Genomic DNA, 144,179 nt, shown 5'->3' with positions numbered 1-144,179 from the left:
ATTAGGTGGATTAACTAATACTTACAGCTCCCCGTGTAGGCACTTGCTGTAAAAGATCGGCAAAAGACGTCACCACCGGGGTTCGAACCACGGATGCAAAAGAGAGTCTCGATCATCAGCTCGTACAGTGCGCCAAGCCATCGCGCCACTGTATGGACTGAGATATTAGGTGGATTAACTAATACTTACAGCTCCCCGTGTAGGCACTTGCTGTAAAAGACGTCATCACCGGGGTTCGAACCACGGATGCAAAAGAGAGTCTCGATCATCAGCTCGTACAGTGCGCCAAGCCATCGCGCCACTGTATGGACTGAGATATTAGGTGGATTAACTAATACTTACAGCTCCCCGTGTAGGCACTTGCTGTAAAAGATCGGCAAAAGACGTCACCACCGGGGTTCGAACCACGGATGCAAAAGAGAGTCTCGATCATCAGCTCGTACAGTGCGCCAAGCCATCGCGCCACTGTATGGACTGAGATATTAGGTGGATTAACTAATACTTACAGCTCCCCGTGTAGGCACTTGCTGTAAAAGATCGGCAAAAGACGTCGTCACCGGGGTTCGAACCACGGATGCAAAAGAGAGTCTCGATCATCAGCTCGTACAGTGCGCCAAGCCATCGCGCCACTGTATGGACTGAGATATTATCTGGATTAACTAATACTTACAGCTCCCCGTGTAGGCACTTGCTGTAAAAGATCGGCAAAAGACGTCACCACCGGGGTTCGAACCACGGATGCAAAAGAGAGTCTCGATCATCAGCTCGTACAGTGCGCCAAGCCATCGCGCCACTGTATGGACTGAGATGTTAGGTGGATTAACTAATATTTACATCTCCCCGTGTAGGCACTTGCTGTAAAAGATCGGCAAAAGACGTCACCAACGGGGTTCGAACCACGGATGCAAAAGAGAGTCTCGATCATCAGCTCGTACAGTGCGCCAAGCCATCGCGCCACTGTATGGACTGAGATATTAGGTGGATTAACTAATACTTACAGCTCCCCGTGTAGGCACTTGTTGTAAAAGATCGGCAAAAGACGTCACCACCGGGGTTCGAACCACGGATGCAAAAGAGAGTCTCGATCATCAGCTCGTACAGTGCGCCAAGCCATCGCGCCACTGTATGGACTGAGATATTAGGTGGATTAACTAATACTTACAGCTCCCCGTGTAGGCACTTGCTGTAAAAGATCGGCAAAAGACGTCACCACCGGGGTTCGAACCACGGATGCAAAAGAGAGTCTCGATCATCAGCTCGTACAGTGCGCCAAGCCATCGCGCCACTGTATGGACTGAGATATTAGGTGGATTAACTAATACTTACAGCTCCCCGTGTAGGCACTTGCTGTAAAAGATCGGCAAAAGACGTCACCACCGGGGTTCGAACCACGGATGCAAAAGAGAGTCTCGATCATCAGCTCGTACAGTGCGCCAAGCCATCGCGCCACTGTATGGACTGAGATATTAGGTGGATTAACTAATACTTACAGCTCCCCGTGTAGGCACTTGCTGTAAAAGACGTCATCATCGGGGTTCGAATAACGGATGCAAAAGAGAGTCTCGATCATCAGCTCGTACAGTGCGCCAAGCCATCGCGCCACTGTATGGACTGAGATATTAGGTGGATTAACTAATACTTACAGCTCCCCGTGTAGGCACTTGCTGTAAAAGATCGGCAAAAGACGTCACCACCGGGGTTCGAACCACGGATGCAAAAGAGAGTCTCGATCATCAGCTCGTACAGTGCGCCAAGCCATCGCGCCACTGTATGGACTGAGATATTAGGTGGATTAACTAATACTTACAGCTCCCCGTGTAGGCACTTGCTGTAAAAGACGTCATCACCGGGGTTCGAACCACGGATGCAAAAGAGAGTCTCGATCATCAGCTCGTACAGTGCGCCAAGCCATCGCGCCACTGTATGGACTGAGATATTAGGTGGATTAACTAATACTTACAGCTCCCCGTGTAGGCACTTGCTGTAAAAGATCGGCAAAAGACGTCACCACCGGGGTTCGAACCACGGATGCAAAAGAGAGTCTCGATCATCAGCTCGTACAGTGCGCCAAGCCATCGCGCCACTGTATGGACTGAGATATTAGGTGGATTAACTAATACTTACAGCTCCCCGTGTAGGCACTTGCTGTAAAAGATCGGTAAAAGACGTCATCACCGGGGTTCGAACCACGGATGCAAAAGATAGTCTCGATCATCAGCTCGTACAGTGCGCCAAGCCATCGCGCCACTGTATGGACTGAGATATTAGGTGGATTAACTAATACTTACAGCTCCCCGTGTAGGCACTTGCTGTAAAAGATCGGCAAAAGACGTCACCACCGGGGTTTCGAACCACGGATGCAAAAGAGAGTCTCGATCATCAGCTCGTACAGTGCGCCAAGCCATCGCGCCACTGTATGGATTGAGATGTTTGGTGGATTAACTAATACTTACAGCTCCCCGTGTAGGCACTTGCTGTAAAAGATCGGCAAAAGACGTCACCACCGGGGTTCGAACCACGGATGCAAAAGAGAGTCTCGATCATCAGCTCGTACAGTGCGCCAAGCCATCGCGCCACTGTATGGACTGAGATATTAGGTGGATTAACTAATACTTACAGCTCCCCGTGTAGGCACTTGCTGTAAAAGACGTCATCACCGGGGTTCGAATAACGGATGCAAAAGAGAGTCTCGATCATCAGCTCGTACAGTGCGCCAAGCCATCGCGCCACTGTATGGACTGAGATATTAGGTGGATTAACTAATACTTACAGCTCCCCGTGTAGGCACTTGCTGTAAAAGATCGGCAAAAGACGTCACCACCGGGGTTCGAACCACGGATGCAAAAGAGAGTCTCGATCATCAGCTCGTACAGTGCGCCAAGCCATCGCGCCACTGTATGGACTGAGATATTAGGTGGATTAACTAATACTTACAGCTCCCCGTGTAGGCACTTGCTGTAAAAGATCGGCAAAAGACGTCACCACCGGGGTTCGAACCACGGATGCAAAAGAGAGTCTCGATCATCAGCTCGTACAGTGCGCCAAGCCATCGCGCCACTGTATGGACTGAGATATTAGGTGGATTAACTAATACTTACAGCTCCCCGTGTAGGCACTTGCTGTAAAAGACGTCATCACCGGGGTTCGAACCACGGATGCAAAAGAGAGTCTCGATCATCAGCTCGTACAGTGCGCCAAGCCATCGCGCCACTGTATGGACTGAGATATTAGGTGGATTAACTAATACTTACAGCTCCCCGTGTAGGCACTTGCTGTAAAAGATCGGCAAAAGACGTCACCACCGGGGTTCGAACCACGGATGCAAAAGAGAGTCTCGATCATCAGCTCGTACAGTGCGCCAAACCATCGCGCCACTGTATGGACTGAGATATTAGGTGGATTAACTAATACTTACAGCTCCCCGTGTAGGCACTTGCTGTAAAAGATCGGCAAAAGACGTCATCACCGGGGTTCGAACCACGGATGCAAAAGAGAGTCTCGATCATCAGCTCGTACAGTGCGCCAAGCCATCGCGCCACTGTATGGACTGAGATATTAGCTGGATTAACTAATACTTACAGCTCCCCGTGTAGGCACTTGCTGTAAAAGATCGGCAAAAGACGTCACCACCGGGGTTCGAACCACGGATGCAAAAGAGAGTCTCGATCATCAGCTCGTACAGTGCGCCAAGCCATCGCGCCACTGTATGGACTGAGATGTTAGGTGGATTAACTAATATTTACATCTCCCCGTGTAGGCACTTGCTGTAAAAGATCGGCAAAAGACGTCACCAACGGGGTTCGAACCACGGATGCAAAAGAGAGTCTCGATCATCAGCTCGTACAGTGCGCCAAGCCATCGCGCCACTGTATGGACTGAGATATTAGGTGGATTAACTAATACTTACAGCTCCCCGTGTAGGCACTTGTTGTAAAAGATCGGCAAAAGACGTCACCACCGGGGTTCGAACCACGGATGCAAAAGAGAGTCTCGATCATCAGCTCGTACAGTGCGCCAAGCCATCGCGCCACTGTATGGACTGAGATATTAGGTGGATTAACTAATACTTACAGCTCCCCGTGTAGGCACTTGCTGTAAAAGATCGGCAAAACACGTCACCACCGGGGTTCGAACCACGGATGCAAAAGAGAGTCTCGATCATCAGCTCGTACAGTGCGCCAAGCCATCGCGCCACTGTATGGACTGAGATATTAGGTGGATTAACTAATACTTACAGCTCCCCGTGTAGGCACTTGCTGTAAAAGATCGGCAAAAGACGTCACCAACGGGGTTCGAACCACGGATGCAAAAGAGAGTCTCGATCATCAGCTCGTACAGTGCGCCAAGCCATCGCGCCACTGTATGGACAGAGATATTAGCTGGATTAACTTTTACTTACAGCTTCCCGTGTAGGCACTTGCTGTAAAAGACGTCATCACCGGGGTTCGAACCACGGATGCAAAAGAGAGTCTCGATCATCAGCTCGTACAGTGCGCCAAGCCATCGCGCCACTGTATGGACTGAGATATTAGGTGGATTAACTAATACTTACAGCTCCCCGTGGAGGCACTTGCTGTAAAAGATCGGCAAAAGACGTCACCACCGGGGTTCGAACCACGGATGCAAAAGAGAGTCTCGATCATCAGCTCGTACAGTGCGCCAAGCCATCGCGCCACTGTATGGACTGAGATATTAGGTGGATTAACTAATACTTACAGCTCCCCGTGTTGGAACTTGCTGTAAAAGATCGGCAAAAGACGTCACCACCGGGGTTTCGAACCACGGATGCAAAAGAGAGTCTCGATCATCAGCTCGTACAGTGCGCCAAGCCATCGCGCCACTGTATGGACTGAGATATTAGGTGGATTAACTAATACTTACAGCTCCCCGTGGAGGCACTTGCTGTAAAAGATCGGCAAAAGACGTCACCACCGGGGTTCGAACCACGGATGCAAAAGAGAGTCTCGATCATCAGCTCGTACAGTGCGCCAAGCCATCGCGCCACTGTATGGACTGAGATATTAGGTGGATTAACTAATACTTACAGCTCCCCGTGTAGGCACTTGCTGTAAAAGATCGGCAAAAGACGTCACCACCGGGGTTCGAACCACGGATGCAAAAGAGAGTCTCGATCATCAGCTCGTACAGTGCGCCAAGCCATCGCACCACTGTATGGACTGAGATATTAGGTGGATTAACTAATACTTACAGCTCCCCGTGTAGGCACTTGCTGTAAAAGACGTCACCACCGGGGTTCGAACCACGGATGCAAAAGAGAGTCTCGATCATCAGCTCGTACAGTGCGCCAAGCCATCGCGCCACTGTATGGACTGAGATATTAGGTGGATTAACTAATACTTACAGCTCCCCGTGTAGGCACTTGCTGTAAAAGATAGGCAAAAGACGTCACCACCGGGGTTCGAACCACGGATGCAAAAGAGAGTCTCGATCATCAGCTCGTACAGTGCGCCAAGCCATCGCGCCACTGTATGGACTGAGATATTAGGTGGATTAACTAATACTTACAGCTCCCCGTGTATGCACTTGCTGTAAAAGATCGGCAAAAGACGTCACCACCGGGGTTCGAACCACGGATGCAAAAGAGAGTCTCGATCATCAGCTCGTACAGTGCGCCAAGCCATCGCGCCACTGTATGGACTGAGATATTAGGTGGATTAACTATTGCTTACAGCTCCCCGTGTAGGCACTTGCTGTAAAAGACGTCATCACCGGGGTTCGAACCACGGATGCAAAAGAGAGTCTCGATCATCAGCTCGTACAGTGCGCCAAGCCATCGCGCCACTGTATGGACTGAGATATTAGGTGGATTAACTAATACTTACAGCTCCCCGTGTAGGCACTTGCTGTAAAAGATCGGCAAAAGACGTCACCACCGGGGTTCGAACCACGGATGCAAAAGAGAGTCTCGATCATCAGCTCGTACAGTGCGCCAAGCCATCGCGCCACTGTATGGACTGAGATATTAGGTGGATTAACTAATACTTACAGCTCCCCGTGTAGGCTCTTGTTGTAAAAGATCGGCAAAAGACGTCACCACCGGGGTTCGAACCACGGATGCAAAAGAGAGTCTCGATCATCAGCTCGTACAGTGCGCCAAGCCATCGCGCCACTGTATGGACTGAGATATTAGGTGGATTAACTAATACTTACAGCTCCCCGTGTAGGCACTTGCTGTAAAAGATCGGCAAAAGACGTCACCACCGGGGTTCGAACCACGGATGCAAAAGAGAGTCTCGATCATCAGCTCGTACAGTGCGCCAAGCCATCGCGCCACTGTATGGACTGAGATATTAGCTGGATTAACTATTACTTACAGCTCCCCGTGTAGGCACTTGCTGTAAAAGACGTCATCACCGGGGTTCGAACCACGGATGCAAAAGAGAGTCTCGATCATCAGCTCGTACAGTGCGCCAAGCCATCGCGCCACTGTATGGACTGAGATATTAGGTGGATTAACTAATACTTACAGCTCCCCGTGTAGGCACTTGCTGTAAAAGATCGGCAAAAGACGTCACCACCGGGGTTCGAACCACGGATGCAAAAGAGAGTCTCGATCATCAGCTCGTAGAGTGCGCCAAGCCATCGCGCCACTGTATGGACTGAGATATTAGGTGGATTAACTAATACTTACAGCTCCCCGTGTAGGCACTTGCTGTAAAAGATCGGCAAAAGACGTCACCACCGGGGTTCGAACCACGGATGCAAAAGAGAGTCTCGATCATCAGCTCGTACAGTGCGCCAAGCCATCGCGCCACTGTATGGACTGAGATATTAGGTGGATTAACTAATACTTACAGCTCCCCGTGGAGGCACTTGCTGTAAAAGATCGGCAAAAGACGTCACCACCGGGGTTCGAACCACGGATGCAAAAGAGAGTCTCGATCATTAGCTCGTACAGTGCGCCAAGCCATCGCGCCACTGTATGGACTGAGATATTAGGTGGATTAAGTAATACTTACAGCTCCCCGTGTATGCACTTGCTGTAAAAAATCGGCAAAAGACGTCACCACCGGGGTTCGAACCACGGATGCAAAAGAGAGTCTCGATCATCAGCTCGTACAGTGCGCCAAGACATCGCGCCACTGTATGGACTGAGATATTAGGTGCATTAACTAATACTTACAGCTCCCCGTGTAGGCACTTGCTGTAAAAGATCGGCAAAACACGTCATCACCGGGGTTCGAACCACGGATGCAAAAGAGAGTCTCGATCATCAGCTCGTACAGTGCGCCAAGCCATCGCGCCACTGTATGGACTGAGATATTAGGTGGATTAACTAATACTTACAGCTCCCCGTGTAGGCACTTGCTGTAAAAGATCGGCAAAACACGTCATCACCGGGGTTCGAACCACGGATGCAAAAGAGAGTCTCGATCATCAGCTCGTACAGTGCGCCAAGCCATCGCGCCACTGTATGGACTGAGATATTAGGTGGATTAACTAATACTTACAGCTCCCCGTGTAGGCACTTGCTGTAAAAGATCGGCAAAAGACGTCACCACCGGGGTTCGAACCACGGATGCAAAAGAGAGTCTCGATCATCAGCTCGTACAGTGCGCCAAGCCATCGCGCCACTGTATGGACTGAGATATTAGGTGGATTAACTAATACTTACAGCTCCCCGTGTAGGCACTTGCTGTAAAAGATCGGCAAAAGACGTCACCACCGGGGTTCGAACCACGGATGCAAAAGAGAGTCTCGATCATCAGCTCGTAGAGTGCGCCAAGCCATCGCGCTACTGTATGGACTGATATATTAGGTAGATTAACTAATACTTACAGCTCCCCGTGTAGGCACTTGCTGTAAAAGATCGGCAAAAGACGTCACCACCGGAGTTCGAACCACGGATGCAAAAGAGAGTCTCGATCATCAGCTCGTACAGTGCGCCAAGCCATCGCGCCACTGTATGGACTGAAAAATTAGGTGGATTAACTAATACTTACAGCTCCCCGTGGAGGCACTTGCTGTAAAAGATCGGCAAAAGACGTCACCACCGGGGTTCGAACCACGGATGCAAAAGAGAGTCTCGATCATCAGCTCGTACAGTGCGCCAAGCCATCGCGCCACTGTATGGAATGAGAAATTAGGTGGATTAACTAATACTTACAGCTCCCCGTGGAGGCACTTGCGATAAAAGATCGGCAAAAGACGTCACCACCGGGGTTCGAACCACGGATGCAAAAGAGAGTCTCGATCATCAGCTCGTACAGTGCGCCAAGCCATCGCGCCACTGTATGGACTGAGATATTAGGTGGATTAACTAATACTTACAGCTCCCCGTGTAGGCACTTGCTGTAAAAGATCGGCAAAAGACGTCACCACTGGGGTTCGAACCACGGATGCAAAAGAGAGTCTCGATCATCAGCTCGTACAGTGCGCCAAGCCATCGCGCCACTGTATGGACTGAGATATTAGGTGGATTAACTAATACTTACAGCTCCCCGTGTAGGCACTTGCTGTAAAAAATCGGCAAAAGACGTCACCACCGGGGTTCGAACCACGGATGCAGAAGAGAGTCTCGATCATCAGCTCGTACAGTGCGCCAAGCCATCGCGCCACTGTATGGACTGAGATATTAGGTGGATTAACTAATACTTACAGCTCCCCGTGTAGGCACTTGCTGTAAAAAATCGGCAAAAGACGTCACCACCGGGGTTCGAACCACGGATGCAGAAGAGAGTCTCGATCATCAGCTCGTACAGTGCGCCAAGCCATCGCGCCACTGTATGGACTGAGATATTAGCTGGATTAACTAATACTTACAGCTCCCCGTGTAGGCACTTGCTGTAAAAGATCGGCAAAAGACGTCACCACCGGGGTTCGAACCACGGATGCAAAAGAGAGTCTCGATCATCTGCTCGTACAGTGCGCCAAGCCATCGCGCCACTGTATGGACTGAGAAATTAGGTGGATTAACTATAACTTACAGCTCCCCGTGTAGGCACTTGCTGTAAAAGATCGGCAAAAGACGTCACCACCGGGGTTCGAACCACGGATGCAAAAGAGAGTCTCGATCATCAGCTCGTACAGTGCGCCAAGCCATCGCGCCACTGTATGGACTGAGATATTAGGTGGATTAACTAATACTTACAGCTCCCCGTGGAGGCACTTGCTGTAAAAGATCGGCAAAAGACGTCACCACCGGGGTTCGAACCACGGATGCAAAAGAGAGTCTCGATCATCAGCTCGTACAGTGCGCCAAGCCATCGCGCCACTGTATGGACTGAGATGTTAGGTGGATTAACTAATACTTACAGCTCCCCGTGTAGGCACTTGCTGTAAAAGATCGGCAAAAGACGTCACCACCGGGGTTCGAACCACGGATGCAAAAGAGAGTCTCGATCATCAGCTCGTACAGTGCGCCAAGACATCGCGCCACTGTATGGACTGAGATGTTAGGTGGATTAACTAATACTTACAGCTCCCCGTGTAGGCACTTGCTGTAAAAGATCGGCAAAAGACGTCACCACCGGGGTTCGAACCACGGATGCAAAAGAGAGTCTCGATCATCAGCTCGTACAGTGCGCCAAGCCATCGCGCCACTGTATGGACTGAGATATTAGCTGGATTAACTAATACTTACAGCTCCCCGTGTAGGCACTTGCTGTAAAAGATCGGCAAAAGACGTCACCACCGGGGTTCGAACCACGGATGCAAAAGAGAGTCTCGATCATCAGCTCGTACAGTGCGCCAAGCCATCGCGCCACTGTATGGACTGAGAAATTAGGTGGATTAACTAATACTTACAGCTCCCCGTGTAGGCACTTGCTGTAAAAGATCGGCAAAAGACGTCACCACCGGGGTTCGAACCACGGATGCAAAAGAGAGTCTCGATCATCTGCTCGTACAGTGCGCCAAGCCATCGCGCCACTGTAGGGACTGAGATATTAGGTGGATTAACTAATACTTACAGCTCCCCGTGTAGGCACTTGCTGTAAAAGACGTCACCACCGGGGTTCGAACCACGGATGCAAAAGAGAGTCTCGATCATCAGCTCGTACAGTGCGCCAAGCCATCGCGCCACTATATGGACTGAGATATTAGGTGGATTAACTAATACTTACAGCTCCCCGTGTAGGCACTTGCTGTAAAAGATCGGCAAAAGACGTCACCACCGGGGTCCGAACCACGGATGCAAAAGAGAGTCTCGATCATCAGCTCGTACAGTGCCCCAAGCCATCGCGCCACTGTATGGACTGAGATATTAGGTGGATTAACTAATACTTACAGCTCCCCGTGTAGGCACTTGCTGTAAAAGATCGGCAAAAGACGTCACCACCGGGGTTCGAACCACGGATGCAAAAGAGAGTCTCGATCATCAGCTCGTACAGTGCGCCAAGCCATCGCGCCACTGTATGGACTGAGATATTAGCTGGATTAACTAATACTTACAGCTCCCCGTGTAGGCACTTGCTGTAAAAGATCGGCAAAAGACGTCACCACCGGGGTTCGAACCACGGATGCAAAAGAGAGTCTCGATCATCAGCTCGTACAGTGCGCCAAGCCATCGCGCCACTGTATGGACTGAGAAATTAGGTGGATTAACTAATACTTACAGCTCCCCGTGTAGGCACTTGCTGTAAAAGATCGGCAAAAGACGTCACCACCGGGGTTCGAACCACGGATGCAAAAGAGAGTCTCGATCATCTGCTCGTACAGTGCGCCAAGCCATCGCGCCACTGTATGGACTGAGATATTAGGTGGATTAACTAATACTTACAGCTCCCCGTGTAGGCACTTGCTGTAAAAGACGTCACCACCGGGGTTCGAACCACGGATGCAAAAGAGAGTCTCGATCATCAGCTCGTACAGTGCGCCAAGCCATCGCGCCACTATATGGACTGAGATATTAGGTGGATTAACTAATACTTACAGCTCCCCGTGTAGGCACTTGCTGTAAAAGATCGGCAAAAGACGTCACCACCGGGGTCCGAACCACGGATGCAAAAGAGAGTCTCGATCATCAGCTCGTACAGTGCCCCAAGCCATCGCGCCACTGTATGGACTGAGATATTAGGTGGATTAACTAATACTTACAGCTCCCCGTGTAGGCACTTGCTGTAAAAGATCGGCAAAAGACGTCACCACCGGGGTTCGAACCACGGATGCAAAAGAGAGTCTCGATCATCAGCTCGTACAGTGCGCCAAGCCATCGCGCCACTGTATGGACTGAGATATTAGGTGGATTAACTAATACTTACAGCTCCCCGTGGAGGCACTTGCTGTAAAAGATCGGCAAAACACGTCACCACCGGGGTTCGAACCACGGATGCAAAAGAGAGTCTCGATCATCAGCTCGTACAGTGCGCCAAGCCATCGCGCCACTGTATGGACTGAGAAATTAGGTGGATTAACTAATACTTACAGCTCCCCGTGTAGGCACTTGCTGTAAAAGATCGGCAAAAGACGTCACCACCGGGGTTCGAACCACGGATGCAAAAGAGAGTCTCGATCATCTGCTCGTACAGTGCGCCAAGCCATCGCGCCACTGTATGGACTGAGATATTAGGTGGATTAACTATAACTTACAGCTCCCCGTGTAGGCACTTGCTGTAAAAGATCGGCAAAAGACGTCACCACCGGGGTTCGAACCACGGATGCAGCAGAGAGTCTCGATCATCAGCTCGTACAGTGCGCCAAGCCATCGCGCCACTGTATGGACTGAGATATTAGCTGGATTAACTAATACTTACAGCTCCCCGTGTAGGCACTTGCTGTAAAAGACGTCACCACCGGGGTTCGAACCACGGATGCAAAAGAGAGTCTCGATCATCAGCTCGTACAGTGCGCCAAGCCATCGCGCCACTATATGGACTGAGATATTAGGTGGATTAACTAATACTTACAGCTCCCCGTGTAGGTACTTGCTGTAAAAGATCGGCAAAAGACGTCACCACCGGGGTCCGAACCACGGATGCAAAAGAGAGTCTCGATCATCAGCTCGTACAGTGCCCCAAGCCATCGCGCCACTGTATGGACTGCGATATTAGGTGGATTAACTAATACTTACAGCTCCCCGTGTAGGCACTTGCTGTAAAAGATCGGCAAAAGACGTCACCACCGGGGTTCGAACCACGGATGCAAAAGAGAGTCTCGATCATCAGCTCGTACAGTGCGCCAAGCCATCGCGCCACTGTATGGACTGAGATATTAGGTGGATTAACTAATACTTACAGCTCCCCGTGGAGGCACTTGCTGTAAAAGATCGGCAAAAGACGTCACCACCGGGGTTCGAACCACGGATGCAAAAGAGAGTCTCAATCATCAGCTCGTACAGTGCGCCAAGCCATCGCGCCACTGTATGGACTGAGATATTAGGTGGATTAACTAATACTTACAGCTCCCCGTGTAGGCACTTGCTGTAAAAGATCGGCAAAAGACGTCACCACCGGGGTTCGAACCACGGATGCAAAAGAGAGTCTCGATCATCAGCTCGTACAGTGCGCCAAGCCATCGCGTCACTGTATGGACTGAAAAATTAGGTGGATTAACTAATACTTACAGCTCCCCGTGGAGGCACGTGCTGTAAAAGATCGGCAAAAGACGTCACCACCGGGGTTCGAACCACGGATGCAAAAGAGAGTCTCGATCATCAGCTCGTACAGTGCGCCAAGCCATCGCGCCACTGTATGGACTGAGATATTAGGTGGATTAACTAATACTTACAGCTCCCCGTGTAGGCACTTGCTGTAAAAGATCGGCAAAAGACGTCACCACCGGGGTTCGAACCACGGATGCAAAAGAGAGTCTCGATCATCAGCTCGTACAGTGCGCCAAGCCATCGCGTCACTGTATGGACTGAAAAATTAGGTGGATTAACTAATACTTACAGCTCCCCGTGGAGGCACGTGCTGTAAAAGATCGGCAAAAGACGTCACCACCGGGGTTCGAACCACGGATGCAAAAGAGAGTCTCGATCATCAGCTCGTACAGTGCGCCAAGCCATCGCGCCACTGTATGGACTGAGATATTAGGTGGATTAACTAATACTTACAGCTCCCCGTGGAGGCACTTGCTGTAAAAGATCGACAAAAGACGTCACCACCGGGGTCCGAACCACAGATGCAAAAGAGAGTCTCGATCATCAGCTCGTACAGTGCGCCAAGCCATCGCGCCACTGTATGGACTGAGATATTAGGTGGATTAACTAATACTTACAGCTCCCCGTGTAGGCACTTGCTGTAAAAGATCGGCAAAAGACGTCATCACCGGGGTTCGAACCACGAATGCAAAAGAGAGTCTCGATCATCAGCTCGTACAGTGCGCCAAGCCATCGCGCCACTGTATGGACTGAGATATTAGGTGGATTAACTAATACTTACAGCTCCCCGTGTAGGCACTTGCTGTAAAAGACGTCACCACCGGGGTTCGAACCACGGATGCAAAAGAGAGTCTCGATCATCAGCTCGTACAGTGCGCCAAGCCATCGCGCCACTGTATGGACTGAGATATTAGGTGGATTAACTAATACTTACAGCTCCCCGTGTAGGCACTTGCTGTAAAAGATCGGCAAAAGACGTTATCACCGGGGTTCGAACCACGGATGCAAAAGAGAGTCTCGATCATCAGCTCGTACAGTGCGCCAAGCCATCGCGCCACTGTATGGACTGAGAAATTAGGTGGATTAACTAATACTTACAGCTCCCCGTGTAGGCACTTGCTGTAAAAGATCGGCAAAAGACGTCACCACCGGGGTTCGAACCACGGATGCAAAAGAGAGTCTCGATCATCAGCTCGTACAGTGCGCCAAGCCATCGCGCCACTGTATGGACTGAGATATTAGGTGGATTAACTAATACTTACAGCTCCCCGTGTAGGCACTTGCTGTAAAAGATCGGCAAAAGACGTCACCACCGGGGTTCGAACCACGGATGCAGCAGAGAGTCTCGATCATCAGCTCGTACAGTGCGCCAAGCCATCGCGCCACTGTATGGACTGAGATATTAGGTGGATTAACTAATACTTACAGCTCCCCGTGGAGGCACTTGCTGTAAAAGACGTCACCACCGGGGTTCGAACCACGGATGCAAAAGAGAGTCTCGATCATCAGCTCGTACAGTGCGCCAAGCCATCGCGCCACTATATGGACTGAGATATTAGGTGGATTAACTAATACTTACAGCTCCCCGTGTAGGTACTTGCTGTAAAAGATCGGCAAAAGACGTCACCACCGGGGTTCGAACCACGGATGCAAAAGAGAGTCTCGATCATCAGCTCGTACAGTGCCCCAAGCCATCGCGCCACTGTATGGACTGAGATATTAGGTGGATTAACTAATACTTACAGCTCCCCGTGGAGGCACTTGCTGTAAAAGATCGGCAAAAGACGTCACCACCGGGGTTCGAACCACGGATGCAAAAGAGAGTCTCAATCATCAGCTCGTACAGTGCGCCAAGCCATCGCGCCACTGTATGGACTGAGATATTAGGTGGATTAACTAATACTTACAGCTCCCCGTGTAGGCACTTGCTGTAAAAGATCGGCAAAAGACGTCACCACCGGGGTTCGAACCACGGATGCAAAAGAGAGTCTCGATCATCAGCTCGTTCAGTGCGCCAAGCCATCGCGTCACTGTATGGACTGAAAAATTAGGTGGATTAACTAATACTTACAGCTCCCCGTGGAGGCACGTGCTGTAAAAGATCGGCAAAAGACGTCACCACCGGGGTTCGAACCACGGATGCAAAAGAGAGTCTCGATCATCAGCTCGTACAGTGCGCCAAGCCATCGCGCCACTGTATGGACTGAAAAATTAGGTGGATTAACTAATACTTACAGCTCCCCGTGGAGGCACTTGCTGTAAAAGATCGACAAAAGACGTCACCACCGGGGTTCGAACCACGGATGCAAAAGAGAGTCTCGATCATCAGCTCGTACAGTGCGCCAAGCCATCGCGCCACTGTATGGACTGAGATATTAGGTGGATTAACTAATACTTACAGCTCCCCGTGGAGGCACTTGCTGTAAAAGATCGACAAAAGACGTCACCACCGGGGTCCGAACCACGGATGCAAAAGAGAGTCTCGATCATCAGCTCGTACAGTGCGCCAAGCCATCGCGCCACTGTATGGACTGAGATATTAGGTGGATTAACTAATACTTACAGCTCCCCGTGTAGGCACTTGCTGTAAAAGATCGGCAAAAGACGTCATCACCGGGGTTCGAACCACGGATGCAAAAGAGAGTCTCGATCATCAGCTCGTACAGTGCGCCAAGCCATCGCGCCACTGTATGGACTGAGATATTAGGTGGATTAACTAATACTTACAGCTCCCCGTGTAGGCACTTGCTGTAAAAGACGTCACCACCGGGGTTCGAACCACGGATGCAAAAGAAAATCTCGATCATCAGCTCGTACAGTGCGCCAAGCCATCGCGCCACTGTATGGACTGAGATATTAGGTGGATTAACTAATACTTACAGCTCCCCGTGTAGGCACTTGCTGTAAAAGATCGGCAAAAGACGTTATCACCGTGGTTCGAACCACGGATGCAAAAGAGAGTCTCGATCATCAGCTCGTACAGTGCGCCAAGCCATCGCGCCACTATATGGACTGAGATATTAGGTGGATTAACTAATACTTACAGCTCCCCGTGTAGGCACTTGCTGTAAAAGATCGGCAAAAGACGTCACCACCGGGGTTCGAACCACGGATGCAAAAGAGAGTCTCGATCATCAACTCGTACAGTGCGCCAAGCCATCGCGCCACTGTATGGACTGAGATATTAGGTGGATTAACTAATACTTACAGCTCCCCGTGGAGGCACTTGCTGTAAAAGATCGGCAAAAGACTTTACCACCGGGGTTCGAACCACGGATGCAAAAGAGAGTCTGGATCATCAGCTCGTACAGTGCGCCAAGCCATCGCGCCACTGTATGGACTGAAAAATTAGGTGGATTAACTAATACTTACAGCTCCCCGTGGAGGCACTTGCTGTAAAAGATCGACAAAAGACGTCACCACCGGGGTTCGAACCACGGATGCAAAAGAGAGTCTCGATCATCAGCTCGTACAGTGCGCCAAGCCATCGCGTCACTGTATGGACTGAGATATTAGGTGGATTAACTAATACTTACAGCTCCCCGTGGATGCACTTGCTGTAAAAGATCGACAAAAGACGTCACCACCGGGGTTCGAACCACGGATGCAAAAGAGAGTCTCGATCATCAGCTCGTACAGTGCGCCAAGCCATCGCGCCACTGTATGGACTGAGATATTAGGTGGATTAACTAATACTTACAGCTCCCCGTGTAGGCACTTGCTGTAAAAGATCGGCAAAAGACGTCACCACCGGGGTTCGAACCACGGATGCAAAAGAGAGTCTCGATCATCAGCTCGTACAGTGCGCCAAGCCATCGCGCCACTGTATGGACTGAAAAATTAGGTGGATTAACTAATACTTACAGCTCCCCGTGGAGGCACTTGCTGTAAAAGATCGGCAAAAGACGTCACCACCGGGGTTCGAACCACGGATGCAAAAGAGAGTCTCGATCATCAGCTCGTACAGTGCGCCAAGCCATCGCGCCACTGTATGGACTGAGATATTAGGTGGATTAACTAATACTTAGAGCTCCCCGTGGAGGCACTTGCTGTAAAAGATCGACAAAAGACGTCACCACCGGGGTTCGAACCACGGATGCAAAAGAGAGTCTCGATCATCAGCTCGTACAGTGCGCCAAGCCATCGCGCCACTGTATGGACTGAGATATTAGGTGGATTAACTAATACTTACAGCTCCCCGTGTAGGCACTTGCTGTAAAAGATCGGCAAAAGACGTCATCACCGGGGTTCGAACCACGGATGCAAAAGAGAGTCTCGATCATCAGCTCGTACAGTGCGCCAAGCCATCGCGCCACTGTATGGACTGAGATATTAGGTGGATTAACTAATACTTACAGCTCCCCGTGTAGGCACTTGCTGTAAAAGACGTCACCACCGGGGTTCGAACCACGGATGCAAAAGAGAATCTCGATCATCAGCTCGTACAGTGCGCCAAGCCATCGCGCCACTGTATGGACTGAGATATTAGGTGGATTAACTAATACTTACAGCTCCCCGTGTAGGCACTTGCTGTAAAAGATCGGCAAAAGACGACATCACCGTGGTTCGAACCACGGATGCAAAAGAGAGTCTCGATCATCAGCTCGTACAGTGCGCCAAGCCATCGCGCCACTGTATGGACTGAGATATTAGGTGGATTAACTAATACTTACAGCTCCCCGTGTAGGCACTTGCTGTAAAAGATCGGCAAAAGACGTCATCACCGGGGTTCGAACCACGGATGCAAAAGAGAGTCTCGATCATCAGCTCGTACAGTGCGCCAAGCCATCGCGCCACTGTATGGACTGAGATATTAGGTGGATTAACTAATACTTACAGCTCCCCGTGTAGGCACTTGCTGTAAAAGACGTCACCACCGGGGTTCGAATAACGGATGCAAAAGAGAATCTCGATCATCAGCTCGTACAGTGCGCCAAGCCATCGCGCCACTGTATGGACTGAGATATTAGCTGGATTAACTAATACTTACAGCTCCCCGTGTAGGCACTTGCTGTAAAAGATCGGCAAAAGACGTCATCACCGTGGTTCGAACCACGGATGCAAAAGAGAGTCTCGATCATCAGCTCGTACAGTGCGCCAAGCCATCGCGCCACTGTATGGACTGAGATATTAGGTGGATTAACTAATACTTACAGCTCCCCGTGTAGGCACGTGCTGTAAAAGACGTCACCACCGGGGTTCGAACCACGGATGCAAAAGAAAGTCTCGATCATCAGCTCGTACAGTGCGCCAAGCCATCGCGCCACTGTATGGACTGAGATATTAGCTGGATTAACTAATACTTACAGCTCCCCGTGTAGGCACTTGCTGTAAAAGATCGGCAAAAGACGTCACCACCGGGGTTCGAACCACGGATGCAAAAGAGAGTCTCGATCATCAGCTCGTACAGTGCGCCAAGCCATCGCGCCACTGTATGGACTGAGATATTAGCTGGATTAACTAATACTTACAGCTCCCCGTGTAGGCACTTGCTGTAAAAGATCGGCAAAAGACGTCACCACCGGGGTTCGAACCACGGATGCAAAAGAGAGTCTCGATCATCAGCTCGTACAGTGCGCCAAGCCATCGCGCCACTGTATGGACTGAGATATTAGGTGGATTAACTAATACTTACAGCTCCTCGTGTAGGCACTTGCTGTAAAAGATCGGCAAAAGACGTCACCACCGGGATTCGAACCACGGATGCAAAAGAGAGTCTCGATCATCAGCTCGTACAGTGCGCCAAGCCATCGCGCCACTGTATGGACTGAGATATTAGGTGGATTAACTAATACTTACAGCTCCCCGTGGAGGCACTTGCTGTAAAAGATCGGCAAAAGACTTTACCACCGGGGTTCGAACCACGGATGCAAAAGAGAGTCTCGATCATCAGCTCGTACAGTGCGCCAAGCCATCGCGCCACTGTATGGACTGAAAAATTAGGTGGATTAACTAATACTTACAGCTCCCCGTGGAGGCACTTGCTGTAAAAGATCGACAAAAGACGTCACCACCGGGGTTCGAACCACGGATGCAAAAGAGAGTCTCGATCATCAGCTCGTACAGTGCGCCAAGCCATCGCGTCACTGTATGGACTGAGATATTAGGTGGATTAACTAATACTTACAGCTCCCCGTGGATGCACTTGCTGTAAAAGATCGACAAAAGACGTCACCACCGGGGTTCGAACCACGGATGCAAAAGAGAGTCTCGATCATCAGCTCGTACAGTGCGCCAAGCCATCGCGCCACTGTATGGACTGAGATATTAGGTGGATTAACTAATACTTACAGCTCCCCGTGTAGGCACTTGCTGTAAAAGATCGGCAAAAGACGTCACCACCGGGGTTCGAACCACGGATGCAAAAGAGAGTCTCGATCATCAGCTCGTACAGTGCGCCAAGCCATCGCGCCACTGTATGGACTGAGATATTAGGTGGATTAACTAATACTTACAGCTCCCCGTGTAGGCACTTGCTGTAAAAGATCGGCAAAAGACGTCACCACCGGGATTCGAACCACGGATGCAAAAGAGAGTCTCGATCATCAGCTCGTACAGTGCGCCAAGCCATCGCGCCACTGTATGGACTGAGATATTAGGTGGATTAACTAATACTTACAGCTCCCCGTGGAGGCACTTGCTGTAAAAGATCGGCAAAAGACTTTACCACCGGGGTTCGAACCACGGATGCAAAAGAGAGTCTCGATCATCAGCTCGTACAGTGCGCCAAGCCATCGCGCCACTGTATGGACTGAAAAATTAGGTGGATTAACTAATACTTACAGCTCCCCGTGGAGGCACTTGCTGTAAAAGATCGACAAAAGACGTCACCACCGGGGTTCGAACCACGGATGCAAAAGAGAGTCTCGATCATCAGCTCGTACAGTGCGCCAAGCCATCGCGTCACTGTATGGACTGAGATATTAGGTGGATTAACTAATACTTACAGCTCCCCGTGGATGCACTTGCTGTAAAAGATCGACAAAAGACGTCACCACCGGGGTTCGAACCACGGATGCAAAAGAGAGTCTCGATCATCAGCTCGTACAGTGCGCCAAGCCATCGCGCCACTGTATGGACTGAGATATTAGGTGGATTAACTAATACTTACAGCTCCCCGTGTAGGCACTTGCTGTAAAAGATCGGCAAAAGACGTCACCACCGGGGTTCGAACCACGGATGCAAAAGAGAGTCTCGATCATCAGCTCGTACAGTGCGCCAAGCCATCGCGCCACTGTATGGACTGAAAAATTAGGTGGATTAACTAATACTTACAGCTCCCCGTGGAGGCACTTGCTGTAAAAGATCGGCAAAAGACGTCACCACCGGGGTTCGAACCACGGATGCAAAAGAGAGTCTCGATCATCAGCTCGTACAGTGCGCCAAGCCATCGCGCCACTGTATGGACTGAGATATTAGGTGGATTAACTAATACTTACAGCTCCCCGTGGAGGCACTTGCTGTAAAAGATCGGCAAAAGACTTTACCACCGGGGTTCGAACCACGGATGCAAAAGAGAGTCTCGATCATCAGCTCGTACAGTGCGCCAAGCCATCGCGCCACTGTATGGACTGAAAAATTAGGTGGATTAACTAATACTTACAGCTCCCCGTGGAGGCACTTGCTGTAAAAGATCGACAAAAGACGTCACCACCGGGGTTCGAACCACGGATGCAAAAGAGAGTCTCGATCATCAGCTCGTACAGTGCGCCAAGCCATCGCGTCACTGTATGGACTGAGATATTAGGTGGATTAACTAATACTTACAGCTCCCCGTGGATGCACTTGCTGTAAAAGATCGACAAAAGACGTCACCACCGGGGTTCGAACCACGGATGCAAAAGAGAGTCTCGATCATCAGCTCGTACAGTGCGCCAAGCCATCGCGCCACTGTATGGACTGAGATATTAGGTGGATTAACTAATACTTACAGCTCCCCGTGTAGGCACTTGCTGTAAAAGATCGGCAAAAGACGTCACCACCGGGGTTCGAACCACGGATGCAAAAGAGAGTCTCGATCATCAGCTCGTACAGTGCGCCAAGCCATCGCGCCACTGTATGGACTGAGATATTAGGTGGATTAACTAATACTTACAGCTCCCCGTGTAGGCACTTGCTGTAAAAGATCGGCAAAAGACGTCACCACCGGGATTCGAACCACGGATGCAAAAGAGAGTCTCGATCATCAGCTCGTACAGTGCGCCAAGCCATCGCGCCACTGTATGGACTGAGATATTAGGTGGATTAACTAATACTTACAGCTCCCCGTGGAGGCACTTGCTGTAAAAGATCGGCAAAAGACTTTACCACCGGGGTTCGAACCACGGATGCAAAAGAGAGTCTCGATCATCAGCTCGTACAGTGCGCCAAGCCATCGCGCCACTGTATGGACTGAAAAATTAGGTGGATTAACTAATACTTACAGCTCCCCGTGGAGGCACTTGCTGTAAAAGATCGACAAAAGACGTCACCACCGGGGTTCGAACCACGGATGCAAAAGAGAGTCTCGATCATCAGCTCGTACAGTGCGCCAAGCCATCGCGTCACTGTATGGACTGAGATATTAGGTGGATTAACTAATACTTACAGCTCCCCGTGGATGCACTTGCTGTAAAAGATCGACAAAAGACGTCACCACCGGGGTTCGAACCACGGATGCAAAAGAGAGTCTCGATCATCAGCTCGTACAGTGCGCCAAGCCATCGCGCCACTGTATGGACTGAGATATTAGGTGGATTAACTAATACTTACAGCTCCCCGTGTAGGCACTTGCTGTAAAAGATCGGCAAAAGACGTCACCACCGGGGTTCGAACCACGGATGCAAAAGAGAGTCTCGATCATCAGCTCGTACAGTGCGCCAAGCCATCGCGCCACTGTATGGACTGAAAAATTAGGTGGATTAACTAATACTTACAGCTCCCCGTGGAGGCACTTGCTGTAAAAGATCGGCAAAAGACGTCACCACCGGGGTTCGAACCACGGATGCAAAAGAGAGTCTCGATCATCAGCTCGTACAGTGCGCCAAGCCATCGCGCCACTGTATGGACTGAGATATTAGGTGGATTAACTAATACTTACAGCTCCCCGTGGAGGCACTTGCTGTAAAAGATCGACAAAAGACGTCACCACCGGGTTTCGATCCACGAATGCAAAAGAGAGTCTCGATCATCAGCTCGTACAGTGCGCCAAGCCATCGCGCCACTGTATGGACTGAGATATTAGGTGGATTAACTAATACTTACAGCTCCCCGTGTAGGCACTTGCTGTAAAAGATCGGCAAAAGACGTCATCACCGGGGTTCGAACCACGGATGCAAAAGAGAGTCTCGATCATCAGCTCGTACAGTGCGCCAAGCCATCGCGCCACTGTATGGACTGAGATATTAGCTGGATTAACTAATACTTACAGCTCCCCGTGTAGGCACTTGCTGTAAAAGACGTCACCACCGGGGTTCGAACCACGGATGCAAAAGAGAGTCTCGATCATCAGCTCGTACAGTGCGCCAAGCCATCGCGCCACTGTATGGACTGAGATATTAGGTGGATTAACTAATACTTACAGCTCCCCGTGTAGGCACTTGCTGTAAAAGACGTCACCACCGGGGTTCGAACCACGGATGCAAAAGAGAATCTCGATCATCAGCTCGTACAGTGCGCCAAGCCATCGCGCCACTGTATGGACTGAGATATTAGCTGGATTAACTAATACTTACAGCTCCCCGTGTAGGCACTTGCTGTAAAAGATCGGCAAAAGACGTCATCACCGTGGTTCGAACCACGGATGCAAAAGAGAGTCTCGATCATCAGCTCGTACAGTGCGCCAAGCCATCGCGCCACTGTATGGACTGAGATATTAGGTGGATTAACTAATACTTACAGCTCCCCGTGTAGGCACTTGCTGTAAAAGATCGGCAAAAGACGTCACCAACGGGGTTCGAACCACGGATGCAAAAGAGAGTCTCGATCATCAGCTCGTACAGTGCGCCAAGCCATCGCGCCACTGTATGGACTGAGATATTAGCTGGATTAACTAATACTTACAGCTCCCCGTGTAGGCACTTGCTGTAAAAGATCGGCAAAAGACGTCACCACCGGGGTTCGAACCACGGATGCAAAAGAGAGTCTCGATCATCAGCTCGTACAGTGCGCCAAGCCATCGCGCCACTGTATGGACTGAGATATTAGGTGGATTAACTAATACTTACAGCTCCCCGTGTAGGCACTTGCTGTAAAAGATCGGCAAAAGACGTCATCACCGGGGTTCGAACCACGGATGCAAAAGAGAGTCTCGATCATCAGCTCGTACAGTGCGCCAAGCCATCGCGCCACTGTATGGACTGAGATATTAGCTGGATTAACTAATACTTACAGCTCCCCGTGGAGGCACTTGCTGTAAAAGATCGGCAAAACAAGTCACCACCGGGGTTCGAACCACGGATGCAAAAGAGAGTCTCGATCATCAGCTCGTACAGTGCGCCAAGCCATCGCGCCACTGTATGGACTGAGATATTAGGTGGATTAACTAATACTTACAGCTCCCCGTGTAGGCACTTGCTGTGAAAGACGTCACCACCGGGGTTCGAACCACGGATGCAAAAGAGAGTCTCGATCATCAGCTCGTACAGTGCGCCAAGCCATCGCGCCACTGTATGGACTGAAAAATTAGGTGGATTAACTAATACTTACAGCTCCCCGTGGAGGCACTTGCTGTAAAAGATCGGCAAAAGACGTCACCACCGGGGTTCGAACCACGGATGCAAAAGAGAGTCTCGATCATCAGCTCGTACAGTGCGCCAAGCCATCGCGCCACTGTATGGACTGAGATATTAGCTGGATTAACTAATACTTACAGCTCCCCGTGTAGGCACTTGCTGTAAAAGATCGGCAAAAGACGTCATCACCGTGGTTCGAACCACGGATGCAAAAGAGAGTCTCGATCATCAGCTCGTACAGTGCGCCAAGCCATCGCGCCACTGTATGGACTGAGATATTAGGTGGATTAACTAATACTTACAGCTCCCCGTGTAGGCACTTGCTGTAAAAGATCGGCAAAAGACGTCACCAACGGGGTTCGAACCACGGATGCAAAAGAGAGTCTCGATCATCAGCTCGTACAGTGCGCCAAGCCATCGCGCCACTGTATGGACTGAGATATTAGCTGGATTAACTAATACTTACAGCTCCCCGTGTAGGCACTTGCTGTAAAAGATCGGCAAAAGACGTCACCACCGGGGTTCGAACCACGGATGCAAAAGAGAGTCTCGATCATCAGCTCGTACAGTGCGCCAAGCCATCGCGCCACTGTATGGACTGAGATATTAGGTGGATTAACTAATACTTACAGCTCCCCGTGTAGGCACTTGCTGTAAAAGATCGGCAAAAGACGTCACCACCGTGGTTCGAACCACGGATGCAAAAGAGAGTCTCGATCATCAGCTCGTACAGTGCGCCAAGCCATCGCGCCACTGTATGGACTGAGATATTAGCTGGATTAACTAATACTTACAGCTCCCCGTGGAGGCACTTGCTGTAAAAGATCGGCAAAACAAGTCACCACCGGGGTTCGAACCACGGATGCAAAAGAGAGTCTCGATCATCAGCTCGTACAGTGCGCCAAGCCATCGCGCCACTGTATGGACTGAGATATTAGCTGGATTAACTAATACTTACAGCGCCCCGTGTAGGCACTTGCTGTGAAAGACGTCACCACCGGGGTTCGAACCACGGATGCAAAAGAGAGTCTCGATCATCAGCTCGTACAGTGCGCCAAGCCATCGCGCCACTGTATGGACTGAGATATTAGGTGGATTAACTAATACTTACAGCTCCCCGTGTAGGCACTTGCTGTAAAAGATCGGCAAAAGACGTCATCACCGGGGTTCGAACCACGGATGCAAAAGAGAGTCTCGATCATCAGCTCGTACAGTGCGCCAAGCCATCGCGCCACTGTATGGACTGAGATATTAGCTGGATTAACTAATACTTACAGCTCCCCGTGTAGGCACTTGCTGTAAAAGACGTCACCACCGGGGTTCGAACCACGGATGCAAAAGAGAGTCTCGATCATCAGCTCGTACAGTGCGCCAAGCCATCGCGCCACTGTATGGACTGAGATATTAGCTGGATTAACTAATACTTACAGCTCCCCGTGTAGGCACTTGCTGTAAAAGACGTCACCACCGGGGTTCGAACCACGGATGCAAAAGAGAATCTCGATCATCAGCTCGTACAGTGCGCCAAGCCATCGCGCCACTGTATGGACTGAGATATTAGCTGGATTAACTAATACTTACAGCTCCCCGTGTAGGCACTTGCTGTAAAAGATCGGCAAAAGACGTCATCACCGTGGTTCGAACCACGGATGCAAAAGAGAGTCTCGATCATCAGCTCGTACAGTGCGCCAAGCCATCGCGCCACTGTATGGACTGAGATATTAGGTGGATTAACTAATACTTACAGCTCCCCGTGTAGGCACTTGCTGTAAAAGATCGGCAAAAGACGTCACCAACGGGGTTCGAACCACGGATGCAAAAGAGAGTCTCGATCATCAGCTCGTACAGTGCGCCAAGCCATCGCGCCACTGTATGGACTGAGATATTAGCTGGATTAACTAATACTTACAGCTCCCCGTGTAGGCACTTGCTGTGAAAGACGTCACCACCGGGGTTCGAACCACGGATGCAAAAGAGAGTCTCGATCATCAGCTCGTACAGTGCGCCAAGCCATCGCGCCACTGTATGGACTGAGATATTAGGTGGATTAACTAATACTTACAGCTCCCCGTGTAGGCACTTGCTGTAAAAGATCGGCAAAAGACGTCATCACCGGGGTTCGAACCACGGATGCAAAAGAGAGTCTCGATCATCAGCTCGTACAGTGCGCCAAGCCATCGCGCCACTGTATGGACTGAGATATTAGCTGGATTAACTAATACTTACAGCTCCCCGTGTAGGCACTTGCTGTAAAAGACGTCACCACCGGGGTTCGAACCACGGATGCAAAAGAGAGTCTCGATCATCAGCTCGTACAGTGCGCCAAGCCATCGCGCCACTGTATGGACTGAGATATTAGGTGGATTAACTAATACTTACAGCTCCCCGTGTAGGCACTTGCTGTAAAAGACGTCACCACCGGGGTTCGAACCACGGATGCAAAAGAGAATCTCGATCATCAGCTCGTACAGTGCGCCAAGCCATCGCGCCACTGTATGGACTGAGATATTAGCTGGATTAACTAATACTTACAGCTCCCCGTGTAGGCACTTGCTGTAAAAGATCGGCAAAAGACGTCATCACCGTGGTTCGAACCACGGATGCAAAAGAGAGTCTCGATCATCAGCTCGTACAGTGCGCCAAGCCATCGCGCCACTGTATGGACTGAGATATTAGGTGGATTAACTAATACTTACAGCTCCCCGTGTAGGCACTTGCTGTAAAAGATCGGCAAAAGACGTCACCAACGGGGTTCGAACCACGGATGCAAAAGAGAGTCTCGATCATCAGCTCGTACAGTGCGCCAAGCCATCGCGCCACTGTATGGACTGAGATATTAGCTGGATTAACTAATACTTACAGCTCCCCGTGTAGGCACTTGCTGTAAAAGATCGGCAAAAGACGTCACCACCGGGGTTCGAACCACGGATGCAAAAGAGAGTCTCGATCATCAGCTCGTACAGTGCGCCAAGCCATCGCGCCACTGTATGGACTGAGATATTAGCTGGATTAACTAATACTTACAGCTCCCCGTGTAGGCACTTGCTGTAAAAGATCGGCAAAAGACGTCACCACCGGGGTTCGAACCACGGATGCAAAAGAGAGTCTCGATCATCAGCTCGTACAGTGCGCCAAGCCATCGCGCCACTGTATGGACTGAGATATTAGCTGGATTAACTAATACTTACAGCTCCCCGTGGAGGCACTTGCTGTAAAAGATCGGCAAAACAAGTCACCACCGGGGTTCGAACCACGGATGCAAAAGAGAGTCTCGATCATCAGCTCGTACAGTGCGCCAAGCCATCGCGCCACTGTATGGACTGAGATATTAGGTGGATTAACTAATACTTACAGCTCCCCGTGTAGGCACTTGCTGTGAAAGACGTCACCACCGGGGTTCGAACCACGGATGCAAAAGAGAGTCTCGATCATCAGCTCGTACAGTGCGCCAAGCCATCGCGCCACTATATGGACTGAGATATTAGGTGGATTAACTAATACTTACAGCTCCCCGTGTAGGCACTTGCTGTAAAAGATCGGCAAAAGACGTCACCACCGGGGTCCGAACCACGGATGCAAAAGAGAGTCTCGATCATCAGCTCGTACAGTGCGCCAAGCCATCGCGCCACTGTATGGACTGAGATATTAGGTGGATTAACTAATACTTACAGCGCCCCGTGTAGGCACTTGCTGTGAAAGACGTCACCACCGGGGTTCGAACCACGGATGCAAAAGAGAGTCTCGATCATCAGCTCGTACAGTGCGCCAAGCCATCGCGCCACTGTATGGACTGAGATATTAGCTGGATTAACTAATACTTACAGATCCCCGTGTAGGCACTTGCTGTAAAAGATCGGCAAAAGACGTCACCACCGGGGTTCGAACCACGGATGCAAAAGAGAGTCTCGATCATCAGCTCGTACAGTGCGCCAAGCCATCGCGCCACTGTATGGACTGAGATATTAGGTGGATTAACTAATACTTACAGCTCCCCGTGTAGGCACTTGCTGTAAAAGATCGGCAAAAGACGTCACCACCGGGATTCGAACCACGGATGCAAAAGAGAGTCTCGATCATCAGCTCGTACAGTGCGCCAAGCCATCGCGCCACTGTATGGACTGAGATATTAGCTGGATTAACTAATACTTACAGCTCCCCGTGTAGGCACTTGCTGTAAAAGATCGGCAAAAGACGTCATCACCGTGGTTCGAATCACGGATGCAAAAGAGAGTCTCGATCATCAGCTCGTACAGTGCGCCAAGCCATCGCGCCACTGTATGGACTGAGATATTAGGTGGATTAACTAATACTTACAGCTCCCCGTGTAGGCACTTGCTGTGAAAGACGTCACCACCGGGGTTCGAACCACGGATGCAAAAGAGAGTCTCGATCATCAGCTCGTACAGTGCGCCAAGCCATCGCGCCACTATATGGACTGAGATATTAGGTGGATTAACTAATACTTACAGCTCCCCGTGGAGGCACTTGCTGGATAAGATCGGCAAAACACGTCACCACCGGGGTCCGAACCACGGATGCAAAAGAGAGTCTCGATCATCAGCTCGTACAGTGCGCCAAGCCATCGCGCCACTGTATGGACTGAGATATTAGGTGGATTAACTAATACTTACAGCGCCCCGTGTAGGCACTTGCTGTGAAAGACGTCACCACCGGGGTTCGAACCACGGATGCAAAAGAGAGTCTCGATCATCAGCTCGTACAGTGCGCCAAGCCATCGCGCCACTGTATGGACTGAGATATTAGCTGGATTAACTAATACTTACAGATCCCCGTGTAGGCACTTGCTGTAAAAGATCGGCAAAAGACGTCACCACCGGGGTTCGAACCACGGATGCAAAAGAGAGTCTCGATCATCAGCTCGTACAGTGCGCCAAGCCATCGCGCCACTGTATGGACTGAGATATTAGGTGGATTAACTAATACTTACAGCTCCCCGTGTAGGCACTTGCTGTAAAAGATCGGCAAAAGACGTCACCACCGGGGTTCGAACCACGGATGCAAAAGAGAGTCTCGATCATCAGCTCGCACAGTGCGCCAAGCCATCGCGCCACTGTATGGACTGTGATATTAGGTGGATTAACTATTACTTACAGCTCCCCGTGTAGGCACTTGCTGTAAAAGATCGGCAAAAGACGTCACCACCGGGGTTCGAACCACGGATGCAAAAGAGAGTCTCGATCATCAGCTCGTACAGTGCGCCAAGCCATCTCGCCACTGTATGGACTGAGATATTAGGTGGATTAACTAATACTTACAGCTCCCCGTGGAGGCACTTGCTGTAAAAGATCGGCAAAACACGTCACCACCGGGGTTCGAACCACGGATGCAAAAGAGAGTCTCGATCATCAGCTCGTACAGTGCGCCAAGCCATCGCGCCACTGTATGGACTGAGATATTAGGTGGATTAACTAATACTTACAGCTCCCCGTGTAGGCACTTGCTGTGAAAGACGTCACCACCGGGGTTCGAACCACGGATGCAAAAGAGAGTCTCGATCATCAGCTCGTACAGTGCGCCAAGCCATCGCGCCACTATATGGACTGAGATATTAGGTGGATTAACTAATACTTACAGCTCCCCGTGTAGGCACTTGCTGTAAAAGATCGGCAAAAGACGTCACCACCGGGGTCCGAACCACGGATGCAAAAGAGAGTCTCGATCATCAGCTCGTACAGTGCCCCAAGCCATCGCGCCACTGTATGGACTGAGATATTAGGTGGATTAACTAATACTTACAGCTCCCCGTGTAGGCACTTGCTGTAAAAGATCGGCAAAAGACGTCACCACCGGGGTTCGAACCACGGATGCAAAAGAGAGTCTCGATCATCAGCTCGTACAGTGCGCCAAGCCATCGCGCCACTGTATGGACTGATATATTAGGTAGATTAACTAATACTTACAGCTCCCCGTGTAGGCACTTGCTGTAAAAGATCGGCAAAAGACGTCACCACCGGGGTTCGAACCACGGATGCAAAAGAGAGTCTCGATCATCAGCTTGTACAGTGCGCCACGCCATTTTTTTCCCTCCTTTATTGGGAGATGAGCCCACTGGCTCACCCATTGACAATATTATTTACAAAGGTATTTTTTACAGAATTAAAACTTAAGTATGATTTGTTTTAACTAGAACATTAAATAATAATTACCTTAACATTTACTCATGTTTAGGTTAAGAGAAAACTAAAATACTAAACACCACACACATAAGAAATTATATACAAAAGACAACAATGTCTAAAGCAAAGTCAGAAGACCAGACCCTGATTACGTCAACACGTACTGTATACAAATTAACCTCTATCCAGATGGTAAGTATAGCTGTTCGATTCTTTCTTAGAGAGCACAATATCGTTCTGTGTAAATATATTAAAAAACCGTGAGGTATTGTTTTTGTGATAGTACACATCAAAAAGTAACCGAATTTTCTTCTTGAGTACATTGTGAAAAACTTTTTCAATATTACAAAGATAGTTATTATTGAGGCGAGATATTCTGCAATTCCAAATTGTACACTTATATATATTGAAGATGAAGTCACACAAAATTCCTACAATACAGTTGTTTTTACGGCCAAGACCCAGAAGGGACAACCCGTTCCATTCAATAAAATTAACTACCGAATGTAAAGTATTCAACTTATTAACCAAAAAGTGCCATAAATTTTCGACTTCAGAACACTCAATAAAAAGATGAATAGTACTTTCGTGCGTGGTTTTGCAAAAGGTGCAGTAAGGAGAATCGGTTAATCCAAACTTGTACAATTTGTCGTTAGTGTAAAAAATATTATGTAATACTTTGAAGTCGATATCGGCGTCAAAGAAACACTTTGGAGAACGATATATGTTACTCCATCTATTAGAAAAATCAAGACTGGGAAAATGCTGCTTCCAGTATTCTTCGCCCTTGGGCGATGTGTTAAGATTGTCACGCAAAAGGCGTGAAGCTATTCTGCACGAAACTGAGGAGGCATCTATAATGTTTTTGCCATTTTGAAATTTTGCAGTAGAAATATAGTCAATTTGCGTAGATACAATTGCATCAGAAGAAAATATATCACCTAACCAGTCAGAGGGGAAGGCGTGGAGAATGACATCGATATAATTCTGAACATCGGTTAATGTAAGGGGATTATCAGGATTAGCAAGCTCAATGCACTCATGCACGGCCTTGGCTGGCAGAGAAGTGGGTATAATCTCATACATCAGAACACTTACAGAAACGATACCACCTTTAATGAAGTGACGATTAAAAAGTGTTTGACTATCATTGTCAACAATCAGGGTATTACTAAAGATAGGTTGATTGAGGATGTCTTCTCTGGTAGCCAGAAACGGCCTTGAATTAGCCGATCCCATGCTAACATGAGTTCACAGTAATACGGGCTTAGCTTATGAACAGACTTGCGGTTAGGAGTAATTTGAAAGATACCACGCCCAAGGCTCATATCTTCATACGTATTCAAAAAATACAACATTAATTTTTGTAATTTAATATTAATGTTATTGCTTAATATCTTACTACAAAATTTAACTCTAAGAGCATCTCTTGTTAATTCAATGTCGCTCAAACTGAATCCCCCTCTGTCGATTGGTAAAAGCAAGTTAAGATACTTAATAGAAGGTTTTTTACCTCTCCAAATAAAATCGACTACACTCTGACGTAATGTGGTGATAACCCAATCAGGGACTGGTAAAACAGTGGTCAAATATACTAAGCGAGTTACGATGAGCGAATTTATAATGAGAGATTTACCCTTAAAAGATAATTTTCTACCTTTCCAGGTATTTAGTAATTTACGGCAGGAGGTAACTTTTTTCTCCCAATTTTCTTTTTCGATTGATTTTTTATCGTTACTAATAGCAACACCTAATACTGTAATGAAATCTTTCCTCACAGGGAAGTCGAAATTGCTGGGATTAACATGGCTGCACCCAATGCTAAGTAATTCAGTTTTATCAATATTACAACTAGAACCAGAAGCACGTTCATACAATTTAATGATGTTAAAAATAGAATAAATACTTGTGATACTAGACACGAAAAAGGTAGTGTCGTCCGCATGCTGAAAAATTTTGGCTTCGACTTCACAAAATTTAATACCATGAATATATGGACAATTAATTATAGCTTCAAGAAACGGTTCGGCACAGAGAACATAGAGCATGGCTGAGAGTGGGCAGCCCTGCCGAACTCCCCTTTTGACAGGGAAGGGATTGGATATATAACTATTGTGCTTGATTCGGCCCTCGATATTGGTATAAAACAGTTTGATCCATTTTAGGAGCTTAGGGCCAAAACCCAATTTTTCAGCGACTTCGAAGAGGTAGTTATTGTCAACTCTGTCAAAGGCTTTATATTGGTCTATTTTAAGAATAAAACCTGGTTTATTATATGAATTTACATACTCAATTACATTTTGCATAGTAAGTACGTTTTCAGAAATATCTCTTCCTGGAATACAACACGTTTGATCTTCTGAAATAATATTCTTACTGATACTTGTGATTCGTTTGGCGAGAGCTTTGGCAATCATTTTGTAATCGACATTTAAGAGGCTTATTGGCCTCCAATTATTTAAACTACGAAGATCTCCTTTCTTGGGTATAAGGGTAAGTATACTTATTTTCATGGATTCAAAGAGTTCGTTGTCATGGAATGAAGTCTCAACGAGTCTAGTAAAAATATCGATAAAATCCCGCCAAAACACTTTGTAAAATTCAGCAGTTAGTCCATCTAGTCCTGGACTTTTGTTCGGTTCCATTGCTAACAGAGCGGCTTTTAACTCATCTAATGAAATATTTGCTTCACATGCTTCAACGTCCATTGGCGAGAGAAATCTTCTTAGTTCACAAAGTATCTGATTCCGCGATTCGTTGTCGGTTTCTCCGGCTTGGTAGAGGTTTGTATAAAACTTTACTTGTTCTTTCATAATTTCGTGTTGATCGGTGATGATTAAGCTCTGGTCAGTAAGTAGTTGTTTCATTACCTTCTTTTTTTTCCTTGATTTTTCAAGATTAAAGAAAAACTTTGTTGATTTATCACCCTCCTCGTGCCACTGAATTTTAGACCTGAGGAAGGTTCCTTGTAATTCTCTTAATGAAGGTTGGTTCGACTCATCTTCTAGGTTTTTAAAATGGGTACAGTCGTAATCGGAGAATTTTTGAGCTTTGTATTTCTCGTAGTCAATTTGTTTTGTTGCATAATTGTATTGATTGTATAATTGAGGATTAGCTTCAGTTTTTAAAGTTACCATATGCGATTGAACACCACGAACTTCTGGGAGGGAAAATTATGTGATAATAATCCTGCATGAGAATGCATTACATGGGAGGGCAAGTAATGCCTTCGTTCGTGTAATGTCTCAGTAGAATCTCAATCAAACTTCAACCTATGGTCTCGTTTAATTTAACGATTCTACTTCCCCATTACACTTCACAACGGAACTACTTGAGATTTCAAAGCAGTGTTCAAGCGCATACGAACAGAAAGATTACAAACGAACACAAATTCAAAGTTTGTATCTTTTTTAATTTGCTTGCTGAGCAACAGAAACATTTCTTTTCTTTTTAAACAAGAACTGAGATAATTTCATTACCACTTGGTACAAAGGATAACATAACATTCTTACTTTCCATACTTTGAAAACAAAAAAAGCCTGGATATAAATATCATCAATGTAGCTCAGGCAAGAAATACCCAATTTCCTGAGCTCAGCCAGAATAGTTTTGAGTAGTTTTCTGAAGCTAATCCTCAATTATACAATCTCTCTTTTTAAAGTTACCAATAATTCAAAATTTGGAATTCACTGTCAATAACTTTAAAAACTAAGAAAACAAGCTCCACATTTAGTAAATGGCTTAATCATATTAATTAAAATATCATATCATTGATTTATTGTCGAAACGTTTAATTTGATTTTTAATTTTTTCTTCTCTTTTCTTTCTTCAGCGAGTCTTCTACATTATTAAGCTATTGTATGCTTTATAGAAGACTTCCTTTCACCTTGTATATTTGCACGTGAAAAAACAAAATAAACCAAATCAAATCAAACCAAATTCCTACCAAGAATAACAGACCAATGAACTTCATGTACAGGCGAAATTATAAACCAGATAGCATCAGGCGTTTTAACTATGAAATCGAAAACAAAAAACTGAAACGATGTTTTAAGCCAAACTGATGTTAATGCTGCTTACGACACTTTCTTTGAATCCTTTAATTATACCTATAATAATTGTTTTCCCATATGTTATGTAAGCAGAAGGAAACGACGTAAAAAGAAACATCCATGGATTACAACCGGAATGTTGACATCTATCAAAAGAAAGAACAAAGCTCTTTAAAAGTTATTTAACAGCACCTACTGATGTTAACAAGGCTACGTATAAGCATTATCGCAATAAGCTTAACCATATTATTAGATTTTCTAAAAGATTGTATTTCTATGATAAATTCAAAAATAATAGAAATAATATAAGTGTAACTTGGAATAAAATAAACAAAGTTCTAAACACCAACCGAAAAAAGGTGGATATCCTGCTGCTTTTAAAACTGGTGATCAAGAAATCAGCAACGAGAATGACATTGCCAGCTACTTTAACAAATATTTTGTAAACATTGGACCCTCACTTGCAATAAATATTACAAATAAAGGTAGAACAGAATATATTATTCATAATAATAACAGAAACAGTCAATCTATGTTCATTAATCCTGTCAGTGAGGAAGAACTTTCAATAGTTGCTATTTCCAGCCTGAAACCAAACAAAAGCAGCGGGATATGACGATTTTAAACCAGATATAATAAGAAATGTTATTCACTTTATCGCCAAACCATTGACTTATATTTGTAATTTATCTTTTACTTCTGGTACATTTCCAGATAAACTAAAGATTGCTAAGGTTATACCAATTTTTAAAAAAGGTGACCAAGATGTATATGAAAATTACCGTCCTATTTCTTTATTATCATGTTTTTCAAAAATTATTGAAAGGCTTATGTACAATCGTATCTTTAAGTTTCTAACCAAGTTTAATATCCTGTGCAATGATCAATATGGCTTCCGCCCAAAGCATTCTACAGAACTTGCTTTGGAAAATGCTATTGAAAAAATATGTACTAGTCTTGATAATACCAAAATATGTATTGGAGTGTTCCTTGATCTCTCCAAGGCATTTGATACTATTGACCATACCATTTTGCTAAGTAAATTATCTTTGTATGGTGTAAGGGGAACAACCCTTGACTGGTTGAGCAGCTATTTATCCAATAGACATCAGTATACTTCATATAAAACTCTAAATCCGAACACGCTGTAACCCGTTGTGGTGTTCCACAGGGCTCAATATTAGGACCACTCAAGGGCGGCGGAACCGGGGGGGCACAGGGGGCACGTGCCCCCCCACTTTTCCTCAGGTTAAAAATGTGCCCTTTTTCTACATAAAAATTGAGGTGCCTCAAGTTAGCAAGAGGCCAGGGAACCAGAATGAACACTCGGGAAGGGCCGTTTCCGGCCATCTGAGGGGTTTGTAGAACCAAAAATTTTCTAGTACGCTCCGCGCCAACCGATGGTGGCGCTCCGCTCAGATAGTCGTGCATACAACTTTGCCAATCTTGGCTACGCCCGTGACTTTTAATGAATTTCTGTGGATCAAACTCAAAGCTATTTCGAATGGAAAAAATTTGTTAAGATATTAACAAGAAATAAACTCTAATTCGGAAGATTCCTACATTAGCAACTAGCATGATTTCACCTCATTTTGTCTCAAAAGAAAACTTGTTCCTTGTTTCCCAATTTGCACATTGGATATTGCAGTGCTAGTATGCATATTTTCCTTTAGGGGGGAGGGGGGGGGGCGTTGATGGAGTGATGTGTATACACAAATAAGATAATACAATAAGAGTTACAAAGGGTACTAAATATAAGGCTGCATCAGTCCAATCGAATTTCTGCAAAGTGCCCTTTGATGTCGGTGCCCCCCCAGATTAAAAGTGCTTCCGCCGCCCTTGGGACCACTGTTGTTCATAATATATGTCAATGACATTTGCCAGGTGTAATTGCCAAGACTATTTTGTTTGCTGATGATACCAGTATTTTCTTCGAGTTCGAAAACGTACATAGAATACATGATACTGTCTCTACTGAATTAACTAAATTTACTAACTGGTTTGCTGCTAATAAGTTATCACTTAATGTAGACAAAACTAACTATATAGTATTTAATGGAAGAAGAACGCTTAACTGGAATAATGACATAATAATGGACGGTAAAGTAATGAAACAAGTATCAACTACTAAGTTTCTAGGGGTTAATATTGATAGTAAACTTCCATGGAGTGACCATATTACAAAAGTTTGCAACAGCGTTGCAAGAGGTGCAGGAATTTTAGCAAAGCTAAAACATTTCCTCCCCCAGAATATACTCAGAATGCTTTATCAAACTTTAATAGTACCACATCTGTATTACTGTTTGATTATCTGGTCTGGTACAAGTGTTTCTCATTTAAGTCACCTTAAAATACTTCAAAAGAGTGCAATACGTCATATATCTCACGCAGCGACCCGTGAACATACAAGCCCCCTCTTTAAGAAACTCAATTTATTGAAATTAGATGACATTATAAAAGTTAATATTGCAACATTTACATACAAGGCTTGGAATGGATCATTGCCAATCAGTTTTCGAAATTTTATAAATAGCAACACAGATTTCCATAATCATAATACCAGAACGGCTAGCAACGCACATTATAAATCATATAAAACACGCACTGGTATGTTAAGCCTCAGAAACCGTGCAACCAAAATTTGGAATTCACTGTCAATAACTTTAAAAACTAAGAAAACAAGCTCCACATTTAGTAAATGTCTTACTAAAGAAATTATCATGTCTTATTAATCATGATTTAGCTGCATAGTCGCATAGCAGCATATTCACATATTGAAGCGTATACGTATTGTTATTAACATTATTTTCACTATTTTCTATATTTTCTTCATGGGATTCTTCTGTTTTGTTAAGCCAGCATAGGCTTTTCAGAAGACTTCCATTCACATTGTAATATTTATGTGCAAAAAACAAATAAATGAATGAATATATATATATATATATATATATATATATATATATATATATATATATATATATATATATATATATAACTACAGGTATGGATCATACCTTAGGTCGACAGTTACATTGACTTACACACTAAATTTAATCTAACCCTAAGGTACATATCATGAGTATATATATATATATATATATATATATATATATATATATATAAACATTAGTGAGAGAGGGAAAATGTCCATATCTTATGGATGAAATAAATCTCTATCTATCTAATATCCTCATCAATAAAAATACTGTTAAAAAGAGTTTCACCGTTCTCTTCGCGTATGAGAGGGTTATGTTAAATTGGTTGGATAAGCATCTTCCATCTTGGCCTAAAGGGGACTTAAAGGGTGCGAAGACTCGCGCAAAAAGAAACGTATAATGCCGGTAATCTGACCTAGTTTCGAATGAGATGTAACAAAAGTGTTAGACACCACCATCGATCCCAGAAAATACACACAAACAGCTTGCTACCATCGGTAATTAGACACTAGTGTACAGTCAGTGCATACAGCTGCGGTCAATACCTACAACACAGTGTACAGACAATACAGCGATGGACATCTTAGGTCCAGCTAAAATATAACAAGGTATCACGTTTCATTACCGTACTGTACTGTCTGCACTTTGTAGCGACACGAACAAATCGTCACTTGCAAGCCACGGAAAGTTAACTTTTTCAGATCGCCGAACGTGGTTTTGGGCGACTCTTCAATGCCTTTAAATTGAACCAAGTTTGGCTCAACTACAAAACTCCCCAGCCCCTAGCTCCCATCCATGCACTTAAAAGCTTCTTGAATGATCTTATTATTTAATTTCTGTTTTCATACGTTTTTAAAATAAACAATTAAGATGACAAGGAAGAAACATAACATATGTAAAGACATTCTAGTCATTCATGCTCTTCAACATGCAAGCCACAAAATAAAAAACCAAAATCAATATTGATAACGGGTCAAAAAAAGATGTTCTCCTGATGCTTTTTGGAACATTTCCCGAGATAGAATAACAATCGGGCGGATGGATATCGACTCTAATAGGAGTATGCCACCCTAAATCAAAAAACTTTTTTGAAATGTGCAGACGACACTGCCATACAATTTTACAAACACATATTTTGTATAAAACGTGCGTATGCTAACAATGGTTTTGTATTGTTTTAAAGAAAACATCTTGCCTTGCTGTGCGGCCTGATGTAGCCACCGAAATGGAGTTCGTTTCTACAAAGACGAAAGATTTGGGAGACAAAATTTCAACTGCATGACGGTCTAGAGGCCTACCAAGCTGTTTGAGGTGGGGATATGCATAGGGCCATAGGCACTACTACTAATCGGTACTAGGCTAGGCTTCAACAACTAGTATTACGACAGTAAGAGTAGATCGGCATGTTTTGGTCATAAAGTCCAGGATTTCCTGTTTAGTTCCATTTTAGGCTTGGCTTACTACTTATTTGAGATCAAAGCAAACAAGCATAGGCCTATATGGCTTCCTATGTCTAGGCCTACGACTGAGTTATACGACTGAGTTATAACAAGCCTAGCCTAGGCCTAGACCTACAGTAGAACTTTATACCAGTGCAACCAATGTAACCAAGATTCTAAAGTCTGACTGTAGCTGGGCTGAGTTAGGCTTAATGGACCTATATGCAGACAATTAGCTGTGTATCTCAATCATAGGAATTGAAGTTGAATATGGCCATATGAAGTAGCCTACTACTAGTATAGTCAGTATTGCGAAGTTCGGCATACTGCGAAAGTTCGGACACCCTAAGAAATACACGATTTCACCATGAAAATCTACAGGAAGAGTCAAATTTCACCAAAAAGTACGAAGCTACAGTTATTTTCTCTCCAAAATGACCCGTGTGCAAGAAATTACTTACATATTTGCCAATAAAATGATGAAGATCTATGAAGTCTGTTATAATTACTGAAAGAGCAACTGCGCCACCAATTTTATCACCAGCGCCACACTGTGGGTTGCGTGTCCGAACTTCGCAATACTCTAGCAAAGAAATACCAGTTCCACAATCACGAAGAATCTTCTTGGAAAACAACGTGAAAACAGTTCAAGCAGGAAAGAAAGTTTGGCCGTGTATCGTACTATAACAAAATTCTCCCACCATATGAAGTATATTTTCTGGTGATTTATACCAGAAGATTTAGTTTTGGGGTGTTTTAAGTCTTAAGTGTCCGAACTTCGAAGTCACCATCCTACTGCTATGGGCATAGCAATACATATTCAAAGTGGCTATTCTTACGACTGTTTGTAAGAATAATTTCCGACTACGCATGCGCAGTTGTTATTTTTATGACAGGAGTACTATTTTTTACGACCAGGAGTAACAATAATTTCCGGTTAGGGCTAGTGTTAGGGTTAGGATTGGGGTTTAGGGTTAAAGGTAGGGTTAGGATTACCCCTACTACATGCGCAGTTGCTTTATTTACTTTACTGCGCTTGAATTTGCCTTATGTCGTAAGAATATTTTATAAATAATTGTTACGACTAGTCGTAAGAATAGCCACGGCCATACATATTACTAGGTCTAATGCTATGCATGAAGGCCAAGACTGTCTATAGATAAACAGTCCTTCTCAAATTCACTCGAGCATTAAGAACTTGTTACTTGATAAACTACCCCAAATACTGCCACAAGGGTTCATCCTTGAGCGCACCTAATTAATTCACCAGTCAACATGTATGATTGTAAACATAAGTGCTCTAAATCTAATGGCCAGCACTACTTTCCTGTGCTTGAAGACATGTTTGGCTTGACCACTGAAATAATACTCTGTGTGTTTAATCATGAATTTGTGCAGAGGAGCATTAAGTATGCCTAGCATTACCAAATGGGGTAGATATTCAATATCCCCTTTTTTGGCCAACAACAGGTCGAGTCAGTTGGTATTGCAATAAGTATATGGAAGATGGTAATGGCTGAGCCTAAGATACTCCTAGGGTAAGCACCTAGCATGCTATGCAACACCGCTTTGATTGAAGATTTGTTAACAGACTTATCAGCCATAAGGCTAGTTCTAAATTAGCTAGGCCTTACACAGTTACAGTTTCAGCCAAAAACTCCATTAGGCCTATACAATTTGGCCTACTGCCACTGGCTGAAGTTTAAAACGATAGGGTTAAGACTTAGACTAAACTCAGTACATCAGCAAAAATCGTTTAAGTGGAAGACTATATTGCTAGGGTTTTGCAGGCCTGCCAACTCTCGCGGTTTACTGTACAACTCTCACTGCAAGTCTTCAAAATTTTACGAAAGTTTGTTATACCTTTGAGTTTGACATCAGCGTCCTCGAAATTGGGTCTGTTCACGTTTCACGGTTGCCAAAGGTAGCAAATTTTCAAATTACAGTACAGAACTTCTATTCTAAATGAAAAAAATATAATTAATATCTGCAATTCATGAATTAGAATTGACCAGACCTGAAAACTATTCTGGAAATTATATTTAAGATGGTAGAAAAGTGTGACAATCTATAAATTTTCTAAAAGTTGTTCTTTTCTTAATGGTGGTGCCACTCCACCATCAATCAAACATTCATTTAAAGGCAATAATAATGAGTAGACAAACGTGTTATTAATTCATAACCTTACTAAAAAAGATATATAAACTCTTAATAGGTTCCAAGTTCTAAAACAAAGAAAAGTGATCAACAAGACATAAATTTGTTAAACACAGGCCATGCTTGTTATTATGCTAAGCAATACATTTCAATGTGTAACGCGCAGGCACACAAAATTCTTAGTAGTTGCATATTTGCACGCACTGTTCTGGCCTTCGGTTAAGCATTAGGAGTTGAGACCGTTAACTTACTTAGCCCGATCTGATATTACAAGATGACTTCTCCTGAGCTGGATACCGATGAAGAGTACAGTATCATTGGAAAATATCGTTCGTCAGGACTGTGCCCTGAAAATTCAACATTAAATCTAAGAAGATCGATACGGAAAAGATCAAAGAGTTTAGACTAACAGGAGCAATACACAGCCACCGAGCTTTGTGCTGAAAAGTGTGAGCAGTAATACTTTTAAATCAAGAAAAGCCAAAATCATGCAATTTAAATCATTGAAATTAAAAAAGCTTCACTGTCCAGTATCAAAAGTATTTGCAAACTTTGATACAGCATTCTGTTCTGTACAAGAATTGTTGATTGTACGCACCTTATTAGCAGTGTAAGAATACCTGCTTTTAGCACATTCAGTCATCGAGTAATCTTTTGTTAACTTTCAATAAGTATATATCAGCATGATTGGAAATCCTTAATAGCAGTATATTGTCTACAAAACTCAGACATAAATCACTTGAACATCAGTTGATATGATTGTGTATGGTTCTGAATGCTATTTTCCTTTCTTTTTTTTAGGTGGGTGTGGATATGATTGGACCCCTTGCAGAGACCATCAATGGAAATAAGTACATCATAACCCTATGTGACTATTTTTCAAAATGGCCAGAGGCTGTTGCTGTAAGAGACAAAACAGCATAAACCGTTGCAAACTTTCTGTTTGAAACCATGGCCAGGTATATATCCATCTACTTTGTTTTTACTTTACATAACATATATTTTAGTTAGTTATGCAGACTTTTTTTTATAACATAACATATTTTTTAGTTAGTTATGCAGATTTTTTAGTTAGTTATGCAGTTAGTTATGCATAAAGTTAGTTATGCAGACCTGCATTTGTTCTCAGTTTTACCTGTGACCCAGAAAGCGGCCAAATGGTTACAGGAATTTCTTGAAGTTGTTTTATAACTTAATGTTAATAAAATGTTAGTGGGATAACGGTCAGTGCATCTAAGACCAGGTGTTATGTCAGTGCTTAATGTACTTGTTTTGAAAAAGTGCTAAAAGAATCTCCTGATTAAACCACACGGCCACTCTGAAGATGCCAATAGTTTACTGCATTACTCATAACCAGTTCTTTAACAACTTGTTTAATTTTTCATTTATTTAGATTTGGGTGCATGAAAATTGTCATCTCAGACCAAAGAGGAGAATTTGTTAATGCTCTGAACAAGTCCCTGTTTGACATGACAGGGGTGGGCCACAGAGTATCCTTCAGCTACCACCCACAGACCAATGGGCTGGATGAAAGATTCAACCAAACACTGCAAAATGCAAATGTCACTCATCAAAGTTGTCAATCAAAACCAAGATGACTGGGATGAAACACTGTCTTACATTCTCATGGGGTACCTTACAGCAAAACATGGTTCTACAGGTCTTTCTCCTTTCCTTGTGACGTTTGGAAGGTTTGTAATAATTCAAACCTACCATTGCTGAATAGAGGTTTACATTTGTAAAGGTCATATACGGAGAAAAGCAATCAGGGACAAGAGAGTTTGGAAAAATCCTGCATAGCTACACTGATCCTCTATAGGATAAAATCTCATTTGACACATCCCGGGTCCTGGAAAAAACTGCTAAATAGAGGACCACCAATAACCCTATTTAAGTTGCAAAACCTAAGTAAGTACAGCAAGTACAAAAGATGAACATTCATTAAACTATAAAAGCATGCCAATTAATTTAGATACATGCAATTAATGCCACTGATATTGGTTTTGTTTTTCAGTTATATATCATATTTTGAGCTGGTATGCAATTTGGACCTATAACAGCACAGAATATACTTTTGTTTTATATTTCTGCTGGTTTGAGTATGTGATGTGACTCATATTTATGGTTCCAGGGTCTTAATAGTGAAAATAAAATATATAAAAATTTATTTATTCTTCAGTCAACAAAGTGTTGTGAATAATTGATTGTTAATTATCTTCATATATCCAGAGAGCCATTGTTACCAGTAGACATTGAAGACTCCATTGTCCAACCAGAATCTCCTGCTGCAGCGATGCACAGCGGGAGAGGGTTTTTCAACTCATGTCACAGTCGCAGGACATAAAGGTTTTGTAAAAGAAAATATTGGCAAAGCCCAAGAACGGCAAAAAAAGAGTTTTGATTAAAGGCAGCAATCAAAACAGGTAATTACATAATGCTATGTTGTGCATTGAAAACTGCACTGTAGTTAAATGAATGGCAACATATACATTGTATTATGATGTTTACGTATATATGCTGGATTTTGTCTTATTCAGAGCTTCAAAGTTGGTTCTATAAGTGTTCTCGTCCGGAATGCTAGAAAGGATGCCCGAAGAGGAGGGAAGCTCGAAAACTCTTGGCTTGGGCCGTATGGAGTCAAGGCTGTGAATGAGAAAGGGCTCTACACACATATTGACAGTTCCACAGGCCTTCCTTTGAAGAAGAAATTCAATCCATTTTACTTAAAGAATTTCACACAAGTAAGATTCCTTTACAGTCTTTTTATTTGGGGGGGGGGGGGTCGGGAGAGGGGGTTGATTTGCATGATTCCTCCATAATTTTCTTAACAATAATCAGTAACTTGATGAGTTCTGTGCTGGCTTATGTGAGGGTAAGGGCTGTAGCTGTCTTCACACAATAAATCAATTTTGACTCAATGGCTTTAAAAAATGAAACATAATTGCCAACAATAAAAGAGAGAAGAATAAGTTAATTAGAAAACTCCAGTTTCCAGACAAATGTTTTCAAATATTTGATTTTATTTGCTTAGTTTCGAGAGGAGAATTTTATGTGATGTCAGTTTGAAACTCAGCAATTAAATGTTCAACTTCTAATTAGCTTCTTGCCAGATCAACTTGGTAAAACCACATATAGTAACTATTTCCTTTGGTGTAGATATCATGCATGGTAATGAGTGGGCAGGGTTAACATGAAACTAGTATCAACATGATGCTTGACCATTACAACATTTTTAATCTCTGGTTTATTCTGCTGATTGAATGTTTGTAACGGGCGGGACCAAAATAGATTTTAGCTGACGTTCTCTTGTTAGCTCCAATCTGAAGAATGGTAGGTTGGTTTGAGGTGATCCTTGCAGCAATGATGAGCTAAGGAGGGTCATTATTGCTTTTGGTGCAGATATTGTGCAACAAAATGAGTGGGCAGGGCTTAATATTAATAACTGTTAGCTCCAATCTGAAGAATGGTAGCTTGGTTTGAGGTGATCCTTGCAGCAATGACGAGCTAAGGAGGGTCGTTATTGCTTTTGGTGCAGATATCGTGCAACAAAATGAGTGGGCAGGGCTTAACATTAAAACCTGATCTGCAATTGCTCACTAACCATATGTGGACCATATGTGGTATGACTAAATTTTATTGTGCTGAGCAGGTTGGTTACACAATGCAATGTTTTCAGTGCTATTATTTTGCTGCATATTGATGAGATGTGTAACAAAATAAGGTTCAGCTGAAATTTCCTTATAAACACAGAATGGGAAGAATTTTATTCCATTTGAGTTGATACTTAACATAATGATACCTCATAGCCTGCAGGAATGGTCCGTCTCGTTTTCTTGGCAGATATTTTCCACTTTCGCCCATGTTTGTTGCATCTCAATCATCATTTCCAGCTTTTTCTAATATTTGTAGAGCCTTAATTACTATTAAGTGTGTGCAAACCCCCTTCCCTCCCCCACACACAAACAAATGCATACACAAATTACTCATGTTACATCATGGAAACCATAATGCATTTTACCTTGGTTGATTTTTCATATATTGAACAAACTAATATTATGAAAATGTCCCTTAACATATTACTTAATTCAAAAGGGAATTGCGATATAGCATCATTACGGTAATGTTGCTTTACCATTCCAATGTTGTTGTTATAGGAGAAATGATATACTGCTAAAATCTTCATGGTGGTGGCAGCAACCCAATGAGATTCCTGGCTTGCAGCCGACAATATCAGGAACTTGGCCAAAGTTGGTTGAGTTGATAATCTAACACACTGTCTAGACTGAGTTTGCAGCAAGAACAGCCATCAAATTACCATTTCCCTAAAGAGTGGTGTAGCTGGGAACTACATTGCACTTTGCATGTGTGGTTGGAGTATTAATTTTATACAGGTTGTAAAACACTGCATGAAGTCACATTTATTCTTTCATCAACATTGATTCTATCATCACAGAAATCCTCATAGAGGCATAAATTTCCAGAATAGGGACTGATATTGACCGACTTAAATTTTATCTGATCTTAAATTTGGTATGACCTCTATGTATTAACATATTCCTTAATTAACAAAGAAAAAAATGCAAATTTGTATTCAATATCCAATAAATGTCTCGGAGCATTTAAATTTTTTATTGCAAGAAAGAATTTTTTAACAAAAGGAATCGATATACATATGAACATATCCACAGTGTACTAACACAAATAATTGCTGACCTGTGCTGTGATAGGTTGTTGAATATAGCTGTTGCATGTAATCTATAAATTTAATTATTCTATATTTCAGGAACTTGCAGCCAGTATCATCAGTACAAACACACCAGGTGAGGTTAGCAGCCCAAGTTTGAATATGATTCAAATATCCAATAGAAGAAATTTGAATTAAAGGTAGTCTGTATAGGCAACAAATTATAGCATACTTTTCTGAAGATTTCAAAAATTACATTCCTTGAGATTCTTATTTCCAGATTGGTCTCAGACATTCTAAATGAACACACAAGATGACTGAATGTCTCAGTGAGGTAAATTTCCTCCAGGGTGGTAATGACAACAGTTTAAAATGTTGACCAAATGTGACCGTATCGGAACTTTTGGCATATTTGGGGCCAAACAAACCTCTGCCCGGCCCCCCCTGCACAATTTCCCACCCCAACCTATGTTCTATATTTCTCTTTCACAATATATGTTACCTTCTTACAGGGAGAAACATGATCAAGGTCAATACAGCCCCACAGTTATTGCATATATATTCAACTCTTGCAAAGAATACTGGTTTTTCTATTTCAAGTTGAGTTTTCCGTTTCATTATTTTATGGATATAGATCCATGTTATTGTGAATTTCTTGATCATGGAAAATCACTGGCCATGCTCGAAAAGTCACATTAAATATTGTTAAATGTTTTTATTTCAGGAACAACGCAATCCTGTTACTGTAAAGGTAAGTAACCAAGACAACCCATGCAGCTTTAGAAATAAATTCATTAAGGCAGGGATTGCAAGCTACGGAGGTGCAAGACTTCATGTGACTTGATCCTCCCCACCTGGAAATGTTGAAAAATGGAAGTCTTTTACTGTGCCAGGACCATATCCTTGACAAACTCCTATGCCTGGAGAAGGGAAAATCCCAACCTATATGGGCACAATTGCAAGGGGCATTTTGTGATGTTCCAGCCCCATCCCAAGGATTGGCACTTATTGCAGAATATAATAATTTTCACTTCAACAATGAAGGTTTTAAGTTTTATTATCCCCCAAATATACTAGATTTCCAACATGGGCACTCTCTTTGTCAAGTTCATGATACCTCTACTCCTTTCTCCCAGTAGCATATTCCAACAAATGGTTATTAAGATATGATGTGTTTATCATTTTACTTGATGAGAGTAACTTTTCAGCTACAGAAGCTAGTGACGGACTTCCAAGAAAGTGCTTTGAAACATCAAGCAATCATTAAAAAATAGATACAAATGAAGGCTGCAACCCTAAACTTTTCCACTTATATTGATGAGCCACCCATGTCAGATGTAGATTTCCTACAAATCTAAATTGTCCTTCTTTTATAGCTTCTTTGCAGCATCATTTAACACTATGATGGACATAGCTCTGAATTAATGGAAATAATCAAAGCTCTCTTCCACGCAATTTCAACCTGAACTTCATGGGCCTCCTGTCTCGCAAGGTTGAAACAGATTCTTCCAGAGTTTGATTCAACTGCACAGGAGGATGCATTAGAATTCCTTGGTGCAGTTTACACATCATCATGCACTTCCTGTAACCAAAGCCAGTGCAAACTTTTAGATGAGTAAGAGATATAGATCGTTCTGTGAAAAGCATCAAAGCAACCCCCCAAAACATAAGTGAACTTTTAATGTATTATTTAAATTTATGCCATGTTGGCCCAAATATTCAAATTTGGTCACCTTTGGTCAAAATTCTATAAACTGTTTTTATTACAACTTTTGAGGAAATTTACCTCACGGGGACATTCAGTCATCTTGTGTGTTCATTAAGAATGTCTGAGAACAATTTGGACTAAGGGCCTACATGAAAGTAACTTGTTAAAAACTTCTAGCAATTATAGCATCCTATAATTTGGGGCATATACAGACTACCTTTAACATTGAAACTGATTGGGAATTTGCTTAGGTTTGCAGGGAATTAGTCATTTTTAAAAGAGGTATCTTGAGTATGCAGGGGCACCTTCAGGTGTGTCTAGATTGCAAAGATCTTGAAGGCTTTTGTGAGTCTTGGTGAGTTCCTGCAAACTCCCTGTTTTTGCCATATTTTTTTCATTCCATGCTGTTTTGTGTTATGTAAAATTGTTTCAATACGTAACACAATGCATTTTGTGAAGTAGCAGTATGTGTGTTTATGAGTGTAATGCTAAGAGCCTGTCATTACGATAACTCAATAAACTGACAAATGAACAGTAGTCAAATTCTGAAACTATTAGTGATGTAAGTTAATGGCCAGAATTCATACGTTGGAAATTTTCAGGTTTAGAATCCAGCTTGAGTTGAAATGATCCCATTGAGCAGTTCTAAAGACTGTATACAGGCATCTTTTCATATTGACTGTACATCTCTGGTGTTATGTCTTTCACAATTTATTAATTTATTAAGTGTTGTGGAAAGAGTTAATTTCACATAGGGTGACATGTATGTGAAATTAATTAACTAGTTAATTGTATTTAATCGTCCAGTGTGACGAAATTACACTAAATCACCATTGTCGCCCTAAGTGGTGAGTTTATGCTATGTCGTCCTAAGTGTTGTGAAAAGAGTTAAATTTACCTAGAGCAAAGATGTCGCCTTAGGAGCTTTATGTGCAATTCACTATTTTTTAATTAAATACTTTGGTATTTGTATTAGGCAGAGGGATTATTATAAATAGCACACCATCAGTCCGGTTCTCCTTCAATGCTTCTCTCCAGAAAGGACACAATTTTCTGGCCAATGGTTCAAGAACAGGATTGATAAAGTATACCGTTTGTATTAGAAACTATTACTTCATCTAGCCAAGGATGTGAAGAATTATTAGTCTCCAGTAGTTCTTGATTCAGTGGTTCATATTCAATTCGAGTTTTCAGGAACTATTACCAGTTATGCAACGAGTCAGGGCTAGAGTCACTAAATTTCAGAGAAATAAAGTTACTCAAACACAACTTCATGGACAGTCTTCCCATAGATCTAGATTATGTAGTGACCAAGACCAAGATTCAACTCAAACGTAGGTTTCATAAAAGTGATATCTTTATTAAGTATCTTGATAGTCACTGACTTTTTCATGTTTGCTGATAGTGGTTGTACCAGATGTCATTGTCTTAAACTCCACAAGTCACAAAGTAGCATTAATATTCGGCATAAATTTTTTTCTAATAGGGTCGTGAATGAGTGGAATGGTTTGCCTGAGAAAATTGTACTTGCAAGTACTGTAGTGTGAATGGGTTTAAGAATGCTTTGGACAAGCACTTTAAGCATTGTAATTGGGTCTGATCGTTTGTGTCATCAGTTTTCTTCCATCTCCTATAGGGTCTTTGATGGGGACTTGAGTGTCCCTCCTGATCCTTTTTCTTTACTAAACTAATCTAAACTAATAAGGTCAAGCATAAAGTATGTGTGCTGTAGGCCTACGCAATTGCAGAAGCCAACCTTCTTAACCTTTTTGAACTAGCACTTTTAAGGTTAACTTAACCTTTTAGAAGGTAAGCTTAACTTTTTCTTTGCAAATGTAACACGAACACTATTGAGCAAGAGTCATGCCAGCATTGCCACTGCATGAGGGAAATTTACAGTGACAGAGTAAATAATTGCTTTCCCACCCACGGATGAACACATGTTAGGTATATTACTATCACTAATCTGGGGAAATTGCATTTAAAATATAAATATGTTTATCAGCTGGTCAACAGTTATTTAAGGTATCGTTTAATTGTTTTCATTTACTCCATTAGTGGTCTTCCCTTTTCCAACAGCTTTACTGGAAAGACTCTTGCTCAGCCGCATTACACAAACACTTTACGAACAGAATACTGCGGATAGCTGATCGTTAACTATGTTAGGAATCCACATGCAGTTCTGGTTATAAAAATAGTAAGAGACAAGATCTGTATTTCAATCTATGTTTATGGTTAACTACGATTAAGAATAATGAATTGTAATTTTAATAAATGAGCCCTTCAGTACTGATAACCAGGATGTTAGTTATCTATTTTTTCTTTCTTTACAGTACAGAAATGCAGGGTTGCACTACACCATTTCCCACAGAGGAATTATGGCAGAAAACAGGTGGAATTTTACATATAAATGCCAAAAATGTGCTGGACAGAAAGGTTCAATAAACTTTTGGAACATTGACACCTCATTCACTTACATGAGGAAACCTTTTCTCATAGATGTTGAATAAACAGTTGTAAGAAGATTAACATGTAGAATTGGTTCTGAAACTAAATCAGTATTTATGAACTCCTCACATCTATGATCTCACCATAAAAGAACAGAAGCAAGTTGTTGAGTTTGAAGAGTTAGCAACTTAAAATTAGGAAAAAGTTTCATATTCAAGAAGAAATCAAATTTCAACTTTATGATAAAGAATGGGATGATTGCATGGGTAGGTGTGAAAAACCTCTCAGCTACCTCAAAGGGGAAAAGTGAAAGTAATACCCATCACCTCAGAGCTTATACCATCACAGACTTACACTCACTAAGTAGTACATGTAGCTTATTTGATAGGGAAGTTGTAGATCTGGTGAGTAGCCTACTTCTGTGCAGTGTAGCAGAGCAAAAGCGACAGAAGTTTAAAAGCATATATTACTACTCAATGTGGTGTAAGAATCAGCTGAACTGAGCCCCAAGCTGCATTCAGAATAAGCTTAGACCTATATACATTTAGACATATGGAACTGGAAAGCTCACACCTTTACAATGTCAGACCAAGATTGGATGGCATGGGCTGATGACATAAATGAAAAGTTGGCAAAACATACATCAGCCCCAGCAAATTACACAGAGGGATGCAGAATGTGGACAGGTGCCTACACCATCAGTAAGCCAGGGGCACCAGCAGAAATTAAGCCTTGAAAGTTTGATGGCACTTGCCAAGTTTATGGTCATCAGCTTGATTGCCTACTTCCCTGACTGAGTGATACTGTCTTAACTCATAACAGTGAGTGTGGATAGACTCAGTTTACAAATTACTGGCATCACTGATAAATATTTTCATCTTCATCATCAGTGTAGTTTTTCATCCTAGAGTAACTGGTCATGAATCAGTTGATCTTTCTTATAGATACTTGACTGGTTTATGTTTTTAGTTCTACCATGTAGCTTGTACTTTCTCTCTCTGAGTTGTGCTCTCCTCCATCTGTATGCTCTGCCTCTCTTACGTAATTCATCACATTGCTGTTTTCTTTGCATCTATTTCAGAGTCTGGATACATGGACTATTTGAACTCACCTTTAATACTGCAGCTTCCATCTTCCTGGCTATGGACTCTTCAGGCACATTATATGTTATGTGTATGGAACTGTAGTCCCTGTACTGACCAATGCACGAAAGTGTGGTACTATGTTTTGGATTGGTCACAGTGAAAGCCATGATGACATCTGCCTTTGAGTGTAAGTCTCAAAACGAGTGGACCATAATCATTTGCTGCAGGTGGGTGTCTCAGATATTTTGTTTAGCTTCCTGCTGTCAGTGTGGAATATTAGCAGAGAACCCTTTGCAGCATTTGGCATACATGGAAACAGGGGCGGGATTTGAGTTGTGAAAGTGGGGGGGCAAACCTGCCAGCAAGACTATCTAAGCGGAGCGCCACCATCGGTTGGCGCGGAGCGTACAAGAAATTTTTGGGCTTTACAAACCCTCCAGATGGCCGGAAATGGCACTTCCCGAGTGCTCTAAGCTGCATGTACCCATCCTTGAAATATGGATCTCATGTCTGCAATTGTATCTAGATAGTTAATTATCGTTTAAAAATTTGAAGAGGATTGATAGTAGAACATATGGTCAGATGGTGATGTACAACTTTTGTTATACGTCACTATCTAAGCGGAGCGCCATCATCAGTTGGCAAGGATCGTCGAAATTTTTGATGAAAGGAACCCTTAGATCGGTAAAATTAACACCATAGGCTTTAAATTGCATCTAAACAATTAATGAACGTGTGTAAAGTTAGGGAGGACAGATAGAAGAACTTATATGGTGATGCACAACTGAGGCTTATACGTCACTATTTAGACGGTGCACCACCATCAGTTGGCGCGGCGTGTCGAAATTTAAGCAAAAAGGAAATCCTAGATCAGCAAATATGACACCTCTGGTAACAATAAATCGCATCTCGACAGTTCTTTCCCCCTAAAATTATTAGTATATTGTGCATTGGACCGATCAAGAATATGTTCAGCACCCACTTCGAAATTCTCCCCGCGGTCCCCACTTCTTGGAGAACTTGGCAAATATTAGGGGCTGAACATACCTTTACCCCTCACACTTTTTTTTATGGGGGATAAGCCCCTCAAGTCTACCGGTTCCGTCGCCACTGAAGTCGAGGGGGGGTGACTGTTTGGATTTTACAATGTGACTAGGTGTATCATGGAGCAATATATTTACGGGTCATTTCATAGTACTGGCTGAGATTTGAAAATGAAATTATTACCTGGCAGTACCAGCATTATGTTTGAACTATTGCCATATTATCAGGCAACATAGAAATTCATAATAAATACTTGAATGTTACTTACTGTTCATGAAGGCTAGACCACTGGGGGTGGGGTGGGGTGTGTCATGTGTCAGTGTATTGAACTTAATTATTGATATACCCAATATGCAATTCTGGCTTTTGTAAATCGTTTCTCTGGATTTAGTTATTCAACGCATTCAGTAGAGCAGCAACGTTGAAAATCAATTCCTGAAGCTAGCACTGTAGCACATGCCGCGGATTCATCACATGCAGAATTGAATCGCTAGTGTGTTAGCTCCAGGATTCGTGCAGGAACCTGTGCTGCGAACCATGTGCTAGCTCCAGCTCCAGTTATTCATGCTACATGTTACGATGTTAAACACAAATTCGACTAAGATTCGAAACAAATAGGCCTATTTGATAGGGAATAATTTCGATTAGGGTTGTGCACATTTGTCTACAAAAACGACAAAAAAAGTAAATTAAGGTTTGGGAAAAAGTGGGGGCAAATGCCCCCTCTTGCCCCCCCGTAATCCCGCCCATGCATGGAAATGTGTACTTCCTGCCCCTCTTGCATACAAATGAATGCTTTTGGCAATATAAATGATTTCCACTGTAGTACTTTGCAAGTCATTCTAAACATGTTGATAAAGCGCTTTTGATATTTCAGATATAAGAAATTTATTTACCATAAAAATTGGCATTCAGTCCATCTCAGTAAAACAGACAATAAAACAATCATAAATACATCGAAAATACATAAAAATCTGATTCCTAAAACGAAAAATTAAGACTACTATGTCCATGTTTTGACACATATATTTGGCCTATTTCCTACATAATTCATTGGCAAGATTGAGAATTGCCCTTTGCAAGAAAGAACGCCTGTATCTCTCGGCTCAGTATCTCATGACAATTAGTCTGCCTGTTTGATTGCTGTAATCTACCCGATGCCCCAGAGGATGTTGGGATGACATGATTGACTTCATATTACTCTGTGATACTCTGACAAGCAACTCATCTACTGAACTGAGGTCATGTGACCAACAAACTTTCCTTGCTTTAGAAACTAGTCTACTTAACTTGGTCATGTCTCTAGCAGTAGTATTTTCACCCCACGCGGCTAAACAGAATGTAACGGTGGTCTTGATTGCCGATTTTAATATAGAACAGAGAAATAAGAGTTGGTCTAGTCCGAATAAATTAAGCTTCTGTAATAGGAACATACGCTGATTAGTTTTTGCTAGAATACATTTTACATGTTCATCCCACTCCAATTTATCAGTGATGGTTTCTCCCAGGTATTTATAAGATTGTCAAGCGCTTCTTAGTCACAGTTTTTGCAGGAACATATCAGAGGAGAATACTGCTTTAATATAGTCAGTGCTCTGCGGAGTGACTTGAGTAGGTGAACTTGATCTAACAGGTTAAGTTCACTTTCAGAATGAGTAGTTACAGCCATTGTACTACTGAACCTTTTACATGCCTTGCCATCAGCATCAGTTGTGAGACACTTGACCATTAGTGGATTCTTACCTGTAAGTAATTTGGATTCACAAATCTTTCCACCATTTTGTTCATCTCCGAAATAGGGCATCTTTGCTGAACAGCCCTCATTGCCTGGACTTTGTACCTTGTGATCCTTTCTTCTTTTCATTTCACCCATTAAGCACAACTTGTTACTGTGATGGTAACCAATGACAAATGTATCCATGGTGACATTCGCAACTATTACATCTCTGCATTGGCTTGCAGGAGCAAATGGAGTCTTACTTCTTGCATCACAATTAGAGGGTTGTGATATTGATGATCATATTCTGCCTGAATTGGAAAGTCTTTGGAGAGGCCATGCAGTTGCAGTGTCTTCTTAATTAGAACCCTCTTTTGTGCCATATTATTTTTGATTAATTTCTTTCATTACATGTAGGTACAAACTGGTTGTAGTGTACTGACCACAGGACTGGGAAGAGACATGCTGTTGAGCAATCTACGAGCTGCACTTGTACTGCCCACTACTCAGAGGCAGCGGGGGCTACCCGTTCCTGGGAAAGGCATCCATACCTGGCGCTCATCCTGTAGTAAGTAATGTTTATATGTACATGCTATTGTGTCTGGGCTGGGTAAAATATAATTCCTTATCCTAGGTTGCCAGGGTCAGCTCTGTGCATCGTTGTCTTTGTAGAGAGTTTCAGAGTATGTTTGGTAGACCAAACCAACTGTGAATAGGAAATAACGGCTTTCAAACAGCATGTGTGTGTATTTGATTAGATGTGTGTGTGCGTGAAGCTATGGGGTTGGAATGGGATTTATTGTGATTGGTGATTACCCAGTATGTGAACATAGAGCATTCGATATTATTTATAATTCCTTTTGAAACAGGATTACTGGAGCCTGAAGTTGATGGACAAATTTAGGAATGAGAGGAACACATGCAAGCAGTAAAGAGGACAAGAAACAGTTAAGTGACACCTGTTCCACTGAAAAATAAACAAAGTAGATGACCCAGCTAGCAAACAAATGCATAAAATGTATGTACAGGTATAACTTTTGAGAATGAAGCTCATCTTGAGGAAAATAGACATCATTAAATAATTAACATACTAGACTAAAATTGCATTATGCATTATTGCATTATTTGTTTATCACATGAATATATTCAATGTGATAGGAAGTCCTCTAAAAAACCTTCAGATAGCTTAACAAAATAGAGGACTCCCTGTAAAGAAAAGGAAAAAGAAAACAAAATATATAAGAAAAAATGAACATGTTCAATTAATAAGATGCAATAAGTTTTTGAATAAAGTTTCTACTGAATGATTTTGCAGAAGGTTTATTTGTAATATTGTCTGATAGAGAATTCCATGTTTTGATTGTATGTGCCCTTAGTGATAACATCCCCATTGTAGAATTATACCTGTTATAATGTGCATTGCCTGAAGATCCGGTATTGTAATGATGAATATCACTGTTACATATTAAAAAGTAGTCATTAAAAGCATTTGGTAACAGTCCATTCAATGCCTTATAAACAAATGTAGCAAGGTTAACCCTAATAATGTCATCAGCTTTTAACAACTTAGAATGCTTAAAAAGAGGATTTGTGTCGTCCCGTGGTTTGGCATGTGTTATATGGCGGACTGCTCTCTTCTGTGTAATACAAATGGGATTCAGATTGGTATATCTAGTACCAGACCATATGTTACAACAATACGTAATATGTGGCTGGACTAATGTCTGATAGAGAATCTTTAATATGTGTTGTGGCAGATAATGCTTAGGCTTAGCTAAAACACCGGTGTTTTTTGCAACTTTTTTACAGACAGTTGTAATGTGGTCACACCATTTAAGTTGATGATCTATATATATGCCTAAAAATCTAGTACTATTGACTTGTTGTAGTCTTTTACTACCCATAGTAATATCAGCATTCCATGTAAAATTTTTAGAAGTATTAAAAACTATATAGTTTGTTTTATCAATATTCAATGATAATTTGTTGCCAGCGAACCGGTCCCTGAACTTGTCTAATTCAGTTGATACTTCAATATGAAATAAAGTTCTCGATTGTGATACGAAGAAAATATTTGTGTCGTCAGCAAACAAAACAACTTTAACTTTATCAGAAACATTGGTAATGTCATTAACATATAGGATAAAAAGCAATGGACCAAGTATAGAGCCTTGTGGCACACCACATTGAATTCTCTCCGGTTGGGAATGAGCATTTTTGTAGGATGTATATTGGTAGCGGTTTGCTAAGTAACTGTCGATCCAATTAAGAGGGGTTCCTCTTATGCCGTAACGGTGTAATTTATTAAGCAGAATTGTGTGGTCTATTGTGTCAAAGGCCTTTGAGAGGTCCAGGAAAACCCCGACACAGGTACTATTCTTGTCAAGATTACTATACAAATTGTCAATGGCATCAGCTAGTGCTAGCTCAGTGGAGTGTTCAGGACGGAATCCATACTGTTCCTGGCATAAAATGTTATATTTTGAAATAAAGTTAAAAATACGATTATACATAAGCCTTACAACTATTTTGGAAAAACATGATAATAGTGATATAGGTCGATAATTTTCAAAGTTTTCTGAATCCCCTTTCTTAAAGACAGGGATGACCTTGGCAATTTTTAGCATATCAGGAAAAATACCGGTATTGAACGACAAATTACAAATGTGGGTTAATGGTTTGGTAATAAATAGGATAACTTGTCTTACAATACCAGGCTTAAAATCATCGTATCCAGCTGCTTTATCGGGTTTCATGCAAGAGGCTGCTGTTTTTAACAACTCCTCCTCACTGACAGGATGAGAAAACATGGAATGAGTGTTAACATCAATGTTCACAGATTCCTGTGATTTATGTTTGTGGTTGATTTTACTTGCCAGTGATGGCCCCAGATTGACGAAAAAGTCATTAAATTTATTAGCAATGTCATGGTCGGTGTTAATCTCTTTGTCACCATCCTTGAAAAAGAGGGATACGATGATTGTTTACGACCTTTATGGAGTAGTTGGTTAATGGTATCCCATGTGCCTTTTGGGTTACTCCTCGCATTATCAAATTTATTGTTGAAGTACCTGTATAATTTTCTAGAAAATTTGATAACATGATTGAGCTTATTGCGATATTGAGAATAAATACTTTTATTTACACCAGACGGGTTCTTAATATGTCGTTTAAAATAGCTTATCTGTTCTTTTGATAGAAACTAGAATACCTGCAGTAATCCACAAGTGTCTCTTTCGACGTCTCTTAGATTTGGTGACGCATTGCTCAGGAAAGCATTGATTATATATGGCATTGAAATTGTTATAAAACATAGAATAGGCAATGTTTGCATCAGTTTGGGATGAAACATTTTCCCAAGAAGCATCTCGGATTGTTGAGAAGAAATTCTGTACATTTGTTTTGCAGTAGTTCCTCACATACATAGGACCCCTTTGCCTACTTTTGTGTATGGCAGTTTGGAGAAATAATGGATAATGGTCACTGAGATCGGCTACAAAGATACCAGTTATTAGTTTGCAGTCATCATTGGTTATAACATTATCTAAAAGAGCTGCAGAAGTGCAACCCACACAGGTAGGTTTGGTAATAGTAGGAAAAAATCCACTGGCATATAGTAAGTTTAAAAAGTCAGCAGATTTAATATTGTCAGCAAGATCAATATTATAATCACCCATAATGTATGCACTATGTCGTTCATTCGAGAGTTGGGTTAACATTTTGTATGCGTGTGTCAGAAAAATATGCAGTGAACTTTTTGGAGGCCTATAAATTATGCCTATGGTATAATTTTTCATTGCTGATGTTATGTCAACCTCTATGAACATTGACAGAATCATTGAAAATGCTTATATCGTTTCTGAGTTTGAAATTTAAATCGTTGTTAACAAATAAACAAACACCACCACCTCTCCTTTCGGGACGATGCCTTTCAACAAGCGTATAGTTATTGATATGGATTAGGGGGGATATATCTGCAGTAAGCCAGGTTTCGGTAAATCCAATGACAGAGAAATCCTCCTTCAATAGAGACGTAAATGTAGTTATGTCGTCTAAGCTTTTGTTAAGGCTTCGACTATTATGGTGGAATAAAGACAATATGTGTTCGCTAGACATCTTGTTGTATGAAACAATATCGTAGTAATTGCATGCGATAGCTTCCTCCCGTTTCAAGGTATTTTGCAGCTTGCATCGCTATAAATAAATAAATGTATAACATGAACGCCATCATCTTTGCATAGGTTCTGCTGAAGAATCCTTTGTTCTGACATTTCTTGCTCTGCTGAGATTAGGAATAAATGTTTTCTTCTTTAGTCTGATAGTTTGAAAGCCGTCTTCGTCTAGGGATATTTGCCTTTTGTGGGGTTGGATGTTTCCCCTTTGTGTGCTTGCCCCCTCCATCCGCTGAGATCCAGTCTCCGGTTGTGTTCTCCGTTGTTCTACTACTTTTTGTGTTGGCAATGTCGTCTTTTGTTCAGTTCGCTGTTGTTGGTGGGTTTTCTTTGACTCCTGGTTAGGATTACTCGGGTGTCTGGAGTTCGCGTTATTGTTCTTCTTTGCTGTTGAATCTGTGTTTTGTTCGGATTTCTGTGCCCTGACCTCGTTAGCTTCTTGAATAGCGTGATCGTCCTGTTCAACTGACCCAGTGACTAATCCCTCAGACTGATATTGTGTTTCGTTTTCATGTGTATCTAGGGTCGAGCCAGGGTCTGTGTTGTCATGGCGATACTCTTCAAATGTCTCAGGACAATTAAAGCTTTTATGTCCAAGTTCTTGGCATTTAAAGCATCTGACCTTTGGGCAATTAGCTTCCCGGTGCCCTTGGACATCGCAAACTTTACATTTGTAGTTAGGACAGTTTCTCCTGATGTGATCGCTTTCCAAACACAGATTGCATACTTTAGTTTGACCATTGTGCTTTAAGTTCATATTAATCCTGTTCATTCTAATTGCGTAAGGCAAGCTCTTGTGTTCTTCAGGTAGTTCTAACTGTACCAATCATATTCCGTTCTGGATATTTGGGAATCTGGGGAAGGTCTTTCGTTTCCATTCGCCTCTTATTTTACACCCACACTCACAAAGTTTTCCTGTTAGATCTTTGTCCTGTATGAATGAAGGTACTCAGAAAACACAAACAGTTAGGAACGTTCTGTTGATACCAGTAGAAACTGGTTCCCATTCACGAGGAGTCCACTGTCCAAAATAAGATCAGCTTGTTCCTTTGCTTTTAATGTGATAATCCAGCATCCCAAAGATTTCACACAACTTGCAATTCCATCTCTACCAACATCATTCATGATAGCATACAAAATCTCAGTATCTTTATATGAACTGTCGGCAACTCTGATGCTACACTCCTTTAATTTCTCCACTGTCGCAGAATCCGTACTAACATTCTTGTAGGCCAACGAACTTTGCAAGACGTCATTGCCGAGATCTCCAGCGGAAAAAGTATTCCAAAATTGGAATAAAATAAAATTTTCTGCTAAATATTGTCTCAATTAGTGTCTCAAATAATACAATTTGCAATGATGTAGTGAAAACCACACTCTATTTAACCTCGGAGATCATTAGAAAGTAGAAAATATAAGAGCTCCTCAAGGAACAGTGTTAACAGGTTGACGGTTGGTTATCCAATAACGGTTGGTTATCCAATTTTTTGACTTCATGAAGTCAGACCAACTTAAAATTGATCTCAAGGATTGGGCTTTTTGATAGGTCTATTTATATGTAGAGATATGCACTAGTTAATTGCAATTTCAGCCCTCCAAACTAGTGTAGGGATATGCAATAGTTTATTTGCAATTTCAGCCCTCCAAACTAGTGTAGGGATATGCACTAGTTTATTTGCAATTTCAGCCCTCCAAACTAGTGTAGGGGTATGCATTTATTTATTTGCAATGGGACCCTTCAAACTGGTGTAGGGATATGCACTAGTTTATTTGCAATTTCAGCCTTCAAAACTACAGGAAGTTGCGGGTAAGGAACCTGAAAAAGTTTGTGGTCAGGACCATTGACAACGTGGTTTATACACGAAATCAAAGATTTATGTATATATCCAAAAATATCAGGTATTTTTAATTAACTTTCCCTGCGTCAGTTTATCATCAAAAGCTGTATGAGGTAATAACATGTTTCATTTGTAACTTTTCTAAGATTTTGACTGATATGATGCTTTTTTTGTAGTTTGACGTGAAGTTAGGTGTTGCAGAAAATGTACGTTTGCAGTGTATGCTGAGGGCAGCTATGGAGACCAGGTACAATCAGGTAAGTTCGTTCCTTACTTTTTAAACATCTTAGGTCTAAGCATGTGTTATATTATGTGATATGCCTGCTACTACTGTACTAGATGGAATAATTATTTCAGTATGTGAACGAATACGTTACAAGTATTCATATTTGCTTGCAGTTCATTTTTATATTGTAGGTGATTTCTGTTGGTAGACAGCATACGGCTAGATAGGTTGTACATATTCTGCGGTATTTGCCAGTAACACCCTCAGTTTTATCACAAGTTTTTGTAGTATAAGATGGCCGTGTCCATGTGTTCGATAAAGGTAACTGTTGTGTACATATTGTTGTTGGCATTGGTACATAATAGTATTCCATGGCATTGGGATTAGTTGGTCATATGTACACTTAGAGCAAATACTTTTTTAGATGGTTATGGATTTTGGACAAATTTAAGATTTTATATCTTATTTTTTTTTTATCATATGTCGGTTATAGCCATGATTTTTAGAATAGAAGGTTAATTTTTGACATGAGATGCATTGTGGGTTGCATGGCATAAGCATTTAAAAGAGCCTTCTACTCCTTAATATTAAAGGAGCCATTCACTCTTTAATATTTTCTGAGCATTAAAGGAGTGTTCCAACATTTAAAAGCTAGTTTATGATTTTATCAAGCATTGTTTATTACACATTTGTTTTCCTTTTCCTCCTATTTTTTGATGTAGAGCTTGCTAGTGGGGAACAAAATACCAGCGCTTAAAGAGAAAAACTGAGTTCTGCCTTCCCTTGCCATACTATATCTCCCCCCCCCACCCACCCACCCCCCCCCCCCCCCCCCCCTTGGATGTCGCAACCAGACTTCTGTAACCACCCAATCCTTTACATATAAACAATGTCCAATCAATTGCCAGGTAGTGTTTATAGAGTTATATATTTAGAGTTAGGGTTGAAAATGGACAAGATTAGTCAACTCGAAACACAAAGTAAATGGTATGGATTGAGTTAATCTTTGTTATGACCCTCTCCTCTGAGAAAAGTTATCTGAAATTTTCAAACTGTTTCCAAACAATATAATCAATTTGGAATTTTTATTGTCTTGGGAATGATTGTATCTCCTAGCCTACACAGAACTTGATTTTGCCATTAGCATAGTCTACTTCTGTATCAATATGTAGTCATTACACTCTCCTCAACTCTCTCCACCCCCGAAGATTCCGCTTCTGTACAAACTTTTGTTTGCTATTTCCTGAGTCAAACTAGGCTCTGAGTAACAGCAGAAAGCCACCCGCAATAGCAAAGCCTGCTCCATGAAATGAAAAGAAAATAACAGCGGTTGAAAAAGTATGTTTGACTGGAATAATTGCTAGTCTTGATGCGACTTGCCGACTCCAAATCGGATTTATGGATTTGGATTAAGGCATAGTAGGGGATGTTTACTTTCTAATATGTATGTGCACTAATAATGTTGACATTCAGCGATGAAGTTCCCATAATATTCTTTTTGATGTCTGACCCCAAGGGCAAGGTTACCCACCTGGGAGATGTGTTTCATTATTGACCTTGGAAACCAGGGTCTTTTGGCTAATGTAAATTCTTAGAAAAGCTACCAGTTGAAACTGTGGGAAAAATTTCCCTTAGAGATCGTTCATGAAAGTCATAATTGAGTTTTCTATTTCTATGTCTTGAAGGTTCAGCAACACACTTTACTAGTGGGTTAGGATTTCAAGTGGTTAGGGAAGTGGGGGGTGTTGATGGGCAGGAATTGGAGTACTTGGCCCTTACCCAACACGAATAACTATTAAGTATTCGCTAAGTATTCGAATAGCTATATAGTTGGTATTTCAAAAATTTAAGCATTCAGACTTTAGAATAACTAATCGAATACTTAAAATAACTATTCCAATAGGTATTCGAATACTTCTTTCCTTCGAATGCTTAGAGAATGCTAAATATAGCTATTCCAATAAGTATTCGAACACTTATTTCATTGAATGCCTATTCGAATACTTATTTCCTTTTGTAAGATGGTCAGCTCTTACATTAAGTTTTGTTTTGTACCATAGTTTTACTTGTTTATTAGGTACATTGTGCAGTGAACAGAGGGGCTATACATTTGTACAGTATATTTGTACGTTGTCTTGTGGATTAAAACCTCTACACTTCTACTACCTCTTCTAGGTTGCTAGGCAACTATCTTGTTCTTCCTGGAAATTAGCTCTCACAGGAAATGGGGTCTGTGTGTGTATATTTTAGTAACAAAGGGAGTTTTGTGAGGGGTATAAGGAGTTAGGCAGTTGGCTATAAGTATCTGAGCAAGGCAGTTGCAAAAGAAGAGAAAGATGTTTTAATGGCTGGATAGTTTGTTTTAAACCTTAATTTACATAGTTCAAGTTACTGTAGTCCTTATCATTTTATGGAAGTTGTGATATTCAACTGACAGTCTGGGACACTATTTTATTATAAAGGATATTATTTTACAATAAAGTATATTCCAGGACACCATTTCTTATAAAGGACATTATTTTACTACAGAGGATATTGACATTATTTTACTGAAGGATACCCTGCGACACCATTGCTTATAAATTGAAGGATAATACTTTGCTGGGATCGGACATTCATAATACCATTTATTGTGTTTAACTATTTCTGATGTTGTGGAATATCTGATGTCGTGGAAGATATGATGTCATAGAATACTTGATGTCACCAGCATGCCAACTCACCAGAACAGACTTTTAAATTAAGTGTATTTACTTTAACATTTGGGTGTGACCTCACGACTGTAAGTTATTTTATTTAATTCTTTGACTGGGCCCAGATCAGCTGAATATTGGTTGTTATTCATAATTATAATTTCTTTTGATCCAATCCGGTTGAGTTTTCCAGGTTTGATGTATCTGCTCTGTGTTTGGTCTTCCCACCAAACCCAGAGAGCTCTGATCAAGAACAAACATTTATTTTCAGTGGCTAACACCCATACACTTTGAACAGCTCAAAAATATTTTGAAATATACCGCGGAGGATTTAAAAGCTGAAGCGTTTCCAAAATTTCATCAATCATATTCATAAGACCTACTGTTTTAGTATTCTGTGCTTAATACTCCATTTCAAATAGATATTTATTCCTTGTGAATGTTATTCAACTTTTAATAGCAGATTTAATCAAGGAGCTAGGACAACAAGCTGGCCAAATTCCTTACTCTCCTTACTTAGAACTAATTAGCATATAAGTATTCAATAAGTATTCAAGTAAGTATTCAGAAACCTGTTAAGCCTTCATAACATAACTAATTAGCATACAAGTATTCGAATACTAGCGAATAAGTATTCGAATAACTATAAGTATTCGTCAGAGCCGAATTATTTAAATGAGCGAATACTTATATGTAAATGAGCTAATTCAAACAGCTATTCCAAAAGCTACTCGAATACCTATTCGAAGAGCTATTCGAATACCTATTCGAATACCTTACAGGTATTCGAAGACTTAACTCATTTACATAATTCGGCTCTGACGAAGGCTTATAGTTATTCGTATTAGTATTTGAATACTTATTTTGTACTCTGTGTTATATGGTTGATTTTCTGAATACTAAGGAAATCTTTGAATACTTATCGAATACTTATCGACTATATTCGTGTTAGGTAAGGGGGTCCTCTCTTCTCCCTGCAGCATCAAGAGTTGGTTGTCTGGGTTTTGTCAACCTACAATTTTATGAATCGGTGTGTGTGTGTGGTTTTTTTTGTCAAGTCTGGGTAACAAACAATGGTCGTTACAAAGCGGATTATCTGCTTTCTAATAAAGTTACCCTTACCTAACACGAATATAGTCGATAAGTATTCAAAAAGTATTCAAAGATTTCCTTAGTATTCAGAAAATTTACCATATAACACACAGTACAAAATAAGTATTCCAATACTAATACAAATAACTATAAGCCTTTCTCAGAGCCAAAATATGTAAATGAGTGAAGTATTCGAATACCTGTTAGGTATTCAAATAGGTATTCGAATAGGTATTTCAGTAGATTTGGAATAGCTATTTGAATACTTAGCTCATTTACATATAAGTATTTGCTAATTGAAATAATTCGGCTCTGATGAATACTTATAGTTACTCGAATACTTATTCGCTAGTATTCAAATACTTGTATGCTAATTAGTTATTTTATGAAGGCTTAACAGGTTTCTGAATACTTACTCGAATACTTATTGAATACTTGTATGCTAATCAGTTCCAAGTAAGGAGAGTTAGGAATTTGGCCAGCTTGTTGTCCTAGTTATTGATTAAAACTCTCCAAACAAATAATGAGAATAACCAGAATTCTGAAGTCTCCTTTTTTATTCAACAACTATAAAATTACAAAACAAAACGAAACAAAAATAAAATACAGCTTCTTCAATTTCATGTATCTTGGAGCATTCGTGCACTTGTATGCAAACCGTTTGTTCATCTCTTGTGGCTGTGGCTCTGTCCACTGGTTTCTGCCACACATACTGTTAATGTACTCTGAACATAAAACAAATAGAAATAATTAATAATGATAGGGCACAAATATACATTGGCACAATAACCACCCACCAGAAACGGAAAATATAATATATAATATTCAGTGCATAATACAGGGACGTCGCAACGCGGGGGAGAGATGGGTGGCTTTAGACCCCACTTTTTTTGCAAGCAAGCATGTTTACACATGTCTTACAACATGTCACAAAGTTTATATATAACCTTACTAGCCCTCCCCCCCCCTGTAATAATGATTAAAATGATGAAAAATTTGGCTCCTTGCATATAACCACATATGAAAAACAGAAATGTTTTTAACGCTATTTCAATGATTTTTATAACGCTATTTCAATGGTAAGTAAAATCTCTGTAGTACGGTAAGAGAAACGTCAGACTTGAACGTGAAGTTTGACTAGGTAAAACTAGGAAAATCCAAGTACTGAATGTCCAAATAATTACCAAACATAGGCATTGCCCCATGCACCCATAAGAATAAGCTTAACTGTAGTAACCCTATAAGTTTAGGCCTAAACAAGAAATATACTACACATGTAGCCTTGTCTTATTTTAATTTGATTATTAATGTTATTAACTGCAAATATGCTGTTTATCGTGGCACAAGACAGGAGAAAATTAGAAGTTGAACTTGGTTATTGTGCCACTGTCAGAGAGTTTCAAATGATTACACATAGAAATGAAACAGAAAAAAGGTCAACATACCACTTATTTTGATGATTTTTCTAGAATACGGCCCCTTTCCTCTACACTTTATCAAGCAGACTGCATTTTCAGTTGCATTTTCTTTGTCCATCACCGACTCTGTACTAACTTGTTGATCTTTCATCCAATAAATAGCACATTTTTGAGGCTTGGTCTTCTTCGATGGGTCAACAATATTTTCCATATTCTTGGATAACTGCAGCAAGTTCTGAACATTCATTATTGGATATTTAGGCCTAGGCCTATCGCTGTGGGATAAAATTTATTTTCTTCCAAGTTTCAGCCTAATGTTAATAAAGTTCAGTCGGGCTGCAAGGACTGGAATAAATTTAGTCCGACTCAAAAACTGAAACATTTATTTCTGCTAACTCAAATTCAATCTGCTAATAAAAGTTGAATAACATTCAAGAGGAATAAATATCTATTCAAAAGGGAGTATTAAGCACAGAATACTAAAACAGTAAGTCTATGAATATGATCGATGAGATTTTGGAAAGGCTTCAGTTTTCAATCCTCCGCGGTATATTCAAATACTGCATGCCGCGCCTGTGCACTTCACCTTGGCCAGAAAGCGTATTATAAATACTAATGTTGTGACACTAACATCATGAAAGGAAAGCTGATGGGATGCTCCTAAGGGTCTTTGTAAGTTTGATGAGCTCAGCTTGCGCCCGCAGGTGTCCACAGGATTCTGTATCAAATCGTTTGGAGAAGAGGCTTATAAACACAAACTTCCGTTTTCCTGATAGTGTTACAATGCTTCTATTGTACCTCATACATATTGTACATAATGCTTTTGCCTATTTGCTATCAAGGTGCCTTGCAGAATCCAGGCATTGGTTATATCCACCATAGAGAAGTTGACATCTTTTTGTTCATTAAAGAGCAAATATCAAATAGCCTAGTTTGGTCCAGTTTTGTTGACAGACAAATTTTTTTTGTTGGATAGGAACAAATGAAGTATTATTGCCCAGACAGACAGTTGCTCAAATATTTGCCTGTTGAAGGAGAAGTGCATTTCTGTGTTTGTTCTGTAATGGCAGCAAGGGCGTAGGAACCGGGGGGGCTGGGGGGGCGCCAGCCCCCCCAGTGAACATATGGGGGGGCAGAAGTATCGTTCCGCCCCCCCCGCTCCGCAAGTCAGAAAACCCCTTTTTCATTTCCAAATGAGAAAAAAGTCTCATTTGAAGCACCAAATTGCATCTAAGGCCAGGTGAAAATGCAAAATTCTTTACAAAATGGAGTGGGTGTTGAAGTGTGCTATATTGCACCAAATTGCATCTGAGGCCACCTGGAAATGCCAAAAAAAAGGGGAGGGGGACACCCCCTCCCCTTAGACCCCTCCCCCAGGCCGGCCATCAGTCTTCAGCCGCCCCACTCAAAAGTACCTTCCTACGCCACTGAATGGCAGTATTTATCTCTTTTGTCCCTTGACAGAGAGATGGAAGACAAAATGCTTCAATTGAGAAGGATTCAAAGGTTTCATCAAAAGGACGAAAGTTCAAACCGGATTTAAGCTAAAAACGACTCTTTAGTGGGTCTTATATTTTTGAAGCATGAACGCCAAACGGATGGTTTCTTCGGCAAATCATGTACGATGTTGTCGTCCTCTTATATGAAATTGTTGAGTTTCATTCCTCGGATGGCATACACAAGATGACAAATATAAGAATCTCCTTAGTAGTGTTAGGACCAGCAGAGCAAAGTCAGCGACGAGAAACGACAAAGAAGGAATAAGAGAGATTAAAAGAGTTGCTCGTAAGACTTGTGTTCGATAATGTAACAACAAACTGCATTCAAACGCTTTACCGTATGCTAATTATTCGTGACAGATACATGCCGTAGGCCTGGATAATGTCATCCACCTACCAGATGAAGTCAGAGACAAGGTCGGCGAAGGGACTGCCAAGGACGCAGGTGGGGTCAGTGAGACAGGACACAAACTGAAGGTCGGTGAACTGGAGTTCGAAGCCATGATGAGACATTTGGACAATATGGTAAGATTTCAAAATGCAAAAATTCCAACTCACTTGGCCTGCAACGTCTGTGCAGCAGACCAACTAGCCTTATTTGCATTTAAAGATCTGGGCAGACATAGCAAGAATTTACTATGCTAATCGCCAGCCGATGGCGTCGCTAGTTAACGTATGATGTTTTTGATCATATATGTACCAAGCTAATACGCTTTATTAAGTGAGATAATTCAGTGAGAAGTGAGTTGTAGGAAGTCAGTGTGGATAAGCAGGTAGCTTCGTTCAGTCAAAGTAAACAGCTGTGACGTATCAGGATGGTTGGATACACCATTTGATTTGATTTGTGTCTTACTTGAAACTCTAATTGTTACAGCTTGACACTATCTTAAACTCAATATATATATATATATATATATATATATATATATATATAGTATTGGCAAGCTCTTGACTTAATAATCAGAATGGTTTCATACGCTATTGAACATAATCCAAACTTTATCGGTTTGGGGAACTTCATGAAGCTCCCTACAAGTGATCTGTCGCACACCCCACCCATTTTGAAAATATTTTCAAGATCACCTGCATCCAAAATTGTGCAGTATTTCATGGAAATGGCATAGAAACGGAATGTTCCAATTAGTTTGTCCTGAATGCACCAAAGACAGCGAATGTGTGAGATTTTCAAAGAGATACTTGTGGAAGACTTGATATGTAATCATTTCATAAGTAAAACAGCAAAGAAGACAAAGATGGAAGAATGTTGTGCTGCTGATGTTAGATGTAAGAGTGACTTAGATCTGCAACCAGCACAAAAATTTGATCACAGGAACTTTTTAATTTGTTACAGGGTTACATAACAGGCAACGTGTACGGCCAGCCGTTTGTGAGACACGAACTGAAGCCCAAGAGCGACGTCGCCTACCCAGCAGCCTCCACCAACTTCATCTACATCTACGACAATGAATTTGAGAAGAGCAGATACGAGTCACCGATCAAGATGTTGAACAGGAGGCAGGCAGAGGAGAAGACGAAATGGCTGAACACGCCAAACACATACTCCAAGGTGGAGGTAGCTCAAAAATACGCCAGCTGGGGAGAGAAAGGGGAAGACGAGGGCTACAAGACAAAGATACACCTGAGTAGTAGTGACATGTAATTGGTGGTAGGCACATCATCCGTTTGACAGAATCACTCGACACAATCCTTAATTTTGGGCATTTGGGGACTTTGACAATTCAAGACATCGAAGAGGCACCTGCCAAGGTGATGAAAATGTTTTGATTTTAGCACTTTCCAGAAACAAAAAAATCTAAAATGTCCTAGAGATGGAATTATCAGAAGTTAGTCATCCTTTGTTTGTTTGCTATTTATTTAGCAAATGTTTGATCTTTTCAGAGGGAGAACAGGGATAGAAGGGTTGTTGGGGGGGGGGGAGGGGGAAGCGGGATTGTCACCATTCTGGACAATGTGATCCGGGGCGGTGATTTGTTTCAAATATTGGTGGGGTACATTTATGGGGTACATCTGCTTGGGTGCAGGCGTGTAGCAACTTTCTTCCGCCAAATTGTTCTCGCGCTTTGTGATATTTTGTATATTACTATCTAAGCGGAGCGCCACCATCGGTTGGCACGCAGGAAACAAGAAAATTTCTGGTTTTGATAGCCCCCAGATCACCGAAAATGGCACTTCTCAGGCTTGAAAATGACCAACCAGATGAACACTTTTGCCTGAGAACCAAGTTTTTTCCAAATAGTTTTTTTTTTCATCCATTACCTATTTTAAGATTGACACCAGTCACACATGTTGGACCTCATTGCATCTCCTGTGGATCATTGCTTTTGTAGGTAATACTACGTAACGACCCACAATACCCGTCAGCCCCACTTTTCGAGGTTTTAAAGCCCATTATTTGTTCAGAATTTGAATAAACAAATTCACTTCAAACATGCCCATAATGTTGAACAAAATATCATCTATGGGCAACCAATATAGAGAAAAACCCTTCAACCCCTAACAGACCGGTCAAAATTGCACGAGTAGAGGGAAGTATGATGCAGAATGTTGGTCAGGTAATTTTCGAAAATTCAGACACAGTTAATTTATTGGTGAACAAATATTAAAACCTCTTACAGTATAACAGCTACTATAAAACTTCGATATCATAAAAAAAAATACAAAAAAAAAAATCGAGGGGGGGCGGGCGGTCTCCCCCTTCGCCCCCTGGCTATGCTCCTGCGGTTAGAAATCTTGTAGGAAACAGGCCAAATGGAAACCCAGTGATTATGCGTCATCCACAACTCTTCTCTCTGGTTACATTTTTCACAGTGGGTAGGTGACAAGGACCCCAAGAGTGGTGATGCAGTCGCTATCACCGATCCACAACAGTTTGCAAGACAGGGACAAGATCATAAGGAGTACAAGAAGAAGGTTTAAACTGTACGTTGATGACGTTATACACTGTTATTTCTAATTGATTGTTTTATTTTTGTTATTTGTCACCACTTTCTCCTTCCTCTCACTTCTTTCCCATTTTTTCGCCTTTCCCCTAATTCGGTCTTCCGAGGAGTGAATGATGTATCTGGCATGTTATAGAAAAAGTGGAAAAAAAAAAAGATAATGTAAAAGTGTATCAGTGGGTGTTGCCCTGGATTCGTTGAAGCGGACTCCCCACGTAGGTAGGGTTCTCCCCTTGTAGGGAGCGGACTCCCCATTAAGGGAGCCATTTCCACATGTAGGGAGGGTTCACCCAAGAAAGTTTTTTTAAGTTGTGCTATGTACTACTTTTGTATTTTTATGGTAGGTTGAAGCGGATGGGTGTATATTTCCTCACGCCTCCGACCCCCTTCCCACCCAGGATCATTTTACACACAGCAGACCCTTAGCAAGCCTCAAAAATTTGCTGTGAGAACTTTAAACATTCTTAAATCTCTCCTCCTTAGTATCACTATTCAATGTCCTCTAAGTGTTATGTTATGTGTCTTAGTGCTATGTTATGTGTTCTGTCATTCCTACATATTTGATAGATGTCCCAAAGAGTGTCGCCGGTGAAGTTTCCATAACCATATTACCCAGAAATGATAAATTGATGAGGTCACACCTGCATCCAACAGAACGAGGCATTTAGCACTCATGCCACATGCTCCTTGCAGCTGGTGCCAGGACCGCGGTGGCAAAAGGCATGAATTTTTAATTCCTCATCCTTAATGGCAGAGAGACTATGTATGAATAGAAGTGTTATAATGATACCAACGAGGATGTTGTCTACTCTTTGAATTTCAGATTAGGCAAGAGCGTTTTGGGGATAAGACGCACCCTGGACCCATCTCTGAAGTTCTGGCAGGTATAACTTATGGAGATGCTTGCAGAACACAGGTGCGTTGGAATTTTCCTTGTCTCTGGCCCCCTCTACCTTTCATTCTTCTCCCCACCCCCTCTGCATTTATCTATTAAGTCCACATTCTTAAAGGATATCTCTTGTTTTAGATTATGAAGAGCAGAGCCACCCACCAATTTCTGTTTATAGATTGTTTATGATTTGCATACTAGTATAAAGTATACCGACTAAGTTCGGTAGTATGTCAGCTGATAAGGCTTTTTGTTTCATGGACAAGACCGTAATAAGTTGGTGTAGGGTTACACAGCAGTTGTACGGGTATGCTACTGTAGACAAGGACAGAATAAAGCGCCCTCGCTACCTGTTGTGTTCTAACGCGTCTCATACCAGCACAACAGTGTCCTGTTTCATTTAAGCTTTTACACTGGTTCCAGAGTAAACCACCTGTATCAGCCTGATGACCCTCTAGTAATATTGTAAACATTGATCAAGATCTAATAATATGGTAAAGTTTGATCAAGGTACCAGTTTACTTAAGAATAGAAAGTCTTTTTTTTCTGTCTGTAGTTAGGTAATAGCTTGGCTGGCCTATCCCCCAATCCCAACAATTATTTTTATGTTATTTGATTAAGCATTATCTTGACCGCACCTACCAATGGGCTGCCAAAAACTTAAGTATCCTTGCTTAGAAAAATTGTAAAATCTTCATCATTAATCCAAAACAAGCACTAAGTAATAGAAAGAGAGAAAATAAAAGGGGGGGGGGCAATTTTGTTTTATCAATGTGCCTGGTGTGACAGTCGTTAGGATACGATTCATGTGTACTTATTAAAGTGTGGTGAAAATGACGGATGGTCTCGACATTCCTTCCGTTAGGTTCTATGTAAGTAATATCAGTGAATGTACCACAAGAAAGTACATGAGCTACGGGGAAAGTTGAGATATTAGCCACTCCCCCTCCTCCCCCCCACCCCACTCCACCCAGTAAAATGTGTGGGTAAATTGACACTGAAGCTAGTACTTGGACATGCCACTGGAGTTGCACTTCATGTTAAAATCAATAGGTTGAACAAACTTCCATTAATAAGATCGAATTAATTGATCAATCTCAACTTACTAAAGCCTGCTTACTCGGAAACAAATATCTTTCAGTTATGGCTTGTTTTGATATTCTTCATTAATGATTACACAAAGTGATTGGTTTTAAGTGTAGAAATCATGTCACCTTTTATGTGAGTCATAAATCAATGCTTTGCTTTACTTTTGTTGGTGAACTCGGTTTAATCAGTGCTGTTCTACCCAACCTCTACCCCCCACCTATCCTTACCCCCCAAATTGCAGTTGTTTTCGGATTGGTTTGACTAGACTTACATGTTTGAAAAGACTTGCCTGCAGCTTTTGTTTACTTTTCAATTGAGTGTTTTGTTTTGAAATTATTTTTGAAGTGATATTGTTTTCGTAAGCTTCACTTTCACCCTTTTTTTGCATGAAAAAATGTTTTTATGGTAATGTGTGTATCTTTGCTGAACATCAGAAAGAAAAAAAATACAAGAAGATAATTTCATAATGAAACTATAGTTTAGAGAATTAATACCCAGGAGATTCTCAAAGAATATTATTTTAGATTTGCCAGATTTTCTGAAAACATCGGTTCTGATCCTGCCAGACTCTATGTTTATTGTTCAGTTAAAGTAGCATTCAGCTTGAAAAATCTCAATAAAAAACCAAACCATGTATTCCATATCAAATACGAACATAATTGATGTTCAAATGATAGAAATTACACAAAGAGGAAGTTTTAACCTCCGACTATGTCCATATTAGCTGTTAGCGTTAGTCTTTACCATGTTTTTACTGTTTCTAGCTTTAGTGTTTGGCTAACAAACAGTTTAAAACAAAAAAATGGGGAAAAAAGTGCTCCTTTAATCTAAATTGCCTGCATGGAATATAGCTCCACCTTAGTCAAATTACAGTAGTGCATGTCACCTTTAAACCCTGTCTTCCTCCAATCTCCTTAAACTAGATCCTCCAAAATTGCTTGACTTTCTCTCCAAACTGGGATGTTGCCACGACCAAAAAGAGGGGAGAAAGGAGAAACTGTTTTCTTTCTTAATTCAGCCATCTTTTTGGGCATTTGCTATAATGATGTGATTTTGCTGTGACGTTGTCACAACGTGTCACAAGTCTGTATTTGCTCTGTCGTTGTCGTTGATGTTGTTGCAAGTTTTGGTTTTCCTTCCCCACTCGGTCGACCAGGATGCGCCACTGTCGGATTCTCGTGACGGTATGTAACCAGGCCAACAGGAATAGGAAATAAATATAATAACAAAACAAGAACAATAGCGCATCTTGGGAATAAAAGCAACCGAAATATCATCATTTTGTCACGGTGGATTTATATTGCAGACTTGAGGTTTCCGTATTATCTATGAGGACATTATTAGAACAAACAGTAGCAACTGAAGTTCTCTCTCACCCTGTTTACTTCATCCATTTTCATATTTCTTGGTGGTGATGGGTGTGGGGAAGTGGGGGGGGGGGTTAAATGCCACCCTGAATATTTAAAATATGCAAAATTCTTAAAACCACAGAAAGATCAAATGTAAGAGAGGATTATAAGATGTCTTACTTTACTTTTCATATAGCAGAAGGGACAGAGGTGCATGATCAGGCTAATTAGCCATGTGAAGTTGCACCTCTTTGGGCGTGGGTTGGAGGGGGAGAAATACACCAAGGGTTTCGTACAGAAATATTGTATAATATTGCCTTCACCTGGTGGTAATTAGAATTGAATGAAAAGTGTAGTACGTTAAATGCTATTTCACAAAATTGATTGATCTTTTAGCTTTTAATTCAGGCTTCGTCTCTGAAATGCTCTCTCAACCGATTCTCCATTCAGTGATAAAAGGACATCTGGATTCAACTTTAAGTCTCTGCTTGTTTGCTTGTTTCTGTCCTCTCTAAATATGAAAGTCTCAATATCTGTCCCATCCATGTTTTGCCATGCCAAGCATCATATATTTACAGACTAATTGCACCCATTTCGACGGTGCTGAAGTAAAACTCATTAAAGTGTTTTTAGGGAACTTTCCAGTAGCTACTTGACCCGACTGTCAACTTATTTTCTATGGTTTCAATTTTTTCTTTAAATCCATTGGGATATGGGTATTTTGAGTTTTTCATATGACGTAAACACAAACAAAAATGTTGGTCATGAATAGCACACAGCTCCTCTGTTTTTACTTACATTTCAAAACTGAGTAAATTGGTTGGTTTTATAACTTGCCTCGTAGTTGTGTTCTGATGAATATCCTTCATTGTTTGTACTTACTTTCATGTGATATTTAGGTATAAAACCCCATTATGCCTTCCATTATAAACACGAACAAACTGTTCCCTAACCCTTTTTTGGTACCATTGTGTACTTAATAAGCAGACAATCTTGTAGGTGCATTGTTTGCCAAATATTTTGGCCGAATCTCAGAGAACGAGCGAGAATAGAAACCTCCAAAACATTATTATTCAGACCGTCCAGATGGATTGCATAGTGAGACTTTAACATCAAAGGACAAGATGTACAGTGACCTTTGAGTTAATGTTATATATTCTTTGATGGTATGATATTCCTTTTATTACCCTTATATTTCTTACATCATGGTGAAGCGTGTAAAACCTACCTTTATAATCCCCACCGGTTTCATACACAGTGTATCAAAGACTGGAACAGTATGAACTATCTTTTAACTGTTTCCATTCATTCAGAAGATAGTACAGTATTCAAATGGTGGGCTTTACTGTAGAGTTGTTTACTCTGTTGTTCACTCTGATAGTTGAGTATAATTAAGTTACATAATATATGCTGCAAGACACTTGGGGCGATATTTTATGAAGGAAGTACGTTCCTTTGTAGCTACTTGTTCTGTTTGCTATATGATCTAACTGTTAACAATGAATTATTTGACAACCTGTAGGCTTTATTTTCCCACTCAAATGAGTACTTATTAATGATTACCCACATTGTTGCTTATTATAGATGTGATTGAACACACAATATCACAACCTAATTAAAAGGCTTGTATTAGTATACATCTCTCTCCAGAGGCTCCAGTTCACTGTACTTTCATCAAGGGATGTCATTTTCTTATCATGTTTTCAGTTTAAGTACTTTTATCTTTTATGTTACTGTTTAATTATCATTCAATTATGGTGTGTATGTATGCTGTTGATAAATAAAAAGGATTCCAGCTTCCACGGAGCCGTAAAATAAATGGCTGTCCTTTGAGTTTCTTATAAAGCTAAGATTTATGTCAGAGCTGTAACATTATGTAAATGTGGTTTTCTGTTTCTTAATCTTGGCGTCCAATTGCACTACACATCCAACAAGTGCAGATACCCACTCCCCCCACTCCAAAGATAAGAATGGGGTTACACGGCCCAGCTTGTAATAATAATAATGAGCAGTTATTTTTACAAAGCTTAACCAAACACAAATGTGGGAGAAGCCCGCACAGGTGTATGGATCACAACTTACACTACTGGTGGCTTCCAATTCAACATTTTATATAAAATTTAGAAACTCATTTCAGATGGGAAAACTGTAGACTGCTCTTGGATGACAAACCCACCTTACATAGAACCTCCTGATTGCCAAACCTCATTGCTTCAAATGCCATTGCCTTTATCCACTCGATCACAGCACCAGTGGTTCATCCTAGATGAAACCTGGCAGAGGGAGGGGGGGGGGGCACCTAAGATACAGTTACAGCAACTGAAGTAGATATAACTATTGATTCTATTAAAATTTAGCAAACCTCTACTTTACCCAACCTCTACTTCAAGACATGCATAAGGAACAGATGCTCTAGAACTCTGCACAAAAAGGTAAGACTTTAAGAACAAAACCTCTACATGGATCACAGAAACAGTGAATTTCATTTAATACCTTCATTTATATTGGAGAATGGGTTAAAAATTCAGACAATGTACCAAAAAAATCTCAAATGTGACATTTTATCACAAAATTCAAGCAGTTTTTGCCAAAATTTGTTGTATCTGAAAATGTTCATGCAGCTAGCCAAACAATTTTAGGCTGACATTTTTATGTCAAGATTCGCCCCAAGAGTCCCCCTCAAAAAGTGTAAATTATTATCTTTAGAATGTCTGCCCCATGGATACGCCAGACCTACACCCTCGCCCCCCCCCCCTGGGTTGATCATGACAGTAGGCCTACTGTCCCGCCTAGGCCTAATTCCAGACCAACGGGCCATTCGGGTAATGATATATTGGTCATTAAAACAACTTTTCTGACGAGATTCGCAGCGAACTCAATAAATTATCTTGACCAACATGTTTACTGACCTTAGGCCTATGTTATGAGACCATTTGAATTGTTTCGTTGTAAATGTAATGATTTCAAATGGATATGCATCTAGCATGTCATTGCTTGTTTATTTTTTTTTTCAATTAATAGGTTGATATATTATGCGGTGTTTGTCCCACATGGCTTGCCATAGACGCACACGGTCGTGGTCAAAGGTTAAGCAACGGAGCGCGAATTATGATCTGTATATAATTTGCTCACGAAAGGTTACACGAGCAGTGCAGTTCGCTTCCTGGCAGCCGTTGGCTAGCAATTCATACGTAATTGTAATTTGTAGCCTATTCTGTATGGGGGGTAACTGCCAAAGAATGTGAATGGCAGATATATTCGCCAGCTCGAAGGTTGTGTATTAGTTTTGTGGAGCAAGTTAGTACTTCACATTGTTTGAGTCAGCGAGCGTGAGAAATTACGCTAGCCTATCATATAATAGTATCGCTTAGGCCTAACGATAGGCTAGCTCACGTAGGCACTGGCGTCTATACTAGTTGGAATGCTAATCTATGCCTAATATGATATTCACTAGACAAACGTAAGTACAGTAAGTCACTTTATATCTTCCGACAAAATACTAGACCTAGCTGGTTGGGCCTAATTACTTTCTGGTTAAGGCTAGTACAGTTAGGCTAGGCCTAACTTAATTAGCCTAGCCTAGGCCTAAATGTCTTTAAATTCCTACCAGAGTAGCCTACCATAGCCTAGGCTATGCCATCTAGCACTTAACAGTAACACATCCTCAAGAAACTAACTCGCAGCCGGACAAATTAGCTTAGGATGAAAGCTCTCTCTCTTTCCTTTTTTTTTTTTCCATCATGACAGGCAAGGCCGTTGGTTTCTTCTCCAACTTTCAAGAATAAAAACAATAGTTTCCTCCCTGAAATTATTTTTAGGGGTTGAAACCAAAGTTTTTCAGGGGAGGAAAGAAAGACGGCTTGGCTGTGGAAAGAATTAATTTAGGTAGTGAAGCAACTGTACGTAGTAATTAAATGTGTCTTGTGATTTAGGAGAGTTTGGTGAAAGAAAGGAACATATTTCAAAGAGACACTTGTACTTGTAGTAATTGAAGAAAGTGGTAAATAGGAAAACAAGGAGAGGAACCAAGGAGGGCATACCTACTGTATAGGCTAAATTGTCTATGTTATTTCATTCCCACAATGAATGCCATACAAGCAAACAACCCATTACCACTATGAATTCCACGCATGTAAATTACCCCATGTTCGCATACAATCCTATGCAAACAATCCGGCCTATTCACACACATTTTTTATCTTCCAATCACTGAACAGTTACACAAGGAAGATACCTATGGTCACATTTTCTATTTTCATACTATCACAACTTTCTTTAGCTTACTGTACTCTACAAGAATATACAGTCAGAGCCTACAGAACAACAGTCTCCTCCCTTGAAAATAGTATGTTAGTTTCCTTAACCATGTTATTTTTCACCCTTAACTTTACCTTTCTCCCTTTAAATATTTTCTTAGTTATTCCACTTACAACATCTATTCTTTCCACATAGCCTAGCCAATATGCCTCCCATGAAAAACCTTAGTTAACTCCCCTGGAAATGTTAGTTTCCAGTGAAAACGTACTTGACTCCCCTATGATGTAGGGGAGGTAAGTTACTCAACTTTTAAGTGGGAGGAAAATAACGTTGTTAGGGGAGGGAACAATTGGCCCCAGGCTAGGCCTACCACCAAATGAAAATGGGAAACCTAGGCTAGCCTACCAAAGCGAAGGCTAGATAGAGATGAGGACAAACTAGCCTATCTTAGGCTTCTTATACAAGCAACGGTACTTTGTAAAATGAAATTCTCAAGCAATTAGGCCTAGCGCTGTGGTCTAATTGATGTTAGTGATGGTTCAAGTATGGAGAAAACTCTCCATGAAAGCTGATGTTACCTAGCATAGGCAACTAAATTGATATACATGTATTAATTTGATCAACTGGCATAATTTTGACCTGAAGCTAGGCTTAACAGTATTGGTCCAACTCTCGGCATATCTTTATCAGATCATAGCCTTCTTTTGATGCCTAAGGCATGATTTTATGGTCTGCAGAACTGTTTCACTAGAACTTTGATTATTATTAAACCGAATTCAAACTTTGCAAAGTCAACCTCTCATTGTTGAGTAATTGTCTTTAATTTGGTTTTTAATTTGAAAACATTGATTGAAAGTTGTGAGGAACACAACTCATGGTAAACACATATTAAGAGTATTGAGAGATAAGTACAAGATATAGTATTTCTGTCCTTGTTGATATAGAATATTATTACACAGGTGCTAGAAGTCATGGAAGCACATGAGGGTTTACCATGAATATACTAATATGTTGTTGCTACTTGTGTATTGGCTGAAAAGCCAGTTTTCATCTTTGCCAAGTGTACATGTTGTAGCTAAAGTGTCGGTCCTTATTTCACTTGTCAAGTTTCTCGTTTCAAGAATTATGTTTATTTCAGACATTTTTCAATTTTCCAGTTCCTCATGAATGTGCTTGCTAAGTTTGTTTAAACTAGTACATGCTCTCCAAATTGTTTGGCTGATGAAATGTTCTCAAATTGTGTTGAATTCATTCCTTTCAATCAGCTTGACCATTATAGTGAACAATATACATCAAAGGAAGTTTTGGCATTTTACGAAGTACTCCATATGTTTGATAGCAATGTCTAGTAAGGTTCATTAAAGAGTCATATTGCAAGTATTAAAAATAAACAGGCACTTAGTAACAAAAAGAGGTACAGTTTATTCATGTCTGTAAACATTCATCAAAAAGGTATCTGCATACGCAAACTGGAAGATGATCTTACTTTAAAAAAATACTAAAATTTACTTCACACCAAAGGTATATATATACTGTACATATTGCTTTGATATTTGTCTTTACAGCATTGCATTGGCCACACTGATTCACAAGGAGACTCCATGAACTGTGACTGTAACATCCTGCTGGAGGTCTGAGACATTGAAGATTCTGTAATGCTTCCGTTTGGGTATGCAGTTTACTATAGTAACACAGAAATATTTAAGCTCTGGTATTTGTTTCGTTTATTTCTGCCATTAAACCACAATCATATACATTTGTTTATACATAGTTATATCAATGAGGCAGCAGTCAGGGTTGTTTAGGTAGTCAGGGGGAGGGAGGGGAGGAAGGAAAGGAGTGTATAAAAATGAGTCTAGTTGCAATGTCTATCTGCTTTCCAATATATGAAATCTTCTTATCTTTTACAATACTGTCTCAGGTGAAAGAAGAAGATGAAGAAAATTGAAGGAAAATTGTGAGTCTTGGATGTCTGTAATGAAGCTGGATCAGGTTTAGAACAAGTGGTTGAAAGATCATAAACTCCACCAAATACGAGAAGATCCTTCAAGCCTGTCCTCTACAGAGAGATCTGGAAGTGTTATCTGGAGGTGATTTAACAGAAATTGGAGAAAAAGTAAGATTCAAGGAAAACATCAGTGTGAGCCAGTATCATGAACATCAGTCTTGTCCTCTCAACAGTTGATTGTTGTCAAGATCATTTCTAAATGTAGGAGACACGGTGCCTTAGCCTGTTGGAACCAGTCGGTATTTGGTGTGGTCTGTTTTTGTGCTAACTGTACGAGACACAGTGCCTTAGCCTATTGAAAAAGGTAATTGGTGTGGTGTGTTTTTGTGCTAATTGTATGAGACACGGTGCCTTAGCCTGTTGGAACCAGTTGGTATTTGGTGTGGTCAGTTTTTGTGCTAAATGTACGAGACACAGTGCCTTAGCCTGTTGGAACAAGTTGGTATTTGGTGTGGTCAGTTTTTGTGCTAAATGTACGAGACACAGTGCCTTAGCCTGTTGGAACCAGTCGGTATTTGGTGTTGTCTGTTTTTGTGCTAAGTGTACGAGACACAGTGCCTTAGCCTGTTGGAACCAGTGGGTATTTGGTGTGTTCTTGTTTTTGTGCTAAATGTATGAGACATGGTGCCTTAGCCTGTTGGAACCAGTCGGTATATGATGTTGTTTTTTTTTGTGCTAAACTACTATTCTTACAGAAAGGCTGAACAAGTTCCATGACATAGTTTGTACAGAGTGACAAATTCCACTCATTCCAAGCAACCAAAATGAAGCTAATTGGTTTCTTAGTTTATTGGCATGAGATGCTAATTAATGTAGTCTGTTTTTGTGCTAAATTATTGAGACATGGTGCCTTAGTTTATTGGTATTAGTTTTTAATTAGAAATGTAGGAGACATTTTTGTGCTAAATGTATAAGACCTCAGCCTTAGCCTATTGGAACCAGTCGGTAATTGGTGTGGTGTGTTTGTATTAAATTGATAAGTTCTGCCTTAGTTTATTGATATGAGTTGCTAATTAGTGTGGTCTGTTTTGTGCTAAATTAATGAAACCTGTTGCCTTAGTTTGTTGGAATGAATTTGTAATAAGTATTTTGGTTGTCTAAAATTAATAAGAAATTGTACCTAGTTTGATGGAACGAGTTGGTATTTAGTGAGGTCTTTCTTGAGAGTTGTTCAAACCAGTGTCCAATAACTTTGATCTGACCATAAAATTCCATTTCTTTCACAAATTGCCCCTCTAGAAGAGTATACATGTTTTGTTTCACGGCTGACAGTTTGGTTGTTAACAGGGTTTGACTTTTTTACTTTTGCTGTTACTTTGAAGAAAAGTGACTAATTTGTTTTGTATTCCTCTCCTTTCATCAGAGATCTGCATGGCCTATGTTGCTCAACAAGCTTGGATCCAAAATGATACTGTGAGAGGAAACGTTCTGTTTGGTAAAGATCTCAACTCCACCAAATACGAGAAGATCCTTCAAGCTTGTCCTCTACAGAGATATCTGGAAGTGTTATCTGGAGGTGATTTAACAAATTGGAGGAAAATTAAGTTTCAAGGGAAACATCAGTGTAAGCCAGTATCATGAACATCAGTCTTGTCCTCTCAACAGTTGCTTGTCAAGATCAGTGCTAAATGTAGGAGACACAGTGCCTTAGCCTGTTGGAACCAGTCGGTACTTTGGTGTGGTCTGTTTCGTGATAAATTAAAGAGCCTTAGTTTGGTGGAATGAGTAGCTAATTAGTGTGGTCTGTTGGGCTAAATTGTAGAGGAGTACTGTGATAATTTGTTGGTAGTTAGTGTGGTGTGTTTGTATTATATTTATAAGTTTTGCCTTAGTTTATTGATATCATTTGCTAACTAGTGTGGTCTGTTTTGTGCTAAATTAATGAGACCCGGTGCCTTAGTTTGTTGGAATCATTTTGTAATTAGTAATTTGGTTGTCTTAAATTGATGACTGTTGCCTTAGATTGTTGGAAAGAGTTGCCAATTAGTGTGGTCTGGGTTGTGGTAAATTAAAAAGACAGTTGATTGTTGTCAAGATCGGAAAACTCAAAGATGAGCTGATTTGATGGAAAAACACCAGCTAAGCTGGAAAGCTGCAATATACAGTCAAGGTTAGTCATAAGAAAGAAAGGTTCATAAAAATGTAATATATATTTAATTATGTTTCCACCAGTAAAGTTTCAATCACAGCCTAAAATTTGTTGGAATTAGTTGCTAATTAGTGTTTAATGTGTTGTGCTAAATGTACGAGACTTACTTTGAAGAAAACTGGCTAATTTCTTTTGCATTCCTCTTCTTACCTTAGGATTCTGTGGATTATGTTGGTCAACAGTTAGCTTTTTGACATAGCGCCACCCCATCATCCTTCACTCTATGACTTACTCGCCATTTACAAAACGTACGCGTCCTTGGATACCAACACAACGCTGCCGAGTACACTTTCGATTCATAGTGTGTCTCTTCAAAAGGAGTTCCTATTCTTTCCGTCCGCCGTCTTAGGCTGGAGACTAATTCTTTCTGGTAAGTGAAGTTTATGATCAATTTCATTGTATAGAAGCCCTTTAAAACCCGTAGGGAGGGGCTGTTTTGCCAATATGACAACCCCTTACCCACCTATAACCGCCCCCCTAGTCGAAAACCTAAACCTCTCTGATTTTGACATAGACATTAATGACTGGATCCCTGTACAAAAATAGCAGAAAAAGACAACGTCCAATCTACGTTGAAATAAACCCATCTCCTAACTCCAAACCAATTACCAAAAAGTCCGCTCAAACAATCATTGTATCAGGAATCTTACCAGAACTATCAAAAAACCCAATAAACACTTGCTAAACTAATCAATGAAGAAAAACCAAATGCCATGATCTCAAATATAAACCGTCTTCGTAGTAACGACATCCTAATCACCCCCATGACCCTAAATCTGCAAATATCCTCCTGAAACCATGGACTCAAAAGAGTAAACTAGGCAACCCCAAACCAAGAATCCCCCAAAAAGTATGACAAAGAAACTTCTCCGTAGTAGCCTGTGGCATAAACCCTGAAATTCAAATCAAATATATTGAACAAGAACTCAAAGACCAAGAATACACCCCAATACAAACTAAAAGACTCATTAGTCATGCCACAAACAATACAACTTGGAAAGTAAAAATGACGTTTGAAGAACAAGAGCCTCAACAATCCCTAATCAAACAAGGTTTCTACTTAGGATACTCTAAACACAAAACAGAAGAATACCACGAACCCCCCCAAATCACTCAATGTTTCAAATGTCAACTTTTTGGACACACCCACCATACTTGCAAAAATAAAAGCAGATGTCTCAGATGTGGCAAAAACCACAGAGTTAAAGACAGCTGTCCCAAACCAGAAGAAAACCCAAAATGTGCCAATTGCTCAGGGACTCATGTCGCCCTTAACAAAGGATGCCCAAAATTTAAAGAAGCTAAAACTGAAAATAATAACAAACAACAAGAACAAAGAACTAGCGAATGTAACCAATTTTACCCCTAAAATTAAAATAACAAATAAAATCGTCACTGAAAAAAAACTTAATATCGCAACCTTTGTAATTGAATTAGTACAATACACCTTCCAAAAAGCCAACATTATGTTAAATCTGACGACCTTGCCAGTTACGCCACCGTGTTAGCACTAAAACACCTAAACTTAAATATCCCAGAAACTGTAATTATGGAACGTCTCCACCATCCTTCAATATTTAGCCCTCCTCAATCACCTACATGACAAGCACACTCCCTCCTTTGGTCAAGTTCCTCCACCTAAACATCAACAGTATCCTTCCAAAATTAAGCCTCCTACTTACTATATTCGCCAACCACTCCCCGGATATCATTTCGTTAAACGAAACTAAACTAAATAAAAATTCCCACCTTAGCATCCCTGGTTACCAAACTTTCAGACACGATATCTCTCGCTCTATGGGAGGAGTACTTATTGCTGAAAAAAACAACCTCAAAGCCACCCTCCTCCCAAACAAACCCAAACAATTGAAAATGTACTCGAAAGAGACAATAAACCTCTCCACATTATTAGCTATTATAGTCCCCAATTGAGCCCATATCCACAATCAAAAAAAGTTCTAATAAAAATACAATACTACTAGGAGATTTAAATGCCCACCACATCATTTTTGGTAGCACCAAAATATCTGAAAAAGGCATATCCCTCTTAGAAATATGTGATAAACACAACTTAACAATAACTAACCAAAATACCAAAACTAGGATAAACACAATAAACTATAATACTGAACTACTTGACTACGCCATAACCTCAAACCACCCTGCAACTAAAACTCATTCGATTCAAATCCTAGAAGATGACCTAATCAGTGACCATTTTCCACTCCTTTTTGAGCTAGACATAAACCTCAGTTGCATCCAAAATATCGAATTAACATATAATTACAATAAAACAGACTGGACATCATTTAAAAAGGGATCATAACAAACAACACTATTGCCAATTACCACAACAACAAACTAAATTACATCGGCATATATTGTGACAGCATTGCCCAACATATCTTTAATACCTTCAAACAACACTGCCCATTAAAAACAAAACAGAAATCCAAAACTAAATAGGAATATTCTTACACTAAATAACTCAGACGTCGCCTACATAGAACCTATATGATCTCCCCAGATCCAACTCTAAAAACCTAAATTAACCAACCTAAAAAACAAATAAATAGACAAATATCGGCGATCGACCAAAACCGAATCCAAAACAAATGCGATTCAATCATTAATGACAAAAACCCAAAACACTTTTGGAAAAATAAAAAAAATATCATAAACCCATTACAACCCAAACACAGGTAATACAGATGAATGCCTTAGAGATAAAGTAGGTAACCACATCACAAAAACTTAAGACCAAATAAAGCTTAGTGAATCATACTTGAAAACTATATTCAATATCTTAGATGGCCCTCCATACGATAACAGATTCCAACACAAAATAGACCGTACAATTATCTGTAATGCAACCAGCTTTATCCCCAACTTCTAAGGATGTCTCAACAAAAACATCCCTCTACTCAAAGAAATAGATATAAATGATTGGTATAGTGCCACTGAATATGCAAAAATGCCTCCTCCCCTGGTCTTGACAACATAAATGACCTAATGCTAAAAGATTCCCCTCCGTCGGCCTCCGATATTCATTAACTCTCATATTTTCCCATTATTTAACAAACTCCTTAGACTGGGTCATTTCCCAACCCTGTGGAAATCCGCCAAAATGATATTAATACCGAAACTAAGTAAAGACACACCAAAATTCAAAACTATCAACCAATTAGTCTCCTACCAGCCTTAGGTAAGATTTTCGAAAGAATTATAGATAACCGCACCAGAAACCACCTTGAGCAAATTAATCACTTTGCCCGTATCAATCAGGCTAATTCCGCGCACACAAATCTACAATAAACCAAACTTTCCACCTTTCCAAAGAAATTCGCATCGGCTTCATAAAAAAACATGATACCACTGCCCTCTTCCTTGATGCCGAAAGGCGTTCAACAAAACTTGGCACAACGGCATAAGAATTTAACTACTTAACTTTAATCTCCCCTGCAATTACACCAGACTTCTTTCCTCTTTCTTTAGTGAGCGCAATGCCAAAATATGCTACAAAAACCAATAATCAAAACCTATTCCACTTGGTGCAGGTACTCCACAGGGCGCTGTTCTCAGCCCCCTCCCCTGCACCCTATTTGTTAATGATTTGAACATCCCCCCTCTATCTGAATGCAACTATAGTCACTACCCTGACGACATAGCCATTTGGAGCACCAGTAAAAATATCTATATGACGGAACTAAATATTAAAAAAGCAATTACACATCTCGAAAATTGGTGCTTGATGTGGAGAACAAAAATATATCCCTCAAAATCTAACCTAGCCAATTTCTCCATAATAAACTCAAAATACCATAACCATATTTCCAAAATTAATCTTTTCAACACCTCAATCACTGCTACTCCTAATGCAACCTTCCTTGGTACCACTTTCGATAGCAAATTATCGTTTAATCTACTTTGTAACAGAACTGCAGGACGCTGCTGGTTCCAACTTAAATCCATTCAAATCCTCTCACACAAATATAACTTCCCTCCGAAAACAATTATCCAAATCTATAAATCCAAAGTAAAACCGATTCTCAGTTACGGGAGAATCTCCCTGCTTACCATCTCTAATCCCAATAAACAAATTTTAAACAGAATCCACACCACAGCTTATCGACTCGCACTCAAAATCCCTACCTATATTGCTACTTTGTACGTTCTCCGTGCAGGAAACACAAAATCTACTTTCACCCGACTTGAAGAATTCAACACCAAGTTATACGAAAACAACCTCGAGAACGACCCTTTGATTGAAGACCTCCCCGCCTGAAATACAAAGTCGCAACAACTCACTACCCAAAAACCAAACCCTTTCTGTATTCAAAATTGTTACTACTTAAAGTCTCATTCCATTAAAAAAATCCTTTCCTAAATGGGTCTAGGCCCAAGTATACCTATATATACAGATTATATTGTTACCAAACAATAGAAACCACAACCACTCCCTACCCAAACAATAGAAACCACTCCGTCTCCACAATTCTCAGTACTTAAAAAATTCCTCTCCTTTAGAAATCCCTCCCTATTTGACTCTTCGACTCTGACCTCGGGTATGATTATGGCTATCCTGTCCTATGTAAATATATAAGACTTCATTTACCAGCAATTCCCTGACTGAACATAGACAACCTCTCCAAGAAAAAAAAAAAAATGTCTATTCTATAAAAACAAACTTATTATCCCCCGTAGGACCTCTCGCCAGGTCGACCAGGGGTTAAACTCCTTTTGTTTTGATATCAACAACAACAAAAACAAAACTCTTACTCAAATTAAAAAAAAAGGTAACTAATTTCTTTTATTTCATTTTATTTATTGATTTTTATTCTATTTTAACATAAGTATGACATATGACATAGAAGGAGATAAGAAACAAAACTTGTGAAAGGAAGTGTACTATAAAAACCTATAGGGCTTGTCGGGTAGTGACACTCCCTAAAAACTTAATGTGGAAGACATCATGATTAGATTTTGGTTTCATTTAATCAATAGGTGGAGGTAGAGGAATTGGACACTCTTGCACAAGATATCAACGGCTTGAAGTACTCTGCTCAGGCGGCCTCCATTCTAGGTATGTACTTAATAATAATATAATAATATTCAATTTACTGTGTTTGGAAAGAAACTTTTTGCTGCTTTGGATGAAGATTAAGGATTCTTGTTTTTCAAAAGGCAAAATGCAAGATGGACTATATATGAAAGGATGAATACCAAAAATTAAGAAAAGAAATTGGGTGGGGGAGGGGAATCAGGCAGAGACCATCATGTTACTACCCTGTTAATTTTGTGTAGGACCCTGGTTAATTCAAAAGGAAGAAATCCCTTTAGTACCCTTGAGTTTCTGAAAGGGTTCTTCTTTGGGATAACGGTGGACAGACATATCGATGTTCTCTTTTGGGTCTGATCATCAGGAAAATGCAGATTAAACTGCCGTGTCCATTTGGAACCTGGGAATTGAACCCTGCTACTGGAACAAATGTATTCCATCAGAGCATAGACAATGATTCAGAGAAATATGGCCTTTATATTAATAATCTGTTGTTTTCTTTCCCAAATTTTTCTCTTTGGTTAAACAATGAGTGAAAAGATTCATTCGGTTGGAAGCAGCACCATCCCTTTTCACACTTTTTTTTGGGGGGGGGGGGGGGAGAGACCTATTAGCCCTTAGGGTCTGAAAATATTACAATAGAATTATTGTGGTGGACAGGACAGACAATAGTTATTTTTGCTTGTAGCTGAATGTATGATGTCCAGGGATCACAAGGAAGTATCAAAAGCCCGATCAAAACTGCCGTTTTTTTGTACTATCGAAATTTGTCAGAATAAAGAAATTGAAAGCCAAAATATAAAGAGTTTATCTGGCCTTGTAGACTGCGATTGAACCAGTCTCTGTCATCTACAAATAATAGAAAGTGGGTATCCATTTCTGTTTGTGACAGCAATAACAAAAAATGACTGCAAATTAACAAGTTTTTGTAAACTTTCTCTATTCAGGGATTCGAATCCCAAATTCCACTCGAATATTCCCCCCCTACTTATGAACTGTCACGTAGCTCAAGGTGACAAACTTACTACAAAGATGAGAATAGGCCTTAGGTGGTTCCTAATTCAATGACGTTTCTCACAGTTAATTGAATTGACTTCCCCCACCCTCCGGATTATCCTCACCCATAGAAAATACCCTCCACCCAAGAATACTTTAAAAAAAATACCATGGCTTACCAAGAACCTCTCTGCATTCATTTTTCAGATTCCAATGAACCTTCCATCAGCAAAAGAATGGCGCAACTCGGTCTGAAGGACAATCGACCGCTGGCGGAATAGCTTGACTGGTACAATGCCAACCAGCCGGACCTGGCCGCCAAGCCCAACTTCACCACATTTCCACTGGACTTTAAGCCGTCACCGTGCAAACCGCTCTTCTTTGACATAGTTCTGAACCATATAGAGTTACCCTTATTGGACGAGAAACTGGAACAGAATAAATCGTCCCCGCAGGGGGGTCTGGGTGGGTTCCTGCGTGGATGGTGGAGCGGGGGTGTAAAGTAACTCTGGAATTGCCACGATGTCGGAAAAAGGATTTCGGAAAAAAGGTCTTTTGTATACATAAGCCGGTAGTATTTGGGAGGGCTCTCACTCTTCTCCTGCATGTGCTGTAATCATCTTTTATTTAAGTTTTATTTGATTTCATTTGTTTTTTTTTAGTATAGAAAACTACACCTTGTTGCAATGCAAACACAAAGATGGGGGAAGGCCAAAAAGAATAACACTCACTTTTTTAACGTAGCTTGGCAAACAAAATTTGAAGAATATTCAAAATGGGAATTGGAATTTTATATATTTTGGATTTGGTGTTTGTGTGTTTATCTTGTTTAGAGAAAAAGAAGAAAAAAACAGCATCTTTATTTGATGGGGCTTTAGAGTTTAAAAATGGGTTTTGGGTGTTGATTTCTTGGTCTACAAACATTGTGGTGCTTGACTGACTGACACTTTATGGGGGGATGTTAAGGTGACTGAATTTGATATTGGCAGGAGTTATGGATGATAGTTGGAAGGACCAGGGGTGGGGGGGTGGTGGTGAAGTGAAGGATAGAGAAGGAGAAATGAAAGTGTTGAAAGTGAAGAGGGAGAATCTTTTAATTGAATTTTCAGTTTGCAGCAGCACAGGTTTACTGCATGAAAAGGCTATATTTAAAGAAACTTTCAATAATGCACTCTTCGTGTATATAATTTGGTGGGGTGTGGTAGTCGGAGCGGGGGGGGGGGGGTGTGTGATTGAGACAGCAATGAAAGGGAGCAACCTTTCCACATGTATGTTGTTTGTGCTATGGTAGTATCGTTTCCTTTTTCAAACTGGAGGGCAAAAAATGTAAAAATTAAGTTATCTAAAATTAATTAAAATCAGGTTTAGTTAATAAATGAAAGTTAAAGAAAATTTAATTGATGGTAGCAGGGGTGCCATGGTATTGTAAAGTGAATAATCAATCAGCCATGGAAGGCCAACTCTTTTTTGTTGGGAACTTGTCGTCAAGCAAACCTATGGATTCAAGCCATGTCTGGCTAAAGTAAGATGGGGTTATTATGTTTATCTAGGAGAAATCAATTCTTTTTCCCCTCATGATGAAATGGTCTTCCAAATGTTTAAAAAAAAATGTCCAAAAAGAATGTACTGGTGTGAATTGGATAGCCACCTGGTGTGAAGTAAAAAGGCCATAGGCTTATCCCATATGTACATGTGACTGCTTAGTATCATTAAATAACTCCCCTCCAGGCTGATATTATAAATAATAGAAACATTATAGAAAATAACTGTCTGTTGTCACCAACCATCTCAATAGTAGATGCAGGTATCACTAAGAATGTTTATGAAATATGTATTGCATGTTTTGATTAGTATTTGCATAATAATTTGATGAGGGATAACCTGTTTCTGGACAGGTAGTTGAAGGGTATTAACTGTGGTGGGAGGGATGAAGGTATATCCTGTCCATGAACTGATTTGTCATTAAAAAAAAAGAAGTTATTTCAAAGTATCACTCTTTTTTTTCTTCCTTTTATTTCTTCCTTTTACATGAGTATTGTAAAAGGAAAAGCAGAGGTTGAGTTTGAGCCAGGGAACTTGAGATGCAAAAGCAAAAGTCTTTACCACTAGACAATTAGCTGGGCCTCTGGTTTCTAAAGCTTTACAAATATTTAAAGATCCTGCTGTTTAGACTGTTTTTTTAAAACATTTTCTCCACTACTACTCCTCCCCCCGACTGGCTAGTCAGGGGGGGAGGGGTGGCGGCGAACTCCACTTGTCCGCGCGTGAACCTTGTCAGGGGGAGGGGTGGCGCGAGCTCCACTTGTCCGCGCCTTTACCTTGTCAGGGAGAGGGGGCGGCGACCTCACCTTGTCCACACCTTCACCCCGTCTCACCTCGGTACTCACCTTACCCACCTGTCAGGAGGAGGGGGCCACCCACCTTCGGGATTCACCTTATCCACTTGTCAGAACTCCTTTTGCAAATACTCACCTGGGACTTGAACCGATGCAATCCAAACCAATCGCTTACTGAATGATGGAATAACCAATTACACCATTTCGGTTCCCTCTGGAAAAACTTTGTTTCTTGTATTTATACTTGCACTCCCTCCAGAGGGTACAAAAGTAAAAGGCTCTGTCTGGACATGAACCGCAGACATGATGCTCTGTCTGGGAATTGAACCGGAGACATGGAGTTTGTCTGTCTCTCCAGTCCAGAGCACTTCCAACTGCGCCACTAGAACTGTTGAGAATTAATGCTCGTTTCTAATATTTAAACTTCAGAGTCCAGAATGGAATTAGTAAAAGAGCAAAAATATAAAATGCTCTGTCTGGGGTTCGAACCGGAGACATGGAGTTTGTCTGTCTCTCCAGTCCAGAGCACTACCAACTGTGCCACTAGAACTGTTGAGAATTAATGCTCGTTTCTAATATTTAAACTTCAAAGTCCAGAATGGAATAAGTAAAAGAGCAAAAATATAAAATGCTCTGTCTGGGGTTCGAACCGGAGACATGGAGTTTGTCTGTCTCTCCAGTCCAGAGCACTACCAAATGCGCCACTAGAACTGTTGAGAATTAATGCCCGTTTCTAATATTTAAACTTCATAGTCCAGAATGAAATCAGTAAAAGAGCAAAATATAAAATGCTCTGTCTGGGGTTCGAACCAGAGACATGGAGTTTGTCTGTCTCTCCAGTCCAGAGCACTTCCAACTGCGCCACTAGAACTGTTGAGAATTAATGCTCGTTTCTAATATTTAAACTTCAAGGTCCAGAATGGAATAAGTAAAAGAGCAAAAATATAAAATGCTCTGTCTGGGGTTCGAACCGGAGACATGGAGTTTGTCTGTCTCTCCAGTCCAGAGCACTACCAACCGAGCCACTAGAACTGTTGAGAATTAATGCTCGTTTCTAATATTTAAACTTCAAAGTCCAGAATGGAATCAGTAAAAGAGCAAAAATATAAAATGCTCTGTCTGGGGTTCGAACCGGAGACATGGAGTTTGTCTGTCTCTCCAGTCCAGAGCACTACCAACTGCGCCACGAGAACTGTTGAGATTTAATGCTCGTTTCTAATATTTAATGTTCACAACATTAGAAGACAAATAAATAGAAAATCAAATGCATCCTCTGGTGTTTGAATTCAAGACAAGGAGTATGTCTCATTTTTTTCAGTTTATTGACAATTCCATTGTACAAAACAATAATAAATATGCAAAATTGTACAACATAACAACTTCGCCACAGTAACTGTTAATTGAGAAATGATAGGCTTTTCTAATATTTTAACTGCAAAATGAGGAAAAGAAATACCAAAACAATACATCCTCTGGGAGTTGAATTCTAGACAGAGAGTTTGTCTTACTTTCTAAGTACATAACACTAACCACAGTAACTGTTTAGAAATAATTATTAGTTATTTGATTTGATTTATTTTGTTTTTTTCACGTGCAATATACAATGTGAAAGGAAGTCTTCTATAAAGCATACAATAGCTTAACAATGTAGAAGACTGGTCAGAAAAGCATTATTTGGACAATTGCTTCCCATCTAGCAAAAACATATCCCTAACACACAGTAAACCGGCGTCGTAAAAGCTTGTTGTCATAAACAACGGTATTATCAATTCTAATAAAATTATTAGGGATTTGCACACCCAATTTCCGATGGTTTCTTAAAGGTAGCTAAGCTTACTCAAAACCATACAAATTTGTCCAATGAAGGTATTTTTAAATACAGTACAATATCCTGGTCATGAAAATTATATTTAAAAAGCAACTCTTTACCGGACGGCGACAGAGAGGAATGAAATAAAAGAGCTTCCAATACCCCGTGTTGGCATTATTACAATAACGCTTGACCCAAGAGGTTTTGAGAGCACCAACAAAGCTGTGAACATATTTTTTTTTTAAAAAACCCTTTTCAATGGGGTTATACAGTAATTTTCCTTACTTTATCAGTTTTCCCGTTCGAAATAAATCAAAAATAGTACTTTGGATCTTATCAATAAAATCTTTTGGAGGGCTATGCAGATTCCTTTGACACCACGTATCTCCCGCACGGAAGCAGATATGGACCTGGGAGTTGCAAATTTGGGCTCCTGAGCATCGGTTACCCCCTGTTACGTCATTTGGGCGAAATCGATTTTGGATCGATTTTTGGTCAGTTTTGGCAGCTTACTGCTAATCAGGTTTTTTGCCCCCCACGCCCCAACACAGCACCTAATTCCAAAATAAACTTCTGATTCGTAATCAGCGTGTCGCGAACTACCAGAAAAGATAAAAAATGAAGAATAAATAGGTGTCATCGCCCAAAAAATGTGACAAATGTCAATAGGTAGATGAGAGCGCATTAAAAACGTCAATAATCGCATACAAATAAAAAGTGGTAAAAAGCTGAAAAGGGCGCCAGTAGTCCATTTGAGTCCGTCAGGGGGGCATCCGCCTCCCTGACTGTATGGACGCTCCGCCACTGACAGATAGACCACTCAACCCCCCCCCTCCCCCTTCCATGGTACGCCATTTGACGCAAGAATAACACACCCTCAATGCAACCTATAGCTAATGGACACTTTCGTGGTATGATTATAGTCCCCCAAATGAGCCCATATCCACCGATATAATAAAAAAAAAAAATGTTCTATTAAAAATTAAAAAAAACTCCTAGTAAATGCCCACCACATTATTTTTTCTATAAAAGGCAAGTCTCTCTTAGAAATATGTGATAAATACAACTTAACGATAATTAACCAAAATACCAAACCTAGGATGAACCCAATAAACAATATTACAGAACTACTTGACTACCCATATAACCTCAAATCACCACGCAACTAAAACACATTCGATACAAATCCTAGAAGATGACTAAATCAGTGACCATTTTCCACTCGTTTTTGAGTTAGACATAAACCTCAACTGCATACTAAATAACGAATTGACGTATAATTACAATAAAACAGACTCCCAAAATACAACAACCAAAACAACGAGCTAAATTACATCGACAATTACTGTGACAGCGTTGCCCATCATATCTTCTATACTTTCAAAAGACACTGTCCCTTAAAAACAAAACAGAAAACGAAAACTAAATAAGAATATTCTTACACTTATGAAACTCAGACGTCGCCTACGTAGAACTTATATCATTTCCCGAGACCCAACTCTAAAAACCCAAATTAACCAACTTAAACAGCAATAAACAGACAAATATTGGCGGATGAACAAAACCGCGTCCAAAACAACTGCGATTTAATCATTAATGATAAAAACCCGAAACACTTTTGGAAAATTAAAAAAAAAAATCATTAACCCCATTACAACACCAAACACAGGTAAAACAGACCAAGGCCTTAGAGATAAAGTAGGTAACCTCATCACAAAAACTCAAGACCAAATAAAGCTAATTGAATCGTACTTTAAAAGTATATTCAATATCTACGATGGCCCCCCATACGATATCAGCTGTAAACACGAAATAGACCGTACAATTATCAGTAATGCAACCAGCTTTAACACCAACCCATTAGGATGTCTCAACAAAAACATCCCTCTACTCAATAAAATAGATATAAACAATTGGTATAGTGCCACTAAAACATGCATCCTCCACTGGTCCTGACAACATAAATGACCAAATGCCTAAAAACTTCCCTCCGATATTCATTAACTCTCATATTTTCCCATTACTTAACGAACTCCTTAGACTGGGTCATTTCCCAACCCCATGGAAATCCGCCAAAAAGATTTTAATACCGAAACTAAGTAAAGACCTCACCAAAATTCAAAACTATCGACCAGTTAGTCTCCTCCCAGCCTTAGGTAAGATTTTCGAAAGAATTATAGATAACCGCACCATAACCCACCTAGAGCAAATTAATCACCTTTCCCCGTATCAATCGGGCTAATTCCGCCCACACAAATCTACAATAAACCAAACTTTCTGCTTATCTTAGTTTTTAGCCTCTGAAGAAGATCCTGCTAGGATCGAAACTTTTACTCATTCTATTACACAGGCTCTCTAGTGGATAATCAGTTTGCTAACAGTTTTATTTTATTTTCATTCTGCTTATCTTTTAGGCAGAACAAAGGTTTGTGAATCCTTTGTTCGTTTTAAAAGTTTTTTTTTCGGGTTTCTATTGTTCCTCTGAAGTTGCGCACTGACCAAAAAAGAGGCCGATGGAGAGCGCTCGACGCATCTTTCCAGTCATACGTTATTTCAAAGCAGTCAAATCAAACCTTTCTTATTCATAAATGTTCTCCAGTTTCACGGTGTTGTTTCCTCGGAAATTGTATGCTTAGCGATAGAAGTGTACAATGTTTTAATCGTAATTTTTTCTTCAAAAATGGAACGGAGGGTGATAAAATACTGCCTGATACTGTTGTTTTAACTGGTTGTTGTATATTAATAGTTTTCAACCGCTCCGCGACATGAGCTATGCAGATTCAGGAAACGTTGCCTTGACCATTACTTTAGCAACAAGGCAATCAAAAGAATTAAGATCTCTTAAGGACTCAAAAAGGTAGAATTTATATTCCAAAATGTTTCAATACCCAGAGAGAACAGTCTTCCTATGTGAAATAAAGACATACAGATGCTCTATGTATGAGCACATGGACATATTCTTTGATCAATTTGAGCAAGAAAAGCAGCTCTGCCACCCCTTTAATAATTAATGAGTTACATGACATTGTTTTATTTTCACTATGAAACATTTTCACAAGTTACTGCCAAACCTAGAGTCATGTAGTATTAATCACTGAAAATAATGCCAATTTTAAAACCATTTGAAATATGAAGTTCAATAAAGGTGTACGTGTTGAGTTATCCTGTTTACAAGTACAGCATTTTGAACATCACCCTCCGTTCCATTTTGAAGAAAAAATTAGCATTATTTCTCAACAGTTGCTGTGACGCAGTGGTTAGCAAGGGCGTAGGAACCGGGGGGCTGGGCTGGATCTAACTGCGCCAAAGTTCAATACAGGGGAACTTGATATGCAGCTATTGGTCAAGACATTGGTGGGGACACGGTATATCATGTCCCCACTACTGAAAAAGTTGATGGGGACGCGTCCCGCTGTCCGCACCAGGATCTGCGCCCATGGTTTGAAGGCTGTTCATCCTGGAACGCCATTTTCATGCTCACTTATATGATGTGATATCTGCTGTTTGCTTAACAAATTCGAATAATTGAAATGAGACTGAAATAAATAACTTTGATTTGTTTATTGTGCAATTCCCTACTTCTTTTCATTTCGAAAGACGCACAGTTTCAAGTTCAGTACACTGAAGGTTTCGATTCTCTATCTGCCTTCAGTTTAGGTAAGATCTTGGGATATTCATCCCTAGATATCGCTGGATATTGCTAGAAATCCATACAGCACAGTGTTCTTGGTATTTCTTGGGATTTTTCGGGCCTGATCTTGGGAAATTGCAAAATCGGGAGTGGTTACACTCCATTTAGGTCAGGGCACGTATGGCAAGCCGTTTTAACATTTACCTCGCAATTCGACTTAAGTCGAATACATTTCACTTAAGGGGAATTCAATATCACTTAAGCAGAATACTATTTAACTTACGTGGAATTCTATTTCACTTAAGTGGAATACCATTTCACTTAAGCTTAATTGTATTTTACTTAAGCTGAATTCATCAACTTGTCACTGCATCTTACTTAAGCTAAATCTATTTCACTTAAGGGGATTGTATTTCACTTAAGTGGAAATGCATTTCACTTAAGTGGAATTGTATTCTACTTAAGTGGATACAATTCCACTTAAGTGGAATGTCCTTTCTATTTCCCTTAAGTAGAATACAATTCCACTTAAGGGGAAATGCATTCCATTTAAGTGAAATGTGATTGGATAGTCTATTTCACTTAAGTGGAATGTGATTGGCTAGTCTATTCCACTTCTGTGGAATGTGATTGGCTAGTACATTCAACGCCAAACTTTGCCCATGCCTTTGCGCGCCATTATAAACAACTTGCCGCGATACGTGTACGTACGTGGTGTCGATATGTGCACAATGAATATCGGCTGTCCATCGTGATCCAGCTAGCACTTAACATCCGTGCAAGGTGAGTACGTACGTACCTGACCTGGTACCTGACGAATACCATTACCAAAATAAAGCCATGGTAAATACATTACAAGTGGTTGGAGCTACAGCCGAACACGCATTGACAAGGGCAAGAGAACGTATTACTTTTTTTGGATTTTGGATGGAATCTTTTATTTCGTCAAAAGTTTCACTATCTAAAAAGTTACGAGTACTGCCTATGTTACTTTAACAAGATGTAAGTCGCCTCTGTAGTGCTTCATACTGATTGTTCCCCTGTGCAAGTGAGGAAACAACACTTCGAATTGTCTCTAACAACAACAATTATTTGATCGAATTCCAGCAATGTTTAGATGTGAATGATTAGCCATAGCCATGATACACACGTGCAACGAGGATCGACTACATCATCATATGTGATGAGCAATTGAATGCGTTACGACGAACATTACCCTAAATTGTATTTATATATAAGTCACATATCAACACTTCCACTTAAGTGGAATTGTATTTTACTTAAGCAGAATAGAATTCTACTGAGTGAAATTGACGAGCAAAAGATATTATTCCACTTAAGTGAAATTGTATTCCACTTAAGTGGAATACAATTCCACTTAAGTTGAAATGCATTCCACTTAAGTGGAATTGTATTTTACTTAAGTGGAAATGCATTTCACTTGAGTGGAATTGTATTCCACTTAAGTGAAATAGATGGGCTATTTAGCTTAAGTGAAATGTTATTCCACTTATGTGAAATACAATTCCACTTAAGTGGGAGGCATATCCACTTAAGTGATATAGAAATGTCCATTTCCACTTAAGAGAAATGGAATTCTACTTAAGGGATATTGAATTCCACTTAAGTGGAATACATTTTACTAAAGTGGAATAACATTTAAGTGAAATGTATTCGACTTAAGTCTAATTGCGAGGTAAATGTTAAAAGGGCTTGCCATATGCACCACCTCTAGCATCACTAATGCACAGCCGGATCACTAGACTCGTTATCTATCGATGAAGTGGTGTGTTGCCGGATTTTGGCAAGTTTTTGGTACTACGGGCGAAGGTTATTGTTTAAGTTTTGTAACCCATCGGGAAGCGATAAGAGGGGTGGGGCGTAGGGGTTGTGAGGGTGGGGCATTTTCACGCAGATTGGAACAATCTCAAGAAGTGATAGGTGCGTCCGCCTGCCCCCCCCCCCCCCCCCACGCACTACATGATATTCACAGGAGATGTGCTCAATTCTCCAATCACATGAGGAATTTATTTTTAGATTCATTGTATGAGTTACGGTACGAGGTTTAGGGTAACAATTAGCATTCACGCCGGAGTATAACATTTTATCTCTGGATGGCAGTGTTGCATCGAAGGACATATGTCTAGTGCAGTTCCATATAGATCCTGGTCTAATACCGAAATGCATCATGTTCCCGACGACTCGGTCGAGTTCGAGACCAGCCACAGTTGGTTTCATAGCACAATTGTACAATTGTTTATATATATATAAATATATATATATATACATATACATATATATCTATATATATATATATATATAAATATATATATTTATATAGATATATTAGTGAGAGAGGAAATATGAAAACGTCAAAATGGAGTTGTCGGTGTAAGGGGTAGGGTGAGGCGCACACCCCTTCCAAAATCATCGATCCGTCACTGGCTACCCTATGTGTATAATAGGGATCAGCCCTGTAATTATGTCACTGTTTTTTTTCTCTTCCCAGTTGCTTGCCCTTTTTTCTACTCCCTCCTTTTCTCCATTTCCTCTATTTCTTCTTTTTCTTTTCCCTTCCTTCCTCCCCTTCTTTCCCCTCTTTTTCCCGTTTTTCTTCTCTCTTTTTTTCTCGCCTCTATTTCTTACCTGGGGGGCGCACGCCCCCAACGCCCCCCTGGATACGCGCGCCCCCAACGCCCCCCCTGGATACGCGCCTGATCAAGGTGGTCAGAATTTGACCCTAAGTGACCTTTGACCTCTTCATAGAACATTCAGTTCTTGTACATTTCTGAGCATGAGGATAATCGCAGCTTTGAGTTTGATGTTGACAAGGATTTCAGGCTTTTGGCAGCTGATGACTCCAATTTACATTTGACCTCTTAACGGAACTGCTCAAAGTGTAATGCTCAGTGAGGGGGACCTACCACCTTATTATGACATTTTACCGATGCTACAGATATTCACTAAACTAGACTACAAGGTTTTTGTATTTTGGCCGCTGATGACCTCAATTGACATAACTTCATAATTTCCATCTGTAAATATGAGAAAATTTTCAACATGATACCCTTGAGAAGGGCACTTTTGAAAACATGCAAGAGAGAATAAAAAACCCAGTATTTTTAGGTGCAGGGCAGAGATGGTCTTATGGTATTGCAGAAGTATTCAAGACTATGCATGAAATAAAGATAGATTTCCCCAGAAAAAATTCTGCCAAACTATTCCTTAAAATTTAGGAGAGCAGTTTTTTCAAGAGTTTTAAGTACAGCTTCCATAACAGTGTTCTCTACTATATCTCTTGCTATTTCAAGGAAAAAATACTGCATATCTTAGTGCTTCAATATTTATACACATGGTGATACAAAAAAAAAGAAGTAGAAAAGCTTATATACAATTTACATATATATATATATATATACATATATATATATATATACATATATATATATATATATATATATTTATATAAATATTTACATATATATATGTACATATAGATAGGGAGTACTCTATTCGATTAAGCCCAAAAGGGTTTCTTAGTTGACTTCCTTTCACATTTTTTACTTATTTGTACTTTTATTGTCTTGTTCACCTTGTAATACTATGTGATGAAACGAATAATAATATTAAATATATCTTTTAAGAAGCTGCAACATCGGTGGCTCAAAAAGTTTGTGATCCTGAAAGTTTGAGAGCGGCAGGTCTTTCTGGTAGCTGGATCGAATCACTTTCCGATTCTTCTTCAACTTTAGTCCTATTTCTAATCCCTTCGGGGGAAACTTCCATCAGCTTGTCATTTTGGATTGATGAAGCGTTCGGCACGTCGCTACCAGAATTGGAACAAACTTTTCTGTCTTCTTCTGCCTTCAGGAGGTTATCGTCTGGTAAGCCTTTCCTGATCTGGTAAGAGTTAGACTGTACTTAACTCGGAGGTGAGATGGAGGCTTTCATGTCCATAATGAGACTAGAGTAGGGATCTGAATCGGCTACAGGGGCTTGGGATTCCAATTTATTGTCTCTGTCTGATGTTTCGTCATCTTCCCAAGTCTCTTCCAAATTTAAGTCTTCTGGAGGTCTCTCGGGGAGCTGTTCCATGGTGGACACCATAGGTGGTTCTGTCCATAAAAGAGTATGAAAGAAAATAACTAGATAGGAATACACAAGCCATGTAGACGTAAGAACTCTGCATAAAGTGTTGATCATGCATGTTACATTTGAAGACTCGAATGAGTCAACCATAGCCAATAATTTAAAGGGCGAAAACGGATTGCTTTGGGTGATAGGAGGGGGTGGGGGATTAACACTTTCTTGGTGGGAGGGAGTCAGAGCCACAGACAGAGATCTAAGAACATTTAATGATTTCCCTAACTTATGTAATGTCAGAAATGTCAATTTTTTTTTTTTTAATTTATAACCCATCTACTAGTGAAATGTCTAGTATTGTTGTATCAACTACAGTAGTTACAGTATATTATTATAAAATGTAAAAAAAAAATGTAAAAGTTTTGTGTTTGCAATAGATTTACAAGCTATATTACAATGGAAAGACATGAAGGAAAAATTCATAAAAAAGATGACTTTAGAAACAAAGTTTAACAAACCTCAGTTACTTTGTTGTGAACGGTTGAAAAACAGCGCTATCAGACTAGGCTAGATTTTTTATGCCACTTTTAATTTGTAAGGTAACGACCCATTTATTTGCCGAGGTTCATCGGTTTAGAGTGACAAGACTATTTAGTCTAATACTTTAACCATTTAGCTGAGTTCCTCAGATCCAGCACAAAATCACAAAAAGATATTTACCTGTCTCAAATGACATGTTTACAGTGGTAGTACAAATTTGTCAACTTTTGGATAGATGGTGTTTAATTTTCTTTCAATGGGTGCAAGGGTGTTGTTGTTTTAGTATCAAGTTAAAGGAACATGCTTTGGTTGAGTGAGAATTTATGTAAAGCAATGGGTTAACAAAACTTAACATTAACATTAAAGCATGTTCTAGAAGAGCTGATAACATCATCAAGTTAGCCTTTAAAGGAACATATCGGAGGTTTAGCACATTTTAACAGTAAACAGCTTGGAACTGGATCAGCAGGGTGTGAGTGTAAAATCTCAAATTAACCTTGTTCTGGTGGACTACGACATTATTGTGTCTAAAATTCAGCCTACATTTTTCATTTAGGTAGATACTGAAGAAGTGACGGATATGAAGTCATGCTGTCGAGGAAGGAAACATTTCTTTTACAATTTTATTAATTCTCATTCTCATTTCATTATCTGACAATAACACGGATGGAGAAATGTACTACATCTCAAACCTGCACATAATAAGAAAGCAAAGCCAGAATATTAAACTGGAGGGTGGAGTGGAGGCAATAAGTAAGTGTTTACTATTTTGAATACATGTGCTGAAAGTTTCTCCATTTTGTTTATCATTATATTGATGATAACACCAGAGTTTCTATTAATGGAAAAAAAATGCCCAGTATCTTTGCACTTGTGTAGCAAGTCAGTCAATTTCATAGCAAGATTCGCTCGGGTAAATGGAGCAACAGAGTTCGGAGTGGGTTTAGTGGTACTGGATATGTGTTTTGGTGGGGTTACAGACAAAATCTAAGAGATGAGGAATCTAGGTCCCACCCCTGGCTGCATCCAAACAGCAAAATACTAAGTAACTAGGTGTTAATTTACACATAAATAACAGGTCTTTAATTGAGATGGAGAACAACACACAATAACTGCAATGTTCCTAAATATTCCACTAAAACCCACACCCCCCCCCTCTCCCATTCCTCCCAGACCAATTCTCTCCTAGTCTCATTACGTGCAGGGTTTCCAGAAAGATCTGGCCTGACCCGGCTTCAATTTTGTTACAACCATTTTCAAGATTTTCCTCTAAATATATTTATATTTATATCTCTGGGATTATAGGAAAAGATTATCACTGCACAGAACAAAGCCTTATTTGTCAAAACAAACGTGACACAATGCACATACAATTTAAGGGAAACCCCCCCCTCCCCCAAAAAATAATGCACAGTAGCATATGGCAAAACTTATGGCAGGTATAATATTGTTTCCAATACACTAGTAACTGCACAGCTACTTTGATGATGGGTAAAAAGAGCAATTTGCTTTGCGTGAATACTTATTCAGTTCTAGGAAAAAAGGAACGAACTTGTTATCCTTACAAAATTCACCCCAAAAAAATACTTTACACTAAATCTGAGGACGGAGTAAATAAACTTGATGTATTCTTTATGTCACAGCAGATACAAGTCCCTATTGTATTGCCTTATGTATCACTTGAGTGACTCTGAATGGCGCAAGCTAGATTGAACCTGCCTTGAAGGTAGTAGCTTTATCCCTTTGTGTCCTGCATATTTGTCTTGTTTGTGTCTTGTTTTGTGTTATGTATTGTTTTGAGCAGTACATGGTATGCATTCATTTCAGAGTTGGAGAATATTCCTCACTTGACTCCCAGGGTTTGAAAGGTACAGTTGTACAAGACTGGCTGTGTCCTCTGTGGGCGTGGTGTGTGGTTATTATTGCTGTTGTGGTAAGACCCTGTGAGGGCACTAAGTTGTATTCAGGCTTGTTGAGATGCTTGAAGCTTAACCTGCGAGGCCAACATTTTATATGCAAAAAAACATATATTATTTATTGTCACCACCTGAGTTAATTTGACCAGTAACCGGTTCTGTGTGGATGTATCGTGGCGCCAGTCTGTACCTGGAGAGCAAGTCAAAGCCCAGTGAAGTAAGTCACATTATTTATCCTTGTTATGTGGGGAATGATGTTTCAAGGTATTAGAATTATTTATTCTATTCATTGCTTATTGAAGTGTCACTGTTATTGTGGAGGTTTGTATCCTGACCTAGGTAACTTTGGCTCTAGCCTAGGAGATATGTCAATAATACTTAGTAATATGTGTTACAAGATAATGCAATCAGGGTCACTTTAGAGAGGAGAATTGTGTCTTAGGGTATGGCATGATATTTTAGATACATAGATTATGTTCTAGAATAATCCTGGCCATTGAAGCTGCCCTAGGGGTAGAGATAGTATGCATATAGTAAGTGTTGTATTGGAGCAGTTAGTGGGGGCATTATAGAATTGGGAGCCTTGTGATTATTTAGGACTAGGTGGTGGGTTTATGTAATTATTTATGTTATTATGTGTTATGCGTTTTCAATATCCCAAAGGGAAATTCACATCTGCAGGAAGATTCACTGTGGTTAGGGTTCGTCTTACAAATACCCTCGGGATAATTCCAGAGCATGTATTTAGACAAAATACTAGTTAACGTATTTTGTACCCTGCAGTTCTCGACAATCATCAGCGGAGCAAGAGAGACAAGGGGTGCTGGCCTAAAGAGAAAGTGGCCCAAAAGACGGGAGTTGGTGAAACAGTGACAGCGACCTGAAGCTTACCGAACTTTTGGATTGAAATTGTCATTTGAAGACGTGAAAAGAGATTTCTAGAATTAATTTCTAGAAATTCTTAATGCTATAATTCTAGTATTCATTTGTAATTTATATGAAGGGTGTAATTTCATGAAGGGGTGTTTCAGTCGGTAATTGTATCATTATATTTTTCTGTTCTAAACACTCACATGTACGAGTTCTATAGGAACGGGTGTTTCAGTCAGTAATTGTATCACTATATTTTTCTGTTCTACACACCCACATGTCCCAGTTCTTTATGGAGTCAAGTACCTAGTTGTTATCCTCGCCTTAATTAACAAAGTTAGCATCATTCCCGTGTTGGTCAGGGGAACAGTGACACTTTAACCTTTGGAAAATTCCACTCTCCTCAACTCTGTTGGACTCCATCGCCTTCGGTAAGACTGAATATTACTAAGTGATATTCCATCACGGTTAGGGATACTTCTTTCTGGGGGTGGGGTGGGGATGGCGGGGACAAAAAATTTAACAACTGCACTCATTCAATACAAAAACTTGGCATCAATTCCATATAAGTTAGGTAACATTCTCGCTTGTGAACTACCATAAATAGAACATTTTAACCAAATTTAAACGTCCCTGATTTATGCTTGACACTCCTGCTAAACGCGCTCGGGTTTATTTAGCAGCGAAGTAAATCTTTGTACGCAAGACAGACTCATTGGTTAGTTTTGAAATTCATTCCAACTTTCTTCGCACATGACCATATCTGTGACCCGCTCGCAAACAATAGTCCTACAACCCATTGTCTCCAGAATACTGCTACCAATAATTTTATACAATGCGAGCATCATATCCATCTTGTACTCTCAACGTACCAAACCCAAAAGGAAGAAACTTGAAAATGTACCTGGCTCTTCCTCCTTCTGTACGGCTTTATGGGATTGACCGACCCTTTGACCTAGCATCTTGATCTCTGCTAACAGTCTCTTCACGGAATCCTCTGATTTTACTACGCTGTCCTTCAACGTCTAAGCAGAAAGAAGATGGATTAATAATCAATCATGCAAATATGGATTATTATACAACACCATATTGTAGTCTGGTCATTTGATTGGTCAATTGCTCGTTGATTGCATGCAAAATCCGCTCTATTCCACTCTATGAAATAGAACCATGAGTTATACTTTTTTGATAGCACTTTTTCAATGGTAAGAGAGCAGAGAAACCTGTCTGTTCAAAACAATCGGTTGCATGAGTGCATTTTACCCATCTTAATATAATATGTTGTATAATAAAAATAATGAATGGTTTCCATTCGTGCAATAGTGCAAATATTTCATTCGTTGAAAGATGTAATATGTTCCATTCAACTCTGCTGTGCCCCGTTGAATGGAACATTCCATCTTTCAACTCATGAAATATTTGCACTATTGCAATCATAACCATTCAATATTTGTATAAAAATCAATCATGCAAATATGGATTAATAATCAATCACGCAAAGATGGATTAGTAATCAATCACGCAAAGATGCATTAATAATCATCGTTGCTTTAACAGATTTCTCTTTTGTTATACAACCCACAGGGGAAATGAATTCCACCCCACCAAGATGGGGATATTTTCACTTTCATTAAATGACGTGTTAACTTTTCCCCATAAGGTCTGTTAATACCACCGTCTCTTATGCTATTGTCGCATTGCAGAGCAGACGTCACTTGCTCTCTTCGTTGGGATCTGGGTAGGAGTTGAAATTTAAGCCCCAAGGAATGAGCTGGAGCTTGTGGATTAAACACCAAATGTTTCATCCCCTACAGCAGTGGGTAGTTTCACTCAACATTCTATTAAAACGAAATGTAGTGTAAGCAATGAAACTTGAAATTTTCAACATGTTACATGATGTTGCATGTTAGTCACAATTTAACCTTGCATCTCATGATATTAAACACTAACATGTTAGGACAGCCCTTGAACAAAGCAATTAAACGTACATTAAACTAATGAAACTATACTCAAATTGACAGTTGAATGATCCATTAATTAATAGTTTTGTCATCTCACCTTCATTCTGCCATGGATTTCTTCATTAGTCATCTTAATTCTTTGCATACCTTGAAGGTAGCCATCTTTATCAATCATATCTCTCCTGAAACTTGCCTAATAAACTCCCTTGTTATGGGATCTTAGCATCTATTACTATTAAAACATAAGACAAGATGGCAATCTATGGTACTCTTCTCTTTTATGATGGCATGGATCTACAATGAACATGACCTTGACCCTAAACAGCTGCATAGGTTCTAATTTAAAATTAATTGTCTCATTATAGTCAACATATTTGTGGTTTAATGACTTTTTCCAACATGCTGACAGCAGAAAATGGATACACTTTCTAGGTATTTGACCTTTCACCTATGACATTTAGACAATCACCAAAGATCAAGTTTACAGTACATACCCACCAAGTTTGAACCTGATCAGACTAACAGTCTAGGACACACTCTTTTGCACAATTTAGACCAATTATAACTTTAACTCAATTGACCTGTTAACTACAAGCCTTAACAGCTAAATCTGTCTTGTTTTAAACTTTATCTCTTCATTCTCTACATATAATGTGGTTTAATGCCTTTGTCCAACAAGTTGGCATGCAGAAAATGGCTAAAAACTAATTTTTAGATTTCTTGACCTTCGACCTCTTTGACGTCATCAATCAAGCAGGCATGAGTTAACATGGTCAGGCACCCACCCACCAAGCTTGAACTCGACAGGACTTGGGGTCTAGGAGGAGTTTGCGACATACTTAGTTTTGCTCACTCACTCACGCACACAGACATACACACGCACACTCACATTTTTGATGTGGGGTGAAGTACAATATCTCATCTCCCTATTCATTAACTGTACATGAAGGGAGATGAGATCAAAACAAACTCAACACAAGGTCACAAACAGTTCTGCTTTACAGCAAGAAATAGATAGTGGTCTACTTTAAAATGCACTGTGCAGTTTTCAGTACAGTCAACTGTTTATATTGTAAATTGAAAAATCATATCGTTTAAGCAGCTAATTTTAGCCGCCCACCCCTCCTCCACTCACCCCCACCCCAAATCGAGTTCTATTAACCTTCCCAATCCTTAACAACTTGAGATAGTTTAAAATGTTGTTACCAAGACACAGTGTTACCTTTCAACAAGTTACATTCATGGTAAGTAAACATTCAGTTTGGGATTATCCAATAACTTGTCTCAATACATTGCATTTACTTTTCCCAGTCACTTTCTTATTTTTGAATTGTTTTACAAAAGAATAAAACATAGATAATGTTGCCAGCTGACAAAACCTTGCTTAAAATAAAACATGTTTAGAGAGTGAAACTTACTTATGACTGGTTAAAATGTCCCTGTAACTATCGCTACCACTGGACTCCGTGTTCAGAGATGAGCCATGCTTGTACTTGGACTGAGCCGTACCTCCTAAATTTTCTATAGCCACTTTTTGTGGGGAGAATAAACTGCAGCGGAAGATGAAAGAAAAGAGAACCAACAATGTAGACAGACAGAGGAAACAAGAAGAACAAACAAAACACACTCAATGAACGTAAAAATATGTACGTCAGGAAGCAGGTGGATGGCAAAATACCTCTTGCGGTAATGAGCTTAAAAATCATCCATCACTGATAGCAACAACTGCGGTATGCCTTTTAACGCTTTCAATGCCTTAGGTGCCCTCTTGATCATCCTACAACTTAATCATCTAAGTCAGGGCTTTAAGATTGTCCAAAACTCTAGCAAAATTTGTGCCAAGAGCCAGTAAATATTGAGCAGCTGCAGGAAATGTTAAGGTTTTGATGTAGAGTCTTCAAAAAACCACTGAAAAAAAAGTTGCTCTTAAAATTCTGTCTATTCTACATGTTTTTTCTCACTCTGGAAACCATGCCCCTTGGTGCCTTTTCACAAGTGTATGTAAATAGCCTTGTTTTCCTACTAAAACTACAAAGTTGCCGTAGTGCCCCTGCTATCTCAATGAAAATCACAGACAATTTCTAATTCTCTCCGTCGAAATAGTGGCTGTGCCCCTCCGGATTCTTAATGAGAGTACATAAATAAACTGGGTACTTAGGTAAAAACTGCAATTGCTGATTCAAGGCACCAAACTGCATTAAATAAAAGCTTTCAATATATAAATATCTCTGCATCCTACCCTGTTGGTTTCTGTTACAGCTTATTGTTGCTCCATTTACTGATACTGTTTATATTATAAACTACTTATTATCGACTTTTGTTTTCCAAAATATTCTGTTTTGATTATTCTTGTGTGCAATTACTCCACCGTAATGTTCAACTACAGTAGTAGCAGTGTGGTCTAACAGTTGAATGTTAAATGGATTCCAGAGGGGTGAGAAAGGTAGGGATTTGGGATGGGTACAGTGACAGGACTCACAGGAATAAGGATTGGGGAGTACAACAATTACAGCCCATCATATATGGAGGGACTACGCCTACCTGCGTAAAGAAATATGATGTTTGTCCAGACGAAGAACAGATTTATCCTCTAAACTTGACAAAAATATATGATTTGTAATAAAGTATGGGTCGCTATTCTTTATATATATATATATATATATATATATATATATATATATATGTATGGTAGTTCGTGGAATAGCGACCGATACTTTATTGTACGCCTGACGATTGCTGTACAACTACTTGTACAAGAGTGAAACTCTGATTAGCAATGGACTCTTAATAATTTAATGTTTATTACAATATATATATATCAATATATATATATATATATATCATGCTCTACTTTGGTATTGAGCTCTCTCACCGTTGATAGTATTTTAGCTATATTTTATAGTTTGGCTCCTGAACCTCGGTTGAGCACTCTACTTACTAATAGTAGTACATGCTTTTACAGCTTAGTATGGAACAACATGAACTACTCGGGCAAGAACATTCCTTTGCCATCAACTAGAGAATACTTGAAAAGACTGCTAGAGATGACAGAGAAGCTGATAAACGGATGCGATGGAGAGCATTATTTATCCTGGCCGACACTGACACCGATGCGGAAACGAGTGACACCAGCCGTGACGAGGACAACACCGCCACCAACTATGCATACGGGCTAAAATCGAGATGCGTCCCACCACAAATCCCGGAGTTGGTCTCATTCGAGTCCGATATGCTGGAAATGGTCGAGAACATTAAGTTCAAGGAAGTGACGGAGAAGTTCCTGTCCAACCTCAAGAAGGACATAGAAAACATCACATCCTCTAAAGAAATCTTCGTAGAGGCGGACAAAACCAGGAACATGTACAAGATGGACCCCGCCAAATATGGTGGGTTGCTAACTGTAAACATATCTCAGAAATACAAATATGCGGACCGCAACACCGCCACCGAAATAGACAATGAATACACAATCCTAGCTGACAAATTAAAAATAGGTAACCGAATAAATAAAACTGGACCCAAAACGGCTTTCATGACAATCAAGGACCACAAAGAAATTTTTCAAGATAACACAAAATGCAGGCTAATAAACACAAAAAAACCCTGAAATGGGACGAGTGAGCAAGGCCATGCTTGACCACATAAATGCAAACATACCACAAGCGTACTGGAATGGATTAAAAATATACAGGAAAAGAGCAGTCTCACCTTTCTGGTCTTCGATATTGTTGATTTTTACCCTTCAATAAGCAAGGATCTCATACACAAATGTCTAGCATGGGCCAAAGCATACACCAGAATCAGTGATACTGAATACAAGACAATCATGCATGCAAGGCGATCTCTCCTTCACGATCACAAGGGCAAAAGAGAAGAGAGACACGGGTAACCAATTCCACGTCTCAATGGGTGCATTTGACAAAGCGGAAGTTTGTAAATTGGTGGGACTATTGAACCAACTGGAGAAAAACCCTGATATCACTGGTTTGGGACTATACAGGGACGATGGGCTACCAGTAATGAGGTCATGCTCAGGCAGCAAAGCAGACAGAATACGAAAAGCCCTAATCAAGATCATTCATACATGTGGACTAAAAATCACTGTCCAAACGAACTTGAAAACAGTCAACTTCCTTGACGTCACTTTGAACATGAATACCAGCGAGTACCAGCCCTACAGAAAACCAAACAACGAACCAATCTACATAAGCCAACACTCGAACCACCCGCCCGCAATAATAAAGAACATACCGCCAGCCATCGAAAGAACAGTCTCTGGTCTATCATCTAACCAGGACACATTCAAGAAAGCAGCACCCACCTACAATCATGCCCTCCAGTGAGCTGGATACAACTATACTATCAAATACCAAAACAAGGAAAACAAAAACACCAAACAGAACAAGAAACGCAGGTCAAGAAAAATCACATGGTACAACCCCACATACAGCAAAATCGTAAAAACCAACTTTGCGGCGGACTTCCTAAAACTCATCGACAAGCAATTCCTACAGACCAACAAGCTACACAAATCTTCAACAGATCAACAGTCAAAATAAAGTTACAGCTGTATGAGAAACATGCAACAGATCATCAAGTCACACAACTCAAAGGTCATGAAAGAAACGAGCCAACCCCCCCAGGAAAAGACATGCAACTGCCGAGAAGTAGACAGTTGCCCACTTCGCGGCAACTGCTTGGTTAATGACGTCATTTACAAAGCCACCGTCACGTCAGGAACCAACAACGCATCATACATAGGCCTCGCGAGCAGTGAATTTAAGAAGAGATACAACACCACACCAAATCATTCCAACATGACCGATATAAGAAAGAAACGGAACTCTCTAAACACATCTGGCAACTCAAGGAGCAAAAAGCTGAATATTCAATACACTGGGAAATTGTGTCACAGTCCAAACGCACAAGCGGCAGTCTGGTCTATGCAATCTTTGCAAAGAAAAGCTCCAAATTACCACCCTCAAAGGCAACACGCTCAACTAGAGAAGCGAGCTCATCTCTACCTGTAGACATGGCAACAGACACAAAAGGAAACCACCCAGCCATGTCAAACCCAAATGGTAGTTCGTGGAATAGCAACCCATACTTTATTACAGATCAGTAGGCCTGACGATCGCTGAACTCCGAGCAGCAATGGACTCGAAATAGTTAACGTTTATTACAATATATATATATATATCTATAATATATATATAAATATATATATATATATATATATATATATATATACACAGTATATACAGTATATATATATATATACATAAAAATATATATATATATATATATATATATATATATACAAGTAATGCCGTATTATAGTCAGATTACTCATACACCTCGTGTATATAGGTTATGCATGACATATTTGCATATCATATATTTATAAATAGTAACTAATGTATATGTTACTATAATCATTAAATATAATATATATATATACAAGTAATGCCGTATTATATTCAGATTACTCATACACCTCGTGTATATAGGTTATGCATGACATATTTGCATATCATATATTTATAAATAGTAACTAATGTATATGTTACTATAATCATTAAATATAATTTTGTCCGGCATGGCTTTCTGTATGATGTTGTAACGTTCGGCAAGCTCATAAACATATATATATTATAAATATTAGACACTGGTTTTCGTAGGTGGGAGTATACAAATGTATGAACCGGGCGGCTAGCTGTCAGCAGTGCACGAGGAAGCACATACAAGTCACTTTCACCCACATAGGGCCCCGCTAGTAACGCAGTAAATACACATGATGTTGAGGAATCCGCGCGCAAGTATTAAATCAGCATCATTTCCAGCGTTAGCAAATATGATTTTTTTTGTCTCTGGTTGAAAGGTTAGCAGAGCTTGTCGCAAAACAAGTTTTGAAGGTCATCGAGAAAAATTAGTTTCAAGGTTGAGCCTGAACTTAAGAAGTGTTTCAAAGTTACTTGTTAGGCTCACTTTATTGTAAGTTGGGCCCACTATTAGTATCTGTCGAATACAAGTCGGGTCTTGAGATAGTTAATCCAGCGTAACGTTGAAGCATTAAATCGCTCCTCGTGATTATTAGAGCTGATTGGCAATGATATAGTGTGAGTTTACAGTATTAAACTGTTTACCTATTTTAGCCATGTATATCCTACCATGTAGTAACACAGTGTCTGTATAATATGTCTACTTTCTCTGTCATCAGGCATTCTTTCTGCTTTTAGTCTTCCCTCAAGCACTAGTAGCAGCCTTGGAATTTTGAACATCTTTGGCCATTAATTCCTATTTTGATAGAAAACAAACAAAACACACTGTGATTGTTCATAGTTTCAACTTATCAAATATAGTTTCTGTGATTCAACTAATGGCATTCTATGCTGACCAAATGATGGTAAAATAAAAGTACTGTACTAACAAGTTAGTAAATTGTTTGTTAACAGGTGTTTGACTTCTGAAAATGTTTATGATTCTTATGTGGTCAAATAAAATGTCCTACACATAGACACACAATATTGCTCAACCAATTGCTGAATACTAGTCGGCATGATAAAAGGGTCTGTGGTAGTATACACCTATTAAATGCCCCAATATACACTAAATCAAAAAGTAATGTGATCCCTTAATCTATTTAGCTCTCACAAGCTTAATGCAACCAATAACTGGATAGCTGACAAGTTGGCCATTCATAGCACCCTCAATTTTCTATATCATAACCATGCAGATTGCTTGTTTACTATGAGAGACTGAAGTTTTCCTCACTTGTAAACAAACCTCTTTACTCAGCAGAAATCAAGTTTTGTATGCTGCTCCAGGGAGGCCTAAATTGGTCTAAACTTACCTCAACTGACCAAATTTTTGTATCACTTGTACTCTCTTTCATGCTCCTTAACATCCCTGCCAAGAAAACACCAGACCCTAATTGATAACATATCAAGAAAGTTGTTCTCCTGTTGCTTTTTCTGAATGAGAACACTTGTGGTGGATTGATGTAAATGCTAATAGGATTATGCCATCTTAACTAACAATTGAAATTTTTTAGACTCCACATTAAACCTCTTTTAATGATTGTTTGAGAAGTTGTGACTTACACCCAGGGACGTGGGGGGTGGGTGGGTGTGGGGGGTGTCTCACCCCCGAACTTGATAAAACTGACGATAGTTGGAAAATTGGAGTGCGACAGTTGGAATTTCCGACTGTCGCACTACAGTTTATCTAGGCCTATTCATATATTCCTGTGATTGTGAATGACCTAAAAATTGAAAAAATTTCGGTCAAAATTGGCCTTTAATCAGTCATATTTACCACGTTTGTCTTGCCACTTTCATAAATTGTATCTCGTGATTCTTATACTCCACCACACAAAACTTGGTATGATTTTGAATACTCCAAAAAAATGCCTAATAGAACTACCGTCATAGGCGTAGGGGCCCAATATGATTTGGGGGGGCTGATTTGGGAAAAACATAACTAAAATTGTTCACGTTTCACGTGTTACACATGTCAATGTGCATATCATATAGTCATGCACCAGTTTTTACATGGCATGCCAATAACATACAATCATATGCTGTGTTATTACCCTTCCATATTGGTTATAATTACTGGGGAAGTCAATACAATATTTATGGTAATAATAATATCAGTTTAACCATTGAAAAACACATTGCAAATTATCTTTCTTTCAGTAGGTAAAAAACATTTGGTTGGGGAGGCTAATAACTTTGTGAAGTGAGCAACAGTGGAGACAAATGTATCAAAAAAAAGTTCAGAACAAAAGTGCAGTCAGTCGCGAAAGACGCCACTGAATAGGTCACTAGGAAATTGTTATATTTTAATGGGTAAAAGGAAAGATATGTTTGGTAGGCGTGCAACAACATTGAAGCCAGGTAACAGGTTCGGTTTTACAGCTCGTACAGCTGATGCCAACCGCACTGGTGACGTGCCTACCCCTTCTGATGTGGCACCTATTCCTCTTGCAAACTTAGATATGAAGAATTTGTGGCACTTGGCTCAAAGGTTGTGTTTGGATGCATTCTCTGAAGATACAAAGGTACTGTAAGCTCTTGCCCATCTACAAAGGTTTAAACCAAGAAGCAAACCTGGCAAGAATCCCACAGAACTAAACATTGCACGGCAGTTAGGCTTGCATCAGATGTAGATCAGTTCAAGTGCAGCTCATAGATTGCTCAGCAGCATCTCTCTTCCCAGTCCTGCTGTCAGAACACTACAAAAGTCAGCCAACCAGTTTGGACCTGCAATAGAAGAAATGAATGAAAATGATATGTCAGAAAAGGGGTGTATAAAAAAGACACTGCAACTGCATGGCCTCTCAAAAGACTCTCCAATTTTTGCAGAATATGATCGTCAATATCATACCTGTCTGCGTAATGCAAAAAGTGAGACTCCATTTGTTCGTGCAAGCCAATACAGAGATGTAATTGTTGAGAATGTCACCATGGATAAATTTAATTTTGATTACAATCACAGTAACAACTGTAACTTAATTGGTGAAATGAATAGAAGAAGGGGTCACAAGTTGCAATTTCCAGGCAATGAGGGCTGTTCAGTAAAGATGCCAATGTCAAAGATGAAAAGAATGGTGGAAAGATTTGTGCATCCATATTACTTACTGGTAAGAACCCACTAAAGGAGAAGTGCCTAACAACTGATGCTGATGGCAAGGCATGTAAAGGGTTCACTGGTACAATGGCTGCAGCTACTCATTCTGAAACAGAGAACCATATGCTGTTAGACCAAGTTCACCTACTCAAGTCACTCCGCAGAGCACTGGCTAAAGCAGTACTCTCCTCTGATATGTTACCTGCACAAACTGTGACTAGGAAGCACTTGATCCAAAAGTGCATTGCAGAGGACTTGACCTGCCCTGTACTGGCAGAGGTGACTACTTGCAGGAATTAAAGCCCTCAAATACGACCACTGCAAAGTTGTGAAGGCTTTATCAACATGTTAAGACTGCCTTGCAAAGTGCTACATTGGAAATCATTCACATTGCCCAAGGCATTCATTTGTATGCAAGAGGGGCAGGAAGTACACATTTCCATTCATGCCAAATGCTACAAAGAGATCTCTGCTAATATCCCACACTGACAGCACACAACTACAGTACTGATTTCGCTTAACTCCCGTTGAAAAAAAATCAACGATCGATAAAAAAAGTTGGAAATCGATAAAAAAAAGTTGAAAATCGATAAAAAACAAATAATTTCATTAAGATTTAGACTACTGCGGGCACGGTTGTCAACGTAGTTTCAACGAAATTTCCACGAAAGTTATCGCGATCAACAACGGCAAAGGCAATTCTAGACATATCGAGGTTGTGACCTACGTTGAATCCTTAGTGTAACTACAGCCGTTTTCAGACTATACCAGAAGTGGCCAAGGAATATTACAAACGTTGCAAAAGTTTGATTGTATAAAAGACAGAGTAAGTTCTGTACTAGGTGTTTGAAAAATTATTTGGCTAGGATAATAAAAACTGGTCTTGGTCGATCGTAACAAGTACTTAAGTTATAGGCTAGTATTAAACTAAGATAAGTTTAAGTAACTCACCAATGAACGCAGCGTCAGAAAAACAAGAAATAAAAAAAATTTACACAATGAAACAGTCGTAGCTGGATATCAAAGAGATCTTTTTTTCCAATAAATTCCTGTGTTACTTGACGTACTACAGTGCCGTTTACCGCACTCACTTTCAAACCAAAATATCTCCCCCCGGCTTCAATGCACGCAAAATAAAAAACATCCTGTTACTTTCCCCCTAACCCAGCTACTGTAAGTTGCCCGCGAATGCAGATGGACTGCCCTGGTTATTAAGGTCGCAGCCTGGGTCTGGGCCACCTACAGTATGCTGCTTACATGTGCATTCCCTACCCTGGATATCCCCAGCGATCAAACTTTTTTGAGAGGCCTAGTCCAATCATAAACCTGGCTTTGTCAAATTCACGCCTACCATCTGTTAATTAGCATAGTATTTATCTTCGTGGGGGGTTTAGCACTGCAGAACCTTTGGCTGGCTTACTCTAGAAGCAAACATTATTTTGCCCCTACTGTTCATAATGGAATGGATGTTACCTGTAACTAAGTTAATTGAAAACCAAATATTCATTCATATAAGTAGAACAATCCAGCAGGGATAGAAAGTTTATCTTGAATAAACCAATCAGAAGTTGTGCTATTAATAAAACTTGAAAACACCTGGCCAGCAAAAGAGTTGCAAACAATTGTTTCCATGACTACTAAGAAAATAAAGCAGTGGCTTGGGCCCAAGTTGGGGAGAAACCTGTGGAAAATGAATATATTTTCATTGCTTATTTGAGTAGTGTATAGTGGGAAGAGCTGATCAAACATTACTGGGGAGGGCTTTCAACTGGCCTGACGGCATGTAAATTTAATTTAATGAGAAGGGGGTTTTTATGAGTCTCCCGGTATGCATCACATGAGAAGTAAATGTTTTGTTTTTCGATTTTATCATCATCTTTTAAGTGGAACAGCTCATAAAATCATATCAATCAAATATCCTTCCTTAGTTTTACTAATCAGGAATGTTTGACAAGGCATACAATGCATCGTTCGAAAATGTAATTTTAAACTAGAATTGAAAATGAACGACATAAAACAATATCTGTGAAGCGTGTGGAGCACAACTTTGAATATTCGTTGTGAAAGAAAATGAACATGAACAATGTTTACTGCATAAATAAATGTTGCGGAACTGGTATAGAGAAATTACGTACTGCAGCTTACATCAGAGAAGCTCATAAATGACACAGGTGGATAGAGCGCATCAAAATTCGGTTTAGAAAATCCCTACGCAGCTGACAAAAGTCGATATCTCCTTCCGTTTTTGAGTTATAGGCGATTTTGTGTTTTTGCGATATGGTTTTCAGTATATTTTCATTCAATAAAGTCGTTTTTTTGTGTGTTATAAGGGTGTGACCTAACAGATATTTCACTAACCATTTAACCGTATAACCTGCAGGTAGGTTAAACTTTTAAACGCTGTTTCCCGATTGCGGCTTTTTCGACGTAATGTCACTCAACTTTTAATGAAAACAGGACATTATGAGTACAATAATTAAGGTTTTTTTTTTTCAAAAAAGTAGCAATTCAGGCAACAAGACAACGATCAATGCATGTTAATTACTAATTAGGCCCAATAATATTGCGAACATTACGTGTAATAATTGATGAAAAGAATAACACACCTGATCAGTATATCGTGGTCTTCAGAAGTTCAGATCACTGAATTTATATAACTCGGCCTTCGGCAACATCGTAACTTTTGAAGAAAAAAAACAATATATTTGTCTATCTATCACAAGATTTTAAACAAAAAATCGCCCAACTTAGCAAACTTACCCACCTTTCCTGCTTACTCATTAAAAGTCATGCTTAGAAAACAAATTACGCACGCACATGTTTTGCGATGGGTTGTAGCAGCCTCCGATTTGATTTTCTTTCTCTTGTGTCACATACATGATACAGTACTTTACATTTAATACAAAAGTTTCTTCAACAACAGCTTCCCAAAATTGGTGTCGCAATAGGTTAAATTTTAACCGCGCAGCGCAGTACCATTCATAATTTGCATATTGCACCAAAATTTACACTCGGCGTCCAGATGGCGGAAGAATGTAACATCATGTTCAATGTGTTGTGTCATTCCCATGGTGCGATGAACTTGGGCAAGTTCAAATGTCAATGACCTACTTGTGTTCTATGACCAATGTCAGTGGGAATTATGTGTCTAAAAACTCGAACTTTTTCCACGTGTTATATATATATATATATATAAGTTTTACGTAGGCGGAGCGAATTTTGGGCGGCTCGTTGATTGTGAGGAAGCACTTATCTAAGCATCAATATTTGTGAAAAATATGGTAAGGTTTATCATTTTCATTCATATTCTTTTATGTTTGCCGCAATCCCGCCCGCAATGCATGCACAGCATAATACCATGTGTGAAAAAATGGCTGTACACGTGCAGACCTGAGAGAGCAAACTGGCCTTGTGTTGTTAATGTTATGACAGTACTTTCTAGAACGACCATTTCCGTCTTTTGGGGTCAACATATTTTCACACGGGATTTCAACATGCCATTGATCGATGTACACGTGTGAATATGTCGCAAATGTAAACTGAGAAAACAAATTGACGACACTATCATGAGCTTGTGACTATTGGCCTGCTACTATAGTTATATTGAACACATTATTCATGCCTAAAACATCGTTTTTCTGTTTTTTATTGATAGTTTGCAGTAAATTACTCAGTTCTTTACATATTTTTAAATAATTTTCATGTTTAAAATGTATTTGATTTTTTTTTTTTAATTTTCCGTTTATACGGTTTGTGATTTTCTAAACGGATAGTGCATTTGCGGCCGGTTAAACAGTTAATCGTTTAAACGGTCACACCCTTAGTGTGTTATCTTGTTCGGAAATGATCCGAAATGAAAGTAATAACTGTTAAGTTTTTCCACTTCTGGTATAAAATTATTCCATCAAAGTTAACCTGATTAACATGTCTCATGCCAAATCTATATTAAACAAAATAGAAAAAAATAGAAAGAGAAAACGCATTTTTGAAAAATGGAAGCGTCCTAGCAGAATGGGCGGGGCATCTTTATTTTGCTTCAAGTAACATCTTTTCGCTCGGAAACAAAGTTTCATACTTCAACTCTAATAAAAAACCAAATTTACATCTCTTAAGAATAACTATTTTTCGCAATCTGCAAGTAAACCAAGTTTATTTATGTCCATTCATTGTTATTTTAATGGTTACACAGCACTCCAACTTATCTGGAAGGGTGCCTCGTGGTACATAGCTTGTACTGCAACCTCCAAGATAGCCTGGCAAAGTTATGACTTATGTCACTGTGTTTGGGGTTCAGTCAGAAAATGTCCCCCATCAGTTTTACTACATGTTTCTTTGAGTGTTACTATTCATGCAAGCCTGAGAATGCTTTTGTAAATATTCTTGCTTTCAAACAACTGTACCAAAGTCTAATTGATACTAATAAACGAAGTTACGCGTTTTCCGACGTTTCGCTTTACCACATATTGACCTTCTATTTCGTTTAAAAAAGAATTTCAACGCATCGTTGAAAATTCCACGAAGGAAATGACTGAGATCACCAATCGTTAAAATTTGTGGAATTTCGATAAAAATCGGCAAATTTCGATAAAAAACGAAGAAATTTGTTTATTTTCCTTTTAACAAATTTCAACGGGAGTCAAGCGAAATCAGTACTATAAATGAAATACCTGAGACACCCACCTGCAGCAAACGTTTATGGTCCACTCAGTTTCAGACTTCCACTCAAAAAGCAGAGGTAGTCAATAATGCTTTCGAGTTTCCAATCCAAAACATAGCACAAACATTTCACGCAACAGTCAGTACAGTGACCACAGTGCCACAAACATTACAAATAAAGGGCCTGAAGAGTCCATAGCCAGGAAGATGGAAGCTGCAGGATTAGAGGTGAGCTCAAATAGTCCATGTATCCAGACTCTGAAACAGATGCAAAGGAAACAACAGTATGATAGACTATATAAGAGAGACAGAGCATACAGAAGGAGGAGAGCACAACTCAGAGAGAGAGAGAATACAAGCTACATGGTAGAACTAAAAACATAAACCAGTCCAGTGATTGATGACATATCAAAAAAGATGTCTCCTGTTGCTTTTTGGCACCTTTTCTGAAACAGCACACTTGGTGCCGATTGATATAGAAGCTAACAGGAGTATGCCAGTTTAAGTAACAGTTGACATTTCTAAAATCCACTTTAAACCTCTTTTTATGATAGTTTCAGAAGTAATGACTTATATCATTTTTGTTTATCTCTGTCTATTGTGTGAATCTTCATATGGTGTCTCAGTGTAAGTCTTGTCTTGTATCATTCAATGTGCAGCTATTCAACTGCTTAGACTTCCAATAAATGCTTACAAACAAAACTAGTGAATAGGTCACTGGAAAATTGGTATATTTTAAGGATAAAAACTGATTAGTATTTAGAACAATGGGTAGAAGGAAAGGCATGTTTGATAGGCATGCAACAACCTTCAAGCCAGGTAACAGGTTTGGCTTTACTGCTTGAACAGCTGCTGAAGCTGATGCCAATTGCACTGGTGATATTCCTAGCTCTTCTGATACAGATATGGCAACTAATTCCTCTTGCAAACCTGCTTATAGAAGGCTCGACAAGGAAGAGTATGAGAGAGTAATTAACCCAGCAGATAAAGGACATGAGATATTTTCAACTCAGTCACAACAAACCATGTTTGCAGAATCTCAGGAAACAGGTTAGTTAATTTGCAAGCCCTATTAAGGGCCTATCACAGCGCTATGATGGCTCACAGAGAGACAAGCAATGGATGTGGGGACGACCCTATAGGTCTTTCTGATATGGAAGAATTGGTAGAACTTGAATCAAAGGTTGTGTTTGAAATCACTATGTAGCTACAAGAGTGAACTCTTGTCCATCTAAAAAGCTTAATAAAACAGTAACAAACCTGGCAAGAATCCTTCAGGTAGCATACGCCCATTAAAAGCGCCATTGACTTACACACTAAATCACAAAAGTAATGTGGTCTCTAAGTCTAGATAGTTTTCACTAGCTAAACGCTACCCATCACCGGATAGCTGTCAAGTTGGCCTTTTATGGCACCATCAATTTTCCGTATCATGACCATGTAGAGTTTTTGCTATCCGAGCCGGAAGTTTTTGTCACTTGTAAACAAACCTCTTCACACAGTGGTAAACAATTTTCCTACGCTGCTCCTGGGAGGCCTTAAAGGGGTCTGAAATGGCCTCAATTGACACAATTTTCTCACTACATGTACTTCCATTCATGCTCTCCAACATGCAAGCCACAAAAAAACTAGATCATGATTGATAACAGGTCACAAAAGATGTTCCCTGCTGCTTTTTGTCACTTTTCTTGAAGGAGAACAATAAAGCAGACTGATATAGACTCTAATAGGAGTATGCCACCTTAAGTGAGAGATGAATTTTATTTTTTAATACCAATGTGATACTTTTTATAGTCGTCACAATATAAACCACAACAAAATTCTATGCAATTATCATTTTAGGTCCATAAAGATGTATTTTCAGAGATTTCAGTATGCAAGGTGCAGTGTGTAAATACACATATGAGCAATACTGTGTAAGCAGTAACCAGGTCTACGTCTGCAACAACATTTCCAGTCACCAATTTTGATAAACTTGACCAATTTGGGTGCATCTATGATTCCTGCAGGTTGTATTGGTATCCCTGATCACAGTCCACTTGGTCTGGCTTGCCCTACCTGCAGAAACGTCATCCAGAGAAGGGTCAGCGGGGAGGGTTTTTTCGTCTCTGGCTCTGAAAAGTGATGAAAACTACTTTTGTTTAGCTCAGCTGATTCCTCCCAAACTGACCTACAGGACATACCCCAATGTATTCCTGAACTGTTTGGAACATGTTAAACTGATATTGCATGTCACTCCAGTGCAACTGTTAAGTTACTAAGAATAAGAGAAGAGAATTGAAGGTGTTCTTTGCCAAAACTGGATCATCGGGATTTGTAAACCACAGCCTCACTGTGTGACAAGTACATTTATGTAGCTGATCAATATGAGCTACCGTACTTGCTCTTCATATTACACACTACGAGTCTGTGCACTCCATTGAATATGGCTACTGAAGTACAATAATAAACCAAGTCGGTTACTAAATAAATGATCGCCTCCTATATTCTTTATACGACACGCTCGACGGCCACAAACTGAAACATGGTGTCAGAAGTAAACTTAAGATACAGTAATTTTGAGGAACATTCTTGCGAGATTCGAAGGACTGATCACCCGAATATCACCGTGAATTAGTCAGCAATTCGGGAAGATTCCGCTATGCGAATGCACCGTTAGAATAGCATACACAGTATCGTATGTATAGGACTATGTGATAAAACAGTACAGTAATCCGAGACGCAACGTAGAATGCAGTGTGATGTGGTACTGTAAGCAAAGAAAGGAACTGCAGATTGTACGCTAAACTATAACAGTAAGATGTGTTCGACTAGTTCATAATGCAACGAAAGGGAACACACTGCAGCACGGTGATAATACAGTAGTTAATACAGTGATAATACGGTGATAATACAGTCATTATCTCTTAATATAGAAAAACTTATTATATGGTGTTTAATGCTAGTCATTCATTCAGATGGGATCACAATATTACCATGAATGATAAAATTATTAATCGGGTTAACACTACTAAGTTCTTGGGTGTACACATAGACAATAAACTTTCGTGGCGTGATCACATATCAGCATTCTGTAACAGAGTGGCTAGAAATACTGGTATTATATGCAAATTAAAACATTATTTACCTCCAAATATACTCAGAACACTCTATATAACTCTGATTTTACCCCAATTAACTTATTGCACGACTATTTGGTCAGGAACCTATTCTACAAATCTTAATCACCTATGTGTCCTCCAGAAGATTGCTATCCGCCATATATCACATGCTGCACCACGTGATCATACTAGCCCATTATACAAAAGATTAAATTTATTAAAACTAAATGATATTATAAGAGTCCAGCTTGCAACATTTGCATATAAAGCATGGAATGGATTGCTACCCGAGGCTTTTAAAGATTTTATATGTAGTAATAGACTAATCCACAACCATCAAACACGCCATTGTAATAACGCATGTTTTATCCCAACGAAGTACTTTAAGCTCTTTTAACCCTCATATTCGTGCTATAAAAACGTGGAATAATCTCCAGGATAATGTTAAGAATAAGCCTTCTTACTCTGTATTCAAAAGGAATCTCCAAACTGTAATTATTTCTCACTATTGATGGATTTATTCTTGTGTGTGTTTGCGATTAAGATCATTATAAAGATTGTTAGGATTGCTTATTAACAATATTAATTTCAAGTAGAGTCAATTCGATTATTTCATCATTGTAGATGCTACTACAGGTATTAACTTTTCTTTTTCTATTCTTAAGTTTTTCTTTATTTTTCCTTTTTGGGGAGTCTCCTACTTTGTTAAGCCTTACAGGCTTTATATGAGACTTCCCGTCACACTGTAAATTGTGATGAAACAAATAAATATACAAATACAAATATACAAAGCCTTTTGAAACAACAGTCTGGTGAGAAGAAAATAAGAAAAGAAAACAATCGCGTTACTGTACGTACCGGTACAATACAAAACCGTGTACACGTTGGAGAATTAAAATTAACATTCAGACGATTCCTGAAATAAATTCTGCCAGAAGATCGCGAGTTACAATAACAGTATGGATAAAGTTCCCCCACCAGAGAAGGTTGATTTTGCTTCTCCCAAACTGGCAAGCAGATGGCAACACTGGAAAGAAGAATTCAAGCTATATGCAGAACTGGCAATGTCTGACAAAGATGATAAGTTAAAGGAAAAATGTGCCTCTATCTTATGGGCACTACCGGACGTGAGATATATGAGACTATAAAACCGGTACCAGCTGCAGGCGCTGCCGATGTTTCCCTGAAAATTGGAGAGCTCCTCACACTCTTTGATGCCTACTGCAACCCAAAGCAAAATGAAACTGTAGAAAGATACAAATTCTTCACGAGATTTCAGGAGCCAGGGGAGCAGTTGGACAGATACATCACTGAACTCAAAGTCCTGGCACAAACATGTAACTTTGAATCATTGCATGACCCGCTTGTCCGGGATAGGATCGTTTGTGGTATCACAAATTCGGCACTCAGAGAGCGATTACTACCGGCACATCGAGACGAAAACAGAGGTGCACGCGCTCCGACAAAGCGGGCAAGACGACAGACTTCAGAAATGCAAGTACTGTGGGAACAGACACGTCTTTGGGAAGTACCAGTGTCCTGCATATGGAAAGACCTGTTCCAAATGCGACAGGAAGAACCATTTTGCAGCTCAATGCAGAACAGCTACACGCAAAGCGTCAGCGAGCGGATCCCAACGGAGTGGACCCAAAAGGGGCAAAATGAAACGGAAACCGTGGGTAAATGCTGTAGCGGAAGGTGCGTCCAACGTTGGAGACAGTTCCTCCGAGTCCCTCTCAGATGACGACTTTGAGGACGTCAATACGGTGAACCTGCTCACTCCTCCAAAGACAGAGAACAATATACAGTAAACTATATTAACTATAAGCAACAAAGTCACATTTACGCTGACATGAGTATAGATGAAGTAAGAGTCACTTTTCAAATTGATAGCGGGGCAACCTGCAACATCTTACCAAGCTCAGTTATGAAGAAACTAGGTAAGCATAACATTAAGCAAACTAGCCAGGTATTATCAATGTACAATGGGAGTACCTCAAAGCCAAATGGTAAATGCAAACTAAAATTGGTGAACCCCAAAAATGGAAAGAAATACCCGGCTGAGTTTGTGATTGTTGACAATGATATTGCAATCCCTCTGCTGGGCAGCAAAGCGGTCCAGCAGATGGGTCTCATAGAAGTTAGACATGAAAACATTGCCAAACCACTAGGCGTCAATGCGATCACGAATGTAAATGATGGTAAAAACGTCAAAGTTGTGAAGGAGGGGCAAATTACTAATTGAAAACCTGTACCAGGAGTACAATGTTTTTGAGGGCATAGGTCAACTAGAAGGGGAATATAGACTACAGCTAGATCCCAATGCAGTACCTGTAGTTCATCCACCCCGTAGGTTCCCTGTGGCAATCCGAGACAACCTCAAAGCAGAATTAGATAGGCTTGTGAAACAAAACATCATAAAGCCAGTTTCAGAGCCAACCCCCTAGGTCTCCAGTCTAGTGACTGTGGTAAGCCGGGGAAAATGAGAATATGTATCGACCCCAGAGACCTAAACAAGAGTCTCATGCGCAGCCACTATCAGGCCCTAGAGGGTTTGCCTGGTGTGAAATGTATTGTAGACGATGTTATCGTTTATGAGGAAGGTCCCACCAAAGAAGCAGCTATCCGTGATCACGACCAGAAGGTAAGAAACCTCATGGGTAGATGTCAAGAGAAAAACTTGCGACGCAATAGAGATAAGGTCAAGTTTAGGACAGATGAGGTACAGTATCCTTCATGGGTCATTTGATTACTAGCCAAGGGTTAAAACCAGATCCAAGATAGGTTGAGGCAGTCATTAAGATGCCAAAACCCACCGATGCGCAAGCAGTTCGGAGATTCATTGGTTTTGTAACATATCTCAGCAAATTCCTACCCAAGCTAAGTGACGCATGCGAACCAATGCGCAAACTGACGCTGAAGGACACAGAGTGGTCGTGGCATGAAGTTCACGACAAGGCTTTCAATAACATTAAGAGCCTAGTCACCTCATAACCAGTGCTCAGCTACTATGACTCCGCAAAGGAACTTACCTTGCAGAGTGACGCGTCAGAGTCCGGACTGGGTGCTACCATAATGAAAGACGGTCACCCAATTGCATTTGCTAGTCGCGCCTTGAGTGACATAGAAACGCGATAATAGAAAAAGAACTCCTGTGTGTCATATTTGGGTTGGAAAGATTTCACCAATACACGTATGGTCGTAGAGTGACTGTACAAACTGATCACAAACCACTGGAAAGCATCGTCTGCAAACCGTTGTATAAGGCACCAAAACGCCTACAACGAATGTTGTTGCGACTCCAGAGATATGACGTAACCTTAGGCTATAGGCCAGGCAAACAGATGCAGCAGGCTGACACGCTCAGCAGAGCGTATCTTCCAGGAAAACCTCAAGATCATACCTCTAGAGAGGTAGAATCAGTAAACATGGTGTATCAACTACCCATAACTGATTCCAGAAAACAGGCAATACAAGCGCACACAACATCTGATAGTACACTGCAGACACTCATTACCATCATTCACAATGGGTGGCCACAGTCTAAAAATTACTTACCACAGTGTGTGACTCCCTACTACCAATGTCGGGATGACTTAACAGTGCAGGATGGCGTGGTAATCCGTGGTGAAAGAGTTGTTGTTCCCAAAACACTCAGGAGGGAAATGCTCCATAAAATTCACTCTTCGCACTTAGGAATAGACGGATGTCTTCGCCGTGCTCGTGAATGCCTGTATTGGCCAGGTATGAATGCCGAGCTGAAGGACTACATCCAAACATGCGACGTGTGTGCTTCTGTGGGAACTAATCAGCCCAAAGAGCCACTGATGCCACATGCAATAGAGCGAAGACCATAGTCCAAAGTTGGCGTAGACCTATTCCATGTTCATGACCGTAACTATGTAGTGACAGTCGACTATTTTTCTGGTTTTTGGGAAATTGACTTTCTCCAGGACACCACCTCCAACAGTGTGATACACAAACTGAAAGGGCAATTTGCTCGTCATGGTATCCCAGACGTTTGCATGTCTGATAATGGACCCCAATTTGAGTTCAAACAATTTGAACGGGATTAGGAATTCAAAGTAATGGTAGGGCGGAACAAGCAGTCAAGATGGCAAAGTTACTAATCACCAAAGCAAAAAGAGCAAGGAAAGACCCATATCTAGCTATCTTAGCTTATAGAAACACTCCATCTCAAAACATGGACTCCAGTCCAGCCCAACGCTTGTTTAGTCGTAGGACAAAGACACCGCTTCCTACTAGCAGTAAACTGTTGAAACCTGCTGTGCCAACAAAGGTGACAGAGCAGATTAAATCAAACAAGGCAAGACAAGCCTACTATCATGATAAAGGCTCACATTCACTTCCAACATTTAACACCGGAGACACAGTCAGGATTATGCCACCATCCAAGCGTCAAGAGTGGCAAAAGGCAATTGTCCAAAACCAAGTGTCGCCCAGGTCGTATGAAGTTATGACTGAAAAGAGGCGTGTATATCGCAGAAACAGGAAACACTTGTGACACACAAAGGAGACTTACACACCCAACCCCGAACCACTGGAAACAATTGAGCAAGAAATTACTCAAACTGATCCACACACACAAAACCCCCACACTGTTAAAGATTACTCAGACAGACTTCCACAGCAGACACGTTCAGGTAGAGTAACGCGTGTCCCAAGCTATCCGAGAGATTATACCACTTAGTCGTAGTAAAGTTGTTAAAGGTGCTGTTTTAGGCTCCCTATAAAAACTTATGTTTATCTTTTTTTTTATATTTGTTTTACTTGAGTTTAGCGTTAGTGCATTTAACGTAATGAACATAAGTATATATGCTCGTATAGAGTAAAGTTGTATTGCATGCTGTTTACATTCACCAAGTTGTGACGTGACTTAAAATCTAAAGGAAAGGAGATGTGACAAGTACATTTATGTAGCTGATCAATATGAGCTACCGTACTTGCTCTTCATATTACACTCAAAATTGAATATGGCTACTGAAGTACAATAATAAACCAAGTCTGTTACTAAATAAATGATCGCCTACTATATTCTTCATACGACACGCTCAATGGCCACACACTGAAACACACTGTAACAGTATGTACAGTAGTCAAAAGGAACGATTACTGAAATGCTATACACTGTTCACCTCAACAGCATATCCAGTCCATTTAAAGGTTTGTGCATAGGTTGTTACAATGTATTAAAGACAGTTATAAGGGAAGAGAGGTGGATAGGGGGGCATATTTCATGATAAAACATTCAAATTTGTTGCTCGGCAAAGAACAACAACGTCAAATTACCTTATTCTCCATTGGTGGCGAGCACTGGTTCCTATACTGTAGTTACTACAGTAGATCTCCAATGGAAGCATCAGGATATCTCTTTCTGCTGTCAGAGTTGTTTGGGATTTGTTGTTACCTCATCTAACCAGTTGAGTCCATTGATACCACACCCATTCAAAGTATATAGCTGTGAATGCTGAGGACTTAGCACATCAGCTTTCTCTGAAAATTGACAAAACAACAGAAAACTAATGATAGTGAAAATAGGCTCAAAACCCCTTGATGCACATATGCAGGAGCAGAAAATGCATACCTTTGTGGATTATTTGCTGAACAAGACTCAAAACATTCTCTGTGCAAGGTTTTAGCACTCAGCAGCCACTCAACTTAGGATACAGACCTCATACAACATTGTGCTACAGCTGGTGTAGACGTGGTCTAGGGTACTAACGTAGCGCCATTATGAACTGAGGCCTAAGCTAACAACATTATGGGTATTTCATGCATTGAAACTGAGTATTTGTCCTTAGTCAAACACCAGGTACTTCCAACTTTAGCAAAATTAACTTAAAATATGGTTACCATGTACTTTAGGTGCCCACAGATGTCAAATTTCACTGAACTTAGTCGTTCACGTCATACACACGATAGGCATTTTGGTCTGATTGTGAAGGATTTTGAATATCGTGCATTTGGCACCTACTTACCAGGGTCAAGGAAGGAATAAAATTACGGAAGCTTTGGTAGGTCAAGGCTTAATGACCCAATAGTTTATTGGGGAGGAAAACTGGTCAGAAATGCTTAAAATGTTGTTCTAGTCTCATGTATAGAAACGCCCATGCTCTTTGTGGTACTTTAAGGCTGTAATACTAATTTATGCGTAAAAATCACCCAAGCTTGAAATTTTCAGACGTTTGCTTGAAAACCATATTTACACACCATAGCAACTACTTTGGTCCAAAATTGAGACTTCTAGCACTTAAAATGAAAAATTTGGCATTTTTGCTTAAGGTAGCATACGCCCATTAAAAGCCCCATTGACTTACACACTAAATCACAAAAGTAATGTGGTCTCTAAGTCTAGATAGAAGTTTTCACTAGCTAAACGTTACCCATCACCGGATAGCTGACAAATTGGCCTTTTATGGCACTATCAGGTTTCCGTACCATGACCATGAAGATTTTTTTGGCTATCCGAGCCGGACGTTTTTGTCACTTGTAAACAAACCTCTTCACTCAGTGGTAAACAAATTTCCTACGCTGCTCCTGGGAGGCCTAAAGGGGTCTAAAATTGCCTCAATTGACCCAATTTTCTCACCACATGTACTTCCATTAATGCTCTTTAACATGCAAGCCACAAAAAACTAGATTATGATTGATAAAAGGTCACAAAAGATGTTCTCCCGCTGCTTTTTGGCGGATTGATATAGACTCTAATAGGAGTATGCCACCTTTAAGTGAGAGATGATTTTTTTTTTATTACCAAAATGAAACTTTTTATTGTCGTCACAATATAAACCACAACTGAATTCTATGCAATTATCATTTTAGGTCCATAAAAATGTATTTTCAGAGATTTCAGTATACACGGTTCAGTGTGTAGATACACATATGAGCAATACTGTGTAAGCAGTAGGGGTTAGCAGTATAAGATCGCGGCAAAAGCAAACTGCGGTGGTCGGGTCTCGAGCCCAGGATTCAAAATACGTCGCGCTCTCGACGTACATAGCACAACCAACTGCGCCACGGCAGCGGATTGTATAAATGTATGTTCGTTTCTAATACTTAAACTTCCCAATACCGAATAAGATCGCCGCAAAAGCAAACTGCGGTGGCCGGTTCTCGAGCCCAGGATTCAAAATACGTCGCGCTCTCGAGGTACAGAGCACAACAAACTGCGCCACGGCAGCTGTTGATATAAGTGGCGGCGGAACCGGGGGGGGGGGGGGCTTGGCCCCCAATGAAAAAGTTGAGGGGGCAAATGCATAATAAGCCCCCCCCCCCAATATTTACCAAGGCTCCGAAACGTGCATCTGCCCATTTTTCAATGCATACTTGTCGATCTCTCCAATGCACACGTATACTATATAGGTGTAATAATTTTAGTAATTGCTGGGGGGCCCTCGGCCCGTCCCCTGGCTACAGACCACATTGTCACCCCAACCGCGTCTTCACGCCCCGTGAAAAGTGGAAGCAGTGAGTGTGAGTACCGGTAAGCGTAACACAACTTCGTCTTGAGGCCAATGACTTGCCTCATTTCAGCCAGTTCTCCAACATCCCCTTTCTTAGTGGCGGAGCGTTCATATATACAGAAAGGGGGCGGATGCCCCCCCCCCCTCCCCCCTGACGGACTCAAATGGGCTGCTGGCGCCCTTTTCAGCTTTTCACTACTTTTCACTTATTCGCGATTATTGACTATTTTATTGCTCTCTCATATACCTTTTGACATTTGTCATATTCTGTTGGTGTAATTTTCCGACACAATGGCGACGACACCTATTTATTCTCCGTTTATCTGCAAATTAGCAGGGCCCGGAAAGGGTCATTACCTGCAATCTAGGGAGTATCTTTATTCAAAAAATTTCTGTACGCTCCGCGCCAACCTGTGGTGGCGCTCCGCTTAGATAGTGTCGAAAGCGCCCCTACAGACCATTCTTGCCCCCTGACCAATACCCCTTGCTCCGACACTGCCCTTACTACACTCAAAAACGTCTTTGCGAGTACACTACGAGTAATTGCTACTCTCTTAAAACACCATCGAATATACAAATTACAATGTTTTTACAGACTTTTACGTGCAATATGAGAAATTGCAGGCTTGAGACCCATATTTTAGGGCTAGGTATTCGCAGCATAAAAAACTCGGCAAGTGCCGTTTCCGGCCATCTGGGGATTTGAAAAAAACCTAAAATTTTCTTGTACGCTCCGCGCCAACCGATGGTGGCGCTCCGCTTAGATAGTCTCCATGCACACATTAACCCCCCAATAATTTTTCCGTTCCGCCGCGCCTTTATAAATGTATGTTCGTTTCTAATACTTAAAGTTCCCGATACCGTATAAGATCGCGGCAAAAGCAAACTGCGGTGGCGGGTCTCGAGCCCAGGATTCAAAATACGTCGCGCTCTCGAGGTACAGAGCACAACCAACTGCGCCACGGCAGCGGATTGTATAAATGTATGTTCGTTTCTAATACTTAAACTTCCCGAAATCGTATAAGATCGCCGCAAAAGCAAACTGCGGTTGCCGGTTCTCGAGCCCAGGATCCAAAATACGTCTCGCTCTCGAGGTACAGAGTACAACCAACTGCGCCACGGCAGCTGTTAGTATAAATGTATGTTCGTTTCTAATACTAAAAGTTCCCGATACCGTATAAGATCGCGGCAAAAGCAAACTGCGGTGGCCGGTTCTCGAGCGAAGGATTCAAAATACGTCTCGCTCTCCGGGTACAGAGCACAACCAACTGCGCCACGGCAGCTGTTGGTATAAATGTATGTTCGTTTCTAATACGTATCGTTATCGTATCGTATCGTAAATATTATCACCATATTCATTCATTTCATTCATTTATTTGTTTTTTCACATTAATGTATAGTATACCATATATAGTATTCATGGATTGTCGAATTATTCTAGTTTGTTTTGTTATGTAAATACTTTTCTTCTTTCCTTAATACAGGAAGTCTTCTACTTTGTTAAGCTGTTGTACGCGAAAAACAAATAAATAAATCAAATCAAATCAAATCAAAAGATCGGCAAAAGACGTCATCACCGGGGTTCGAACCACGGATGCAAAAGAGAGTCTCGATCATCAGCTCGTACAGTGCGCCAAGCCATCGCGCCACTGTATGGACTGAGATATTAGGTGGATTAACTAATACTTACAGCTCCCCGTGTAGGCACTTGCTGTAAAAGATCGGCAAAAGACGTCACCACCGGGGTTCGAACCACGGATGCAAAAGAGAGTCTCGATCATCAGCTCGTACAGTGCGCCAAGCCATCGCGCCACTGTATGGACTGAGATATTAGGTGGATTAACTAATACTTACAGCTCCCCGTGTAGGCACTTGCTGTAAAAGATCGGCAAAAGACGTCACCACCGGGGTTCGAACCACGGATGCAAAAGAGAGTCTCGATCATCAGCTCGCACAGTGCGCCAAGCCATCGCGCCACTGTATGGACTGAGATATTAGGTGGATTAACTAATACTTACAGCTCCCCGTGTAGGCACTTGCTGTAAAAGATCGGCAAAAGACGTCCCCACCCGGGGTTCGAACCACGGATGCAAAAGAGAGTCTCGATCATCAGCTCGTACAGTGCGCCAAGCCATCGCGCCACTGTATGGACTGAGATATTAGGTGGATTAACTAATACTTACAGCTCCCCGTGTAGGCACTTGCTGTAAAAGATCGGCAAAAGACGTCACCACCGGGGTTCGAACCACGGATGCAAAAGAGAGTCTCGATCATCAGCTCGTACAGTGCGCCAAGCCATCGCGCCACTGTATGGACTGAGATATTAGGTGGATTAGCTAATACTTACAGCTCCCCGTGTAGGCACTTGCTGTAAAAGATCGGCAAAAGACGTCACCACCGGGGTTCGAACCACGGATGCAAAAGAGAGTCTCGATCATCAGCTCGTACAGTGCGCCAAGCCATCGCGCCACTGTATGGACTGAGATATTAGGTGGATTAACTAATACTTACAGCTCCCCGTGGAGGCACTTGCTGTAAAAGATCGGCAAAAGACGTCCACATCCGGGGTTCGAACCACGGATGCAAAAGAGAGTCTCGATCATCAGCTCGTACAGTGCGCCAAGCCATCGCGCCACTGTATGGACTGAGATATTAGGTGGATTAACTAATACTTACAGCTCCCAGTGGAGGCACTTGCTGTAAAAGATCGGCAAAAGACGTCACCACCGGGGTTCGAACCACGGATGCAAAAGAGAGTCTCGATCATCAGCTCGTACAGTGCGCCAAGCCATCGCGCCACTGTATGGACTGAGATATTAGGTGGATTAACTAATACTTACAGCTCCCCGTGTAGGCACTTGCTGTAAAAGATCGGCAAAAGACGTCCCCACCCGGGGTTCGAACCACGGATGCAAAAGAGAGTCTCGATCATCAGCTCGTACAGTGCGTCAAGCCATCGCGCCACTGTATGGACTGAGATATTAGGTGGATTAACTAATACTTACAGCTCCCCGTGGAGGCACTTGCTGTAAAAGATCGGCAAAAGACGTCACCACCGGGGTTCGAACCACGGATGCAAAATAGAGTCTCGATCATCAGCTCGTACAGTGCGCCAAGCCATCGCGCCACTGTATGGACTGAGATATTAGGTGGATTAACTAATACTTACAGCTCCCCGTGTAGGCACTTGCTATTAAAGATCGGCAAAAGACGTCACCACCGGGGTTCGAACCACGGATGCAAAATAGAGTCTCGATCATCAGCTCGTACAGTGCGCCAAGCCATCGCGCCACTGTATGGACTGAGATATTAGGTGGATTAACTAATACTTACAGCTCCCCGTGTAGGCACTTGCTGTAAAAGATCGGCAAAAGACGTCCCCACCGGGGTTCGAACCACGGATGCAAAAGAGAGTCTCGATCATCAGCTCGTACAGTGCGCCAAGCCATCGCGCCACTGTATGGACTGAGATATTAGGTGGATTAACTAATACTTACAGCTCCCCGTGTAGGCACTTGCTGTAAAAGATCGGCAAAAGACGTCACCACCGGGGTTCGAACCACGGATGCAAAAGAGAGTCTCGATCATCAGCTCGCACAGTGCGCCAAGCCATCGCGCCACTGTATGGACTGAGATATTAGGTGGATTAACTAATACTTACAGCTCCCCGTGTAGGCACTTGCTGTAAAAGATCGGCAAAAGACGTCCCCACCCGGGGTTCGAACCACGGATGCAAAAGAGAGTCTCGATCATCAGCTCGTACAGTGCGCCAAGCCATCGCGCCACTGTATGGACTGAGATATTAGGTGGATTAACTAATACTTACAGCTCCCCGTGTAGGCACTTGCTGTAAAAGATCGGCAAAAGACGTCACCACCGGGGTTCGAACCACGGATGCAAAAGAGAGTCTCGATCATCAGCTCGTACAGTGCGCCAAGCCATCGCGCCACTGTATGGACTGAGATATTAGGTGGATTAGCTAATACTTACAGCTCCCCGTGTAGGCTCTTGCTGTAAAAGATCGGCAAAAGACGTCACCACCGGGGTTCGAACCACGGATGCAAAAGAGAGTCTCGATCATCAGCTCGTACAGTGCGCCAAGCCATCGCGCCACTGTATGGACTGAGATATTAGGTGGATTAACTAATACTTACAGCTCCCCGTGGAGGCACTTGCTGTAAAAGATCGGCAAAAGACGTCCACATCCGGGGTTCGAACCACGGATGCAAAAGAGAGTCTCGATCATCAGCTCGTACAGTGCGCCAAGCCATCGCGCCACTGTATGGACTGAGATATTAGGTGGATTAACTAATACTTACAGCTCCCAGTGGAGGCACTTGCTGTAAAAGATCGGCAAAAGACGTCACCACCGGGGTTCGAACCACGGATGCAAAAGAGAGTCTCGATCATCAGCTCGTACAGTGCGCCAAGCCATCGCGCCACTGTATGGACTGAGATATTAGGTGGATTAACTAATACTTACAGCTCCCCGTGTAGGCACTTGCTGTAAAAGATCGGCAAAAGACGTCCCCACCCGGGGTTCGAACCACGGATGCAAAAGAGAGTCTCGATCATCAGCTCGTACAGTGCGTCAAGCCATCGCGCCACTGTATGGACTGAGATATTAGGTGGATTAACTAATACTTACAGCTCCCCGTGGAGGCACTTGCTGTAAAAGATCGGCAAAAGACGTCACCACCGGGGTTCGAACCACGGATGCAAAATAGAGTCTCGATCATCAGCTCGTACAGTGCGCCAAGCCATCGCGCCACTGTATGGACTGAGATATTAGGTGGATTAACTAATACTTACAGCTCCCCGTGTAGGCACTTGCTATTAAAGATCGGCAAAAGACGTCACCACCGGGGTTCGAACCACGGATGCAAAATAGAGTCTCGATCATCAGCTCGTACAGTGCGCCAAGCCATCGCGCCACTGTATGGACTGAGATATTAGGTGGATTAACTAATACTTACAGCTCCCCGTGTAGGCACTTGCTGTAAAAGATCGGCAAAAGACGTCCCCACCCGGGGTTCGAACCACGGATGCAAAAGAGAGTCTCGATCATCAGCTCGTACAGTGCGCCAAGCCATCGCGCCACTGTATGGACTGAGATATTAGGTGGATTAACTAATACTTACAGCTCCCCGTGTAGGCACTTGCTGCAAAAGATCGGCAAAAGACGTCACCACCCGGGGTTCGAACCACGGATGCAAAAGAGAGTCTCGATCATCAGCTCGTACAGTGCGCCAAGCCATCGCGCCACTGTATGGACTGAGATATTAGGTGGATTAACTAATACTTACAGCTCCCCGTGTAGGCACTTGCTGCAAAAGATCGGCAAAAGACGTCACCACCGGGGTTCGAACCACGGATGCAAAAGAGAGTCTCGATCATCAGCTCGTACAGTGCGCCAAGCCATCGCGCCACTGTATGGACTGAGATATTAGGTGGATTAACTAATACTTACAGCTCCCCGTGTAGGCACTTGCTGTAAAAGATCGGCAAAAGACGTCCCCACCCGGGGTTCGAACCACGGATGCAAAAGAGAGTCTCGATCATCAGCTCGTACAGTGCGCCAAGCCATCGCGCCACTGTATGGACTGAGATATTAGGTGGATTAACTAATACTTACAGCTCCCCGTGGAGGCACTTGCTGTAAAAGATCGGCAAAAGACGTCACCACCGGGGTTCGAACCACGGATGCAAAAGAGAGTCTCGATCATCAGCTCGTACAGTGCGCCAAGCCATCGCGCCACTGTATGGACTGAGATATTAGGTGGATTAGCTAATACTTACAGCTCCCCGTGTAGGCACTTGCTGTAAAAGATCGGCAAAAGACGTCACCACCGGGGTTCGAACCACGGATGCAAAAGAGAGTCTCGATCATCAGCTCGTACAGTGCGCCAAGCCATCGCGCCACTGTATGGACTGAGATATTAGGTGGATTAGCTAATACTTACAGCTCCCCGTGTAGGCACTTGCTGTAAAAGATCGGCAAAAGACGTCACCACCGGGGTTCGAACCACGGATGCAAAAGAGAGTCTCGATCATCAGCTCGTACAGTGCGCCAAGCCATCGCGCCACTGTATGGACTGAGATATTAGGTGGATTAACTAATACTTACAGCTCCCCGTGGAGGCACTTGCTGTAAAAGATCGGCAAAAGACGTCACCACCGGGGTTCGAACCACGGATGCAAAAGAGAGTCTCGATCATCAGCTCGTACAGTGCGCCAAGCCATCGCGCCACTGTATGGACTGAGATATTAGGTGGATTAACTAATACTTACAGCTCCCCGTGGAGGCACTTGCTGTAAAAGATCGGCAAAAGACGTCACCACCGGGGTTCGAACCACGGATGCAAAAGAGAGTCTCGATCATCAGCTCGTACAGTGCGCCAAGCCATCGCGCCACTGTATGGACTGAGATATTAGGTGGATTAACTAATACTTACAGCTCCCCGTGGAGGCACTTGCTGTAAAAGATCGGCAAAAGACGTCACCACCGGGGTTCGAACCACGGATGCAAAAGAGAGTCTCGATCATCAGCTCGTACAGTGCGCCAAGCCATCGCGCCACTGTATGGACTGAGATATTAGGTGTATTAACTTATACTTACAGCTCCCCGTGTAGGCACTTGCTGTAAAAGATCGGCAAAAGACGTCACCACCGGGGTTCGAACCACGGATGCAAAAGAGAGTCTCGATCATCAGCTCGTACAGTGCGCCAAGCCATCGCGCCACTGTATGGACTGAGATATTAGGTGGATTAACTAATACTTACAGCTCCCCGTGTAGGCACTTGCTGTAAAAGATCGGCAAAAGACGTCACCACCGGGGTTCGAACCACGGATGCAAAAGAGAGTCTCGATCATCAGCTCGTACAGTGCGCCAAGCCATCGCGCCACTGTATGGACTGAGATATTAGGTGGATTAACTAATACTTACAGCTCCCCGTGTAGGCACTTGCTGTAAAAGATCGGCAAAAGACGTCCCCACCCGGGGTTCGAACCACGGATGCAAAAGAGAGTCTCGATCATCAGCTCGTACAGTGCGCCAAGCCATCGCGCCACTGTATGGACTGAGATATTAGGTGGATTAACTAATACTTACAGCTCCCCGTGGAGGCACTTGCTGTAAAAGATCGGCAAAAGACGTCACCACCGGGGTTCGAACCACGGATGCAAAATAGAGTCTCGATCATCAGCTCGTACAGTGCGCCAAGCCATCGCGCCACTGTATGGACTGAGATATTAGGTGGATTAACTAATACTTACAGCTCCCCGTGTAGGCACTTGCTATTAAAGATCGGCAAAAGACGTCACCACCGGGGTTCGAACCACGGATGCAAAATAGAGTCTCGATCATCAGCTCGTACAGTGCGCCAAGCCATCGCGCCACTGTATGGACTGAGATATTAGGTGGATTAACTAATACTTACAGCTCCCCGTGTAGGCACTTGCTGTAAAAGATCGGCAAAAGACGTCCCCACCCGGGGTTCGAACCACGGATGCAAAATAGAGTCTCGATCATCAGCTCGTACAGTGCGCCAAGCCATCGCGCCACTGTATGGACTGAGATATTAGGTGGATTAACTAATACTTACATCTCCCCGTGTAGGCACTTGCTGCAAAAGATCGGCAAAAGACGTCCCCACCCGGGGTTCGAACCACGGATGCAAAAGAGAGTCTCGATCATCAGCTCGTACAGTGCGCCAAGCCATCGCGCCACTGTATGGACTGAGATATTAGGTGGATTAACTAATACTTACAGCTCCCCGTGTAGGCACTTGCTGCAAAAGATCGGCAAAAGACGTCACCACCGGGGTTCGAACCACGGATGCAAAAGAGAGTCTCGATCATCAGCTCGTACAGCTCGCCAAGCCATCGCGCCACTGTATGGACTGAGATATTAGGTGGATTAACTAATACTTACAGCTCCCCGTGTAGGCACTTGCTGTAAAAGAACGGCAAAAGACGTCCCCACCCGGGGTTCGAACCACGGATGCAAAAGAGAGTCTCGATCATCAGCTCGTACAGTGCGCCAAGCCATCGCGCCACTGTATGGACTGAGATATTAGGTGGATTAACTAATACTTACAGCTCCCCGTGGAGGCACTTGCTGTAAAAGATCGGCAAAAGACGTCACCACCGGGGTTCGAACCACGGATGCAAAAGAGAGTCTCGATCATCAGCTCGTACAGTGCGCCAAGCCATCGCGCCACTGTATGGACTGAGATATTAGCTGGATTAACTAATACTTACAGCTCCCCGTGGAGGCACTTGCTGTAAAAGATCGGCAAAAGACGTCACCACCGGGGTTCGAACCACGGATGCAAAAGAGAGTCTCGATCATCAGCTCGTACAGTGCGCCAAGCCATCGCGCCACTGTATGGACTGAGATATTAGCTGGATTAACTAATACTTACAGCTCCCCGTGTAGGCACTTGCTGTAAAAGATCGGCAAAAGACGTCACCACCGGGGTTCGAACCACGGATGCAAAAGAGAGTCTCGATCATCAGCTCGTACAGTGCGCCAAGCCATCGCGCCACTGTATGGACTGAGATATTAGCTGGATTAACTAATACTTACAGCTCCCCGTGTAGGCACTTGCTTTTAAAGATCGGCAAAAGACGTCACCACCGGGGTTCGAACCACGGATGCAAAAGAGAGTCTCGATCATCAGCTCGTACAGTGCGCCAAGCCATCGCGCCACTGTATGGACTGAGATATTAGGTGGATTAACTAATACTTACAGCTCCCCGTGTAGGCACTTGCTGCAAAAGATCGGCAAAAGACGTCCCCACCCGGGGTTCGAACCACGGATGCAAAAGAGAGTCTCGATCATCAGCTCGTACAGTGCGCCAAGCCATCGCGCCACTATATGGACTGAGATATTAGGTGGATTAACTAATACTTACAGCTCCCCGTGTAGGCACTTGCTGCAAAAGATCGGCAAAAGACGTCACCACCGGGGTTCGAACCACGGATGCAAAAGAGAGTCTCGATCATCAGCTCGTACAGTGCGCCAAGCCATCGCGCCACTGTATGGACTGAGATATTAGGTGGATTAACTAATACTTACAGCTCCCCGTGTAGGCACTTGCTGCAAAAGATCGGCAAAAGACGTCACCACCGGGGTTCGAACCACGGATGCAAAAGAGAGTCTCGATCATCAGCTCGTACAGTGCGCCAAGCCATCGCGCCACTGTATGGACTGAGATATTAGGTGGATTAACTAATACTTACAGCTCCCCGTGTAGGCACTTGCTGTAAAAGATCGGCAAAAGACGTCACCACCGGGGTTCGAACCACGGATGCAAAAGAGAGTCTCGATCATCAGCTCGTACAGTGCGCCAAGCCATCGCGCCACTGTATGGACTGAGATATTAGGTGGATTAACTAATACTTACAGCTCCCCGTGTAGGCACTTGCTGTAAAAGATCGGCAAAAGACGTCACCACCGGGGTTCGAACCACGGATGCAAAAGAGAGTCTCGATCATCAGCTCGCACAGTGCGCCAAGCCATCGCGCCACTGTATGGACTGAGATATTAGGTGGATTAACTAATACTTACAGCTCCCCGTGTAGGCACTTGCTGTAAAAGATCGGCAAAAGACGTCCCCACCCGGGGTTCGAACCACGGATGCAAAAGAGAGTCTCGATCATCAGCTCGTACAGTGCGCCAAGCCATCGCGCCACTGTATGGACTGAGATATTAGGTGGATTAACTAATACTTACAGCTCCCCGTGTAGGCACTTGCTGTAAAAGATCGGCAAAAGACGTCACCACCGGGGTTCGAACCACGGATGCAAAAGAGAGTCTCGATCATCAGCTCGTACAGTGCGCCAAGCCATCGCGCCACTGTATGGACTGAGATATTAGGTGGATTAGCTAATACTTACAGCTCCCCGTGTAGGCACTTGCTGTAAAAGATCGGCAAAAGACGTCACCACCGGGGTTCGAACCACGGATGCAAAAGAGAGTCTCGATCATCAGCTCGTACAGTGCGCCAAGCCATCGCGCCACTGTATGGACTGAGATATTAGGTGGATTAACTAATACTTACAGCTCCCCGTGGAGGCACTTGCTGTAAAAGATCGGCAAAAGACGTCCACATCCGGGGTTCGAACCACGGATGCAAAAGAGAGTCTCGATCATCAGCTCGTACAGTGCGCCAAGCCATCGCGCCACTGTATGGACTGAGATATTAGGTGGATTAACTAATACTTACAGCTCCCAGTGGAGGCACTTGCTGTAAAAGATCGGCAAAAGACGTCACCACCGGGGTTCGAACCACGGATGCAAAAGAGAGTCTCGATCATCAGCTCGTACAGTGCGCCAAGCCATCGCGCCACTGTATGGACTGAGATATTAGGTGGATTAACTAATACTTACAGCTCCCCGTGTAGGCACTTGCTGTAAAAGATCGGCAAAAGACGTCCCCACCCGGGGTTCGAACCACGGATGCAAAAGAGAGTCTCGATCATCAGCTCGTACAGTGCGTCAAGCCATCGCGCCACTGTATGGACTGAGATATTAGGTGGATTAACTAATACTTACAGCTCCCCGTGGAGGCACTTGCTGTAAAAGATCGGCAAAAGACGTCACCACCGGGGTTCGAACCACGGATGCAAAATAGAGTCTCGATCATCAGCTCGTACAGTGCGCCAAGCCATCGCGCCACTGTATGGACTGAGATATTAGGTGGATTAACTAATACTTACAGCTCCCCGTGTAGGCACTTGCTATTAAAGATCGGCAAAAGACGTCACCACCGGGGTTCGAACCACGGATGCAAAATAGAGTCTCGATCATCAGCTCGTACAGTGCGCCAAGCCATCGCGCCACTGTATGGACTGAGATATTAGGTGGATTAACTAATACTTACAGCTCCCCGTGTAGGCACTTGCTGTAAAAGATCGGCAAAAGACGTCCCCACCGGGGTTCGAACCACGGATGCAAAAGAGAGTCTCGATCATCAGCTCGTACAGTGCGCCAAGCCATCGCGCCACTGTATGGACTGAGATATTAGGTGGATTAACTAATACTTACAGCTCCCCGTGTAGGCACTTGCTGTAAAAGATCGGCAAAAGACGTCACCACCGGGGTTCGAACCACGGATGCAAAAGAGAGTCTCGATCATCAGCTCGCACAGTGCGCCAAGCCATCGCGCCACTGTATGGACTGAGATATTAGGTGGATTAACTAATACTTACAGCTCCCCGTGTAGGCACTTGCTGTAAAAGATCGGCAAAAGACGTCCCCACCCGGGGTTCGAACCACGGATGCAAAAGAGAGTCTCGATCATCAGCTCGTACAGTGCGCCAAGCCATCGCGCCACTGTATGGACTGAGATATTAGGTGGATTAACTAATACTTACAGCTCCCCGTGTAGGCACTTGCTGTAAAAGATCGGCAAAAGACGTCACCACCGGGGTTCGAACCACGGATGCAAAAGAGAGTCTCGATCATCAGCTCGTACAGTGCGCCAAGCCATCGCGCCACTGTATGGACTGAGATATTAGGTGGATTAGCTAATACTTACAGCTCCCCGTGTAGGCACTTGCTGTAAAAGATCGGCAAAAGACGTCACCACCGGGGTTCGAACCACGGATGCAAAAGAGAGTCTCGATCATCAGCTCGTACAGTGCGCCAAGCCATCGCGCCACTGTATGGACTGAGATATTAGGTGGATTAACTAATACTTACAGCTCCCCGTGGAGGCACTTGCTGTAAAAGATCGGCAAAAGACGTCCACATCCGGGGTTCGAACCACGGATGCAAAAGAGAGTCTCGATCATCAGCTCGTACAGTGCGCCAAGCCATCGCGCCACTGTATGGACTGAGATATTAGGTGGATTAACTAATACTTACAGCTCCCAGTGGAGGCACTTGCTGTAAAAGATCGGCAAAAGACGTCACCACCGGGGTTCGAACCACGGATGCAAAAGAGAGTCTCGATCATCAGCTCGTACAGTGCGCCAAGCCATCGCGCCACTGTATGGACTGAGATATTAGGTGGATTAACTAATACTTACAGCTCCCCGTGTAGGCACTTGCTGTAAAAGATCGGCAAAAGACGTCCCCACCCGGGGTTCGAACCACGGATGCAAAAGAGAGTCTCGATCATCAGCTCGTACAGTGCGTCAAGCCATCGCGCCACTGTATGGACTGAGATATTAGGTGGATTAACTAATACTTACAGCTCCCCGTGGAGGCACTTGCTGTAAAAGATCGGCAAAAGACGTCACCACCGGGGTTCGAACCACGGATGCAAAATAGAGTCTCGATCATCAGCTCGTACAGTGCGCCAAGCCATCGCGCCACTGTATGGACTGAGATATTAGGTGGATTAACTAATACTTACAGCTCCCCGTGTAGGCACTTGCTATTAAAGATCGGCAAAAGACGTCACCACCGGGGTTCGAACCACGGATGCAAAATAGAGTCTCGATCATCAGCTCGTACAGTGCGCCAAGCCATCGCGCCACTGTATGGACTGAGATATTAGGTGGATTAACTAATACTTACAGCTCCCCGTGTAGGCACTTGCTGTAAAAGATCGGCAAAAGACGTCCCCACCCGGGGTTCGAACCACGGATGCAAAAGAGAGTCTCGATCATCAGCTCGTACAGTGCGCCAAGCCATCGCGCCACTGTATGGACTGAGATATTAGGTGGATTAACTAATACTTACAGCTCCCCGTGTAGGCACTTGCTGCAAAAGATCGGCAAAAGACGTCACCACCCGGGGTTCGAACCACGGATGCAAAAGAGAGTCTCGATCATCAGCTCGTACAGTGCGCCAAGCCATCGCGCCACTGTATGGACTGAGATATTAGGTGGATTAACTAATACTTACAGCTCCCCGTGTAGGCACTTGCTGCAAAAGATCGGCAAAAGACGTCACCACCGGGGTTCGAACCACGGATGCAAAAGAGAGTCTCGATCATCAGCTCGTACAGTGCGCCAAGCCATCGCGCCACTGTATGGACTGAGATATTAGGTGGATTAACTAATACTTACAGCTCCCCGTGTAGGCACTTGCTGTAAAAGATCGGCAAAAGACGTCCCCACCCGGGGTTCGAACCACGGATGCAAAAGAGAGTCTCGATCATCAGCTCGTACAGTGCGCCAAGCCATCGCGCCACTGTATGGACTGAGATATTAGGTGGATTAACTAATACTTACAGCTCCCCGTGGAGGCACTTGCTGTAAAAGATCGGCAAAAGACGTCACCACCGGGGTTCGAACCACGGATGCAAAAGAGAGTCTCGATCATCAGCTCGTACAGTGCGCCAAGCCATCGCGCCACTGTATGGACTGAGATATTAGGTGGATTAGCTAATACTTACAGCTCCCCGTGTAGGCACTTGCTGTAAAAGATCGGCAAAAGACGTCACCACCGGGGTTCGAACCACGGATGCAAAAGAGAGTCTCGATCATCAGCTCGTACAGTGCGCCAAGCCATCGCGCCACTGTATGGACTGAGATATTAGGTGGATTAGCTAATACTTACAGCTCCCCGTGTAGGCACTTGCTGTAAAAGATCGGCAAAAGACGTCACCACCGGGGTTCGAACCACGGATGCAAAAGAGAGTCTCGATCATCAGCTCGTACAGTGCGCCAAGCCATCGCGCCACTGTATGGACTGAGATATTAGGTGGATTAACTAATACTTACAGCTCCCCGTGGAGGCACTTGCTGTAAAAGATCGGCAAAAGACGTCACCACCGGGGTTCGAACCACGGATGCAAAAGAGAGTCTCGATCATCAGCTCGTACAGTGCGCCAAGCCATCGCGCCACTGTATGGACTGAGATATTAGGTGGATTAACTAATACTTACAGCTCCCCGTGGAGGCACTTGCTGTAAAAGATCGGCAAAAGACGTCACCACCGGGGTTCGAACCACGGATGCAAAAGAGAGTCTCGATCATCAGCTCGTACAGTGCGCCAAGCCATCGCGCCACTGTATGGACTGAGATATTAGGTGGATTAACTAATACTTACAGCTCCCCGTGGAGGCACTTGCTGTAAAAGATCGGCAAAAGACGTCACCACCGGGGTTCGAACCACGGATGCAAAAGAGAGTCTCGATCATCAGCTCGTACAGTGCGCCAAGCCATCGCGCCACTGTATGGACTGAGATATTAGGTGTATTAACTTATACTTACAGCTCCCCGTGTAGGCACTTGCTGTAAAAGATCGGCAAAAGACGTCACCACCGGGGTTCGAACCACGGATGCAAAAGAGAGTCTCGATCATCAGCTCGTACAGTGCGCCAAGCCATCGCGCCACTGTATGGACTGAGATATTAGGTGGATTAACTAATACTTACAGCTCCCCGTGTAGGCACTTGCTGTAAAAGATCGGCAAAAGACGTCACCACCGGGGTTCGAACCACGGATGCAAAAGAGAGTCTCGATCATCAGCTCGTACAGTGCGCCAAGCCATCGCGCCACTGTATGGACTGAGATATTAGGTGGATTAACTAATACTTACAGCTCCCCGTGTAGGCACTTGCTGTAAAAGATCGGCAAAAGACGTCCCCACCCGGGGTTCGAACCACGGATGCAAAAGAGAGTCTCGATCATCAGCTCGTACAGTGCGCCAAGCCATCGCGCCACTGTATGGACTGAGATATTAGGTGGATTAACTAATACTTACAGCTCCCCGTGGAGGCACTTGCTGTAAAAGATCGGCAAAAGACGTCACCACCGGGGTTCGAACCACGGATGCAAAATAGAGTCTCGATCATCAGCTCGTACAGTGCGCCAAGCCATCGCGCCACTGTATGGACTGAGATATTAGGTGGATTAACTAATACTTACAGCTCCCCGTGTAGGCACTTGCTATTAAAGATCGGCAAAAGACGTCACCACCGGGGTTCGAACCACGGATGCAAAATAGAGTCTCGATCATCAGCTCGTACAGTGCGCCAAGCCATCGCGCCACTGTATGGACTGAGATATTAGGTGGATTAACTAATACTTACAGCTCCCCGTGTAGGCACTTGCTGTAAAAGATCGGCAAAAGACGTCCCCACCCGGGGTTCGAACCACGGATGCAAAATAGAGTCTCGATCATCAGCTCGTACAGTGCGCCAAGCCATCGCGCCACTGTATGGACTGAGATATTAGCTGGATTAACTAATACTTACATCTCCCCGTGTAGGCACTTGCTGCAAAAGATCGGCAAAAGACGTCCCCACCCGGGGTTCGAACCACGGATGCAAAAGAGAGTCTCGATCATCAGCTCGTACAGTGCGCCAAGCCATCGCGCCACTGTATGGACTGAGATATTAGGTGGATTAACTAATACTTACAGCTCCCCGTGTAGGCACTTGCTGCAAAAGATCGGCAAAAGACGTCACCACCGGGGTTCGAACCACGGATGCAAAAGAGAGTCTCGATCATCAGCTCGTACAGCTCGCCAAGCCATCGCGCCACTGTATGGACTGAGATATTAGGTGGATTAACTAATACTTACAGCTCCCCGTGTAGGCACTTGCTGTAAAAGAACGGCAAAAGACGTCCCCACCCGGGGTTCGAACCACGGATGCAAAAGAGAGTCTCGATCATCAGCTCGTACAGTGCGCCAAGCCATCGCGCCACTGTATGGACTGAGATATTAGGTGGATTAACTAATACTTACAGCTCCCCGTGGAGGCACTTGCTGTAAAAGATCGGCAAAAGACGTCACCACCGGGGTTCGAACCACGGATGCAAAAGAGAGTCTCGATCATCAGCTCGTACAGTGCGCCAAGCCATCGCGCCACTGTATGGACTGAGATATTAGCTGGATTAACTAATACTTACAGCTCCCCGTGTAGGCACTTGCTGTAAAAGATCGGCAAAAGACGTCACCACCGGGGTTCGAACCACGGATGCAAAAGAGAGTCTCGATCATCAGCTCGTACAGTGCGCCAAGCCATCGCGCCACTGTATGGACTGAGATATTAGCTGGATTAACTAATACTTACAGCTCCCCGTGTAGGCACTTGCTTTTAAAGATCGGCAAAAGACGTCACCACCGGGGTTCGAACCACGGATGCAAAAGAGAGTCTCGATCATCAGCTCGTACAGTGCGCCAAGCCATCGCGCCACTGTATGGACTGAGATATTAGGTGGATTAACTAATACTTACAGCTCCCCGTGTAGGCACTTGCTGCAAAAGATCGGCAAAAGACGTCCCCACCCGGGGTTCGAACCACGGATGCAAAAGAGAGTCTCGATCATCAGCTCGTACAGTGCGCCAAGCCATCGCGCCACTATATGGACTGAGATATTAGGTGGATTAACTAATACTTACAGCTCCCCGTGTAGGCACTTGCTGCAAAAGATCGGCAAAAGACGTCACCACCGGGGTTCGAACCACGGATGCAAAAGAGAGTCTCGATCATCAGCTCGTACAGTGCGCCAAGCCATCGCGCCACTGTATGGACTGAGATATTAGGTGGATTAACTAATACTTACAGCTCCCCGTGTAGGCACTTGCTGCAAAAGATCGGCAAAAGACGTCACCACCGGGGTTCGAACCACGGATGCAAAAGAGAGTCTCGATCATCAGCTCGTACAGTGCGCCAAGCCATCGCGCCACTGTATGGACTGAGATATTAGGTGGATTAACTAATACATACAGCTCCCCGTGTAGGCACTTGCTGTAAAAGATCGGCAAAAGACGTCACCACCGGGGTTCGAACCACGGATGCAAAAGAGAGTCTCGATCATCAGCTCGTACAGTGCGCCAAGCCATCGCGCCACTGTATGGACTGAGATA

General features: G+C 41.8%; 2 protein-coding genes and 1 long non-coding RNA gene across 39 annotated transcripts; 1 reads left to right on the top strand and 2 right to left on the bottom strand.

Moving 5' to 3' along the window:
• The first annotated feature begins 37,404 nt into the window (after positions 1-37,404).
• LOC139960617 (gamma-adducin-like) lies at positions 37,405-86,897 on the top strand. Of its 37 annotated transcripts, none has more exons than XM_071959122.1 (24): positions 37,414-37,710; positions 40,797-40,954; positions 41,389-41,686; positions 42,225-42,418; positions 42,533-42,736; positions 44,779-44,879; positions 45,404-45,430; positions 46,056-48,584; positions 48,721-48,823; positions 49,917-50,147; positions 53,099-53,249; positions 53,551-53,628; positions 56,090-58,948; positions 65,980-66,144; positions 66,971-67,285; positions 68,449-68,559; positions 69,403-69,495; positions 74,928-75,203; positions 77,729-77,832; positions 78,085-78,279; positions 79,535-79,687; positions 80,476-80,690; positions 85,325-85,403; positions 86,583-86,897. In XM_071959122.1, the coding sequence occupies exons 13-15, from the start codon at positions 58,913-58,915 to the stop codon at positions 67,277-67,279; spliced, it is 510 nt and encodes a 169-aa protein (XP_071815223.1). In that variant the 5' UTR covers positions 37,414-37,710; positions 40,797-40,954; positions 41,389-41,686; positions 42,225-42,418; positions 42,533-42,736; positions 44,779-44,879; positions 45,404-45,430; positions 46,056-48,584; positions 48,721-48,823; positions 49,917-50,147; positions 53,099-53,249; positions 53,551-53,628; positions 56,090-58,912; the 3' UTR covers positions 67,280-67,285; positions 68,449-68,559; positions 69,403-69,495; positions 74,928-75,203; positions 77,729-77,832; positions 78,085-78,279; positions 79,535-79,687; positions 80,476-80,690; positions 85,325-85,403; positions 86,583-86,897. The 37 variants fall into 37 exon arrangements, with proteins under 37 accessions (XP_071815205.1, XP_071815223.1, XP_071815208.1 ...); XM_071959107.1 differs by having other exon boundaries at positions 48,721-49,656; XM_071959108.1 differs by having other exon boundaries at positions 46,056-49,656; positions 56,090-56,257; positions 58,868-58,948.
• A 1,056-nt stretch (positions 86,898-87,953) lies between these two features.
• Positions 87,954-103,697, bottom strand: LOC139959786 (uncharacterized). The gene is made up of 3 exons (XM_071957632.1): positions 103,620-103,697; positions 102,466-102,586; positions 87,954-98,267 (listed from the first exon to the last, which is right to left on the bottom strand). The coding sequence occupies exons 1-3, from the start codon at positions 103,695-103,697 to the stop codon at positions 98,074-98,076; spliced, it is 393 nt and encodes a 130-aa protein (XP_071813733.1). The 3' UTR covers positions 87,954-98,073.
• A 6,128-nt stretch (positions 103,698-109,825) lies between these two features.
• On the bottom strand, positions 109,826-126,342 carry LOC139960621 (uncharacterized). The gene is made up of 8 exons (XR_011790576.1): positions 125,788-126,342; positions 125,224-125,427; positions 118,871-118,926; positions 116,837-117,070; positions 114,763-114,836; positions 112,168-112,262; positions 111,637-111,789; positions 109,826-110,431 (listed from the first exon to the last, which is right to left on the bottom strand). It is a non-coding gene; the product is annotated as an uncharacterized lncRNA (long non-coding RNA).
• Between the last annotated feature and the right edge of the window lie 17,837 nt (positions 126,343-144,179).

The sequence above is a fragment of the Apostichopus japonicus genome, chromosome 19 (genome assembly GCF_037975245.1).
Source record: "Apostichopus japonicus isolate 1M-3 chromosome 19, ASM3797524v1, whole genome shotgun sequence".
NCBI lineage: Eukaryota > Metazoa > Echinodermata > Holothuroidea > Aspidochirotida > Stichopodidae > Apostichopus > Apostichopus japonicus.
This window is presented reverse-complemented; position numbering and strand designations above follow the sequence as displayed.

Excerpts from the sequence above, each read along its gene's own strand:
- LOC139960617 (XM_071959104.1), top strand. The coding sequence starts at position 58,913 with ATGCTGAGGGCAGCTATGGAGACCAGGTACAATCAG. Across the intron at positions 58,949-65,979 it reads TGGAGACCAGGTACAATCAG|ATACATGCCGTAGGCCTGGA; the intron begins GTAAGTTCGTTC and ends TATTCGTGACAG. Across the intron at positions 66,145-66,970 it reads TGAGACATTTGGACAATATG|GGTTACATAACAGGCAACGT; the intron begins GTAAGATTTCAA and ends AATTTGTTACAG.
- LOC139959786 (XM_071957632.1), bottom strand. The coding sequence starts at position 103,697 with ATGATTGATAAAGATGGCTACCTTCAAGGTATGCAAAGAATTAAGATG. Across the intron at positions 102,587-103,619 it reads AAATCCATGGCAGAATGAAG|ACGTTGAAGGACAGCGTAGT; the intron begins GTGAGATGACAA and ends CTTTCTGCTTAG. Across the intron at positions 98,268-102,465 it reads ACAGAAGGAGGAAGAGCCAG|AACCACCTATGGTGTCCACC; the intron begins GTACATTTTCAA and ends TTTTATGGACAG.